This window comes from Primulina tabacum, chromosome 6 (assembly GCF_025594145.1).
Source record: "Primulina tabacum isolate GXHZ01 chromosome 6, ASM2559414v2, whole genome shotgun sequence".
Lineage (NCBI taxonomy): Eukaryota > Viridiplantae > Streptophyta > Magnoliopsida > Lamiales > Gesneriaceae > Primulina > Primulina tabacum.
The window spans coordinates 41,336,048-41,460,352 of NC_134555.1; the positions used below are offsets into that span (position 1 = coordinate 41,336,048).

The window sequence follows — 124,305 nt, forward strand, 5'->3', positions numbered from 1 at the left end:
GGTGTGTATGTTATGTTTTGAATGACCGAGACCATCTTGCAAAGTTTGACTCTAAAAGTGACAAGTGTTTATTTCTTGGTTATTCATCCAATAGTCGTGCATATCGCGTGTATAATCTCAGAACAAGAACGACTATGGAATCTATTAACGTTGTTTTTGACGATCTTGCAGATCTAACGGGAAAAACAATCGAGGATGATATTGATGGGCTACTGAACATAAGTGAGACACTGCCTAACACAGATGTTGCACCCGGTGTTGTAACACCTGAGACAACACCTCCACTGGCAGAATCAAATGATAACCAGGAGAGTATACTGAAAATGATGATGTTGTAACCAATGAAGGGATTGATATTCCCAGTAAGATTCAGAAAAATCATTCATCATCTCAGATCATTGGAGAAGCATTTGGAGGAATGCAAACTAGAAGAAAGGAGAAGGTAGATTATCGGAAAATGATGTGTCTAGTATGCATGACGTCCGTATACTCTCAAGTAAGTCATTCTTGTTTTGTTTCACTCATTGAACCCAAAAATATAAATGAAGCCTTAAAAGATGAATTTTGGGTTGATGCGATGCATGAGGAACTTGAACAATTTGTTAGGAATGATGTGTGGGATTTGGTTCCCAGACCTGATAATGTGAATGTTATTGGAACCAAATGGATTTTTAAAAAAAAAAACTGATGAATCTGGGATTGTTGTGAGAAATAAAGCTAGGTTAGTTGCTCAAGGGTATACTCAAATTGAAGGAATTGATTTTGATGAAACATTTGCCCCTGTTGCCCGGATTGAGTCAGTCCGACTTTTACTTGCTATCGCTTGTCACATGGACATAAAACTATATCAAATGGATGTGAAAAGTGCTTTTTTGAATGGTATTTTGAATGAAGAAGCTTATGTAAGCCAACCTAAAGGGATTCGAAGATCCAAACCACCCGAACCATGTCTACAAGTTGAAGAAGGCACTTTATGGACTTAAACAAGCTCCACGAGCATGATATGGTAGGCTTACTGAATATCTGCTTGACTTAGGCTTCAAACGAGGTGAGGTTGATAAAACACTTTTTATTCAAAAATCGAAGCATGATATTCTTGTGTGTCAAATTTATGTGAATGACATCATTTTTGGTGCTTCTTCTCAAAAGCATGTTGATGAATTTGTTAAATACATGTCTACCACATTTGAAATGAGCATGGTAGGAGAATTAAGTTTCTTTCTTGGATTGCAAATTAAACAAATGCATGATGGTATCTTTCTGTGTCAATCCAAGTATGCCAAGAATTTGGTGAAGAAATTTTCTACCGAGAACACTAAACACATGAAAACACCAATGGGGTCGACTGAAAAATTGTCCAAAGACGATGTTGCTGCAGGATGTTGACAACACCCAGTATCGCAGCATCATAGGCAGTCTTCTTTACTTAAGTGCAATTCGTCCCGACATCATGTTTAGTGTATGTTTGTGCGTCAGGTACCAGGCTGATCCTAAAGTCACTCATTTAAAAGCTGTCAAAAGAATTTTGAGATATATAGCCAGGACATTTAACTTAGGTTTGTGGTACACCAAAGAAACAAACACAAATCTAGTGGGGTTTAGTGATGCTGACTGGGCTGGAAATCTAGATGATAGGAAGAGTACCACTGGAGGATGTTTTTATCTAGGTAACAATTTGGTGTCATGGTATAGTAAAAAGCAAAATTGTGTATCTCTGTCCACTGCTGAATCTGAATATGTTGCAGCTGCTAGCTGTTGTTCACAACTTTTGTGGATGAATCAAATGATTAAATACTATGATTTCAACAGTGACACCTTAATTGTATACTGTGACAATTCAAGTGCAATTGATATTTCAAAAAATCCAGTACAACACTCTCGAACGAAACACATAGACATTAGACATCATTTTATTCGAGATTTGGTTGATAAGGGTACAATTCGAATGAAATTTGTTAGAACTGAGAACCAACTGGCTGATATTTTTAAAAAACCATTGGATTTTGAGAGATTTTCCAATCTTAGGAAGTCTCTCAGCTTGTGTGCACAATGATCACTCACGGATGTTGTCCTCGGTGTTACAACACCTGTGGACAACACTCAGCATGCATGTGCATTTTATTTTTAGGATGCTAGACATATTGCATACATCCTGTTTTGTGTGAAGCCTGTACAAGTGAAGGATACTGAATGATGTGCTCTCAGTTGTGAATCAAACTTTCTATCAAAATTTTCTGAAGTATGGAGTGTGCTCAATCAAAGTCATTAAGCTGTGAGAATGTTCGTGTACCACATGATCTTGTCCAATGTAGAAAATGACTTAGAAAATTCTTGAGCAATAAGGTGAAAAATAGAAAAGAAAAAAATTGTTGTTTAGAAGAAAATGGAAAAAGCTACCTAGAGGAGTCCAATGAAGACCGTTCTTCTAGTGTGGGAGCTATCACTTCTAATTCAAAATACAATTGAAAAAAGCTACCTAGAGGAGTCCTATGAAGACCGTTCTTCTAGAGTGGGAGCTACCATGTCTGAATTAAAAATGTTCAAGAAAGTTTGAGTCCAACTTGTGAGTGTTGCCAAGAGGTGTTGCCAACACCTAAGTACAGACTGATCACAGTTTGATCACATGCGTGTGCATTTCATTTTTGATCATATTTTAGGCATAAATTTAATTCATTCATACTGCTGTTATGTGAATTCATCATGACCAGTGGGCTATCAGTTTTTAATTCATGAAATACGAAGAAAACCCTAACCGACTTAATTTTGAAATTTCTTGATTTCTAACTGTTTGTGGGGTTAATTCGACGTGGTGTTTTATCCTGCCTGATTTCTTGAAATAATGATGGCACTGTTTCAGAAAGTTACCGTTGCGTGAGAGTAAAAATTGAGTTGAAAAGGTGCTGAAGTTGCGGCTCAACAGAATGTTACCGTTGGAGAGTTGTGCTTAAATAATTAGGAATGGACGAAGAATAACTTTAATGTTTAGTATTTTCCCTCACATTTTAAAATTTCTCCTGCCCTCACTATTCATTGTTTTTGCTTAAAATATCTCTGTTCTTCGCGATTTTTCTGTGTCCTTCGAACCGATCTACTTCTTTTGTTCTTGATTTCGCAGATGGCTGGCTTTGATCCTCACGACATTAGGAGTGAAATGGCTGCGAGCATGGGTGGAAAATCACCTGACACAACACCCACAGCCGAAACCAATGTTGAGGGGATGGAAATTGTGGGCGTGTCAGAAGAACCTACTCCGCTGGAAATGATCGCTCCTGGTGAACCTGGGAACGAGATCAATGTCGAGAATCCACCGGACTTTGAAGTCTTGAATAAAGCTTTTCCCACTGCTCCTATGCGCCGAAGGTCAAAGAGACAAGCAGGGTTCGATCCTGACTTTGTTCCAACCAAGAAACCACGGGCATCTACCTCCTCAAATCTTCTGGACCCTGATTTCTCATCTGGAGACGACTCCAATGATGATGATTTTGAGTTGGTGACTCGCCCCAAACCAACCGTTGCTACAAAGGAACCCGGCTCTACTTCTGGTATTCAAAAACAAAACCCCATCACAGATACTCAACATGTTGCAGAAGAAAGAGTTCCTGATGAGCCTGTAGAAGATGAACAATCTATGGCCGAGTTTCTTGCTCACCTTAAGGAAGAAAAGGCTGCCAAGAAACAAATTTCTAAGGATGATAAACCTGATTCAGAAATGATGAAGGAGTTTGAGCAAAACCGACCTGGAGCTTCTTCCTCTTCATCGTCTGTATCTGACTTTGAATCTGAGGAACAGGGTGATGATGAATCTGAGGATATTGGCTCTGAAGCTAGTGAGTCTTCTGATGATGTTGCTGCTACTGCTGCCGGTGTTGAGGTGGATGTTGACAACACCGAGCGCCACATTGACTCGGCTGACTATGATTTAAGTAAGTCTTTTTCCCCCAAATTTTATTCTGAGGATGCCTTGGCATTATGGCCGCTGTTTGTTCAGAGAGAGCTGATTGAGGAGAAAAATATTGATGTTAATGCATATGGGAAATACAATTTGATTGAGTTTCTCAAGAACCGAAGGTTGCTATCCACAGTCACTACTGTTATGCCCTACTGTCGCCGTGTAGTGTTAGAATTCTACTGCAATCTCCTGGGCAGTGTTGGAGATGAGGAATCGGTGAAGTATGGGAGAGTGTTTGTTCGTGATCGTATCTACAAGTTCTCACCTTCTGTGATCAATGCATTCTACAACACTCCGGATATTGAGGAAGTTGACGAGGATCTGGACATAAATGCTGTAACCTCTGTGCTCACTGGAGGCCTGATCAAAGTATTCCCTGATTATCCCAAGAAGTTGAGTGCTGCTAATCTCACTTCTTTTTTCTCCGTGCTGCACAAGACATCAATCTGGAATTGGACACCGTCAACCAATTCTACTACTGTGACTAGATCTCAGGCCCTGGTGTTGTTTGCTATCGGTACTGGAAGGGCCTTTAACTTTGGAAATCTGGTGTTCAGGACAGCATTGCAATATGCTGAAGGAGACTTCAAGAAAACAAAGCTGCCCTACCCTTCACTGATTTATGGAATCTTGGAATCTCAAGGTTTCTCATTAGGGATATTGATGAAGATCATTGCCCTGTCAGAGATCCTCTGAAGATTTCTCCTGCTTATTTCAAAGGCAACAGAAAGATCGATCTGTCCTTGGCTGCATTCAAATGTTGCTCTGGATGTTGGCAACACTGATGATACTACATCTGAACATGTGCCTGAGACAGCTGAACATCCACCAACAGATGTTCCTCCTACTGGTTATGTCACATTGTCTATCTCCTACATTCAAGCTCAGATTGCCTATGGTCGACAACAGATTGAAAATGCCAAGAAAACCATTGAACATTATGAAAATCAAGTGGCTGACTATGAGCTTCTGCTGGGTGAAAGTGCCCATTGTGGACAAAAAGGGGGAGTAGATACAGCAGATATAGCTGGAACCAGTGGAGCAAAAATGACTGATGATGATGATGATGATGGCAGTAATGAAGGATAATGAGATTTTGAGTTTTTTTCTCTCTTGATGGTATTGGTCTCTCTTGATGGTTTTAGTATTTTAGTTGTCCTTTTATTCTCTTTGATCTTTGTCCCTCCTGATTAATGAACTATTTCGGTGTTATGATCTGAATGTTGCAACATTTAACATACAACACCTGTGTGAACTGTATTTTTCATCAGGGGAAGGCTTAACGGTAGAATTCAGGGGGAGTCAACTAAAGTTGGCTGAGTCACTGATTTGCTAACTCAGGGGGAGCTGAGCCGTACAACCTTTTTTGGGTTGTTTTGTCCAGAAAGGCAAAAAATGGGAGATTGAAAGGAATTTTATTCCTTGATATATTTTCTTTTTTTATCTTTAATATTTTGTCTTTCTAGACATGAGAATAATCTCGAAATTGATGATATGATCTCGTATAAATTCAATATGTGATATAAGACTATATTTGATATGACTTATACTATTTTTAAGATATGATATCATAATATCTTTAAGATATGATATCACAATATCTTTAAGATATTATCCTTATTTTAAAAAGAGTTTGTTTCCTAATGAAATTGCGTCTCTATGTTAAATAGGACTCAAAGGAGAAGAAACGAGAGGGGGAACCATATAGAGCATAAAACTTTCGGAGAGACAGAGATGCATTTGTACGAAGAAAATATTTTCTGATTGAAGCAATCTGGCGTCGTTGATAAAGTGTTGCTGTAAAGTGCTGACAACATCTGAAGACAACACCTAATCACTGTTTTGATTAGTGCGCTGATTTTTGAAGACTTTTTCACTTCTCAGTTGATGCATCCTATGTATTTTGGTTATACGGTTTGTTAGAGGTTTAGGATGCAATTTGTTACTCGCCTTATTAAGGGAGTTGTTTTATTCTTTCACTAGTATTGGTTTTTGTAAACTTACAAGTTTTTCTAGTGAATTATTTTGCCCTGAGGCACCGCACAAGTATTTTAATTTATCTCTCGTATCTCGTATTGTTATCATTCAAGTTGCGTGTTAGTGTGTCAAACTATAATTTCCAGCTGCATGTTGTCGTGGGTGTTACAACACCTACGCACAACACCTACATTCTGATACACACAACACTCACCCTCGTCACATTCACTCTGTGGAAACGGAGCTTTCAATCATAACCTGTGAGATGGGTCAACCCTACCTATATTCACAATAAAAAGTAATACTCTTAGCATAAAAAGTAATACTTTTGCATGGGTGACCCAAATAAGAGATCCGTCTAATAAATACGACCCGTGAGACCGTTTCACACAAGTTTTTGCCGGAAAGAAAAGGGGATGCAATATTTTGTCTTGTACAACTTGTAGATTCCCCATTATGCCCCTCTTTTTTCATAATGAAATATGTGGGCGTAGATTAGGTCAATTGTGAGATTGTGAGATGAAAATTTCAAAGAAATCGAAATATTATATATATATATATATATATATATAGAGTTCTTAACTTAACATATTTTGATGATTTTGTTATTCAATTCATTCAAAAAATAATTTTATGTTTTCCGGGACTTGGTTAAAAGTAAAACTAAGAAAAATATACTACTTAATATAAAAACTATATCATATATTTGGAAATACATAATTAGGACAAAGGTTGCAATCCATAGATAGTTCGTTTAATATGTGACTTGTTTTTAGATATTTCTTTGTCGACAATTTCGACAAGCTTATGATATTGTCTTTTGACCATCATACACAAAATTGAGAAAATATTATACTAGAATATTAACATCTTGTACAAATACAACTCAGTTGAGGTCACACTTCTAAATTGAGACTTTAACAACTTTGGCAAATACTTGTGTGAGACGGTCTCACGGATCGTATTTTGTGAGACATATATCTTATTTGCGTTATCAAAGAAAAAATATTATTTTTTATTGTGAATATCGGTAGGGTTGACCTGTCAGATAAAAATTCCCGAGATCGTCTCATAAGAGACCTACTCTTGGTTATTTCCTCGGATTACAGAGAATTTCCATCTATGGAAAAATTTTTTTTTATGAAATAATTTATATGTTTAAAATTACAATCAATCGATTGAATTGCAGGAATACTTTCCTTTAATTTCGTTTTACCCCACATTTTTCCCTAATTATAAATAAGCACTCCCAGATTTTACCCTTATTCGTTGGGTCAGTTAAAAAAGTAGGAGTGAGATAGAAAGTATTTAAAAAACAAGGATTCTGACTTTTTTTTAAGAAACAAGGAGTTGACTTCTGATTATTACGTTAACTGCAATTAAACTCTTTAACTTAATTAATTCTCCCCTTCTTTTTCTTCTCTGTCGACACACATCTTCCCCCAATTAAAATTTACGAGTTTTTTTCCCCAAATCGAGATATATCGACCCAAAACCAATTTAATCGACTATGATGAGTAGACCCAACAATCAACAATGTCGACCATCATTGGTCGACCAATTGTTGGTCGACCAAAGAGCTTTGGTCGATCAACAGTGTCGACCATCAACCAAAGCTTTGGTCGACCATTGTTTAATTTTGGTCGATCATTGTTGGGTCTTGGGTAGATTCAAGAGTGAATAGATGGTCGATCTAAGTTTGGTCGACTCACGTTTGAGAAATTTTTTTCTTCAATCAGTCGATCGACCAATGAAATAAAAAATTAATCGAAATAAACGTTAATATTATCAGATTATTATTAGTCATTGCGTCAATTTGTGCTGAGAATTGTAGTCGGAAATGAAATGAAAAAGGGGTCGACAGAGAGGATTTAAGTTGAGTCGACTGATGAGAATGAATTACGTGTTTAAATGTAAATGTATATATGTAAACAAATTTAATGATATATTTAAACTTAAAATAAAAAATATTTAAGTAAATTGACTAATAAATCATTTTTTTTAAATACTTCACGGTGGACTCCATTTTCCCTAAATTTCCCCACGTATTCGCCCTAAACCCTCACAAGAACACATACAATGGCGGTGTCAAAATCCTCCCGCATTTTTCTCCTCGTTCTGAATCTACTTTCAATTCTACCTTTTCGTGGCTACGCATTCTCCCCAGAAAGTCCCACCGATCGCCGCATTCTGGTATTGCTCGAAGATCTGTCGCTTAAATCATCACACTCTCTATTCTTTTCATCCCTCCAATCACGCGGATACGACGTTGATTTCAAGCTCTCGGGTGATCCCACCATCGCCGTCAAGCGCTATGGCCAGTATTTGTACGACGGCCTAATCATCTTCTCTCCCTCTAGTGACAGTAAGTTCGATTGGTTTGTATGATGGGTGGATTAGTGGAAATTTTGATCGGGTTCATTTCATTTCTTTTTTTGGTTTAATCTTTTGGGTTTTTTAATTGTTGAGAGATTTGTGTAGGGTTTGGAGGGTCGTTGGATGTGGAGGGGGTTTTGGATTTTGTCGACTCGGGGCATGATTTGATTTTGGCTGCGGATTCAAATGCCTCCGATTTGATCCGGAACATTGCTGCTGAATGTGGGGTCGATTTCGATGAGGTGGGTGATTCTGTTCCTTCTTTGTTTTGGATTTTCTGTTGCAGAATAAGCTGGTGTATGAATTGTTACTTGAAAGCAAGCTAATGGGATTGAAATTCATTTGATTAAGATCCGATTTCCTAGGATTTTGACTCCTAATTCCGTGCTTATCATTCCCCGCATACCCTTTTTGCAACTACCAGGGTTCTTTGATGTCGTTAATTATTTGACATTTTTTAGTACATGAACGTACAATTGTCAAGTAAAGATAGCAATATTTGCATCGCAATGTACGCAGTTTATGCCAGTCCATATGCTGATGAAAAAAAGTATTAATTTTATGTACTCCAAATGATAACACTGTTAGTTCCAACAGAAGAAAGATAATTCTTAAATCAACCTTCTTATTACCTTTTAATACTGGTGTCTTTGTTCCAAAAAAGATCAGAGAATAGAATCACCCGCTGACCCACAAAGGTTGGGCCTGGCTAGAAACCTCGGTTTTTATCATTACTTTGAGATAATCAATTGGAAAGCACTTGGAAAGGAAGAAGCATTTTTGTTTACTAAAGTTATGATGCATTGACAGGGAAGACTCAATTCCCGTTTGGATGTCTTTTGCTATCTAACTAGTTGTGTATTGTGATGTAATGCAATAATATACCTGCTAGTTAACCTGGTATTTATATATCTATGCTGTTTATGTGTTTGCACTATTGCACAGGGTCCCACCAGTGTGGTCATAGATCATTCTAGTTATGCTGTCTCAGAAACAGAGGGAGACCACACGCTAATTGCAGCTGACGATTTTATTCAGTCTGATGTTATTTTGGGAACTAAAAAGATCGAGGTAAGCTTTTGATCATTGAATGACTGGTATAGTTTTTTGATGAACATATTCTGGTGTCACGGACGTGCGTTTCTGGATTTTGTAACTTCCATACTCATTTGTGACTGTTTATGAGTCTATTACGATATTTCAGATGAAATTTTATTCGGTCTGATTTTTGATGGAGTATAATGGTGAAGAGATGGTTATTGAGAGACATATGACTGGTGCATGTGCTATTGCATATACTGATTTCATAATTGTACATTGCTTGACTGTGTATCTGCCACCTGTGGTTTGTGTATTTATGCGTCAACTTTAAACTTATATTATCTTTCACAATGATTATCAGGAGCTTGTTTTCTAACTCTTGGTATTTGCGAAACAGGCGCCTGTGCTTTTCAAAGGTATTGGCCATTCACTGAATCCAGAAAATAGCTTGGTAACGTAGATTATTATTATGTTTGTCTTTGGGTTTTTTCACCTCTAAAGTTCATGAAACAAACCACGGAATGAACTTTCACTGATGATAGGTTTTCCGTGATAACCTTCTCCTCTGTTGTTCCCGATCCAATTTGTAGGTTCTAAAGGTTCTTTCCGCTTCTGCTTCTGCATACTCTGCGAATCCAAACATGAAGTTGTCTAGCCCACCATCGCTTACCGGAACTGCTATCTCTCTAGTTTCAATTGTGCAGGCTAGTTATCCATTTTTTATATTTTTACCTCGATAAATACTCATCAACAATTGTGCTAGAATACAATTAAATTTGCATTCAATACGAGGTTCTATTTTTTCCTCCAACATTTTATAAGATAATACGTAAATCTCCAGCATATATATAGCATAAGGTGAAATTATGCATTACAGGCTAGAAATAATGCACGGATTATGATCTCCGGTTCATTAAACATGTTTAGCAACAGGTATGCTTTGCTGTGAAGTTTAAGTTTATGAATATATTCCGTGTCATTAATACAAGAAATAGTACTTGGAAATTGGAATTGCTCAAGTAGACTCCTTTTTGCCATGAGAATTTGTTTGTTTGTTGCACCAGGTTGTTCAGATCAGGGGTGCAAAAGGCTGGAAACTCTAATAAGTGAGTGGATTTATGTGCAATAGCACTGTTGATTTGTCTTGGGCATTGTTTGCATTTTCATCTAAAAATGCAGGACCTGTTGATTTCTTTATGTAAATTGATGCCGATGTATTCATTTGACCTGCTTTCCCATGTCATATTACGAAGTTATGTTTGTATGCCTGAAGTAAGCATTTATACAGTCTTGTGTAAGTTTATGGTTGTCATATTATCAGAATCATGGAGTCATATAATCACTGCATAATTTTATTTGATTCGTAGGACACAAATAGAATTCCTGCCTTACTCTTGTCTTTGTTAGGTTATGAAATTGTATTGTTTTCCTGCAAATTTCCGTTATGGTGTAGTTATTTGCGTGTTTTGCTATGAAGCAGGATTATAATTTTTTCCATCTGATGTTCCTTGTGTTAGAAGATTTTTATGTTTCTGCTTTTCAACTAACAGAAAATGTGATGTATGGGGACAGGTATGTAAAATCTGGAAATGAACAGTTTGTTACTGAACTTAGCAAATGGATCTTCCATGAAAGGGGTCATCTTAAGGTTATTTATTTCAGAATTCTTTTTTTGGCATTCATTTTTCGACAATCAAACAACTTGGAACTTTTTTTTCATTCTTTCCATAGTCTGGCAACATTAAGCACAACAAAGTTGATGAAACAGAAGAGCCTCAAACTTATCGGATCAACGATGACCTGGTAATTCTATTTTTTCTCGTGCTAAACCCTGTTACCTTTTTTACTGCCATTGTCTTTTAAAGTCTACTGGTCAATAAATTAACTGACTTTCCTAATCCACCTGAACTATTTCTTCTGGAATATTACAAGATCGTTTGATGATTATGATAATATCTTCTAGGAATTTTCTGTTGAAATCTTTGAGTGGTCTGGTACTAGTTGGGTACCACATGTTGCAAATGACGTTCAAGTACAGTTCTACATGATGAGCCCGTATGTCTTGAAAACATTGTCAACAGATCAGAAGGTAGTTTTACCAATACATACGTCCATTAAACTCTCCAGTGAAAGTGTACTCATATCTTGTATACATGAATTTGCTGCAGGGGAAGTATCACACTTCATTCAAGGTACCTGATGTTTATGGAGTTTTCCAGTTTAAGATTGAATATCAGAGGCTAGGATATACTAGCTTATCTCTTTCAAAGCAGGTATGTTTATTCCTTACTATTTTGGTAGTATTCACCTATGCGTTTACAAACTCGCGATTTAGAAGTTAGAAGACAAGCTAAAATGATTACTGTTATATGTCGACAAAAATGTCACTTTAACTTGCAAAAAACCATCTTAAAATATCCAGGGAGAGTTATTCGATGTGTGCTGAGAGATGCTCTGTGTGCGCTGTTTAAATTTTAGTTGCTGGAGTGTTCATCTTTCTACGCAACCATCCAAAAAAAAAAAAGAATAGCCGCCATGAATGATATATTTTATTTTGCTGCAGATTCCTGTTCGACCTTTCAGACACAACGAATATGAGAGGTTTATTGTTACGGCGTTCCCCTACTATGGTGCTTCATTCTCCATGGTAAACTCTCTACCTCCGTCTCTCTTAATCAGGGCTCTGTTATTTGAAAATTTTATGCCCTCATCGGCAATTGTTTGAAGTTTTAACGTGGCTACGATGATGACTGCAGATGGCTGGATTCTTCATCTTCAGTTTCATTTACCTGTACCACAAGTAAAAGCTGTCTTGTGTAGACAAGCTTGCTTTTGATTACATTACCTCTTAAGTTCTTCTGACCTGATTATTGAAGATATTTTCTGAGGTTTATTGAAGGTCTTACTCTATAGATACCAACATTTATTGTAGCTTTAAGGACAATTTTGGATTAAAAATTAGAGGAGTTTCAAGTTCTAACTCGTCGATTAGGAATTTATATAATTTATTTTCTATTGTTGAAATTTTCAATATCAATATTTGATCGCTAGCCCTTGAAACATGTTCACTTAAAATTTTTATTTGTTATATCTTTTACTGAATTTTCATTTTTTTATATTAATATTTCATCAAAAACTGATTCCATTGGGAGAAGTTCCAAAATATGTTGCATTTAAATACCATATGATTAAAATTATTTAAAAATATTAGTGATTTTAACAATCGAGATGTATATGTATTATTATTTTATGTTTTTGAAAATGGGTTGATAATAAAATTCTTATTAGTACAAGACAAAATTAATAAATAATAAATTTTATATTATGTTAATAATATAATATTTATAACTCAAATATTCTTTTGAAGCGAGCAAACTGATTAGTGTAAAAGAGATTGTGTGTGTTTTGGCTTAAAAGTAGCCTCTTAAGTGATTGATAAGGACCCATTTTCTCGTTTTAAAAAATTTCGCCGTTGCCGGGGATCGAACCCGGGTCACCCGCGTGACAGGCGGGTATACTCACCACTATACTACAACGACTTGTTGAGAAATTTTCACGTCTAATTATATTTAAATGTTTAACTCACTGTAACAAAATTCTGTACCACATTCATCGTAGAATCACTCTCAGATTACAATACAAACCCAAAGCAAATTTCCATTACAGCATATTAATTCACATTGTGACATAAAGTGATTTTATTACATATCTCATAATATACGATTTCATCACAAGACTTGTAGGAATATATCGCAACTGTTCAAATCCTATAAAACACAGCGTATCAAAATCGGATAATCATGATGATTGGGACTGCCAAGTACAAAATCTTCTCTCATTTATGGGGCATTGTGGAGAAACCCATTAGAAGCATGTATCCCGATTTGCTCCAGCACCTTCTCCAGCTTCAAGTGTTTGCTACACCATGCTTCCATTAGCCTCGCCTCTTTAGCTTCAGCGTCCCTCTGTAATGCGTTCAGTTGCTCCCTGTACTCCCCCTCCATTCTGCTCAAGAATGTTGTTTCCTCCTCTCTCATGCATCTTATCCTCTCCTCTATCTCCTCCGTCTTCTCCTTCCTCCGCCGCCCCTTCTCGGACTCCAGCTGCTGCTCCAACCTGTTCAGTCTCCACGTCGCTTCTTTTTTGTGCCGCATCCAGTTTTCTTTCCCCTCTTCCAGGTCTTTGCAGAGTTGGATCAAGGTGCCCATCTGCTGAACCGGGAAGAACTGGGACTGGATGACAGTATCCGGGTGGGCCGGATCGAGGACCGCCGGTTCGGAAGGCGAGAGCGTCAGGCTCACGGATGGAGATGGAGTGGAGGAAGTCGATGTCAGAGAGGACGTTGTTGTCGGCGTGTTGTTCATATTCATCCACGGCGGAAGCCCTGCTCCTGTTCCGGAAACGGGATTCACCGGGTCTGTATCTGTGGCCGCCGCCGCAGCGGATCCGAGGGAGAGAATCGGTGGTGGTTCGGGAAGCGAGAGAGTCCCAGGCATAAGAATAGTGGAAGGAGTCTGATAAGCGAAAAGCTTCGGCTGCACGTATTTCTCCGCAAAGGTCTCCAAGATATGGTCGTACTTCCCGTGAGCGGCTTTCTCCGGCGACACCCTGCCGTTCGCGACGGAGCCAGCGGGGGGGTTGCCGTAATCCTGATTACCCTTCTGCGATTTCTGCAGCTGCTTCAGCTGCTTCTCCTTGAACACCTCCCACCACTTCCCCAGACGCTTGGCGGTGCGGCCTGGCACCTCTGCGGCGATCTTCTTCCACTTGTTCCCGTACTTGGCCTGCAGAGAAATGACCAGACTCTGCTCCTCCGGGGTCAGCGAACCCTTCTTTATCCCAGGCTTGAGGTAATTCTTCCACCTCTCGAGACAAGATTTCGGGTCCCTATCAAGAGGCTTCCCCATTTTCTGGGAGATGAGATTCCATTCCTTAGGACCGTATTGCTTGACATAGGCGCGGAGGAGTGCATCTTCTTCCGGCTGCCACCTCTGTCTCTCCTTCATCTCTTCACCATTTTCTAAACAGCAAACACCCCAAATCACCACCCTCAACTCCTCATTTAAAAAAGATCGATTCTTGAGTCAAAGTAGAAGCGTGAAATATATAGCAAAAAGGTACTCTTTACTGTTTCCCCAAAGCACAAGAACAGGGGATGAAAATGGATTATATAGTAGTTTGGGGCAATATAATAAGATTTGGTTAAGATAACAAGAGTGGGGACATCGGGAGGTGGCTGACTGATGATTCAGAATTGTGGTGGAAATGACAGGACAGGGAGGGGGGCTACTACTGGTGTAGTGCACAGTGTACTGTGTAAAAAAAAAAAGATGCCAAGTTAAATATGAGCTGTGTGGAAAACACTTGCTTTTCTCCCACGCTCCAATCATTACACACGCCATCAATCAAAAGGTATTTCAACGTTTAAACTTCAGTTTCTTAACTGAGCATAACATATTTTATTATGATCGTGATTGAGATTAATAAATTTTTAAAAAAAATTTCGGTATAGATGATATTATATCGAAATTGTCGTATATCAAATTTTTTTGGTAAGAGCGATATATGATTTATGTCATATCGAAATTCGGTATGATATCGATATTCAATACCGAAAAGTTTCGATATTTTATACGGTATTATTAAAAAAATTTGGTATAACATTTGATTTAAATGGGAACGCGCGTGGGTGAAACGCGAGAGTGAAGCGAGTAAGGGGGTGGGAGACGCATCAACGCATTTCTCGGATCTGTTGTAAGGAGACTCGTATTTAGTGTTTTGGTCCCTGGAGGGGAAGTGGCGGGCCCCATTCTCGTTTTTTGGTGTGTCGCGTGCCTAATTACAAAATTCACCCCTCGGGATTGGAATTCTAATTTCATGCCCACTTTTTTCTCATTTTAAGCAACATTTTGTTTTTGCACACGTATCTCTGATGTGCTTTTGGCATTTTATTTTATTTTTTATTTATATTATATAAAGTGAATATTGATATTGTTTTTTGAACTATGTTATTAATCCGGAAAATATTTAAATGTGAAAGTTGCAGATAATGAAAAGAGTACTTTTAAAAAATTTATCTCACGTGAAAAATCTCACTATTATCTTGATTTGTGGGTAGGGGTGAACATTCGGTCGGTTCGGTTATCGACCGAGCCGAATTAGCCATAATCGAATCAAACCGAAATATTTAGCTATAACCGAACCGATCGAATTAATTTTCATAACCGATGAAAATCGAACTGATTAGTTTTAAAAAAATTGTGATTTAACTTTAATTATATATGTAATTTTTCTTGACGACGGATGAAGTCAAGTGTGAAAAATAGAGAAGTGAGAGTGAGAAATTAGGTTAGAGAAGTGAGAACGATACCATTTTAAAATTAAAAATTAAAATATATATAAAAATTGCTAAAAATTAAAAATTTATTAAATAATAGTATTTATTATATCGCTTAATTTGGTTAACCGATATCAAAATTTTTAAAACCGTAAACGAACCGAATTAGACGATATAACCGAATTTTTTTAATTGGAAAACCGAATTTTCGAAATAATCGAACCAAATTTTCGAATTGTCTCTATTCGATCAGTTAATTCGGTTTAACCGAAATATTGCTCATCCCTATTTGTGTGTGATTCCGATCACCAACACTTTCTACACTTAGATATAAATAAAATATATTTATTTTTTATATTTTATCGATATGTTAAAATATATTTTAGTTATGTATATGATTTATTTATTGAGTTGTAATTTTATTAATATATTATTATATTTTAATATAGATAGAGAGAAAATTTTCATTTTATTATGTATTTGCAAATATTTTAAAATAGATCATATTTGAGTATGTAATTTATCTGGATATAAATTTGACAATACAGAAAATCAAAATTATAAATAAATAAGATTATACGCAAAAAAATATTTTTTTCAAAATCATTATGAAATAAACATATATGAAAAAATTTAAACTTTTACTACAATTAAACCCTACTAGAAAGAATAAACATGTATTGATTTTGATTAAGTCAATTGAATACTATAACATTCCGTTTGTTAGTCAAAATATTCTTAGTATTCGAGTCCAGAATTAACCACGGTCCAATTTTTAATCGGGTTCGATTCGACCTAGAATTGGACCATGGTCAATGATTTTGTTAATCGGGTTCGTATTTCCAATGTTCGGACTTCGGAGCTTTCCCTTCAACTAAACGGTTCTAAATCAATGGGTTGTATTATTAAATCTATTTATAGTTTATTTTATTTTATTTTATTTTATTTTTTTAATACTTATTATGTTATTAAGTTTTAGATATTTAAAATATCTAATCTTTATGTCATGATAAAATATTTATTTAAAATATAAAAAATATCTCTTTAAAACTATAAAAAAATTCTATTTTCATTTAATAAAACATATTACAAAAAGTTATTTTAATAAATATAAGTACTCCCTTAAGAGAAACGAAATGAATTCCATTGAAGACGCAGAGCTGAAGCTCTGAACTGAAAAATACAAACGAAGGATACAATTGAATTGAATAAAACCAACTGAAATCAAGCTATTTATAGAAGTATTTGTAAACAAGCCAAGCTAACTAAGTGAAGTCTAACACCCCCCCTCAAGATATGAGTGAATGTTGTGTACTCCCATCTTGACCAGAAGCCTTCTAAAACGTGAGTAAAACAAAGGCTTTGTGAACAAATCTGCTAGCTGTGACTTTGAAGAAACATGCATCAGTTTGATGACTCCTGCCTGCACTTGTTCACGCACAACATGACAATCAATGTCAATGTGATTAGTTCATTCATGAAATACTGGATTGGAACCAATGTGTATAGCTGCTTGGCTATCACAAAACAGCATTGATGGTTCATCATCCTTAACCCTCAAATCTTTAAGTAATGTTCTGATCCACGTAACTTCGCAAGTTGCTGCTGCATAGACCTGTATTCGGCTTCGGCAGAAGACCTGGAGATTGTTTGTTGCTTCTTTGATCTCCAAGACACCATAGATTCACCAAGAAATACACAAAAGCCCATGACTGATCTTCGTGTGTCAAGACATGAACCCCAATCTGCATCCGAGAAAAATTTAAGCTTCAAATCAGAAGCATTTTTGTAGATCAAGCCTTGTCCAATCGTTCCTTTTATATATCTCAAAACATTCAATGCTGCTTCCATGTGGGATGTGCGTGGCTTAGAAACATATTGGCTTAGCTTGTTCACAACGTAAGTCAAGTCAGGATGGGTAATTGTGAGATATATCAAACGTCCAATCAATCTTCTGTATGCAATAGGATTGGAAACCAACTCCCCATCATCAAGAGAAAGTTTAGTGTTTGCATCCATAGGTGTAGACCTCGGTTTGCAACCAAGAAGACCAGCTTCTGTGAGTAGTTTTAAATCATAGTTTCGTTGACATATCGAAATACCACATTGTGATCTAGCCACCTCTATGCCCAAAAAATACTTCAACTCTCCCAAGTTCTTCAACCGAAACTTGTTGTCAAGATGTGTCTTTAAATCACTGGCCTCTTTTTCGCAGTTGGTAGCAATAACAATGTCATCAACATAAACTAATAAAGCAACAAAGGCACTTCCCTTTGTCCGTAGAAACAAGGAGTTATCAGCATGAGATTGAGAAAAACCTATGTCTAATAATGCGGCAGAGAATTTTGCAAACCACTGGCGAGAGGCTTGTTTTAAACCATATATGGATTTATGAAGTTTACACGCGATATTTTGAGGTAAAATCTCCCCCTCTCTGCAATAGCCTTGGGGCAGAGACATGTAAACCTCTTCCAAGAGGTCACCATGTAGAAAAGCATTATTGACATCAAGTTGAATTAGAAACCAACCTCAAGTAGCAGCTAAGGCCAATAAAACTTTGACAGTTACAAGTTTGGCCACCGGAGAGAACGTCTCAAGATAATCAATACCCTCCTGTTGGGTGAACCCTTTGGCAACGAGACGTGCCTTGTAACGCTGTAGGTAACCATCAGCAGAGAATTTAGCCTTGTATACCCAACGGCAGCCAATTAGAGATTTTTCGTGTGGTAAAGAAACAATAGACCAAGTGTTATTCGCTTCTAAAGTATTGAGTTCATCAGCCATTGCTTGTCTCCACTCAGGAAAAACAACAGCTTGAGAGTAATGTTCTGGTTCAAGGATAGAAGATATATTGCTGACTAGAACAGAAAAAGTAGGTGAAAGTCTATAAGAAGTAAGATAGGTGGACAAGGGATGTGTTGTTGTACAAGGAAGATCAGAGGTAATTGTAAAGCAGCGATAGGTCACGAAGATGATGTGGGGCATGGATGGGGCGGTTGGATCGAGTATGCTTTGGCAAGTTATTTGGAACGAGTAAGGAGGAGTCATTGGTTGGGATGACACTATCAGAAAAAAAAAAATCAGAAAGGAACACTTGAGGATGGGATATATTTGAAAGGAAAAGAGTGTTCATGAAAGATAACATCCCGGGAGATGAAGAGCTCATTAGTTTCCATATTCAACAACTTATACCCTTTGTAGCCCGCAGGATATCCCATGAAAACAGATTTAATAGCTCGAGATGAAAATTTGTTTTGAGCAGAAACAAGTGTTGAAGCAAAACACAAACAGCCAAATACTTTCAAATGAGAATAGGAAGGCAATTTTTAGTGCAGCAACTCAAAAGGTGACTTATTGGCAAGTGATACTGATGGAATTCTGTTGATCAAGTAAATGGAAGTGAGAATACAATCGGGCCAATAAACCAAGGGAATGTTGGATTGGAAAAGAAGGGCTCGAGCCACATTCAAAATATGTTGATGTTTACGCTCAACAACAAAGTTTTGCTGTGGTCTTTCAACACAAGAGTGGAAATGAACAATCCCTTTTTGAAGAAAGAAATTTGTGAAATTTAGTTCAGGGGCATTATCACTCCGAACCCCTTTAATTTTGGCATTAAACTGAGTGTATATCAATTGATAAAAGGCTGGAAAAATGTGTTGAACATCACACTTAGCTTTTAACATGTACGCCCAAGTAAAACGAGAGTGATCATCAACGATAGTCATGAAATATTTATATCCTTCAACTGAAACCGAGCTAAAAGGACACCAAATGTCAATGTGCAAAAGTTCAAATGATATAGCACACACAGTAGGCCGAGAAATAAAAGGCAAACATTTCTGCTTTGATAAATGGCAAATAGAACAAGGTACATTATTTTGTTTGACAAAAGTAGAACCTAAATGTTTATTCAAGACATAAAGCTTAACAACTGAAGGATGTCCCATACGAAAATGCCATAAATGGGAGAGATCGGCAGAGGTATGAGTATTACAAGCGATCGGAGAGGAGATTTTCCCGAGCTTGCTCAGCACATAGAGGTTTCCAACACGCCTACCCATCCCAATCATCTTGGACTGATTGATATCCTGGATTTTACAAACATTGGAAAAAAAAAAACAAACTGAACATGAAAAGGAATTAGTAAGAGAAGTGATGGAAAGCAAATTGAACTTAAATTGTGGCACATATAAGACATCATGAAGGGTTAATTCACTGGTTAATTGTGTAACGCCCCAGATTTGACAACTGTCCTCACTATACCAAGACGGGTCTTTCCAACGTGCTTATGTCCTCATTCACACGCACCCTGGGAAACTTCTTCCCAAAATTGCCCCAAGTCAAGCACGCTTAACTTTGGAGTTCTTATGTGATGAGCTGCCGAAAAAAAGATGCACCTTCGTGATATGAGTAGTACAAATCAAATCTTTTAAGCCCTCTTTAACTGTACAGTCCATTACATTGAACAGTCTCGGAATCCTTCTCATTCCGGTGTGAGATCGGTTAATTCATGTTCCCTCCACCTAGAAGCCTGCCAGGAGCTGCTCATTGTCCGTGCAAACTCATGGCACCGGCGATCACCCCCCGCCCTCTTCGGCCCCGGGCCTCACATGCCCACCAGCTTCCGCTTGGTTCGTCCCCGAACCACACCGTACTAAGAGAGGTCGGTTCTGATACCAACTATAAAGGCCCGTATTTCGTATTCATATTTTAGCGGAATTATTTACATGTTTATTTTATAAAGAGGCAAGATAATTATTTATTTAGAAAATTTTTAATAATTCCGCTAAACTATGAATACGAAATACAGGCCTTTACAAATTGAACCGAGCCAACATGAGTAACATTGATTGAGAAATTATTTGGAAGGTTTACTCTAGAATTGATCTGCCTAATTGTAGTAAAAAGAGACATTGAGCAACATATATGATGTGTGGCTCATGTATCTATTACCCAATCAAGGCGTTGGATGGTAGGAAGAGAATCAAACAAAGAAAAAATACCATTGAAGCAGGACACTGAGGACTCTTGTTGTTGTTGTTCCAAAGTAGAGTTGCTCATAGTTTGAATCTTCGAGCTTAAAAACTCAATGAGTTGATTGCACTGTCCATGTGTGAGGGAATCGACAGAGACATTGGAAGTAAACTCTGGAGAAGCATGAGTTTGGCATGATTGTGCTGGTGTTTTTCCAAAGAATGATTTCGTCCCAAACTTAGGGTGACCAGGGGGAAAACCATGTAATTTGTAACACTTATCGACTGTATGATTAGTATATCCACAATGAGAGAAAACTTTATCACCTTTGCCTTTGGAATTCATAAATTTCTTGGCAACACTTACAGCAGCAGATGTACTTGGGACAAAGGAGGTGTCAATGGTTCCAGTCGTAATAAACCTCTGCCTCTCCTCTTGGACGACAAGAGAAAACACTTTAGCAATGACAGGAAGAGGATCAACCAACAGTATTTGTGCACGTATCTGGGAATAAGATTCATTTAGCCCCATGAGAAACTGCATAACATATTCCTGATTATGATAATTCATCCAATCTTTCATTGATCCACAGTGGAAGGCTGATAATCTTTTAATTCATCCCAAAGTGTTCGTAATTTTGTGTAATACGAACTAACACTCAAAGATCCTTGACTAAGAGCACTAAGCAACTTTTTAATTTGATAAATCATTGGAGCATTGCTGTGTTGGAAGCGATCGCGCAAATCAAGCCCCAGACCTCATGGCAAGTTGACATGTACATCAAGCTATCATGCGATTTCGCGAACAACAGCATTTAAGATCCAAGAGGTTACCATACTGTTACATCGATTCCAAACACCGTATAGCAGATCATCAGGGGAAGGACGAGGTATAGAGTTATCCACAAAACCTAATTTGTTTTTAGCAGTCAATGCCATGACAATAGCTGTAAGGCCCAATATACCTATATGCCAGGAGGTTGAGGGGTCGAATCCTGGGAAGGCACAAACTCCACTTTCCTGGCGTGGAGAAGTCCGATGAGTAAGTGCAAGCTGGTCTGAGTCCAGGAACTGTGATTGCAGGGTCTGAGGACAGGGCCAGGGCCTTACAATAGCTCTGCTCCAGGTGTTGTAATTTGAGCCTGAAAGCGGATGAGACACGAGAATAAGACTTGGATGATCACCATTCTGTAGGAAATATGGATTGCTCGAGTCCTCAGCAAAAGTGCGAGTGACGGAAGCGTGATTCGCATTATTATTGATCGCTTGACCACCGCATTTCACCATCATCAAAAAAGGAACAGATCGAGAAATGAAGCAGATGAAAAAAAATGCTGAGAATTAATGAAGATCGATCACAAAAGTATCGATCGGAATTTTCGTATTTTGCTCTGATACCATATTAGAGAAACGAAAGGAATTCCATTGAAGACGCAGAGCTGAAGCTCTGAACTGAAAAATACAAATGAATGATACAATTGAATTGAATAAAACCAACTGAAGTCAAGCTATTTATAGAAGTATTTGTAAACAAGCCAAGCTAACTAACTGAAGTCTAACATCCCTTATCATTATCATATTCATTTCCCAAATTTTTGAAAATTACTAATTTTTTTTAATTAATAACTCGGGTTTGGGTTTTTATAAAGATTACCCGGCCCGTGGCCAATCAATGATCCATGAACCATGGTCGGATCTACTATGTCGTTTGTTCAAGTACGCACTTCCTAGGTCCTAGCTTGTCCAAACGAGGTCTTCAAGTACATGTAACGCCCACCACCGCGCCGCTGCCACTCATAGTACTCTCACAGTGTCTTCTCGTGTCCCAGCCGTCGTCAAACCCAATTCCACCCTTTTCCACGACACAAGCAAAATCTGTTTCTTGATACAAATTTCTCATTCGTTATTACTTATTACCAATCCGGAATCGCAATTTGGATTCCGTTTATTATGTCATCGTCTTCTCCGCTATGTGAAGCCCGGCAGTTGACTCTTCCCAAGCTACTCCACACTTCCACGCCACATCTATCATCCCTTATGTACGATTCCAAGTCCAGTTCACTCGCCTTTCGCCACTTTGATTCATCGTTTTCTCTGTACCCTTGTGTTAATCCTTTGCGTCTTTCATCTTTTCCCTCCCCACAAACCCTTATCCCTTCCCCCACCTCCTCCGCCACCTTCCTCCACCTCCAAACATCTCCTGAATCTGCCACCACCCTTTTCCTCACGTGCTCCCCCATTCTCCGTCCTTCCTCATCCACCCTCTTCCGCTTCTACGTTTTGCGGGACGACCGTTTCGGGAAAATCAAGGTTTTATCCAATCACAGGGATTTGGTCTGGGATCAGAGTAAGGGAGGTATGGTCTTTAATACTAATCATGGGGTTTCGATGAAATTGTCTGGTGGGATTAATGTTTTCTCGCTGTACTCGGTTTCCAACTCTAAGATATGGGTTTTTGCTGTGAGATTGATTTGTGATCATGTTGGCCCCGAGGCTTTGAAGCTCATGAAGTGTGCGGTGATTGATTGTTGTTTCCCCATATTCGAAATTAGGGTTTTGTTTGGGTTCTTAATTCTCGGGGAAGAGAACGGGGTCAGAGTTTTCCCGCTCCGGCCCTTAGTTAAGGGTAAGCAGAGAAAGGAGAAGAAGAGTGGTGGTAGAAGATCCAATTTGCAATGTGGATCGAGTAACGGAGGGAAAACTTTAGTTACAGATGAAGAATTGAATTTGTTATCTGTCAAGAGTGAAAAGAGAGAGAAGCACAATGATTCGGGTGAGTTTATTAGTTTCCTGCGTGTATTGATTTTCTTCGGTGTTTTGCTTTGTTCAGCTGCAACAAATTATCACCAAGCCATGTATAATTTTGAACTTTAGTTCTTCCACTTTTCCTTCTTTCTTCCTATAGATGTTTTAGTTAGGAGTATAGAAAGATCAAGTTTTTGATATGTTGTCTGTAGTAACCTGGCTAATAATGTGGATTCTGGAGCGGGTGGCTAGAGATCAAAGTTATCCTTATTATAATTTGCAAGCCTTTGGAGTTGCTTAGTTTTTTGAGGAATTGCGGTTTATAGAACGGTTTATAGAATCTCCCCAACAATAAGGTGGCTGAGCCGACATGTTCAACCATTGGAAGGGGGAGGGATTGAGTGAAATTTGTTGCACGTTTTTCATTTTCAAAATTTTGTGGCTGAAGTTATGATTCTTATAATGCCTATCATTTCGTATCCCTTGACTTAGGCACTTAGCACAATCTGTGACACTTTTTTTGTCATACCTCATCAATGTTAAGTTGGTTTTGGTTGTTGCTACCTCTTTTTTCATTCCGAACCCATGGCATTCGTATGGTGAGATTTTTCGGAAATTATGTGACTTTTATACTTGAGAGTCTTGATTAAGCATTCTGCATAAGCTCTCTGAGGAGAGTGAAAAAAAGGTTGTGAGAGTTTAATTCCATATTAGCGTGTTTATAATTTATGTATTATATTGTTCCGGAATACATTTGTAGCTTTCTTGGAAAAGTATGTCTACATTTATATAGGTTTATAAATTACAATTGTTTGATTTCGTTAGACCTTGGAACATGGTATATTTGGTTATTTTCTTTCTTATCAACTTTTAAATTTTTTACGATGTGGTTATGTCATATGTGATAATTTGGTAATTAACTTTCTTTAATATATGCCATTTTCCTTCTCAAATATTTTTGTATGTTCAGTTGTGCATGTTGGAAAATTGGAAAATCTATCCTTATATTTGAATGTTTTCTGGAAGTGTAGTTTTTTCTTGATGCTATGAAGTTAAGAACTCTAAAACTTTGCCATTTTCTCCAGCTTCTTATTGTGCACTATAACTTGCAGTAAAGTTGAGGGTTATGAAACTGAGACAAGACTCTAAAGATGCGGGTGGTGTATTTGTGGCTTTCAAGGACAAGGATTTTAATGGCTCTGTATCAGTGAATATGCCTGGCAAATCAGTGAAGGCAATTTCTGTCGAGGCATTGTCTGTAAACAAATTTGTGATCTTAGACTCTATAGGAAATTTACACGTGTTGTGTCTATCATCTTCTCTCCATGGATTGGATGCCTGCTGCGTAATGAAGCAGTCAATTCAAACAATGAAAGTTCTTAAGATTGCTGTTTTTCATGATGTTTCTGCAGGTGGATTTTCGAAGCTTATAAATTGTTCATATTTATTTGTAGCACTAAGCATAGGTTTCAGAAGAAAACTGAAAGGCCTGATGTCATGTATTGTTATTTTCTGTACTAAATACACTTGTTGTCGATGTTCAGTGACACAAACCATCTGGATCTCAGATGGATGCTATACTGTGCACCTGATGGCAGTTTCTGGCGTGGATGCTTCTGTTGATGATTCTGAAGTGGCGGACACAGATGAAAAACTAGTAACAACTTCAGGTTCCGATGACTATCTTGTATTATCCCCTTATTCTTCATCATACATACTGATTTTCGTGAGAGATGATCATATGCTCCATGTGGCTTCATCAATTTGGTTTGAGGCAGAATCAAGAATGTGTTGCCATCATGAAATTATGTTTTATTTGGATGATCTGTTTCAGCCACCATTCATTATTTTATGACCACGACCTTCCTTCATTATCTTCTGGGGATTTGTTTTACTTTGATTATGTGTTGCTACATCAACATGGGAAAAAACACATACTCACAGCCGAAGGGATTAGATCTTATGTTGGAACAAGTGGTCGGATCTGAACTAGATCTTTTAATGTTGGGATCCAATCATGAAATAAGATTCAAATTGTGTTTGGGTATTAAGTTGGATTTGTGCATTCACTACAGTTTTCTTATGTTTCTCAAGTTTTTTTATGCTGTCTACCGAAGCTTTCCTTCTATAACTATCTTCAACTCATCTTTTATGCTCTGAAACTAAATCATCTGCCTTTTTGGTAGTTACTCAAGCAATTTTGACCAGTGAAAAGATCCATGATATGGTGCCAATGAATGCTAATGCTGTCCTTATTTTGGGTGAAGGTATGCCGATTCTAACCCCATTCACTTGTTACCAATCAAAGGAGCGAGCATGATATTCAAGAATGAGTGGATGCTTACTTTTTTTTAGTACTGTACTTTAGCTTGTGAGTTCTAGATGGAGATGGACATTTGATTCTTGCCACCATGGATTTTGTACCCTTTTTTTTAAAATCCTAGAGTAATAAATTTTTTCTTGACGTTACAAAAGTGCTAATTTTTTTTCTCTGTTCCGGTTATAAACAATAGCATTTTATTAAAAATTATCATCTTCACTTAACTGAGCTAACATTTATTTGGGCAGTTTTGCAGTTTTCAAAAATATGATTGCCTATCTAAAAATCTATGGGACTATTTTCCTTGTATTCCAATGTCTTTTGATTGCATTTTCGGTGTTTACTTTCTATATTTCCCCTTTTCCTGATAAAACATGATATTTAGGTTCGTTTTTTCATATAAAATCGAGTTTATCTTCTGTATCACTGTAGGATATGACAATCTTTGAATTCACCACTTGGTGTTGGGCCCATGAAGGGATGGATGTACTATTTTCTTCTTGCTATCCTTTTTTTATTGTTTTTTTTTCTATTTTTTTAAAAATTCGCAGGAAGCTTGTTTGCTTATGCAATTTCTTAAACTTGCCTGGTGACTATGTTTTGGGAGTGAGTAGTTCGTCACATGCCAAAGATTCTACATTTTCAGGTGAATATGTGCTCATGTTGTGCTGCCACAGAATTGATAATTTTTTTAAAGTTAGATATGCAAAATTTCTCTATACTTGCAGCATTCTTTATTCTGAACGTACTACTGATTTGCTCGTGAGTCGTCAGTGTAGTTATCGGTGCCTAGGAACACCGGAGTTATTCTTCAGGCTGTTGTTTAACTGGATCCATGCACCATTGTTTTGCCTAAAAAGGTTAGTTTTTCTTCTTCTCGTGCCATAGAACTTATCATTGAATGTTACAAAATTGGCTGGCAAAGTATCCAACCTAGAAAACCGAGAACGGTTCGAACAAGCTAAAATCTTTTGATAAAGTATTTAGGCCTGAAGAAAGATCTTTAATCTCATCGATAGATCTTCTCTTTATCAAGATGTTTGTACATTTCATGCAGGGTGATGTATTTATTTAATTCAATTCTTTATTTAATTATTTATTTAATTCAATTCTCTTTATCAAGATCTTCTCTTGATAGCATATCTTCACCTATTATGTGATTATGTTTTGTAGCCTAAAGTTGCAATCTCACAGGTGTCTCAGGCATCACGTTATACTCTAGTTTCCCATATCGTATGTTGTTTACGACTTTCGAAAGTGCATGAATGACCCTTGTCATATACGTCGGCGGTCGGAAGATATTATTTAAATTTTTATTTTTCTTTTAATTTTGTTACACTCCAAATAAATTCGTTTAGAGGTTCCTTGTCTCTATTCAATCAAAATCCTCATTATGCTGCTCTATAATGCACCACAGCACCAAACAATTTCCTGAAATCCCCACAAAGTGATTTATTTTCTATACAGAACTTGCGTGCAATCTGTTTCTTTTTTCTCCTTTTTCCCAATAAACTTTTTCATCTGCAGAATTTGAAGGATCTGCCTGGTGGCTCTCAATGGCGTGACACACCAGATAACACGATGATTCGATGAGCCTTCACTCCACCGGCTCGCTCTTGGCTGGTGTTCCGGACGCTTGTTTCTTCCCTGAGGATTCTACCACACTTGCTCACTGGGGGTGTGGGAAGAGAAGAATGTCTCATTTGATTAGATATCCGGGAGATGTGAAAATGGATTGAAATATATTTCATTCTTCGAAAATAAAATATAAAATGAATTTATGTCGTTTGGTTTCATTTCCAAAGATCGTAAGTGTTTCTGCACATGAATTTTTCTTATGTTTAACTTTAGTCCATCTCTATACAATTGTTTCTTACATGTGGGGATCTTTTGAATTTGTAAGGAAAAATAAACCCGAAGACTTTCACATGTCTCCGAAATTTTATATATTGCGAGGGTTAAACTTACATTGATATATTTTATGGTTGAACAATGGGATCTCAAAATATCATATAATACCATCGCTCAGAGGCAGAAAAGTTAGACAAAAATCAATTGTAAAAACTTGTCTGAGACGATTTCACGGATCTTATTTTGTGTGACAGATCTCTTATTTAAGTCATCAATGAAAAAATATTACTATTTATGCTAAGAATATTACTTTTTATTGTGAATATCGGTATGGTTGTATGTATCACAGAGATTCGTGATACCGTTCTTACTCAAACCATAATCTTGTAGAGCCTGGAGATGGTGAAAATGTATACAGAAAAACATTTGTGAGACTGTATCATCTGCAACTTTGGAGGCAACACAACACAATTATATCGCACACATTCGTGCATGTATAATTTTTTGTAAATAATCTGATTTATATTCAAATAAATATAATATCATAATTTCAAAATTTTAATGAAGGGTCATACAACAATTTGAAATTATAAAATGAAAAAAAAAATGCAGACCAAGACAACAAATTTGTCTCTATTATCTAGATTATTAATGTTCATACACTCCATTATTTTATAAATGTACATCATCTTTATTTTTGTTGTATAAATCGATATTATTAACATTTTATTGTTGATTATTCATTTTCTATATAATTCATTACAACTCTAAATTCTTAAATAGATTCCTAAAACTAATCTAAACTTAAAATTCGATTTGACAATATCCATAAATATAAAATAAACACAAATAAAAATTAAAAAATATTATAAAATAAACTAATTGCTACTTTTATTCATCTTAATACATGTATTTTTTCCTCTTTTTTATTTTCAGATCAAGAAATGTTTCATTATCGATTTCATAATTTTCTCGTATCTCTTATCATTTTATAAGATTAAAAATACCTTCTTTTTTTTTTCAGTTAATCATAATATCCAATAAAAAAATATGGAAACTAACAATCTTAATATCTTAAAATAAGATGTTAATTATAAGTTTATCGTTTAAATCTTTTGTAAGATTATTCATTAAAATTGAATTGCTTTAATTTTTTTAACATTTAATGTACGCTGTCTAAAATAAATATAGTTGAAATAATAGCTTTAATTTATATGAAAATATGAATTTAATTACTAGAGGTATATTATATGTTTTGTAGAAATAATAAAAATTTTAAAATCTTAATTTTAATATTAAATTTTAATTTATTTCACATTTTATTCTCAACTTCTTAAATTACAATTTCACACCCCAAAATTGTTAAGTATTTTCGAAAAAAAATGTACTTCGTTGGTATGATTAGTGATTATAAATTTTTTTAAGCTTTCTCTAATTTAGTGTAAGGCTGGTTCGTCCATGTTGTTCGGTCTAGAAGTCTCGTCAAGAGCCGCACTTTGTCCGTACAACCTCTAATGTACAAGCAATCACTCCCCGCATCGGCTCTGGGAGACATTTGTATTCCTAAATGCTGTTTTGTTCTTATAATTTCAAGTATGTACGGAAATGCAAATTATTTAATAACAAATTAGAAGATTAATTTACTATTGGTATATTATTATATAAAAAATATAGGTACATTATTTATTTAAATAAATTATTTTATTTTATTTTTTTGAACTGTTATAATCCGATGAATTATTATTTATATGTCTGATTAATATTCATTCAAAAAATACAAGTATGGTGTTTAATATTTACCCACCAATTAAACAATTTTGTGAGTAAATATTGAACATTATACTTGTATATTTTAATTTTTTAATAATAAATTATCTCATAAAATTGTGGGGCTATAAACATCAAGCTCCGCATCTCCATGTATAGATAAAGAAAGAAAATAAAGGATGATCGTAATATTGTCGAACATAAATTTTATTAAAAATTAAATGAAATTCTTTTAATAAGAAATAAAGTGTAAATATCATTCTATAATTAATTGTGGTTGGGGTACCAAGGAGATGTATTTTTTCGTTTTTACATTGTCATGTCTTTTAAAAAATAGACGTATGTCACTTCATCAAAAATAGTCGATTAACAACATAACCACATGTTAGAGACCAAAACAAAAGAGTGGAGAGACCGAGGGTTTGGCCCAATGGTATCACCGAAATTTTCTATGTATTGACTCAAGTTCGAGTCTTCCCCATCTTTTGGATTAGGATATTAAAAAAAAGAAAAGAAAAAGTAATTTGACACCCCCATATGTTTCTCTTTCCCACCACATTAACTTCTTGCCTTACAATATCAGTAGATTCCAATAACTTAGTTTGATAGTTGGTTTACTACAGTTAAAATATTTGAGTCGTATCGTTTATAATTAGGGTAAGTTTGATTAATATGTAATCGAGGCCAGAGTATAATTTTTTTTTAAGTCGGAATATAATTATGAACATGAAAATTTCAACTTTAAGATGAGATGACATTGAGATTTAATCATAAGAAAATTCAAATGTCGAATAAAACATATACAAATTGCAAAGTAGGAGGATTATAATTTTTTTAAAACAAAAGCTATTTCGCCAGTAGAAATGTAGAATATCGAGGTAGTAATAAGGAACATATTTTATGTATATATAATATATGCATAATAAATCGATAATGGTAATTCTAAAAGTTGAAATTTAATATAGTCTACAAATAATTAAAAAAATGATAATTCATTACGCGTGTAAAACACGAGTGATTTATAAACGTAAAATTGTATTTTATTGACAATTGAAGAATAGAGTAATTTTAAAAATGTATTGAAAAAATATAACAAAATATCGAATTATAATAACTTTAAACCTGTCTTATTTAATAAAATAGTAAGGTTGTGTTTACTTTCGGGGATATGATTGATGTAATTATTAAAATAATTGGATAAGATATAGACCAATTATAGATAAATAATAATATATTTAATTTGATTAATTAAGATCGTTATTATGTGTAAATATCATGTATTATTTAAAAAAAAAACGAAAATTTGAGTTAAACTATTGATTTACTTGAACTAGTATTTAACCCGTGCGATGCACAGAATGATATTATTAAAAATTAATTATTATAAAAAATAATATATATTTAAATTATAAAAAAATAATAAAATAGCCTATTTTTTTGTTAGTTTTGAAAAACTAATGTACGTCGATTAATTGTGTTATTCTAAGACAATGACATGGCTCTTATCATTTTTAATGTATTAATGTCGCCACCAACCTAAATACATATTTAATTCTTTAATTTCCTAGAAACTATATGTATTATTATTTTTTAACATGTGATAAATAAATATATTTAAATCAAATTTAATAAAGCTAATGAAAAATACTTTTTTTTTCAAAATTCAGTAATTTCGTCTAAATCCTCGTTCATAAACAATTTTGGGACATGATATGTGTTTGACACATTTGAATGATAACAACAATTGCTTCATCAATATGTTTATCCAAATAAGTTGTTATTTTATCCACAAAATCTATCCATAACGTACACAACAACCTATTTTTATTATTTTTTTTGACAGAACAACCTATTATTTCTAAAGAAATATAAAATATGTTAATATAAGTAAATTATATATAAACCATAAAAATTATTTTATTAACATTTACTATGTCTATTCCAAAACAATAACAATAAGTTTTATAAGTTGTCCTCTAATAAGTTGTGTACTTCCTTTAGAATTGGTTTAATCATTTCTATTACGGGACATTTTATACTACCTTGTATTCGTAAACTTTGTAATATAGAAAAAAATTATCATATTAGCAAATGCGTAATAATTAAATTTTTGTGCAAATAGGATAATAATATTTTTTTACTTATCGATAATGAAAGACATAATACAAACTTAGTGTCTCATTGTTCTCATTGTTTTCATATATATGTAGTTCATAATAGCGAACAAATTTAAGTTTAAACGTTAATTGTAACTTGGAAAGATTCAACTCAGAAATGATGCTGAAAAGAGGAGTTATTTTAGAATTCAATTTTGGAGTACATAAATTTAGTAAGATAAATATAATAAAATTGGTTTTCAATATAATATGCAACAACGCACTATTTATAATTTAAAATTCAAATAAGGCAGCCCAAGAGAAAAAAATTATACAACGGGTGCTTTTAACATAATTATATCATGTATTAACTATTTCAAATTATGAAAATCTTGAATTGCATGCATTGAGTGTCAAACATTTCTGATTATTGAGGACAATAGACATATTTATTGAGGATAATTTAATGTATATTTGAAAACTCTTTTGAATATATCTTTCAGATTTCTTGGGCTATCTTATTTAAATTTTAAGAAGGCAGTCCAAGAAATACAATATACATATGATTTTGGAAAAAAAACTACTATGCATTAATTTTTTCAAATTAAGATAATCTCGAAATAACATGAATTTGATGTCAAACATCTATGATTACTAAATGGTAGTTTAATGTCCATTGAAAAACCTTCTTAAGTTATAACTTTTAATACTCTACCAATTTTTCTTAAGAAAAAATTAAATAAACTAACTAAATATTGTATTTTTTTTTATTAAGTAATTTGGACGGGAACTTTCATATTTTGGCAAAAACTCTGCTTTTAATTCAATGATATATCAAATGAAATGTATTTCAGATATAGATCAAATGGACATAAAATGCTTACATGAAAGGAATCACTCCCTTCTTTTTGTGCACATTTAACTTAATTCTACACACTTTGATATTCCATAATATTCTTTTGATTGCACAAATACACCGGTGACTCTCTCAGGGTGCATCTTTTTTTCTTTTTCTTTTTTACAATCAACATATAAAACTTTTCTTTCTTCTTTTTTCTTCTAAAAAAGATCATAGAATTTTCAAAAGAAAAAATTAAACTATATGAAATGAACTTTAATTCAAAATTTAAGCTATCGTGTACACCTTAGCCAAAAATCCAGGACATGCAATTTTTTTTTAAAAAAAAATTCTGGACAAGCATGACAGAAGTATGTCTCAATTCCCAAATCAAGAAGCACAATAAATTAATGATGTCCCACCAATGCAAGGGTGTCATTATAGCACCAATGGGTCAATTTCCTTGGCCTTGAATGCTTAGAAAGAACAAAGGACAATGATTTTTACATTGATTCTAAATTGATCTGACCAACTGTTCAAACGCTACTTTGATATTTTATCAAACTTTAAAGTTATCAACTTAAACATTTAGATTTAAAAAAATGAACTTGAAGCCGAGTTTGATCGGATTCATTATACGGAAATACTCGAACCCGATATCTTTTGTGAACTGAGTGAACTTTTTTTCGATTATACGAGAGTGGAGTGTTTTTTAGCCACCAGTCGAGAGAGATTCATGACACATGACAAAGGAGAGAACCTCGTTATCACAAGAACTAATATGGAGTCGCCAATTGGCCGCCCGAGCATATTTTAGTCAATCAATTAGCCAACTTGTAACAATGCTTCTGCACCAACCCTCTACGCAATTTTCGTTCATATTCGACAGTATCATTATAATAGATAAAAAGTTATAGACAAATATTAAAGCATTGAATATTCCTGAAAATTTTTCACTTTTTACTCTCTAAATTCAGGAAAGGGATCTTTTTTCCTGCATGGCCCGAAAAAAGAAACAAGAAAGTTTGAATCTGAGAGCAGGGAATTGATAAATTTGAATTCTTAGGCCAAATTTTAAAGTTTCTTGAAAAGCAGCTGAGCTCTAAGGCATCTTCTGCAGCACTCCTACAAGAGCACACACCAAGTTGCAGCATGTTCTATTAAGTGAAGCCAAACCAAACATGTCACCCATTTTGACCAGAGATTCCATGGAGCAATGCCAGATTACTTCACGGCGACACGGTGACACGGATTTCAGCTTGAATGAATGGGCACTCAAGGCCCGGATTTCCCGTGAAAACACGCATTCGAGAAGATTTTCGGCGTCAAATTTAAGGAGTTTTAGAGAAGATCTAGCACCAAACATGGCCATTTCTAGCACTGCTTCCTCACCAGGATACACAGCAAGAGGTAACACATATCTTCAAAAACATGTAGTAAAGCTTAAAACTTTTCTGAGTTCTTATTTTCTTGAACTGATGCAGAGGAAATTAACCCTTCAACGTATTCATTTACCACTGCCTTAAAAGGTAAGAACTAACGAGGAAAATTGAATTTACATCACAGATTTCTTGTTTCCACTTTTAAAGAACAAGTTTGGCTATTTGTGTGCAGCATTACAGGCCAGAACTGTGTATTCGTGGGAGTATATACCAACCGATGGAGTTGCCACCCTCAGCTCCAAATGGAACGACGCAGAAAAGTATATCAGCAATCCCTTATCAGGAGAAGTCCCTTTGGAATGTTTATCTGCAAAGACACTAAGCGGGAGAACGTTTCGAAACGTAACGAGTAGGATCACAATGTCCGCACCACTCATTTATCCTTCTCACTTGCAGCAGTTTCATGCCAAGTCCCCAATAATTGAACTTGAGGATGAAACGAAAATCACAGTTCAAGGTCTTATCTTTGTTTTTTTTTTTAACTTCCCATTTCTATAGTGTTGATTTGCATTAGTCACGGTTATGTTTTCGTTCGAACTTAGAGAAACAACAGTGCACGACTAGAGATGTGGGCACGCAGAGCACTCCAGTTGATGTTAGTTCAAGCAGTCCTAGTCCTGCTCCAACTCCTTCAATTGAAGAAAGATCCATAAAACATAGTGATGTAGAAGGTGGAGATTCATCTGCTTGCTTCAGTGAAAACTCGAAGTCGGAGACAGAGGTAAAAATTAAGTTACCATAAGTATCTTATATTAATTGAAGAGTTAGCATCTATGCAGAGTTAGAGGATCAAGAAATGAATAAAATCAGAAGCAACACTTTCTTGGTCCCAATAAAGCTAGCGAGTTGTAGAAAAAATGGTCCCAAATGAATTTCTACAGGTATCCTAAGCTTGAAAGATTACCACATGCAATAGTCTAGGAAAGTTGTACAGTTTACTTTAGGTTACGTTCTAATTGGGAAATTCGATACGCCTCGACCTTTCTTCTCGTACCATGTTATAGCATGACTCCAAACTTTCAAGTCACATAGATCTCCTATTCAAAGTTTTTCTCTAACACGTCTTCTTATATGTTGAATGTTTCCTATGCGCTTTATATTAGGAACGGATCAAGAACTTTGTTTTCTACTAGTATAAAACATTGACTCAGATATCGCTAAATTATATTTACTATCAACTGTAACTTTTGGGGGTACAGGACTAAATTGAATTTAGCAACCTTTCCAAATGATTTGGCGGGTGGGAGGCTGATAAATGGTCCCTCAAGCATGTGCCAGAGCACATGTGTACTTGTGTGGTCACACTCTTGATCTTGTTTTGTATATCTTCATCTTCCATAGATTATACTTTTTGTCTTTACTCCTTTCACCAATGGTCAAAATCTGTTCTTATTGGAAGATAAGAACAACCTTTTGTTACTTGTAAGTTAATCTTTTTACTTCACAAATCCACCCCACGAGAATTTCAAGATAACACCAAGAAATCTATCACATAGCACTCAAATCTGACATGAATGCTTCTGGTGCAAATGGCCCCGGCAGCTAGAAGAGAAAGAGACAACAGACAAACAGTACACAGAAAGAAATGAAGCAGCAGAGACAAAGAAAATGAGGAAGCAGATAATGTGCATCATGTGCAGCAGCAGCAGCCAGGGAGCTGTGGGATGCCTATCAGTTATATCATTGAAGGGTTTGTGGATGAGAACAAAGACGAAAAAAGGGCCAAAAATAAACCAAGAAAACACTGACCATTCTACCATTTTTTACCCTATAAATAAGTGGTTGCTAAAAAACAATGCATTGTAACTTGTTCATCCTAAAACAGAAAGGTGCTATTTATGGAAGTACTGTCAATGGATGGGCTGGCGATTGACAGCACAATCGTCTGATTTAGATAAATAAATTTTGCCCTTCGTGCTTCGAAACTATAATCTTCTTTCTTTTCTTTACTTGCTTGATTTTCTGTGAAACAAACAACCCATTACAGTAATCTGCAATTGTTGGCTCAAGTAAGTTTGGTTGGTCCATTTCAGGACAGGAGTTGCTAACTGATGAAAAATATGAATTATTAATTATCATTCAACTTAAGCTGTATGCAATATCATCCATGATCGTTTAGCAACATTGTAATATAATTGAGATGGTGGCCACTTCGAAATGCTCAAAGACGTAGGCCAATCAACTAGGAACGAGCGTGGCAAAGGTTTACACAAATTAACTAATAGTTCAAACAAACAACGGCAATCCTTCTTTTGTGTGAGCTTAACAAGAAACTATGACAAATAGAGCAACTATATTCATGCAGGTACAATGACAAAATAGAAGGGATACGAGGAATTCAAACTTGGAAAACCTCTATGAGTAAAAACCATACAATCGTAATCCATCAAAATAATCTCCAATTATGATATCTCAATTTTGGCATAACAAGAGTGTTCAAAATGTACTCCAAAGACTTCTTTAATAGCGTATTTCAACTCAATCCAATTGATAGATTTTCTTAAACGCCTTTCGCTAGTAGATTACGCAGATTGAACCTTAAAAATGGCCACATCGTCAAATATGGGTGAGTTGAAGAGGACGAGACTAAGAACCTTGAATTATTATATAAGATGAACAATCGATCGTCTCATTATAAAATAAAATAAAATATTGATGAAGTTCAATGGAAATGATTACTTAATTATCTAGTTTTTTTTTTTAAAAAGGAGCGACTTTGGCAGTCAAAGAGTGGCCACAATTAAGTTTTCCTTCCCTCCAATCTCTGGATAACACCACCACTCGCTTCTCACGGATGCAAATGAAACCGACGGCCACGGCGGCGACTATGTCTAGTGGTGGCGGAGGAGGAGGAATGACACTCAGCGCTCTGCGTTTCGGGAATTCCGGACGCACCTATTTACGGCTGTGGCCTTTATCAAAGTCTATCGAACCCGACCTCTCCGGTGTAGTTTGCTTTACCGCCAGAAATCAAGGTTCAATTTTGTTAAAAAATCAAGCTGCAATGAAACTCAAACTTGTCCCCAGAGCTGCAGAATCGACTCAGCCTTCCTCTTCTGTGGCCAATGCTGCTGCAAACATCAAGAAAGACACTGTTCCGGATAATGAGTTTTCGCTTGCCAAGGTACCCGTTTATTTTTTCTGTAAAATGTTTCCCAATGTTTCGGCTGTTTCAAGTTTTTGCATTTGGATTTGTTTTGCCGAGCTTTTCAATCCACGTTATCAAAATATGAAAGCCTTTTGAGCCGTGGGCTGCTTTATGTTTTTCAAAATTTTCAGTTTTCAAAAGGAGATGCTGTATAGGATGTGTTAATTCAGTATTATTCTGGTTGTTTCAACTTTCAAGCTTCACTCAGTTAATTGCATACAGCATTAAAGATTAATATTTAGCTCTTGTAATCACATGTTAAGGATATCAAATAAGAGTTTATGCCTGCTTACTTTCTGTTGTTATGTACAGGTTTCTTTTGGTGTCATTGGGTTAGGTGTTGGCGTGACGCTTCTCTCGTGAGTATATTCTTTTCCTTTTGTGTGAAAGCTCGTGTCTTGTCCAGCCTAATTTCATCGACCACCGCATCCATATAATCTAAGTCTTTTTCTTGTTCTTCCCCCAGGCGCGTAGGCTAGACTACTTTTCACAATTAAAAGAGAACAGGAATGAGGGGTTCCAGGAAAGGAAAAGAAAGTAACAATTTTTCCTACTTAGAATTTACCCCACCAATATGAAAATTATTGTGGCGGAGTTGAAGGACTGAAATCATTTCTTTCCAACTTATATGTTGTTTGAAGCATGAGGGATAGGTAATAGGATGACTGGTCACATGCGGTCCTTCAGAAGAGATTAGCCAAAGAGTGCATCGAGTTCACTTACTTTATTTAGTCTTTTTTAATATATATGATTTTCTAGGACTGGTCAAATATTTCTGCCTTGGGGTTTATTTGTGCATCCTGCCTTGAGGCTGATGTTGAGGCACTCCCCAGACTAAGCCATTCAAAAAACAGTCAAATGTATTATGTGATCATTCCATATATTACTTGGACTTACACTTGAATGTGAGGTTGTGGACTCTAAAATCTTGACAAGTTCATGTATTTTGGAAAAAAAGTGATTTCTTTTTTATCTTCTCCAGTAATGAAGTGATACCATATAAAAACAACATTCTAAGTTTCTAACCATTCTTGCACTAGTCACATGAAAAATTTAACCTTTTTGTGTTTTGTGGTCTTTGCAAAATACCATACAAGTGCTCTATATTTTTGTTTGTGCATCAAAATTTTGAATATTTATTTATAAGAGTGTTCCTAAGATAGGTTGTTTTCGTAGACTTCTCTTCATATGTTTTGCTAACCATGATTTTCAAGTAGTAAATATGCCGTGAATAAAATTGATTATTTTGACAAGTGTTCTTACACAGCTATGGATTCGGGGCATACTTCAATGTCCTCCCAGGATCTGAATGGTCAGCGCTGATGCTGACCTACGGCTTTCCTCTCGCAGTAATTGGCATGGCTCTGAAGGTTAATATCTTCTTGGTTTTGATGTACACTCCACATTGTATTTCATTAGATCATTATAAATACTTGTCCATTTGCTGTAGATTATGCTTGTATACTTATTTTTGCATCATAATATTTGTTCGTAATTTTACCTATGCATGATGCACAAGGAAGACCTCTGCTCATTTTACTTGCTGAAGTTGAGAACGAAACACTTACCATGTACCTTATCCTTGCCTTACTTACGATGTTCGTATCTTTATATTATTTTCTAGTATGCAGAGCTTAAGCCAGTGCCCTGCTTGACCTACTCAGATGCTCAGAAGCTGAGAGAAAAATGTGCTACTGAAATTCTTAAGCAGGCAAGTTTCATCTTTATATCATATTCCTAGTAGAGTTTCCTCTTCGTAATTTGTTTTGGTTATTGCTTGTTACTATTCTCAACGTCCATACTCTAAGATACTACTAGATCCCCTCAACTTTGCAATACAGCACAAGACTTCCCCTGCTTTCTGTATTTAGGTAATCAGCTCGTATTTGAAGGGCTATTATTTTAATTGACATGTTTAGATATCATAATGAACTAACATATTCTCGGTTATAATTGCAACCTTTATATCATCATCCACGCACTTCTAGTTTTCCCTGCCTTGTTATGCCCAATAACACCATTTCCTCATATTTGTTAGGTTAGGAATGATGTTACAAGATACCGGTATGGGGACGAACAGCATCTGGAAGAAGCATTAAAGCGAATTTTCCAATATGGCCAGGTAGTTAAACCCCTTGGCTTTCTTCTGCATCCTTCCAAAAACACGGTCCAAATTCAAAAGATTTAAATCATTAACAAATTATTTTGAACTTCAAACAATTGACACGGGATCTCCATTGTCTGTTAGGGTGGAGGAATATCACGCAGGAGTGCTCCTATTCTACGAAGTATCCGGGAAGAAGTATGAGCCCAAAAATTGCTTTATGTTCCTAATGCTATGTGAATGTGACTATGTCAATAAGTTTAATTTCCCATATCAAACTTGTATTTGTGTTAGCTTTTTGACTGATAGACAGTCATCTACAATTATACTCATTTGCTTTTTGTCCTATGAACTTAATTTTATTGATAAGATGCACTTTGGATTACTACGTCGATGGTTTTTGTTTTGCAAATTTTGACAGGCTGTTCTTATTGAACTTGTGGTTTTATTTGTTTGTTTTAGGTTACTGAGGATGGTCTATACTGTTTGACATTGGTATTTGAGGCTAAAGCCCTGGGTCTCTCTGATTTTGAGCAAAGACAGGTAAGGATAACAGTAATCCTATGTAAACAAAATTAATATTATGATTCTCCATGATATTGCTACTCTTCTGAAATTCCAAATGTCCCCTAGCTAAGTTCTTCAAAATTTACTCATTTCCAGGCAAAGTTTACTACATTCTTCGGACCAGGAATCACAGCTGAAATTGGCAAGTACTGTCACCTTGATTACTAAAGTACATAATATATATGTCTCAAGTTTTCAGTAAAACAGCTTCGGGTTTGTGGATGCAGCCGAGGGACAGAACAATTTATACGAGGTCAAGCTAATTTCAAACACAACACCGTAAATATTTAGGCAAGTTTCACAAGTCCTCTATGGAAACCCGAATGTAATACTTTCTAAATGAATAACGTCCATTTTTATGGCAATATGTACAGCAAAATATATATTTATTACACAAATTGGCAAAGAAGAGGTGACAAGAACAAAGGCGTGAAGGAAGTTAGCTCTCGAGACTGGCAAACACCATAATTCTAACCAAGGAAAAAGTAGAATCTCAAAAGAATTTCTTACAAGATTTCGTAATTTTTTCATTACAGAATGACTACTCTTAATCAGCTGTCTCCATGAAATGGGTGGACGTAAAAACTTTAAATGTGTACTCTATTTGTTCGTTTTACAATGTAGACATCCAAACACATACAAGTTGTTCCAGAAAATTAGACATTACAGAACAGTCTGAATGTCGCAAATTAAAAGAAATAAATACCAGTTAATGTTCAAAATCACATTTAGTAATCTCCAGTTACAGCAGTGATTATTTCCAGGTTTAGGTAGCTGGAATGGGTTAATTCAGGAAAGAGTACAATCTGGGATCTTTTATCCCCTTGAGGCCCTTATCCTTCGTCCCCTGCAATCAAATTTATCCGAGAACCTGAAACTAGCTTGCCATCAAATTAAAGATAGAGATGGCAGAATTGAAAGGCAATGGCTTCATGCTCACGGATTGAAAGACACAAACCGTTACTATGGTTTTTAGTTGTGAACATAATAATTAAAGATTTTACTCATTACCAATTCAAGTTTAAAAAAATTCAATTCTTAAAAATAAACAGTTTTTTGCAACTTAGTTTTTCAAATAAGCTTTAGCAGTATTTATTTGATTTCTCCAGACGGTAAGTTTCATGGACACATCAAACATGGGCACTAGAAACAAATCTCATATACTGATGTTTAATAGTGAATACCTTCTTTTATATTCTAATGCAATGCACAAAACATGCATACATCTTCCCACATGCATACAACGGTTGCATTTTTCATCGACAACTTTTGGTGGATTATGACCCCTTTTCCCAGTCCCTTTACACTAGTTTTGTGATCTGAGGAAACTAATTGAATTAACCTCCCATAAAATATTTTTGCTGAAAAGCCAAAGTGTTTAGGACAACTATAACCAAAGACATAAATTCAATCTCTTATGGGATAAGATTGCTACCTTAAAGAGAGTATGTGCTTTTCAATGACTTCTTTTCCTTCGGCATCAATAACAAACCATTTCTCGTCGAAGTTAAGAGATTCTCCATTTCCAATATCTACCAATCAAAGATGAAAGTTGTGACTTTTAATATATATATTTTTACCTATACACCATACATAGCAAAGGAATGCAAATATGTCTCACTGACTTACTTTGATGCAGCACATCAGATTTTCCTATGCAATTCAATTTCCAGTATGCATGACCACCACGACCCTTGTAGATAGGCTCTATTCTTACAACATCAGATTTCTTATTAGCTGCAAAAAATGTATAGAATGATGCCAGAACATCAGAAATTGATGCAACGTTAGCGATCAAAGCATGAAGTTACTTGAACACAAAAACCAGCCAAAAAACACCAGTGCTTTGATCTTCAATTACAAAATAGTGTAAACTTTTAATATAAACTTTTCATAACTTAAAGATTGTAAGACAGGAGACACTAACTTTCATGTAGAGAAGACAGTAGGAGATGATTAAAAAAAAACAAAAAAGCTTTCAGCATCCCACTTTATGAAGGCTTATATGAAGTTGGCTTTTGGTTGATATTTATGTACTTGGATGAATCCTTCGTGACTTACTGTTCATCAGGCCTGTTGGCTTGAGCACCTTGGCATGAGCTTGTGCTGCCTCCGCTTTAATGCGATAGACAATGGCTTCATGTTCAGAGATTGAAAGACAGGAACTGTTATTGATGATAATTGCCTTGGCAATATCATCTTGCATTTTCTGCTTCAAACTCTTCTCCTGTGTGAAGTAAACAAGTTTCATGTAAAACAAATTTCTGAGAAACTTAAATTCCTAAAAAATAATCTATCTTAATGATTTTTATTACCTTGTTTTTTGCTTCAGTAACTAGTTGTCTAGCTTCCTTGACCTTTTCAGCATGTCTTCTGTTTTGGTCGTCTATCCAATTCCGTACCTTTCTGTACAAGATGAAAACATTATGAATCTATGTGAACTTGAAAATTGAAGCACAGATAATAAAACATAAAAATGGAAAAGGTACTCACTGAGTTCCAAGAACTTCATCACACAGAAAGTTTAAGAGCTTAAGCCTTTTTGAAGTAGCTAGTGTCTCGTAATCAGATGCATTATCTAAAGAATCCAATCCATGCACTTTGTGTCCACCTCTAGATTCAGACAAGCATTTCTTAAGTGCATGGAACCATGAGTTTTTCCCATTTGATGGGCTTAGAGTTTCACTGAAAAAATTGGAAAAACAAGTTATCAATTTATCCAGCGAAAGAGAGTTAATATACTTGCCAATTTACTGGATAATAAGTCATACTATTCCCCTCTATCAGTCTGTATATCAGATATCAGCTGAATACAGAACTGGACAGTTGCAGAAAATTTCCTGCAGCGTCCAGTTCGCCCATGTAATAAGTCTCGAAGAATAGATTCTGGTTGCCCTTTTTTCACCTCAAGGATCTGTTGATCAAAATGACGGATGAGGAAAGTTAGCAAAACCAAAATGGCCGAGGTATAACTCACAGGTTACAGCTCGTACATATTAATTTTGAGGTGATGATCAACAGGTATGAACTACAGGTTTATTAAATGATTGCATGTAAGTAATTAACAGTATAAAATTACAAAATGTAGGTTATAACTGAAGGGGATGATATTAGGATTAAGAAATATACATGATTAGGAGCATATTTAAAGCTAAGAATAAATGAAAAGCGCAGAGTGCCAACTATATCAAAGAAGATTTCTGTTATCGGATTAATTATGATTGCTGTCACTTGCCTTTGCGAAAACAGCACAGAATTCTAAGAACTGCAAAGCTTCTCCAACATATTCCGCACATACATCGATTCCAGCAACACTTAGCAAGTCACTTCCCATGGGCAATGGGATTTCAATATGAAAATCTTCATTTTGAGGCTTCAAAACATCTTTGTTATTTGCGGCCTTGCTTTCCTTTTCTTTTTTTCTTTTACCATTTCCACCGCCATCTTTGGTAACAATGATTGTCCCATTCACAATTTCTTTTAGATCATCTATAGCATTGCATGATTCCCTTTTCTTGGATTTATTATTAATAATAATGGCATCCAACTTTCTAGGACTCGTCCTCCTGGCTAAATTGAATTCATTCTTGTTGCTATATTCCTTCTCTGCTAATCCATCCCTAGCTGTTTTCAGTTTCTTCACATCATTATGAACACCATTCTCCTCCAAGTTTACGTTATCATCAGTTCTATCATGCATCCCATCTGATCTATTCCTCTTTGTTTTCTTTGTTTTTTTCTCACAGACAGATGAACCATTTTCTCTTGTTAAAATATCAATATTCCCCTTGTGATTATGTGTCTCTTCAGGCTGCTCCTGCATTGTTTTTCCCTTATTAGAGCCAATTCTCTTCAGAGAGGCATCATTGTCTTTGTTGCCATATTTCACCACTTTAACTTCCTTGGACTTCATTCCAATAGGATTTGGTAGATTTGCATCCACTTTTCCATCAAAAGAATTTTCCTTTCCCCGTTTTCTAGGAGACACAGCAGCTTCCTGTTAATTTCAGAAGCAGAGCATGAGACAAATTACATAGTCCGCAAACACAACATTGTACATTTTATTTAAGGAGGCAACCTTAGACGGTGAAGCAACCATGTTGGTGAATTGCCCCACCCCTTTAAGAAGCATCTCAGAAACAGAAGAAAATCCAGTTGCCTTTGCTGTAGTGACAAGTATACCAGTGGGTTGATGACCTCTTTTCTTCCTAAATGATACTCAATTTTATCAGGAAAATACAGGAAGAACAAGCATCCAGAAATATGTCAAAAGACTCACATGCAAATACTGCAGTTGCAAATCCCTCTGCATCTGGGACAACTCCACTCCCCTAAAGCAGATACTTCTTCTGCCTTTTCTCCATACCTAACTTAGAAATAATAAATATGTGGTACAAAATTAATCCACCAACATCCAAACAAATAGCATTAGAACAGCTTATGATAAAAGCAGGTCAAAACCTGTTCAAGAGGCATTTATGACAAAACATAATGGGGCACGGTTTGTTGCTCCTCTGAATTGTGCACGCTGCTACAAAGTCTCTAGTTTTTTGACGACACTACAGAACATCAAGTATAAAACAGACAAATTCTTGTCAAAAAGGAGAGAAAGAAGAGAACCCATTTAAAATACTGCGTCCTCAGCAGTAGAATCACCAATGTGGTGGTAATAATGGAGACTCTGTTGTGCAGGCTTTAAATTAAAGCAATTAAAACAAGAACGTAACATATTTTTACTTTTAATATGCACAAGAAGTTAGCCTGTGACAGAGAATACATAATTCCACATGTTTTAACATGTCATGCTGACTTATGCTATGTATGTATGAAATCCTGGCATCCAGTCCAGACCAATTTCAAGTTTCATAAGATGAATTTCTATTGATTATTTCAAGCTCATAATTCGACACCTCATCTAATGTCAGTGCTAAAGCTTAGAGATCATAGAAGGATGAAGGAACAAATCAACACTTCAATATTACTTCATAATTCACACAAGTAATTCAAGTGGCAACACTAAAGAGCAATAGTTTTCGAGTGATTCACTATATAAAAACAGTGACTTGAGCATCCTATTTCTTTTATTTCTCTTTGGGCATTTTAAAAGTTTATTTGCCTCAAAGATCAAAATCATCGCTTCTTCCGCCGCTACTCTTAAAAGTTTGATAACCACGGGTTACAAGAAATGAAAAGCCAACTCTGATGACTTCACTTCAAATCAACATACACGTAAATTAACAAACGTAACTGAATGTCCATATCATAATAATGGGATTTTGTGGAATGAATCGGGACACCTGATGACAAGTTTTCCCGTTGACGGAATCGTAAATCCGGCCACCCATAAGCCGTACTCCGGGAGACTTGTTCCTCTTCGAAGGTGAAGAAATAACAACATTTTCCACAGACCCAGATGATTTCTGGGACTTGATTTCCTTCTTCTGAGGACTCTTAATCTTTTCCTTCCCAGATACACTCTTCTTGGAAGCAGAACCTGAAACAACCGCCATTGTCGCCGGAAGTTTTCGAACACTTGGAATTTCCCGTAGAACCTATAATAGGTTTCTTGAGAATTTTATACTCAAAATCGAGAGGAAGATTTAAGCTACAAATAAAATTTTATTTTTTCGAAAACAAGCTACGAAAAATTTGGAGGGACTTTGATTTGTTCCGGGTGACAGTGGCGCTAATCGAATTTTTTGACATGGGTCTATCTTATTCTTCTCCCGCCGTTGGAGAGCTGAAATGGAGGAATTGGGCTTATAATATGGGCTGGGCCGTGAGTCCATTTTATAAAATTCTGATAAATTGTATTTATATAGTTTATTTGATTATTTAAAACTTCGATTTTCTTTGCTCTGAAGATTGCGTCCTAGTTGTGAGCGTAACGTCAGGTAACACCATGTTGGTATTACATCAATGTTACTGTATTGGTATTATGTCGATGTTATGTCGATAAAAAAAACAATATTATATTTTAAAAAAACAAAGACGACTGATTTAGATTGAAAAAAATGTCACTTTTATGATATCGATCGGGCATTTTATCTTATTTTTCTAACTAAATGATGTCTACTCCTCGAGGAAAAATAAAAAGTTAGCTGTAATCTTGAAAAAACAGTCGAGGGGGTGGGAGGGAGTATTGGGTAAGTCAATGTATTTTCAATTTTGATTCTTGTTGGTTACTTTCTGGCAAGAAGACATGAAACGTGGGTTCCTTTACAAAAATATTTGGTTGAACTTGAAATCGTGACATAGTATCAAGTTGGGTATCGAGTCATCATTAGGTATATTTGCCACTCTATATCATGACGTGCTTATACAAATCTTTCCTTATTTTAAAATTTTCGTTGGCATAAACCTCTCAGAAATTTGGCATATTTTGGGTCATTGTCGGATGTCTGACACTTTGCCAGTAATATGATTTTTTATTAATTATATGTCTCGACATAGTATAACGAGAATTTTCTCGTACTATATATCAATGTCATATCAAAATTTTCGATATAAAAAATTATATTTATTTTGTACCGAAACATGTAGTATATCGATATTTTTGTACAATATCGATATTATACTGTTCATTTGCTGAAAAAAAAAAACATTATAATATAGTAACATAAACTTTAGACAAAATTGTGTTATATTTTAAAATTTGTTAATTTGAGTTTGGACGTTAATTTTCTTAGATTTTATTTATAATTTCAATACGCAAAGTAATATATTTTAAAATTTTATAAATATTGATTCGGTGCAAAAATAACGAAATTTTCAAAATTCCATACATATATCATATGTATAATTTAAAATATTTTTAAATATTATAACTTCTATATACAGCAAACGTCAGTATTTTTTCCAACCTCTATGTATATCTGAGCACAATTACGTGAGTTCTTTTACTATCATGAAACGAACTTGCGATAATTGAATAGTAGTCAAGATTATGAAAGAAGTATTGAAAATATGAAAAATATTTGTGTTGAAAATTATAATGTTGAATGTTGAAAATTAGGTAAAATTAGGTGTTGAATATTGAAAATGAGTGTGTGATGATGTATGTAATGATGAAATTATTTTTGGATTGTTTTCCAAAGAAATCCTATAAATAGGTCTCCATTTGTAAAGATTTGATACAATTGAGTAGAGAAAAAAATATTATAAAGTGTGCAGTTTGGTAAATTTTGAGAGTTTGAGATTTTTACTTTTTACCATAAATTTTTACTTTTCACAACACGTTATCAGCACGAAGCTCTAAAAGTCCTTCATACTTTTCCAAGCTCCAAACAGAAGAAAAAGGTAACAAAAGTAATAATATTTATTTTACTGTTATTTATTTATTGTGTATATATTTAATATATAATATAATGTTATTATTAGAAATAATAAAAATAAATTTTTCAAAAACTTGTTATAAATCCTGGGAGGATGTTAAGACGACATCCCACACTCCCGGTAAGGGATACGACAAGTATAAAAGCCTATAAGATTTTTAAACAAAATAACTTATGACACATCATTATAATAATGTGATATGATATACATAATTATTTAAACATGACTAATATTATATACACCATATTATTACCATAAAATTATACAAATACATACATTTATTTTTTTGTACACCAACGGTAATAAACGGTAACAAAACGGCTAGTTTTTGCCCTATAAATATGATCTCACAAACTCTTTCAATCACTCCAACTTTCTCATATTCTCTAAAAATTATTCTTCATCAAATTTTTCGTAGAAAAAAGAAGATGGCTTTCTCAAGGTTATTTTTAATTATTTTGGTTATCATACTCACGAGTCTTTTATTTATCGGAGAATATCCTCCTCGTGTGTTTTCTTTATTTTTACAAATGCTTGTACTTGTTGTTTATCGATTACTTTGTATTGCAATATTCATTAACTAATAAAATGCATCGTAATTTTTTTAGTACCACCATGTCAAATTTGACAAAGCTCGAATTTGTTGCGCTCGACATCACGGGAAAAAATTATATGCCATGGACTCTCGATGTAGAAATGCATCTTGAGTCATTGGGTCTAAGCGATACCATTAAAGAAAATGGTATATCTTCATCACAAGAAAAAACAAAAGCTATAATATTTTTGCGTCGACATCTCGATGAAGGTTTAAAATGTGAATATCTCATCGAAAAAGATCACATGACTTTGTGGAAATGATTGAAAGAGATTTGAACATATAAGGGAAGTTATACTTCCGACCGCCCGTGATGAATGGAATATGTTAAGATTCCAAGATTTTAAGAAAGTCAGTGATTATAATTCAGCGATGTATCGAATAATCTCGCAGCTAAAATTTTGTGGACAATAGGTTACAGAATCGGAAATGCTTGAAAAAACATTTTTCACGTTTCACGCATCAAATATAACTTTACAGCAACAATATAGAGTGCATGGATTTGCGAGATATTCTGAACTCATCGCCTGTCTTCTTGTGGCGGAAAAGAACAACGAGCTGCTAATGAGAAATCATCAGTCCCGACCCACTGGATCAACAACATTTCCAGAAGTAAATGCTGTAAGTAAAAATGAATTTAAACCTGGAAACCAAAATCAAATTCAAAGACAAGGTTTTGGTCGAGGTCGAGGTCGAGGTCGTGGACGTGGACGTGGACGTGGAATTGGTCGTGGTCGTGGTCGAGGCCGTGGTTTTGAAAACAATAGAGATAGTTATTTTTATAACTCATCTCAAAAGAGCGTCACGAACCACCCACAGAAAAGACATCATGAGAACATGAGTGTTAATGAAAATCACTCGAAAAGATTTGAAAGTTCTTGTTTCAGATGCGGCACTCCAGGACATTGGTCTCGTATTTGTCGAGCCCCTGAGCACCTTTGCAAGCTCTGTAAAGAATCGATAAAGGGGAAAGAAAAAGAGACCAACTTCACTGAACGCAGTGACCGTTTGAGTGATTCAACTCATTTTGATGCTGCTGATTTTATGAATGATTTCTCTGGAAATGATCAATATGTTGGTGGGATAGAAATGAACAATATTGATGCTACATATTTTCTCAATGATTTCTCTGAAAATGAACAATATAATGGTAGAATATAAATGTATAATAATTTTTTTTCATGTATTCATATAATAATGTTTTATTGTACAATTATGATATGTGTTATATTTACATATGTATTGTCAGTAATTTTATTGCATATTTTTTTTGAAGTTCAAATATGAAAAATGCTATGAGCAAAGCTGAAGTTTGCATACCCGATAGTGGTACAACGCACACTATCCTCCGAGATAAAAGATATTTCTTGGAACTAAAACCAACAAAAACAACGGTGAATACAATATCAGGTTCTGTAGACTTGATTAAAGGATGTGGTAAAGCACAATTTTTGTTACCTAATGGTACAAAATTTTTGATCAATGATGCTTTATATTCACCACAATCGAAAAGAAATTTGTTGAGTTTTAATGATATATATTCACATGGTTATGATACTCAAACAATGAATGAAGGGAATGAGAAGTATATGTGTCTTATCATATATAAATCAGGAAAGAAATATGTGATTGAAAAACTACCAATGCTCCCTACTGGATTGCATTATACACATATAAGTCCGATTGAATCAAACATGGTAGTTGATAATTCTTCAATATTAACCAATTGGCATGATCGATTGGGACATCCTGGTTCAACAATGATGCGAAGAATTATAGAAAATACACATGGTCATCCGCTGAAAGACCAGAATATCTTTCAGAATAATAAGTTTCAATGTAAAGCATGTTCTCTTGGAAAACTTATTATAAGACCATCACCAGCCAAAATCCAAACTGAATCACCAATGTTCCTTGAACGTATTCAAGGTGATATTTGTGGACCAATCCATCCACCATGTGGATAATTCAGATACTTTATGGTATTGATTGATGCCTCCAGCAGATGATCACATGTATGTTTATTGTCAACTCGAAATGTTGCATTTGCAAGATTACTTGCTCAAATAATAAAATTGAGGAATCAATTTCCCGATTATACAATCAAGAAAATTAGACTTGATAATGCTGGTGAATTTACTTTCCAAACTTTCAATGATTATTGTATGTCTATGAAAATCATTGTTGAACATCATGTTGCTCATGTACATACACAGAATGGATTGGCTGAATCATTGATTAACGTCTGTAAATGATTGTCAGACCAATGATTATGAAAACAAAGCTCCCTATTTCTATATGGGGACATGCAATTTTACATGCTGCTTCATTAATTCGCATCAGACCAAGTGCATATCATAAATACTCCCCATTGCAGCTTGCATTTGGTAAAGAACCAGACATTTTTCATCTGAGAATTTTTGGATGTATGGTGTATGTGCCTATTGCACCACCGCAACGAAAGAAAATGGGACCTCAAAGAAAGGTTGGAATTTATATTAGTTATGATAGTCCATCAATCATTCGATATCTTGAACCTCAGACAGGCGACGTGTTCACAACACGTTTTGCTGATTGTCATTTTAATGAGGAAATCTTCCCAATGTTAGGGGGAGAACAGAAACATATCGAAAAAGAAATTACATGGTATGTATCATCATTGTTACATCTGGATCCAAGAACAAAACAATGTGAAAAAAATGTACAGCAAATTGTGCACTTGCAAAGAATAGCAAATCAAATACCAGATGCATTTGCAGACACAAAAGGGGTAACTAAATCATATATACATGCTGCAAATGCCCCTACTCGAATTGAAATTCCGAATAAACAAATTGAAGATACTCAAGATGTCATTAAACGCCTGAAGCGTGGAAGGCCAGTCGGTTCCAAGGATAAAAATCCTCGAAAAAGAAAATTCATAGAGAAACACGATGATCACAAAATAAATAATGATGTTCCTGAAGAAACACATGATGATCACAAAATAGAGAATGGTGTTCCTGAAGAAACACATGACGATGAAAATGTTTTGTCAGAACCACAAACTGACGAGAATCATGAAATCTCTATCAATTATATTAATACTGGAAAAATATGGAACCCAAAAGATATAGAAGAAATTGATGATATATTTTCTTATAATGTGGCAATCGACATCATAAATAATAATGAAGATCATGAACCAAAATCTTTTGGTGAATGTAAAAATCGGAAGGATTGGATAAAATGGAAAGAAGCCATCCAGGTTGAATTGGATTCGCTAAATAAACGTAATGTTTTTGGACCTATAGTCCTTACACCTGAAGGTGTAAAACCTGTTGGATACAAATGGGTTTTTATTCGAAAGCGAAATGAGAAAAATGAAATAGTAAGATATAAAGCTCGACTTGTTGCGCAAAGTTTTTCTCAAAGGCCTGGAATTGATTATGAAGAAACGTATTCTCCCGTGATGGATGCAATTACGTTTCGGTATTTGATTAGCTTGGCGGTATCTGAAAATTTAGAAATGCGTTTTATGGATGTTGTTACAGCTTACTTATATGGATCACTTGATAGTAATATATATATGAAAATCCATGAAGGATTTAAGATGCCTGAAGCACAAAGTTCAAAACCCAGAGAATGTTATTCTGTGAAATTACAAAGATCATTATATGGGTTAAAGCAATCCGATCGAATGTGGTATAATCGACTAAGTGATCACTTGATGAAAAAGGGATATGTAAATAATTCAATATGCCATTGTGTTTTCATTAAGAAAACAACATTCGGATGCGTAATTATTGCTGTATATGTTGATAATTTAAACATCATTGGAACGAATAAGAAAATTCAAGAAGTTGTGTCATACTTGAAGGAAGAATTTGAAATGAAGGATCTTGGAAAAACCAAGTATTGTCTGGGTTTACAAATTGAACAAAAAGAATGTGGAATATTTGTTCACCAGAAAAATTATACAGAAAAGATCCTTAAACGTTTTAATATGGATAAATCAAATCCTTTAAGTACTCCAATGGTTGTTAGATCATTAAAAATAGAAAATGATCCATTCCGTCCATGTGAAGATGATGAAGATATTTTCGGTCCAGAAGTACCATATCTAAGTATTATCGGTGCCCTTATGTATCTTACAAATTGTACAAGGCCTGATATATCTTTTGTCGTAAATTTGTTGGCAAAATTTAGCACATATCCAACAAAGAGACACTGGAACGGAATTAAACATATATTCCGTTATCTACGAGTAACGATGGACTTGGGACTTTTGTATTCAAAAGATGCTAATCCAAGTATAATTGATTATGCCGATGCTGGATACTTATCTGATCCACACAAGGCACGTTCCCAAACTGGATATGTATTTACTCGTGGAGGCACTGCAATTTCTTGGCGTTCACAGAAACAAACGCTTGTAACAACTTCATCAAATCATGCCGAGATTATTGCACTACATGAAGCAAGTCGTAAATGTGTGGGGTTAAAATCAATGAGCCAACATATCCAAATCTCATGTGGATTATCATTCGACGAGAAGCCTGTGATACTATATGAAGATAATGCTGCATGTGTAGCTCAAATGAAAGCAGGATACATAAAAAGCGATAGAACTAAACATATTCCTCCTGAGTTCTTCGCATTCACCAAGGAGCTTGAGAAGAATAAATGTATTGATGTTCGTCACATTCAATCAAGTGAAAACTCATCAGATCTCTTCACAAAGGCACTTCCTACGATAATATTCAGAAAGCACATATATAATATAGGGATGCGCAATCTACGAAATTTGTGAAGAATTGTTCATGTCAACATGAGGGGGAGTTTACGTGACTGCACTCTTTTTCCCTTACTATGGTTTTTATCCCAATGGGTTTTTCCTAGTAAGGTTTTTAACGAGGCAGTACAAAATCACGTAATGAAGACATCATCGTATCATGATCATCATCACAAGGGGGAGTGTTGAAAATATGAAAAATATTTGTGTTGAAAATTATAATGTTGAATGTTGAAAATTAGGTAAAATTAGGTGTTGAATATTGAAAATTAGTGTGTGATGATGTATGTAATGATGAAATTGTTTTTGGATTGTTTTTCAAAGAATTCCTATAAATAAGTCTCCATTTGTAAAAATTTGATACAATTGAGCAGAGAAAAAAATATTATAAAGTGTGCAGTTTGATAAATTTTGAGAGTTTGAGATTTTTACTTTTTACCATAAATTTTTACGTGTGAAAAAAGTGTTTTTTTTGGTATTTAACGACCGATCAAATAATAACAGCCATCATGTACGCTAATTCTCATATTTCAGCCAACTAAGACACAAACATGTCCGATAAATAATACGATGCCCAGTTCTTTTCAAGCAAAATATCAAATGCTAAAACTGAAGATAGGAAAAATTGTGAATCGTTCAATACGTTTAAGAACAGTAGATGGTTCGGAACCATGACCATCCTCACCAAAACTATCTCATGAAAACCACACAAGCGACACGGTGAAAGAGAACATGCTAGCTAGGTTTCCTCATGTTACGCCCAGCACGAATAACTTCATCAACGAGTAGCAACTGAGATGCAATCACAGGGCTGCAAAAGAATGGCGTCTCTCTTAGAATGCAAAGTCACCAAGAAACAAATGACTGTAGAAATCCACATCCTCCCTCGGAGACCGTATAATTTTCATGGAGGGGAACTCGCATAATCATGAATATTAGTAAGTGGGAGACAAAAAGTTGTGACTTACGCAGAGTTTATGATCTGACGTTTGACAGAGTAATTGTCAAAGATGCCCTCCATATGCGGGTCAATAGGTTCTCCAGTGTGTTGATTAAGGCCAACTACATTTCCCTTGTCATGTTCTCCCTAAGTAAAGAGCAAGCAATCTTCTAAGACTAGCAAACGAATTGATTATATTGATTATTTCTTGGAAATTTTGTAGTCAAATATTATAAAATATTAATTACCGTGAGATCAATGATCACATCTTGAGTATCAAGTCCAGAGTTATCGGCTAGCGTCTTTGGAATCACAAGAAGCGCTTCGGCAAATGCTTCCACACCAAGTTGAGCGCGCTGATCACAGTTTCCAATCAATTAAACAAATTCAAGTTAGTACATAACAGTTCAAAACCCCGTCAATACACTGCAACACCCCACAAACACAAGGACTTCAAATCATGAGACTGAAACAACTGCCTTTACAAATACATCAGAAAAAATAAATGCACACAGGCAAACATACCCCTTGAACAGTTCTCTTCACTTCATTAACAAGGTGTTGTCTGGCAGCCACCTCAAAAGCCCCTGCACCCTGTAGTATACAGAACGATTATTCATCGTAGGTTCTCTAAACTGTTTGTCTATCAGGAAAAACTCAATGGACATTCATATCGCTGAAAAACTGCAACAGCAGAACTTATTTGACTCTCAGGTTTCTAAATCACAAGTACAAAAGCAAAAGACAGTCAATTGGACATTAAACGACACAAAAATGTTTGCATATTTCACTGAATTAAAATTCAGAGAAAAACAGAATGAAGCAAAGTTGAGTATTCGAAAAATGAATTGCCCAATAATGGTTGTTATCCATTCTTAGAAATGCAATAAAACATGCAAGCCAAGGCCAAAAACAGATGACCAACCCATACGCATGTCCACCAATGACTTCACACAGAGGATCGCAACAAAACAATGTCATGAACAAATGTGCGATAAATTTGCGCAACAGCTTTACTTCTTTTACAGACAAGAGTAGTTCTCACTTTTCTCTCCTTTTGGACAGGGGTTCTCACCTTTCAAGAAGTATCATTGTAAAAAGAAACGAGATAATAGAACTAAAACACGAAAACCCAAGCTCTCTAGTAAACTCACTAGTACAACAGCTTCATCTTCAATAGTATTTTTCACTGCCCTCAGCCCATCACGAACAGCATCCTTAATCTGAGCAATTGTGTGATCATTTGGTCCTGCATAGAGGTTGAAGGTAGCATCAGTACATTAGAAATCAATATAACAAAATATAAAAGCACAATTCTCCAGAAGCAGAAAGCAAAGAGCACATTCAGAAACCAATAAAACCAATACACCATGAAAGAGATTATTGTACAGCGATGATGGAAGAACCAGAAGAGCACTAAACATACCTTTTATGAGGATTGTACAGGAGTGTGGATTTTTCACGTTTTCTACAAATGTGTACTTCTCTTCTCCAAGTACATGCTCATAGACCAATCCAGCCCAACCAAGACAGTCAGGAGTTAAGTCATCAACTGAATTGACAGCCTCTCCACCACAAGCTAAAACTAATCTCTCCATGTTTCTCCTTTTGGCTCTTCGCAAGGCAACTATCTAAACAAATATCATCAGAATCAGAAAGTAGAACAAAGCATAGGATGCTAAAAACCACAAAACATTATCTAACAATCAAATCCTGTGTTGTATGCAAATAACCATAAAACATTATCATATAATCAGATCCTGTGCAGTATGCAAATAACAATATAAAAATATCTACTAATCAGATCCTGATCAATACTTTACGACGTATTTACTAAAGAACACCAACTTATATGAGCAAGCGTGACGCTTTTTACCCTGATGAACTAAAACAAGGAACTTTCCCGCGCATACAAAGCATGTTAACTAAAAGAGATAAACACCATACTTGTGATAAAATGACTAGAGGATCATTAAAACCAACCTTGCATTCATGTCACAACAATTGAAAGATTAAAAAGTCAACAATGTTTTCCTTCAATATTTCAACTCAGTGCTCAAAAAATCAAAAGAAATAGCAAAGTAACTGAAAAGATGCTAAATAACACGAGTGATTAAAGTCAAAGTGGCAAGATAAAAAACTTTCAAAAACTCAAATAGAGCAATGATGTAAAGGACAATACTAGACATAGTATGCAGAAATCATCTGGTTAGTTTAACTTCCAACAACCTTCATAAAAGGTAAAGATGACTTACTCCTTCTCGAGCAAGAAGATCCAACGATGGAGGATCGATTCCTTTTTGATTGATGACAACAAAACTGTTATCATTACCAGAACACACCTGGAACGACACAAGCATTAGCTAATGAGTTCTGCTCCTCTACAACAAGACTACTTAATTGCACCATAGACTGGATACCTTGTTCTTCAAATCAATAATTTTCTGTACTCTTTGATCAACAGATCGTCTCTCAGCTGCAACCATTGCTTCTCTCTGTTCTGCATTTGAGTAGAAAAATCCTGCATTTACTTCACTGAACAAAATAAAATGCAAGTCATACTGCTCATGAGTATAAAGAGAAATAAGCAAGGCACGGACCAGTAAAGTATTATACGATCATCACCTCTTCTCATACTCCAATGAAACATTACAGGTTAAAATATGACAATTTTCTGCTCGGCGTTTCATATCTGGATGTCTAGATCCATGGTCAAGAACAAGACCCTCAACCTAACATGGTCACAAGAATGAAGCCAACTTATTTGTTAATTATTGGATGCAAAGGAGACAAGTATATAGATTAGTAGAAGTTAAAACAGCAGCAGGTAAATTTGTTTGTTCAGAATGCCACTTGACAAATGATTTCCTCCAAAATAAAAAATTATGAAGAGATATATATTTTTCCACTTGAACATGGGCATTTGAATGATTAAGGAATAAGAACATTATAACAAAAGCTATACGATTATTAGACTCTTGAAATTGAAATAGAGTATGTATGTGTCACTATTATACAAGGACATACCGCTGCCCTCACATGGGCATCATCGAACAAGCAAACAAATATCTATAACTCCACAAATGAAAAGAGATCAACAAGCACGCAAGATGCGTCCATTATAATTACTGATTAATTGTTTTTGCATTTTCGGATCAAGTGGGGAAAGGAACTCCAAAGAAAATATCAAATTTGCACATTTCATCAAGAGAAACACGAAGAACATGTTGATTAATTAACTACTTTGGCAACTCTTCATAAAACAGCCAGAGAAAAAATTGAAGTTGGAATAACCACTGTACGCAGTTAGATAATTGAGTGAATACAATTGCAAACAAACATGGGTTTTATTTGTGGAACACACTTAAAAAATATAATCAATTTCCACATCAACTGACATACCAGACGAGTGTCTACATCAAACTTGTGACGCATGTGCATTATCTCAACCATAAAAAGATCAATAGGCTCTTCAGACTTATGGATGCAGAGAACCTAGAGCATCAGGTAAACAAGAAATAAAAATATCAAAAGTTACAGCAGACTAACAGCGAGAAAGATATAACATAATGTATTAGTCCAACATTTATAGAAATCATCGTAAAACATTAAATACTCACAGAATTTACAACTATATCAGTCAATTGATCAGCCAATGCCTCATATAGCTGCAAAAAAGAAAAGTTAAAAGCATAGATCTGAAATAAACAGGCAATTAAAGTGAAAATACATTTCAAAATATAGTGGCTGAAAAAGAACCTTTGTCCTTAATGCCGTTCTTCCCACCATCTTCAGTATCTCTGTATCAGGTACATCACCCATCACCACTGGAGTCTTGAAATTTTCAAGAAATTGGAGAGTTGCTCTTTTGGCAATTTCAAATCCATCAACTAAAACTCGTGGATGCGTTCCTGGAAGAAAGAACAGGTCTATTTCAATTTACTAAAGTTGGAGAAAAATGGAAGAAACCATTCAACTAGTGTCTGATCAGGTAAGGTTTATAGCAAAAACAAGTGTATACCATAGGGAAATTGTAAAGGATAAAACATTAAATAACTAGAGGTCAGTTTGCATGCAGAGTTTTGGACTGACACAGACGAAGGATAATAAAAGCTAAGTTAATCTAGCTGGCATAAGGGATACCATCTCATATTCCTCTCATGACATTGACTACGATTTTTTTTGGAGAACATGTATTTTTATTTACTTGCTCAAACACATGTATGGGAAGTCGTGGAGAAGGCATGGGATTCAAATACAACACATTTCTATAACAAAGTAATCATAAGGGGAAATTACCCTCATATGCCTGTCTCCAAATAAATTAACTGGAAAGGATGGACTCTATTGATTTGGTATTATTATTTCACTTAAGCCATCATAAGCAAACAATAATAAGACCGTAACTTTCAAGAGCACAAATTGAGTTACATAACCATGACATGATAAACAAAAGAGTGCATTATACTGCAATTACACAAATTTCACAGCAGAGTAAAGTTGCCAACCTTCATCTATGTACCGTTCTGATTGCTTCATAAGCTCACCAATAAAGATAACAGTAGAAGTTGTACCATCTCCACTCATATCGTCTTGAGCAACAGCAGTCCTTGCAATCATTATGGCGGTAGGGTTTTGAATTTGCTGTCATATCCAATTAAAAGAGATGTCATGAAGATTAAGCCATGAACACATCTTTATCATCTTTGTACAAAAATATTGCTTAAACTGAACATCAAGCCTCAATTTTAAGAACCACTTTGACTGAAAGGTGCAAAAAACACAAAAGCAATTACATATGCCAGAAAACTCAGCAGATAAATGGTTGCTCCAATAATTGTTTGGCCATGCTTAAGCAATTAAGCATACTAGTCACACCATTACGATCAATCCTACTACACATTTATCCATGTAACACTCTAAAATTTCCGTTGCATAACCATCAGTACCAATCCAAGTATAGCACGCTTGCACCCTTCTTATAAAACGCAAGTGCCAAGCATTCAAATTAAAAAAAGTTGGAATGCAGTCTAAATATTTTTATAGCATGCCATCACATTTCCAACATAACATATTTATAAAATAGGTAGGGCTTCTTCAGAAAAGGGTATGCAACGCACTTCCAACAACCCCAAGCAGCAAAGTCCACAAAATTTCCGGGAGGAAAACACAACTTAAGATACCAGTAAATCAAATAATTGTTCAAAAAAAATAAAAAAATCCAACACTGCAACAAAATTATGCGACGCATAATCCAGAAGCAATAAATTTTGATGAAAAAATAATTGGAAATACACACTCCAGACAAGAAACAAACTTACCATCTCTTTCAAAAGAGTGTTACCGTCCTTGGTTAGTTTAATATCACCAGCTCCACCCACAAGCCTAGTGAGACCGCAAACAGTCAATAAAAACTACGAAAAAACAACACACAGCGAGCGAGAAAATGTCAAAAAAATAAAGGGTAAAACATTTACATCTTGATAGTGCCTTTAGGGCCGAGATTGGTTCTAAGAACATCTTGGAGTCCCTTTGCGGCATTGATGTTCATGTGAAGCGCATGTGATTTGTTGAGCACCTCCGCGTTCGGATTCAACACCCTGAGCGACATCGTGGCTCACACAGTACAACTGATATACGCAATCGAAGCAGACACAATCAAACACTCCACCACAAGCGTAAAACAACAATGCAACAATCGTGTATGAATCGACAGATAGAAATAGAAGTACCGCTGCTAAATAAGGAGAAAATCTGATGGTTGGAGAAGCGTCCGCAGGGGAAGTGGAGAGAGGTCGCCGAGGAAGGAAATGACACTAGGGCTTACTGAGGGTTTCTCCTCTTTATTCAACCAGTTGGAAACGCAATTGGGTGTGCGTTTTTAAGTACTCGAGTGAAAGTCGTGCACAGGGTCGGACAAATTATACACAATTGTATTTATGTGTGAACTTTAATCCTAATTATAAACTAATCAAATTAATTCCAATATGCTGAAAAAATTGACCCGATCTCGCTTCGAAACTCAAAAAAATTAAATTTGTCGGTTGGAGTTCGATTCGAAAAATTTGAACATGTATATAAACTATTCAAACTATTGAACAAAAATAAAAAATCGAAAGACTTCTAAATATTTTTATTTAATATTTTTTATATTATATTAATTAATAAAATATAAATACCAGCAAGTGGGTTAAAAACAATCCAATAATATAATTTGAACTCAAATTTGACTAAAAAATTTGAACATATTCAAGTTCGGACTAATCCCATAAATTCTGATATCAAATACTTTTTTTAGTAAAGGCTGAACTGATTTCTACTCCGCTTTGACAGTTAATCGCTTGATTTCAACGTAGTTGTCTCGCACGAAACAAGATGTTATCATTGGCCTTTCGACCTTGCGCCGGAAGCCTTCCCGCGGGTCTTATACCGCAGTCAAATTTATCCAAAAAGCTAATCTATCCCACCATAAAGACCCCATATTTTTCTTGTAATCCACCCAACAAAAGAAATTTTATGCCCATCAAAACCAGTGCTTCATCTTCTTCACTGACCACCCAAGAAGCGTCAATCTTGGACGATAATGAAGCGAAAGAAAATCCCAGAATTGTGGTGAAGCCAATGGAGAGACCCAGACTGGTTTTGAGATTCGTTTGGATGGAAAAGAATATCGGAATAGCGATAGACCAAGTGATTCCAGGCGGCCATGGGACCATTCCTTTGAGCCCATACTATTTCTGGCCAAGAAAAGATGATTGGGAGGAGCTTAAGCCTTAAGGTCATGCTGGACAGTAAGTCATGGATTTCAAAGAAGCAAACGGTGGTTCTTCTCAACCAGGCTACCGATATAATTAGTTTGTGGCAGCAAAGTGGGTAGAGTGAGTTAACTTGGTAAGATTTTATTGTCAATCTTGGAAGTAATTTCTCATTTTTTAAAACCTTTTTTTTAAACTCTTTTTACCCTTTCTTTAATGTTATATTAATATCTTGATGCGTTGTTTGAGTTGGAGTGGATGCTTCGTGTGCTTTTTCAAGAAGGGGTTTCTGTTCCGGTGCTAGATGCAAACATATCCGACTCCCTGTTTCCTTTTACTCGTTTTACCCTTTATTAGACAAACAGATGTGTACCAATAAACAGTTCTGGTTTTATACTTTTATCTAATATAATTGTATTGAGACGGTGCTAAATATCAAGCAGGGAAAGAGACAGGAGTTCGACATCGCGGGCTGAAATATGTTATTCTATAGGCTAATTTTATGCTCCTCAGTGGATTTACATTCAATAGAGTGATTGGCACCGTCTCATTTTTCAAAAAAAAAAAAACACAAATTAAGAGAAGGTAATAAAATAATTTAAATGATACAACACAGGTCAAACATCTAAAGCATATGGGATGCAAAACTCCCGGTGGAGCACAAACTTAGCTTATTGCGTGGTGAACAAGGACTATTTTCACGATATATCTGGAAAAAGTTTCAAGTTTTCCAAATTATATAGGCTAAGATTGAATTTCACTAGTATTCCTTCCATGCTCTTCACTGCTACCAGAAATCACCTCCCAAATGTTATTTTTATTGGAAGCAAGTGGCATATGCATCTGCTGACATCTATATTTTCCTGAAAATATGGGGTTTTGACTTCAAAATGTCAACTTTATGTGATTCTTACGTTGAGCTTCTGTACCTTGCTGTTGATACCTAAAGGATTAGACTGACGGTGAGCGTTTCCATTACATAGAGCTATTTGCTTTAATATCTTGCATGTGCTTTCAAATCTGGCATGCCGAGTTGAAAACTTTTGTATCATTTCCAAGAAAAAGAACGCTGGTCATTCTTAAACACTTGACATAATTTCTGCTGGAAATTCTTAATTTCACCGGACTACTGGAGAAGTAGCAAACTCTGTCCTTGTATGGAAGTGAAAAGTTCGTACAACTCTTGCAGCTCTGGGAATATTCCGCGTCTCGAAGCTGCAAAGATCATCATGATGTAGTGATATTGCCTAGTTGATCTTGGGACCCTCTGCTGTTTTTTTCTGTCAGACATATCTCCCCAACAATATGGCAGTAGCTTACGATCACAACATATGCATCTAATGCATTTTTCTCAAAGTTGACATGCTCAACCTGCGATGGAATTACAGTCAAATGTATTCAGAAGCAAGCTAAAAGGTTGACGGAGTACGTTATGGCTGTAAATTTCATGAATTCTGGATATGGCAAAATCGGCCCGAATATTCAGTTTTGCTGTTGTTGATTGCCTACCGATTAAAGCAAGCTTCATCCTTTTTCCCCCTTTTTTCCTCTGTTGTTTTTACACTGTTTTTTAAACTTGTGAAGCTCTGAAATAGTTCCGCAAGAACCCTTCGTGAATTATGGCTCCTGTGTTTTGGTTTTTCCTACTCTCTAAAAGGAGAGTCGTAAGACACATATACGGATGTTTCTTCCACTGAATTGGTCTCGGGTTTCGTTGATTTATGATTGTTAGGACATTTCTTAGTCGCTATCCAATGGCACAAAGAATCTATGGCATGCTCATTTCTTTAAAACACACCCAAAAAAAAAAAAAACAAAACTATATTTATATGGTCATCAAAAACAAAAAACAAAAACAAAGAACACATTTACTTATTTCCGAAGATAAAAGGTAACATAAAAAAAAGCTAAAATCTATTAATAAAACCTTAACAAATGAAACCATGAGTAACAAAGCTTAAAAGTTAAACTACTAAAAGTCAAATAAGTTTCGGCTAAAAATCAAAATCTTAAGGGTGCCAAAGAATATAGCTTGAACCACGCTGATACTAAATATCGCAGTTTCGTTAGTTACTACGACTTGCTTCTATATCACTGGCGAAGTAACATGATCGGATAAATATAACCATGAACAAAAATAGACGAAGTATTTTGAAAACTGTTAAGTCTGGGAAAGCCTCTGTGAACAATAAATAAAAATTAATCCACAAGGCAAGAAAGTGCACATTGCACATAACAAAGCATGCAGCTATAAAGGGAGACCATTCCATCCACACAACTTCACTCATCGAACTCATGCATATGATCTAAGAGGTAGTTTGCAGCCAACTCCTCGTTCTTGTTGCACGCAAAATATACTTCCAATACCAAAGCTCGGTCGAACCCCATCGCTTCAAGCTGCAAAACAAAACACCATAGTTGTGTAATTGAGACAATTGTGTTGTTTTGTTCATGGCTTTGATGCACTTGACTTTGAAGAAGGCATTTGATAATTATATGATTTGAAATTATATTTTGTTGGAGAGATCATTTCAATTCCTTCAAAAATATGTGGAGAAATATAAGTACCTAACAAAAAATTTCACCAAAAAAGACAACGAATTTTGAGTTGTGAAATTGAAACCCATTTATATCAAGTTCATGTATCCAAACGCAGTTATGGGGACCTAGCTTATATATCAAATAGAAAGAGAGTTTCTTGGTGGCTTGTATTGGGGTTCCATAATCAAAATATGGAATTGGATGTGTGCTACTATCTTAAAAGTTATAAATAATAGTAATGAAACAACTCAAATTTTTTGAGCCCTACAATAATCCAAGTATCACATCACGGTCATTACACCACATCATCAGCATAAAACATTAGCTACACTTGTTAATCTCAACACGTAATAATTATTAATGACATTTAGGTTGTGGTTGAATTGATGATTTGTATTGGAGAAAGTATTTGAAAGAACGATTTGAAATGATTCCATACTGAGATAAATTTTAAATCCACCATAATGATTAAAATTAATTAATTGAGATATGAAATTCATTCTCAAGTGGATTTACCAAAATAAACCAATTATTTTGTTTCATGGATTTGAAATCCTCACCTTCAAATCCATAAATCCAAATGTACCTTAAGGTGTTTCCCAACAGTTTTGAGCTAGAAGATTTTTTCACCAAGAGGCGATAATTGTAGTAGCCAAATGAAGTTACCAATGAATGCGATCGAGTGCACATGAACCTCAAAATAACAAACCAACATATGTTTACACAAAATTTGGTTTTAGCAGGAAAAACTTACACGTTCAATTGCTTCACGCTCTTCTGGTGTGACAGTGATGGCCTGTGGCATCGCTTCAGCCATTTGTTCTAAAATGTTCCTGGTTGCATCAAAGTTACATCCAAAGCTCAGAAAAAAAATACAAATTTGGGACTAAAACAACTTGATTTTATATCAAGTAGAATCAACATATGTTAACTATAGCAGATTTTCTCACCCCTCGCCCTCAACAGGTTCATTTATTAAGCGTAGAAAATCAGCCTGATGCTCTTGGATCATTCGAACTAATTGTGGATTTTGTTTCCCTAGTTCTTGAAGCATGGGCTGCCGAAAAGAGATGTTTACAAGGCAAAGTTAGCACTAATATATTAACATCCATAAATTGAAACAACTAATTAAATATGCAACACAAGCACCTGCAAGATTTGAGGATTGGCTTGCACCAGGGCTCGCAGTGATTGAAACTAAAAATAAGAACAAGAAAATCAAAACACATGATCTGTAATGGAAACCCAACTTGTAGAAAACCATGTTTGGTACCTGTGGACTGTTCCGAAGGAAATCTAGGGCACCGGCACTAGCATTTGAGCCCACGTTAGGAATACCCTGTCTCCATAAAGATGCGCACGCAATTATTCTTGTTCTCGATTTCTTCTTTAAATTCATTTAATAACTGCTATCCTTTTAGGTTCTTTCCATTAAAGATCAAAGGTATCTCAGAGCTTGGGAAAAAATCCTACCTGTGGAAAAAGGTCCAATGGATTAGCATTGGGTCCAGTCGAAGGTACTGCTGGCTGTGTAGACTGGATTGGAGGATTCACCGGCTGCCCACCAGCAGGTGTTTGCGCCGCAGAAGCAACTTCTGCTTGCTCTGGAATTCCCTGAGATTAAATTTCCGCTCAAGGTTATATAATCACATGGTTATTCAAGATGGAAGAAAAGAAAAATCAAAAATCAAAAGCAAGCCACAAAATATCAAACCCATGCTGTTGCATCTCACTGTCGCATTCTGTATTTCTCTATATAATAGGGTAAAAACAAAATAGAATGGTGGGAACTAACAGAATAAAGGTATTCAACCGCTCTCTCCGGATTATTATAAGCAGCACGCAGTGCACGAATAACTGTATCTCGATCCCAACATCCACCACCCATGTCAAGGATCTGTTGAACAGCACCCTCCAAGTTATTTCCAGCTACAAGATTCGAAGCCGCTTGACCATAAACATCTGTCACTGAGCTGTTGAACAAAAATGCATTATTCCGTGTAAAAGTCTAAAGTAAAATGCAAACATTAAGCAATTAATAAATAAGCAGACAAGTTATACTCACGAAGCAGGAGCGGGAGCGGGAGCGGGAGCGGGAGCGGGAGCGGATTCAGGACCTGACTGTGGGCTGCAAATGCAAGAGATGGAAATTCTTGATAAGGACATGAAGTGAAATTTTAAAAATTGTTAATGTTAGTTGAAAACTAGACCAATATGAACTCACGGTGCATTAGTTGATACAGGTGCCGGACCTGCAGTTACAGGCTGTGTTGGAGGAGGGGTATTACTTGCAGGTTGGGTCTTTGGGGACACAAAAAAACCAATCAAAACATATCAAAGTATAAAATATTTCAAGAACTTTAATCCTCATCAGGAATTTAAGCCTAAATTTAGAATAGACAAGTCTAGACAGATGCCACCACTCAAACTTTGCAAAGACAAATGCATGCAAATATTCCATTCCAGGTTTTAGTTTATGACTTCAACAAAACTGCAAAAACTATTTTTTGATTAATATGTTTGGAAATCGGAAAATTTGTCTCCTTTCTTTCTTCTTGTTACAAATATTTGTTTGGGTCTTGATCATTTTATCATTTTTATGAGGTGTTTAAACAAGTCCGTTGCTTAATTTTATCCTACAATTGGTTTTAAGTTTTCAATGTTACCATCATCTCCAGGGAAGAAAAGATAAAAATAAATAAATCACCTGCCTCTCAAGACACTCCACCTCAAATTCATAACTCACAATTGCAACTAAAAATATCAATTATTCATAAGATAACAACTTGAATATGAAAAATTCATAAAACACTAATCTAGTAAGAAAACACTAACCTAGTAAGAAACTGTGGAAAATAGATTTAGACGGACTTACTGTACTCGCTGGAGTAGCAGATCCAGTTGCAGCTCCACTTGATGATCCCTTGTTCTACAAAATTCCAGAGCTCATATAGTCAACCATAAATTTAACTTTTTTGTCATTAATATGCCCATGTGTTAGGTAGCATTTGTATCTTGTTTACCAAAGAGTTCTTAAAAGAATCTCCATTCACATGAAATCCCAGAGTAATGGGGCAGGAGAAGCTACATAACTCTCCAAATGACAAGACAGTCAATTTACCTTGCTCAACATAATCACCACAAAACTTTTTTCTGCAACTTTGTTCTCCTCCAGTGTTGTATTATCTTTAAGAACCTTCCCTTGATGAATCAGCATCTGTTGAGCAGCTGGGTATACATCAGAACCCTGAACCATTTCAATAATTTTCTTCACATCGGCCACCTACAAAGAATGACGTATGGTAAGAGAATAGATTCCATGATAAATGATAAAAAGAACCAAGACAAATGCATATGCAAGTTCACATTTGGGGAGAGCTATAATACAATGGAAAGATATTTGAAAGTCTTATAATATAATTTATCCCGGGGACTATGGTAAATGATCCCATGAAAAGGTTATCTAAAACAGTTTTCAGTTTTCTATAATTTTCTAGCACAAATATACCATGTGAGTCATGTGACTAAAACCACATTCTTTCCCTTACTCCATCCTTCTTATACATACAGGACAATATTCTGCATTTATGTGGCTAAACTGCAGTGCCTCTAAACCACCTCATAGATCAACCAACACTAATCAGTTCTTCCAAAACAAAAAAAATATGAAGATTTTAAAGAGATTTGAACGACAATATATTAAACTTAATGACATTGGTGTTAAAATAATCCGATAGCAAGACAAATCTTGAGTTCAGGTAGCAGTAGATACTCTACCACATGAGTCCATGAGACGTGCATCTGCCATCATCTTGAGCAATACATATTCACGATAAAAGTCAAAACTTTAAAATCAAAACCAAGAATTATGGCCCACAAGCAAATCAGTGGGGAAAAAGGAACTCAGCTGGCTGAAGAAAAACAAAATTATCTCCGATTGCATTTATAATTAGAATAAATTACCACGTCAACACTAAAAAATGCCAATTCAGGGCCCTAATTACCCTCTCTTCACAAAATACAATTAGAATCAAATCGAGCCACTAAAGACACATTAACGAAGATATCCGCCAGTACCGAAGGAATATTAATTCAAATTCCTGTTGAAATTCGGAATAAACGCCACAAGGGTACAGATATGCCAATTCAGAACCCTAATCACTCCCCAATCAACGACTACAACGAAAATCAAATCCAAGACATCCAGCTAGGCGAACATATGAAGTAATTCGTGTACAGCAACGCAGAGAACAGGGAGTCAGAGAATTGATCCCATACTGTGTCATCGGGTTTCACTTCGATCTCGAAGTGTGTACCCTTCAGAGTTTTGACGTAAATCTTCATCTTCTTTCTTCCAACTTCTGAATGATACTCCTAAGAGACGGCCCCGATCACCGCCGCCGGCAAGGACCTGTAGAACACCGGGAGCTAAAAGATAAAATCTCAACTCGCGAGGCACATGCCAGACTGCCAGAGTGTACTCCTGACAGAACTGCAACGGTCACAATATATATACAAGAGGGAGATAATGATTTGGTAACCAAGCGGTAACTGAGAGGTTTCTTAGACCCAATTAAATTCCGACGCGTGTTAATGAGCTGGATCTCTGCTTGCTCGCAAATGATTTTGCTTGTGTTAAAAATCAAAATGCTGTATTAATTAATAATTAATAAATATTATTTATATTTTTTAAATCTAGATTTAAAAAAATAAAAATTATATATTAAATAATATATTAAAATTATAATTCAATTTGAAATTATTTATAAACTTAAGTTTAACCAAAAATACTGTAATGATTATCAAATGTAATTTTTAAAAAATTCTTATTAATATAGCTAATTAGAAGAATCAAATAATTTTTTAATTAATTTTTCAAAAAAATTTATTAATTAATATTTAGAGTATTCTTGCAAGCTTATTTTGCTTGGAATTTGTATGAAAAACAATCACATGGAATAAACATGCTGCATGAATTGATTAATTTTTTTATATAATTTTTTAAAAAACTGGTGTATTGTGAAATGGTATAACAGATTTCTATTTCTGAGATGAGTTAATCCGATCTAAAATTATCATGAAAAGTGTTATTTGGTCATAAAAAATTATATTTTTTCATGAGTTGGATCGGATCAAAAATCTATCTGAAAAAACTGACATGTGTGACGATCTCACAACTTTTTTGTTTTGCAAACCAATATATTTTATTAAGGTATCCATATATTTAAATTAATTAGAATGATTATTTAAGTAACACAATTTCAACTATTTTTTAACCTCATAGCGTTCTGTAATAATTTTTTAGTAATGATTTGAATTGAAATAAATTTTAATAATATATCTTAGAGTTAAATTTGAATAAAAATTTAAATATTTTTTATTTTAATATATAGAATGTATTGTGTATTTTTTAACATTAACCATTATATAGAATCACGAAGAAGAACATTTTATACCTGTATAAAAAATTCGATAGTGTTGTATAATAATATTATAGAGAGAAAATATCTATGAAACTGTATCACGATTTTATATGGGTGAGGTGGAATGATCATGTCTATATTTATAATTAAAAGTAATATTTTGAGCGTAAAAAATAATATGTTTTTATTTACTAAGTCAAGTTAGAGATTTATGTCGTAAAATTGATTTGTGAGACAAATTTATAGGAGTTTTTGAATGTTATAAGTATTTTCATAATAAAAATTTCGTTTCATAATTTTTTAAGATATTAAATTTTAAATTTGGTTTAATATTTGAGAAAAAATACTCGATTAATATTTGGAAATTTAGATCAAACTCTGCAGTCAATCCCAGCCGTCCGATACCTAGGGTTTTCAATGTCATGAATTAAACCCTCCCAGATTTTAAACTATCGATGCTCCAACTGTATAGTGTTTGTGAATCTTCAGCGCCGAATCGAGGGTTCCTCTTGTTTGGTCCCTCAATCCTGTCAAGTTACGCCTCGTCAGTGAAATTGATCTTCATCTCATCAATTTCCTCCCAAATATATGGGGATTAATTCTGTCAAACTGATTGTGTGCCAATTTCTGAAAAATTGGTTTTTTTTTTCGTTATTTTGCATAGAAATGGCTGAGTATTCATTTGTTATCAATCTGTTTGGTGAGTTGTAATAGAACTTGCTTTCATCTGTGCAATTTACATTCTTGTGCATTAATGTTTTGCATTTGGTTATGTTGTTGATTTTGAACTGTGGCAAATGGCTGTCATTGTTTGATTTTTAGAATCTTCGTGATGGTATATTTTTTTGGAATGAAGAAATCGTTTAATCAAATTGTATTAATAGTTGGATTAACATTATGCAGTATTTTTTCTGTTCGACTGCTCAGAGACTTGTTGCCCTAACCATGTTTTGAGAAATTTACTTAAGTTTCTGAATAGCGTCTATCCTTAATTAAAGAAAAAGTTCAAAATTCTTGGGAATTTATCCAATTTTTGTTCTTGAAACTCAGAAATAGTGGGGAGGCTCCCTTTATCGGCATAAAGGTTTTATCAAGATGTTCACTGCGGCGCAAAAGATTCACAAGGACAAAAATGCTGAGCCCACTGAATTTGAGGAGAATGTTGCCCAGGTCCCTTCCCACTCTTGCTTTCTGTTTTTTTGGTCCTTATTGAAGATATGCTTCATCATGATATGCATTTTGTTGCATATATACAGGCTCTTTTTGATTTGGAAAACACAAACCAAGAAATTAAAAGTGACTTGAAAGATCTTTACATCAACTCCGCATTGTAGGTTCTACTTGGCTGTGTGTTTGCCTTACTTTGCACTACTCTTGAGCATATGACCGACTCCTTTTGTGAAGTATGTTATAATCCAATTCGTTTATGTTTTACAGGCAAATTGATGTTTCTGGAGGCAAGAAGGCTGTAGTTATTCATGTTCCTTTCAGATTGAGGAAAGCTTTCCGCAAGATTCAACCCAGATTAGTGAGAGAACTTGAGAAGAAATTTAGCGGAAAGGTAAGATTGATATAAACAAACTGTTTGCTGCATAATCCAACATAAGATTATTAATTAGTTCGACGAGTTTTTTACATTCAGAAAAAAAACTGCAAAAAATTATTATGCTGGGAGATTCAAATTATAAATGTACTATCATAACATTGTAGTTTGTAATTATCGAAGTATACATGTATTGTTGGCTTTCTAATTTATAGCTTTAAATAATATTGAAGTTCTTAATTATCTTAACCTCATAAACTATTTCGTGTTGGAACAATGCAATATTTACTTGACAAATGTTTGCATTCAGCCACTTGATTAGTCCTCACTTTCTCAGGAAGTTGTCCTTATTGCTACGAGAAGGATTTCGCGCCCACCAAAGAAGGGTTCTGCCGTTCAAAGGCCTCGTACCCGCACTCTTACTAGTGTGCATGAAGCCATTCTCGAGGATATAGTTTATCCTTCTGAGATTGTTGGAAAGCGCACAAGATACAGGCTTGATGGTTCTAAGATAATGAAGGTGATTGATTTTCTTTTCTTCAATGTTTCGCTGGTCTTCCGGTTGATGATGTTTTTTATCCTTCTGCTAACTGCAGGTCTTCTTGGATCCTAAAGCCAAGAATGATACCGAGAATAAGCTAGAGACTTTTGCTGGAGTCTACAGGAAGCTCTCAGGGAAAGATGTCGTCTTTGAGTTTCCAATAACAGAGGCTTGAAAACCTGCCGTTGGTTATATTTTTTCTCACCCTGTCATTTTTGCAGAACTGAGTTGAGAACTATTTTTCAATCAGTTACGAAAGGTTCTTTGGAAATTCAATTGGTTGTTGCGATATAGCTGTTATGGTAATTTTCCGGTCTGCTTAATCAGATAATTTCATGCCATCTTGGTGATATTTAAAGCTACTACTTTATTTTGGTTCACTGATTGAGTTCAAATGGACTGCGAACGCCTGACTTAAACGTTGACATATTTCTAGAGTAGTGTTGTCATCGTCATATCCAGGGCATCTGAGGATTTGAATAACTAGGGAAAAGGATTGAAAATAGCACAGCATAATGTTACTCTTAGGCTGTGTTTTTGTTGGTGGGTTGAGATTTCTAATAAGGCCTCTTTTATTTATCAAAATTCTAAAACCGAGTGCTGTAACTTGGGATTGAACTAGGTTTGATTTCAATTATTTCTGGGTTCGAAGTTTTATATGATCCATCAGATTGAATAGATAATTGAATATATGATTGGTTATGCTTATGATTTAGCGGAATTAGGATTGTATGTAATAATTATTGTGTTGAAGCTTAATTTATTTTATGCAGTTATAGACTTAATAGTAAATATATTATTTTTCTTTATTTTTTATGAGCATGATTTGTAATCTTTAATCAATCAAATTAATCTATTTCAACGCCCTTCACTACTACCACTTGTCTTTAATATTTCCATGACCTGTTTTAGCTCTCCACACACCCCTCCACCCCCCCCCCCCCCCCCCCCCCAAAAAAAAAAAAAAAAAAAAAACAGTTTTCCTCCAATCTTCTAAAATCCAATTTTGACAAATTAAATCGATAAGTTCTACCACATTTTCGATTTTGTGTTCGTTGCAGTCATGCCTACCAATGCGATGATTTCTAACAATGGTTCCATCACCACTATAGTAAAAATAAAACCAACAGTGTTCGAATTAGTTGAGATGATAAGCATGTTGTCCAATAGTCACGAGTTAGATTTCTTCACCTAACATTTTTTTCGGTTAAGTTATTGCCTTAGAATTGCGCAATGTGACTTACCTCAATTAGAATTTTTGTAGGCTATTACGTTAAGCCTTTGAGCTTATTCAATGTCTACCTGAAAGGCAGCTGTTTTGGATTCTTATAAACACAATAAGGCCATCATCAAATTTTTCTTTGTTTTTTTCTCTTTGAAAAATGTTCCTTCTATTTTCTCCTCGAAACCCAACTTTTGAGACAACCCTTCGTATTTTTTCATTCCATGTCTTCCTACACGGTCTTCGTATTTTTTTTTAAAAAAAATTGAAAATGAAAAAAATTGATAGTGCATTTAATTTGATGTAGAAATGGGGTATATTTATAAGTGGGAATTAATAAATTATTATTTGTGTGACAATTATTATGTGAACAATAAATTGTGACTGTACGAAGATTTGATACTGGCTAAACAAGATGCCACCAAACGACGGATGAAGCTCTAATCTAGCTTTCTGTTCGTCTATAATTATTAAATGTCAATCAATTTTAACATTTTATATAACTTTGAGTTTTAATAATTTCAAAACATGATTCAATCTTAACATAATGATAAATGAAATCTAAAGTGAACTACTCAATTCTGATTTTGTTATGCTTAAATGAGTCTTTGGTTCGAGACCAACTCGAATAAATGAATCTAATGACGAAATTTTTGAAAATTCTACTCGAATTGTTCACGCACGGAGCTTAAACTATGTCAAACCACATTTTAAACGTAATCTAAGTTGTCTTGTGAACTGCATGAAAACAAGTTGGAAGAAGCTGAACCGTACAAAGTCAATCATACTTATTTCAAAGAGTTTACATTAAAATGTGTTATATGGTAGAAAACCAGGGCTCAGCCACACGTAGTAATACATTTCTATATATATATATATAGCCATGTACAACTATGGTAAGTATGCTAAGATTAGATGAAGCAGAAGTTATTCCTGAAATGAAAGGAAAAAGAAGAAAAAAAAACTCCCTAATTTGGAACAGCAAAATGTGATGGCTCGAAAAAATGGCTGTTTACTCCTGCACGATACAGATTCATACCTGAAGTAGAGGCAGCAGTGATCTCTATGTTTGCGGGTATAAACAACACATCGCCTTCAGTAATACACTCTTCAGATGAAGCTGTACACAATGTTCCGGCACCAGCCATCACCACAAAAATTGAAGGGCCAGGAACAGCAGGGAAAACTGTTGATGTTTCTTGTGGAAGAATGCACTGATCCACCTCGAATTCATCAAATGGAGGAATGTATTTCCTCGTAAAAGGATTTGAAACAACCCCATATAGGATTTCTGGAAAACCCTGCAAGAAAAGCCTGGTTACTTGAATTTGTATGAGCTATGTGTACCGCGTAAATTTACTCGGTACAATTACAAGAAGATAAATCAGGAAACAACAAAAAGAGTCGATCATCATCGAACAGTAACAGCGTATTTACCTGTTTGTATGTGAGCATAGAACAGAGAGTTTGGACATCCCGGTGCTTTGGTGTAAGACCAGCACGTACAACGTTGTCAGACGTTGCCATGCACTCGACACATTCACCAAATATATAGGCATGAGGCTCATTTGCTCCCAGGTATAGGGCTTCACCTGGATTAAGTTTCACATAATTTAACAAGAAGGCTGCTAAGACGCCAATATCTCCTGGATATTGATTCTCAAGCTTTAAAACCAATTGCTCCTTATCTGTCAGCTCTGTCACCTATGAGAAATGCTGGTGAAAACAATTTCTATGGCAAAAAATATTGTAAAATGAGGTGAATATGTAATTTCTAGGCAAAATTGTGACCTTGTTATCACATTGCATGCTTCTCCAGATAACTCAATTTCCCAGAACACGGGAATCTTTGGAGAGGTGCAAGAATTATTTCCAAATCATTCAAAAAATTCTTTAAAAAGATTCAAAGCAAGGTACTAGCCACATGCTGGTTTCTCAATTATGGATGAAGTAAGAGAATAACCAGATTAAGTGGGCTGAACATTGAAATCACCCTTCATAATTACAAACAAAAGCATTGCAAAAGAACATATTGAGTGAAAAACATTAAAAATGAGATTCCATGATACCTCACGCTTTCTGGTAAGTCGACTTATCAAGTTGGAGATAACATCAGATATCGTTGCCTTGTTAACCGACATGAGCTCTGTAAATAAGGTTTGCAAGACCCCTTTCCTATTCTTCTCACCATCTTGTTTACTCATATGTAACACTTGATCTGCACATGGACTGCCAACCACCTCAACAATCTCAGGGACATCGTGAAGGACACGCTTAAGTTCCTAATTACACGAGCAAATCATCCATATAAAAAATCAGAACTTCCAAATCTGATAGGATATGTGAACCTATGCTTGAACATTTTGTAGATGAATCATCTCAATTAAATAGTTAATTTTCTGAAATGCCCTCGAAAATTCAGTAACTTCAATACCAACATGATGATGACCGTTCCTACCTATATAATTCAAAATGAATATACACGAAATCTATAGCTATAAAGGCAGGATGAGATACATCCACATTTTTTTATCTAGACCATAAACCATGTAGAAGTCATCAATCATCAAACTACTCGATCAATCGTAGAATATCTGCACGCAGTTCGAACAGATTTCCGGAACAGTACTTACTGGATTTTCTGTCAACCATAAAAACATCCCAAGATCTAACAAGTTGAGATAATCACACTACCTCAATCCCAACAAACCCACACAAAGCCTCGAACTGAGTAACAGCCAAAGCCATCTCGGGCTTGTGATTATCATCTTTGTACACTTCTGGCTGTTGCTTATGCAGGATTGCAGCCAAATCCTTGTCTGGATGAGCCTGTATTGACAGTGCTTTTGCTACAGAAAGTACCTAAAAACATGGACAAATCCTTCAAAAACATCACTTAATTTAGCAAACACAAGCAAAAATCTTCGATTCCCCATCAAGTATATCGCGTAGAATTTTTTTATCATTTCAAAATCATTACAACTTGTTAAGCGCTAGTTGGATGACGATTTCCCTCCAAAAACAGGAACTTCATGCCCCTCAATTTATTAAAACATCCGCAGACACATAGAAATCACGCGATCAGAATCTTCAACTGAATCTCGATAGGTACACAGAATAGTACTCCCAAACATCTAGTTATCAGAATAGAAGTTGGAAAATTCCTCGATTACCTTGAAGAGAAAAGGGAGATCGGGACCCCATTTTCTCAGCACTTCATCTCCAAGCACAGCCGGGTTCCGCTCAATCCACTCCTTCAAACTCACCAAGTCCCCGGAACCACCGTTAGCCACCGGCACGACGACGTAAGAAGGGCCGGAGTCGTGGCTCCCCATCCAGAACTCGGCATAGGGATCATCATCCCGGACCACTTCCCCACCATTCTTCGCGTGCAACCACGCTACGCTGGATTCTTTCCCAACTCTTCCCCAATCGTAGTTCTTCACACAGCACTTGAGCCTAAAGATCCCTTGATTCTCAGTACCCATGGAAATGAAAGGAAAGCAAAGGTTTACTCACGGAAAGGAAATGGAAATCTTGGGAAATAGCGAAGGAGGAAGAAGATAGAGTTCATTGGTGGAAAAGGAGGAGTCTGGTTTTTGAAGAAATGATCGAGAGGGAATAGTACGGAGAGAGACAGTTGTTGACGGCTCAAGAATTTCGTTAACGTTAAATTCACGAGGGGAAAAAAAAATCAAGATCAATTAATTAGATACTTATAAAAAATATATTTGTATTTTTCAAAATTTATATAAAACAATTGATATAATGATGTTAGTGTTTTATTTAAACAAAAATAGTAACTTATTATTATGTTGGATTTAGTCTTCTTACATCTGACTAAACTCTCGAACCAATGCAATAATATGTAAATTATGTGAGCACGTAAATCATATTAAACAAGTCATGTGTGACAATCTCGTTCGAAAAAATGTTGGTAGAGATAATCAAACTCCTGATCATTAGTCAAATGTCAACTTACTCTATCAACTTAGACAAAGTCTCAAAAAAACATATTATTGCATATAAAGTAAACGATACTACATATAAAATCAATAATTTTTAAAATCTTGTTTTCTAAAAATCAGGCACATAGTGCGCCTTATTTACTATAAATTTTACGTTTGACTTTCAATAATGCATGATTTTATAATATCGCTGATATTATACCATGGATTTTATATTTTCGAATTTTTATTTCGTGTAAAATATAATTTACCCCCTTATTTATCTACCATTTCTATTTTTTTTAATAGTTTTTTTATGAATAGTGGAAATTCTGAATATATTCACTACTTTTACTTTCACATAATGTAAGCATGTATAGATTATAAATAGTATGTGGCAAGGTAGCATGTTTTTTTATAGGCAAAAATTTGTTTGAGACGGTCTCACAAGTCGTATTTTGTGAGACAGATATCTAATTTGGGTCATCCATAAAAAAATATTACTTTTTATGCAAAAAATATTATTTTTATTGTGAATATCGATAGAGTTGACCCTTCTCACATATAAAGATTCGTGAGATCATTTCACAAAATATCTGTTTTTTTTATATATGCAGCACACTATCTTATACTTTTCCAAGTGTAAATCGAATCTTCTAAGTTAGGTGCCATAGTCGTTATTTACTTTATTTTGGTATGATAAAAGATATATAGCTAGTTAGATGGCCTACCTATTTATATATATATATATATTGTTTTTCATCCGAATTATTGATTAAATTGATAATCTCATACGTCATCATCTAATTAGTGGTATATTTACATAGACAAAAACTTGTGTGAGACGATTTCACGGGTCGTATTTTGTGAGACATATCTCTTATTTGGATCATCCATGAAAAAATATTATTTTTTATGCTAAGAGTATTAATTTCTATTGTGAATATGATTATGGTTTATCCGTCTCACAGATAAAGATTCGTGAGACCGTCTCACAAGAGACCTGCTCATTGACATAAACCTTTGTGAACAGGAAAGACGTCTCACTGCCAGAGTTTAACCACAAATAATAATGGTAAAATCTCCATCTTTTTTAATAAAAAAAATTAAAAAAAAGTCAAAAGTCGAAATTTGAAACTTCTGAATGAGAAATAAAATGTTGAGAGGATAAAACGTAGTTTTGACAATGAGAAATTGATTGGATTATGAAACTAATTACAAACATACTTACAAATATGAAATGCGATTATATCAAGTTGGGACAATTCCAAAGGCTGATGCCGAATAATTTCAAAGTCGTTCTCGAGAATATGTGAATTATAAAGCAAAGCGTGTTTTAAGAGGCACCCGATCCTTCTCTTTGTATCGACCGGCCTTTGTATAGCAGAAAAGCCACGTGAAATTGATTATTCTCATATATGCAAATGGAGAGATTCATTTAGCCTTCATTATGTTCAAAAATGAAAAGTCAGGCAGAAACTGATAAATTCGAAAATCCCATGTTTTCAGTAGGAGTGCTGATGAATAGCCATACTCGTCCGTGTAATTATAATATTTTAAATCAAATAACTGTCTGAATAATATGTTTCGACCAATCTATCAGTGGAGAAAAATATTGTTTCACAATTTTTCAATAATTGTATTTCTTGTAAATTGTAAAAATCGAACACATAATATTGATTTGGATATCAATTGTCGACTGATTAAATATTATATAAAATCTATCCGTATATAATTTTGAGTGATTACACTTTGCCATCACTATGTAAGCAAAATATTAATGACTTATGTGTTGTAGACCTGTTATGCTCGAAGATAGCAACATCAAACGTTTTGATAGTTTAGACTAAATTGAATTCCATGTCACCCGTGAAAGTTTTGTCTACTTTAAGTTATAAATCTTTTCGTTTTTCAAGAGGACGGCTGTCTTATCCTATCCTATCCTATCCTATCCTATCTGTTCACATGTACATAATTTTTGACATGTATAGCATGTTTTGTTGTATTTTATAATTAATTTAATTTATATTTAAATTCGAGTCATATCATATTTCTGAAAAATAGTAAGAGACTAAAACAAAATCTTTTGCCTCTATTGTGAGGAAACTTAATAAATAGTGTTTGCATCAAAAATTAAATTGGGTCTGTCGCAGCCCAAAAATTTAAATTTAACAGAGAAAAATAAAAGAGATCCATTAGTGTATTTGAATAAACAGATAACATCCAAGCAAGAAGATCCTGAGAAGAATTCACGGCTGGTGGCAGAAGTTGAACGGATCGTGGACATTGATGAAAGTGGGGAGTTGAGCAGCTGGGAGTTAGAGAAACCATCTCAAGTGTGAACGTCTCGTATTTTCTGCTCGCAAGCACAAGATTGTCAAGTCATAATATAAGAGATCAGTAAAGTATCGTTCCCATGAACAGTGTATAAATAAAAGTATATCAGTGCTTGTAATTAAAATAGTCACGATTTTATCTAGAAGAATCAATAAGATGTTTAGTTTGCTGACAACGAATTAATTGCAAATAATTATGAGTCGAAAAACCAATACTAACAAATATCAATGAGAGAAAATATCTAGAAGAATGATTTCACTTAATTTCCACGGTAGCTATTTCCAGTTGAGTTTATATTCAAGAACTCCAGTCATTTAATAGCCAAGAACATTTTAAGTATTTTATTTCCACTTTCCTAAATAACGAATAAAGTGTATCATTCAAACTTTGATTCAAGCATTCCTTATAAAAATCTAAGTTCAAATTATATATGCAAACGATGATCTTACCTTAGCCTTACTAAAGTTATACGCCTTACGAACTGTATAAATATTTAACGATGTGCCTCTAATGATCCATATTCTAGTCCGTCTCCCAAGTTGTAGAATTAATCAGATAACAATCAATTTGTGGCTAGTAAATTGAAATAGAATAAAACTAGTAAACACAATCAAACCAACATGAATTCAATCATATAAACAACCGAGACAAAATTATCGTGCCGATGAAGCTATATCATCCTCTAGAATGGATAGTTAGTGCATAACGAAATCTAAACAAAAACACAATATGTTCGGAGATTTAGACATTTCAACACAAGAAATTAAAGGGTGAATATGAGATAACAAATCTGAAGCGACGTCTCTGTCCCCAGATTCGTCAATCTTTGTTGTTGAGATCAACCCTTGTGTTATGTTTCCTTCTCCAACGTATCATCTTCGTCTCTCACGGCTATAGCTCTTCCAAAATCGTCGTTCCTCATGAAACCCTATTTGCTACTTTTATATTTCGTCCGAGCCCGTAGTTGAAGCCCAATTGTCTTCCTTCACAGGTGTGTAACCTGTATCCTAAAGGTTACAAGGTTCACGACTTCAGCCTATTCTCTGGGGCAGACGACCATTCCAGCATAGAACACATAGCCAAATTCACTACCCATTATGGAGCTAGCCAACTTGAAGAACTTCAACAACTTAAGGTTGAGATTATTTCCAATTCTCTCGCAGAGACCAAATTTTCTTGGTATAGCTTGCTCCCTAGAAATTCAGTGATAGATAGAAATACAATTTCACACATAGTGCTATAAAATAGAACGAGATGTATGTATTGTCGATTTATCCAGGATCACTCAAAATAAAGGAGAATTTGTGAAGTCATTTATCAACAGGTTCAAAAATATGAATAATAGGTGCAATGTGATCTTATCTGAGATCGAGTTTTGTGAAAATGACACAAACAGTCTGGATTTTGAATTGAGGAAGATATTCCAAAGCATGGAGTTTAGAGATTTCTTTGAGCTGCCTGCGAAAGTTGTTGAATATGAGGATTTGTTGAGGGAAGAGTCGTACAAAAATAAAACAATTATGGGGTCCTATTATCAAGAAGTAGAGGACGTCGCGCTGGCTGAGATCCTATCAATTAGTGGTTCATGTACCGTTTCTTTGCTCAAGGCCGATGAACCAACATTTCCTCGAAAGGCCAGTGCATGAAAATCAGTGGTTTATAGAGGAGTCATCTCATCATTAGCCCAAAAAATTGCTGTAATAAAATATGTGTCAACTAAGTTGTAAAATGGACCAACACTTGACATTAGAGTCATTGAGGATCATGTGGGGAGTAGGTCCAATTTTGGAAAACCAACTACTAAAGATAAGTTAGTGGACAATGATGATGATTTATTAAGTGAAAATGATGATAAGAGAAGAAAAAAATCAAATTTTGTGTGATAGAGTTTCACACTGTTTATTGTGCCACATGAGTGGTGATATTACTAGAGAAATTTAAAATGGTGGAAGAAGAGAGTGGGGAGTTGATGTAAAGAAACAGTGCAAAATGAATGTCATGAAAATAAGCTCATCGAAAGAAATTCAAGAGTGATTATCAAAAAAGATAACCCAAACATACTCAAACAAGCGATACTCGAGAAATCTACACCAGCTATGACCAAACTCATAAGGCGTTGTACATAATAACTCAGCAGTGAAAGTCTTGATGGTGATGATGTTAAGAAGTTTTGGCAAAACTGAAGAAGACTTAATTCCTAAAAAAATTTTTGTTGATGAATTTATAGGGAAAACTACCAAGACCATTGGGGTATTCCCCGCTGATGTTACTGTGGGGAGTATGTCATATTTTTGTGTGTTTTCCATAGTAAACTTGTCTTCCAACTTCCAAGCGTTGTTAGGCAGAGATTGGATCCATGCAAGCCAGTGCATCCCATCCTCGATGCACTAGCTGCTATTATTTTGGAAAGAGGATGATGTGGAAATTTTAGAAACTGATGGATGGACTTTTTAAGCCAGCGCAAGTACAGTTGAAGCTAGATAATACAATGAGGGTTTTGGGCCATCAAAATTCATAGCAAGAGTAAGAGAGAGTCCAGTGTACATGTAAACACCAACTCCAAGCTTGGTGTTGGAATGAATCCTCAAACGTACTATTATTGTGCCGCCTAGGGCGATAATTCAGCAATTGGTTGATGAACTTGATGATTGAGTTCAACCAGAAAGAAAAAGAGGCAACTGCAGCGCTATGTGGAAGGTACATGTACAACAATTATTGAACAAACTAGAAGAGGAAGAAGCATGAGACACCCATGGAACTCAGGTTGTCCAAGAAGAAGAATGTGAAAAAGATGAACTCCAAGTTGGTGAGTTATTGATGGCACCATCTCAAAAGGAAGACGGTCAACATGAAGTACAAGACTCGCTAGAAAAATTCAACTTGGGACAGCTTGAAGATCCTAAAGTAGTATGTGCGAGTGCATTACTGAAAAAAAGATCAAACATGATCTTATTGGCTTGCTGAGGGAGTCAGTAAAGAAAGCCGGGATATTATTTATAATTTTATTATTTGTTGGTATCTTGGAGGATTAAAAGATGACTATGAGTGTATTGAATTCATATGCATTCCGTAAGATTTGTGGAGAGTTAGCACTTAGGATACTTTGCATATATTTTATATTGATGTTATCATTACTTATGTTGAACTTTATGAAATATTCTGGAGAAAGTAGGCTCTATAGCCTCTTCTATGAATATGTATTTTTCTTATTTGTGCAGTGGTAATCCATGGGTGAGCCTCCGAGCTACTTGAAAAGCATAAGATGACATGAAAGTGGGTATCTAGGTTTGTTCTGACCAAGTATAAGAGAAATAAAGAAGAAAAAGCACATGATGAGGAGACTACGCAGGTTCGTTTGTCACTTTTGAAAGTTTCATCTTGTATAGAGTAGGTGTTCTATCCACCTTTATATTCATTTTTCTTCTTTATTTAAAAATTTACTCCGCGTAGGTCCTAGGACCACTGTTGTAAATATTTAGTTTTTATTATTTAAGGATAAAAATATTTGAATGAAGTTGGCCATTATGCCACTTTTATTATATTGGATGCATTTTGGTTCATCATGAAATCAAGGGAGGAAACGAGAGAAGAAAGTTGGCTAGATTGGTTCAGAATATGAAAACCAACATAATGACTCCCATCCAATATATGGTTTACCGGTTCTCCACAATTTTGAAAATGACAAACAATCCAATGAGACGATATCATTGATCAGTTTTGTGAGACGGTTTTCTCACCTGACCCAACCTATGAAAATTTACTTTTATATTAAATTTTTTTCACCATAGATTTTCAATTTTTTTTGTCTGAAGAATGATAATTTTACATGGCATATACAATTATTTTTTACACACAAATTATACGTATACAATAAATGGATATTTTACGGTGTACATGCTTTCTCGCTCACATGTATTTAATGAAATTTTGTGGTTATATTTGGATTGAATGATTTTAATTCGAATAAGTAATTTGATGCATTTCAGATTTTATATATATGTCACCAAAACTTTCATAAGAAATTTAATTTTATAGAATTCAAATATAGAAAAACTGATATGACAAATATTTGTTTTTTTAAACTATATAGGAATTGGAGGTCCTATGACTAATTATTAGTGGTAGCTCAACGCCTGGTTAATAACAACTGAAATAATTTATGAGTCGTACATAATACACAAAACAAAACAGATGAATTAATTTCATTAATATAATAAAATCTGAATTACAAATTAATTTATATTCAATATAATACGACGATAATAAATGGTACAAGTGAGACCATTTCGTAAAACACCGTGAAATTAATGGGAGCAGCCATCGTTCTTGCAAAGCATCCCCTTAAATAATTCACTTAATCATCTTCAAAATAATATATTTTCCTTCTAAAAGACTATTCTCCTCACTTTTCAATTTCCTTTTTTTTTTTTCCAATTCCATGAAATAAACAAGAAGAAGTCATATTCTAAACAATTACTATTTTTTACACTTCAATTTGTGTTATTTTTGTTTCATTCAATATATGTTATTGACTCATAAAATAGAGTAAACATTATGAATTAATCAATCTTTTTCTCGAAAGAATTCATCCCTTTTTGTATTTTGAATGAAACATAGAATTCATTCACTATAATTCCAAAAGCAAAAACTTGTGTGAGACGGTCTCACGTGTCGTATTTTGTGATACGAATATCTTATTTGGGTCATCCATGAAAAAGTATTACTTTTTATGCTAAGAGTATTACTTTTTATTGTGAATATCGTTATGATTATCAGATTCATGAGACCGTCTCACAAGAAACCCACTCAATTTCAAAAAGCTCATCTCTTGTTTATCTGGGTTAATTAGATGCTAACTTGAGCATAATATCTTCATGCAAGAACTTGTTCACCAGGTTCTAGTTTTAATTTGATCACGAGGAATCTACTTTTTTATGTGGACTTTATGTCCCGATCCACTTTGGACTATTGTTTATGTGTTTTTTTTTTAAAAGTTGGGGAAGAATGTGTTGTTATAAATGAGTCAAATTCGAGATCTCATTTCAAATTTAACATTGATCGATGCATGCAACATAGGCGTGGGGACTATTTATTGTGTGTGATAGGAAAAATATTTTCCTTAAATTTTCCCTTCTTCCAAGAACCCTAATCAAGACTTGCATGCAAACTAGTCCTGTTCGTCGGTTGGAATTTCAATTTCCATTCTATCCATTTCCCACCCTTAATTATTATGTTAGGTTTTGAATCTTTAATGCTTTCTTTTTTATCTGAAAAAACACAAATGTCCCAACCGTTTTTTATAATATACAGTGGCATTATAACTATCTTAATTCACAGTCTTGCCAAGAATTTGAAATATCTTTCCAGGGCCATGGCGATCGAAGTCTTCCCCGACAGCCCGAACGGGAGAAAGAGTCCTCGGATCTCATTCTCGCATGATCTTCCGCAAACAGACCTAGTACCCATCGAACAGCACATTGGGTCTGGTCCGGCCTCGTCCAGTAATGATTTCAATTTTTGTGCTTATCGTGCAAGCTTCGATCAAGAATCCTCCTCCGCCGACGAGCTTTTCTCCGGCGGAAAAATCATTACCACTGAGATCAAGAAAAGACAATCCCCGTCAAGAACATCCTATGAACCGCCACCGCCACCGCCACCGCCACCGCCACCGCCTCCACCGCCCCTTCAACTACCTCCACCTCTTCAGTGTCTTGAAGTTACCGAAAACAAGAGTCGTTCTGCCAAATCATTCAGGCTCGATGCAGAATCAGAAGACAAGGAGCAGAACCACAAGCCATCTTTTTGGAGCTTTAAGCGCAGCACAAGTTTGAACTGCAGCAGCGGCTACGCGCGAAGGTTCTGCTCTCTGCCGGTTTTTGCGCGAAGCTATTCGACTGGCTCAGCGGCTAGCGCGAAACGCTCGTCTGTTTCAAATAACCCGAAGCAGAATATTGCCAAGTATTCACCAAATATGCATTGGGAAAAACCAAAATCTGCTTCATGTACAGCAAATCACCAGAGGCCGCCATTGAAGAAGAATAAGAATTCCTCGAACAATGGGATTAAAGTTAATCCTGTTTTGCATATTCCTCTTGCTAATATCTTCGGTTGGGCCTCCATATTTTCTGGTGGCAAGGACAAGAACAAGAAGAAGTATTAATTAATTAACATCTGATTACTGCATAATTTTTATATGTTTCTTTTCATTCAAAGAAGTTGATGGAATTTTGAAAAAAATGTGCAAAGGGGACCAATTGGGTGGATTTGTTTGCCATTATCTCTTCTAGTATCATAGAAAATTAAAGGATACTTTAAACCATATAGAAGATATAAGGCTTTATACAAATATTAGGAATTAAATAGAGAAAATTTGCAAAATAACCTCGGTCAATTATTTATTTAAGAAAATGACCTCCTCGTGTCTTAATACAAATTTCTATTATATCATCATATATATTTAGATAGCATATCATGCTTAATTGTTATTATCTAAGTCTTTTTTCGTCTCCCTTTTTGTCTATTAATGTGTACTAATCATGGTCTCGAATTTTCTAACTGGAGCGAGCTTCTATTATCGTCTTTGTATATATTCATACCACCTCAGGCATGTCTCAATTTTTTCGATAGGCGCAACCCCAATTTTTTTTTCTAACATCTTTGTTTCTTAGCCTATCCGTTATTGTATATTCGTACATCTACCTTATCATAATCATCTTTGAGACACTAATATTTTGTTCATGTGCATGTTTTACTGCTCAACATTGGGATCCATATGTTATAGGAGACATTACTCTTTATTCTGTAAAACTTCCACTTGACTTTCAGGCGTACCTTACGATAACACAAAATACCAGATGCATTTGTCTATTTCGGTCTTCTTGCTTGTATTTTATATGATAAATCGTATCAATCTCCTCATCATTATGTAAAAATGATCCTACATACTTGAATGTCTCACTCACCGATACATGAAAATAAACTCAATAAATCAAACTTTCATAATTTACACTACATGAATCAGGTATACAAGACTGATATTTTAGAGATGGATGTCCCCTATGGCAAGTGGAATAATAAATTTTGTTAATTTAATGACGATACTGACACTTGGAGTAGATCTCCAAAAGTGTAATACAGTCAAAGCCTGTCATGCAATTATAGGCATTTCTTAGGATATATGCTTATTTCCATTTTGGCAACATGGATTGTCAATGACACCATTAAGTGCAAAAATCAGAAGGTAGACTTCAAACCCAAGAGAGCTTTGGGGAGATTTCCTCTGAGTTAAGCAAGCAAGTGTATGTATCATTTGTTGCATGTCGAGGTGGGAATATAATGTGATATTTTTTAAATAAATTTAATTTTACTGAGAGAAATTGTAACAATTTCATTCAATGCTAATTTACAGAACGGGTAAAAACTAGTTCGCCTAAGGGTATTTATAAATTATAGTATAATGGAGGTAAATAATGCAGGCCAGATGAGATTAAGAAAATATGATTTTTTTCCTGAACTTTCATCAAATACAATAATACATGGGAGTTCACACCAGAAAAATATGATCTTTTTTACCACTTAACTTCCATCAAAGACAAGCGGAATATACATACAGGAGTTTCCATTTGAAAAGTTCGACAAAAACAAAGTCGGGAAGTTTGACAAAGACAACCAGAAGCAGCTCCTGCGTCAGATTTCAGTTCCAGTATCGAAACATCAGCAAAATCCAAAATTTTACAAATGAAATGAAATTAAATTTGTAGCCAAACACTTACCTAAAAACAATTATTAAAAGAATATATTTTTTTCCCAATCTCAGAAATTTTAGCCCAAGAAACTCTTGCCAATTCCTCTGGCACTCCTCCCTCTGGTTTCCCTATCAATTCCTTTTCCTGCCAAAGCAGCGAGTCCCTTCAATTCATCAATGCTCGCATAGCTCTTCCTAGCCATCAATCCCCCGCTCCTCTTCTCTGCAGAACCAGTGGATTTGCTCGCTCCTCCCACGTTACCGTAAACCCTTCTGCTCTTCAATAAACCCGCCGGTGGGGTGACAGACCGCTCGTTGATTGGCGGCAGTGGTGAGGCGGGCTTACGGTTCTCCTTCCTCAGCGCCGACGAGAAATCCGGCACGGACTGGGTCAAGATGGATGATCCCTTCGGCCTCTTAGGCGGAGTTTTGAAATCCAAATTCCCCTGAAACTTCACCTGTTTCCTCGGAGGCGTCAAAACCGGCCGATGCTGCAGCGTTCCTCCTCTTTCTTTTTCCGGGGTTTGCTGTTCTGTCAAGTTCTTCATTCTTTTCCTTTTTTCTCTGAGATCGGAGTATTCTTTGTACCTGGGACCTCTCTCGAGGATGAAACTCTCAGTTGTGAGTTGCAGGAACTGTGGTTTGCTGGAGTCGGAGAACTGTGAGAGAATCAGGGATTTGGGATCGAGAGAAGCGTACAGAGAATCGAGGGTCCGATTCTGTATAACCGGAGAGCTATTTCTCCCCGCCATGATCGAAGAAAATTTGTTGATGATTTTGGTTGGATTTGTTTCTTTGTGTGAGAAGAAATTGGTTTCTTTTTTAAAAGATGCGTCCCTCCAACGGTCTACTAAAGAAGAGAGCAGTACGAGTGGGAATAATATTTAATCCCAACGTTCACATCAGGGTGGAGAAATACTTTAATAATTACATAGAATTAATGAAATATATAATATATTGATTAACATAATATATAACTTAATCTACCGTAGATTTGCTTTTGATGGGCGCTAATCGAAGAAAATGGAACGATTCGTTTGTCTTTTTATTAACATGAAGATCGCCTTCTGTTTATCTGCGAGGTTCGTCAACTTCTATTTTTAAAAACTTTAATTGCCTCCAATTTTGACATTTTTAGTTTCCATCTTCATCATAATACTAATGTTATCATCGATATAAAGACAAAAACTTGTATCAGACAGTTTCACGTGTCGTATTTTGTGAAACAGATCTCTTATTTAGATCATCCACGAAAAAATATTACTTTTTATGTAGTATTACTTTTTATTGTGAATATCGATAGGGTTGATCAGTCTCACGGATAAAGATTCATGAGATCGTCTCACAAGAGACCTACTCCAATATAAATTATCATCAACCACAATTCATCAATTATTTAATAGTCGAGCTGCTCGTTAGTAGTTCGAACCCATAATTGAGCCGAGCTCTAGTAATTTCTGTCAGTGTGTGTGTGTATATATATATATATTAATTTTATTTTTTAAAAAAATCAAAATTGAGTTTTTCGAGTTCGAGTAACTCCATATATTTTGACGTGACAAATAGGAGATAATATATTTTGGTACTACGTTGCTCATTAAAATAAATTTTATTGATTGAAAATCTATGCAAGTGTACTAAGTAAAACATACTCTATGAACTTCTTTAATCTCTTTAGTGCTTCGCATAATTTACCGAAATAATCTTCTTTCTTTAAAAATTATTTAGAACGAGATAAAGTTTAAATTTTAGTTATTTAGTCTTTCATAAATGATTATGTGGACTTACTAAAATGATCTGATTTAATTGAATCTATTAAGACATGTATATATATATATATATAGTAGAAGACATGTATGTGCCTTGCACGTGTGGAACATACAACCACCGTAATTTCTGATTTTCTCATGATATATTTTAAAATTATAAAGTTCTATACATAAATTATATCATTGAAAAAGTAGCTACAAGTTCAACAAGTATTCATCGAATCGAAAAAAAAAAATTAAGATAATTGTAATATTTTTAAAAAAATTTATTTTTCGAGCCAAAAAAATATTTTAAAAACATAAGAAAAATTTTAAAATCTTATAAAATTATTTTAAGTAACTATAGATATAAGACTAATTTGTTTCACATAAAAAAAGATATGAATTCATTCTTATTCCTCATTTTCTTTCACTTTGATGTATATAAGAGTAATTATTACACGTCAAACCAATTTAAACTCATTTTCATTCTTTTGAAGTGTTCTCTCATGGCACCAAACAATTATTTGGGTTTGACATGCATAAATTTTTACGGTTTGGCCCATTGAGACCCACGACAGTGCAATTCTCATTATGTTCATAATTAGCTTTGCATATGGCACGGTGTATCACAATTATAAGAAATAAAAGTCTTGTCTTGGGTAACAAATATAACATTTGACCTGAAGATCAAGAAATGTTTGAATTAAAAGATTAATCTTTCACTATCATTCATTTTTGTTAGATTAAGCGTGCATGAGTGAGAGTAATACTGAGATTGATGAACTCTTAGGAAGTTCTTGTGCGTACTCCTGGCATCATGTCGCTTATTTTAAATTCCATTAAAGATATAATTTTTTCTTAAAAAATGGACTTAAAATTTTATTCCAAAATAAATTTTTTTTTTCCTTTTATTTATTGTAAAATTCATTAATACCCGAAAAACAAAAAATAACGTGTATTTATTAATACTATTTAACAAAAATAAGGACATACCTGTAAATTCACATAATTTACGTTATTCATGGATGTTAATTTACCTAAGTTAAAAATAAAAATTGGCACAAAAACTCATTTGAGGCTGTTTCACAGGTCAAATTTGTGAAACATGTCTCCTACCGACTCGAATCGTGAAAAACATTGTTTTTCACTCCGAAAACGGACCGGGTCAACATATCTCAGATATATATCCATGATACCAGCTCACAGAATACATACTCAAAAATTAGAAAACTATAAAATTTTGAACAAAAGTGTATACTTCATTTTCATTTGATTTATTTTAAATTCATTAATTAATAAAAAAATCAAACAAAGATGACATCCAAAAATAATTAAGATAGAGTTCATAAATCAAAAAAAGAAGAGAAAAATCAAACAAAAAGAATTATTTTTTAAATAGGATATAATTCATTTTAAAAAAATAGAGCATAAATTTTATTATTCTTTTATTTATTTTAAATACTATTAAATATATAGTTTTTCTTAAAAATGGAGTATAAATTCTATTTCCAAAAATGTTGTTAAGTTTCATTTTTTCAAATTATTTTAGAATTCATTAATAGCTTAGAAAAACAAACAATAAAACATGTATTTATTTTTATTATTTTAAATTTTATTATATATATATTTAAAAAAATAGAGTGTAAATTTCATTCCAAAAAATGAAAGCTAAATTTAAATTTCATTCCAAAAAATGGTTGATAAATTTCATTTTTCTTCAATTTATTTTAGAATTTATTGATTAATTGATGTAAAAAAAACAAATAAACAAACAAATAGATATGTATTAATTAATATTATTATTTACATTATTCATGGATGTTAATTTACTCAAGTTAAAAATAAATTAGCACAGAAACTCCTATGAGGCTGTTTCGTGAGCAATTTTGTGAAACATGTTTCATATCCAACCCGAATTATGAAAAACCATTGTTTTTCAATATGGCAATGACTGGATTGACCCGTATCAAGGATATATATCTATAACACCGTCTCACAAAAGACTTACTCAAAAATTGGAGAAGTATAAAATTTTGACAAGTGTATAAACTTCATTTTTCTTTGATTTATTTTAAATGAATTAACATTAACTAATAAAAAATATCAACTCGTCTTTGAGAAATATTTACTTGATACCGTCTTACGAAAGACTGTTGGGTGTGCAATAATTGTCCCTGCTGGAAGAGCGATCGAACCGTTGTGCTTGAGCTGCATTGCGGTTTAAAAGATTTGAGTTGCACCATTATCACCAGCTATAGCTTTTGGTAAAGCAATAATCACTCGGTCCTACAATTGATATCAGAGCCAAGGTCACGGGTTCGATTCCCATTGATTGCAAGGAGTGCAATTATTGGGAGGGAGATTGTTGGGTGCAATAATTGTCTCTGCTGGAAGGGCGATCGAACCGTGGTACTTGAGCTGCTGTGCGGTTTAAAAGATTTGAGTTGCACCATTACCACCAGTTATAACTTTTGGTAAAGCGGTAAGCACTCGGTCCTACAAAGACCTACTAAAATATTGGAGAATTATAAAATTTTGAACAAAAACGTAAACTTCAATTTTATTCTAACAAAAAAATGAGATAATATAGGACCGAGCGTTCGCTTTACGAAAAGCTATAGCTAGTGGTAATGGTGCAACTCAAATCTTTTTAAACCGCACAGCAGCTCAAGCACCACGATTCGATAGCTCTACCAAGCATGGACAATTATTGCACCCAACAATCTCCCTCCCAATAATTGTATTCATTGTAATCAATGGGAATCGAACCCGTGACCTTAGCTATGATACTAATTGTAGGACCGAGCGCTCGCCACTTTATCAAAAGCTATAGCTAGTGGTAATGGTGCAACTCAAATCTTTTTAAACCGCACAACAGCTCAAGCACCACGTTTCGATGGCTCTACCAAGCAGGGACAATTATTGCACCCAACAGATAAATAGAACAAAAATAATTATTTTTAAAATAAGAAAATAGTTCGTTTTTTTTAAATGGAATGTAAATTTCATTATTGTTTTATTTATTTTAAATTTCATTAAAGATTAAAGATATAGTTTTTTTTTTTTTAAAAAAAAACATAGAGTGTAAATTTCATTCCAATCAGTGGTGGTTGGATTTTATTTTTCTTCAATTTATTTTAAAATCCACTAATAGATGGGAAAAAACCAAAACATATATTTATTATTACTATTATTTTAAATTTTATTAAAGATATATATTTTTTATAAAAAAATTTAGTGCAAATTTCATTCCAAAAATAGAAGATAAATTTAAATTTCATTCTAAAAAATGATAGCTAAATTTTTCATTCTAGAAAATGGTAGCTAAATTTCATTTTTCTTCAATTTATTTTAGAATTCATGAATAGCTAGGAAAAAAACAAACAAAAAACATATATTTATTATTGTTATCATTTTTAATTTCATTAAAGGTATAAATTTTTTTTAAAAATGGTGTGCAAATTTCATCACAAAATTTTATACACTATCATATAAGATTTTTTATGCATCTTAAGATCGATAAATTCACTAAAAATTTATTGATTTATATTTTAATTATGGTTACCACATAATTCTGGTTTCGCCCAAGACTTTATGTATTCGTTTGCTTGAATTTATTGTTCCTCATTTGGCCAAGACTCATAACATGTCAAAAATGAAAGTGAATATCAATTTAAAGAGATGATAATATTTATATATTGTAATAAATGTGTTTATCCCTCACGATACTGAAAAAATAAATTAAAAATAATATGTTGACAAACATTTTGTCAGAAATCCAAAAACACAATTCAAATGTTTCAATTTTCAGTGATTACCAAAATATCTCAACAACAATAATTTGTGGACAATATAGTAACATCACAATTTAAAAAAACAAATAAAAAACATATATTTATTATTTTTATCATTTCGAATTTCATTAAAGATATAAGTTTTTTTAGAAAATGAATTATTACTATTATTTTAAATTTCATTAAAGACATATATTTTTTAAAAAAATGGAGTGCAAATGACATTCCAAAAAATGAAAAATAAATTTAGATTTCATTTTAAAAATGGTAATTAAATTTTCATTTGTAGAAGTCATTAATAGTTAGGAAAAACAAACAAAAAACATGTATCAATAAATATAATTTAATGAAGATAAGGATTTTCTTTAATTTATTGTAGAAGTCATTAATTAATAGTCAGGAAAAACAAACAAAAAGCATGTAGTAATAAACATAATTTAATGAAGATAAGAACATATACGTAAATTCACAATTCAAACTCATATATTTATAATAGATAATAGATATATATTTGTTTGTGTGTGTGTGTTTCTATAGACTATGTATATATTACGTACACATATAATTTGACTAATAATATAGAGAATAATGATTTTCAGACTAAATAATTTGTGTCACGTACGCACATTACACATGTTAACATAGATATATTATATTATAAACATGTACATTTATATTAATTATAATTTTGAGAGCTTGGACATACCTCATGCATGTGTTCTAATTTTATCAAAAAAACTGATAGGATATTAATGAAGAAAGTGAGGGAATAGAACAATATAAAAGAAAGAGATGAGATCTGTTTACTGTGCATCTTCTTTTCGAGGCAAATATACCAACGGGAAGAACCATAAAAATAACAACAAAACTTGACCACTAAATAAAAAATACACAAATAAGACTCCATTGGAGTAGGCATATTTGGACAAATCTTTGACAATTTCAGCAAAAACTTACCATAAATTTGCACGTTGATGCCGATGAAAATATTTAACCAGTATCGACGTTTCCAGAGATTGAGGAAAATCCTGGCCCCAACACGGGAGGGTTAAATAGGTATGGCTTTGGTGGAATTTGTATATATTGGAGACTTCCTTCAAGCATTTCCACAACCTTAGACATCGATGGCCTGTCCGAAGGAATGGTCTGAATGCACCAAAACCCCACCAAGAACATTTTCCTAGCCGCTTCATCTTCCTCTTCACTCATTTTGCTGTCATCCATGCTTTCTTGAAGTATTACGTGCTCATAAAATTTGTCTGAACAAATGTTTTCGCTGGCCTGGCTTGTTTCCAGACCAACAAAATTTCTGGCTCCCACCATTTCGAGAACCATCATACCATAGCTGTACACATCGGATTTGTGAGAAACTACTCCATAATTCCTGGAAAAAACTTCTGGTGCTATATATCCAACCGTCCCTCTTGCCCCGAGCGTGGATAAAATACTTTGCTTCCTCTTGAATAGTTTAGCGAGCCCGAAATCGGATATTTTGGGACAGAACTCTTCGTCCAAAAGAATATTTTGAGGCTTGATGTCAAAATGAATAATTCTCGTATTGCAACCTTTGTGAAGATATTCTAGACCTCGAGCAACACCAACTGCAATCTTATACAACGTTTCCCAATTCAGTTGACAACCGGTATTGATCGATCCATTGTTTCTGATGAATTTTTCCAAAGATTTGTTGGGCATAAATTCATAGACTAAAGCTCTTTTGTTCCTTTCAGAGCAAAATCCCAATAGATTTACAATATTGATATGGGAAGTTTTGCTGATGCTTGCAACTTCATTAATGAAATCTTCTCCATCGCTTTCTGTCTTCGTCAATAGCTTGACAGCGACAAATTGCCCATCTGGTAACCTTCCTTTGTATACGCTTCCATATCCTCCTTCTCCGAGTTTATCGCTAAACGATTCGGTTATTTTCTTGATATCGGAATATTTATATCTTTTTGGAGCCAGAGATTCATTATTGAGTAGAAAATTTTCAACTTTGGGATTAGTTTCACGACACAAACCAGTTAGAAATCTTTTAATGTGATGTTTCGTTCGACATATTACTAAACACGTTGCAACAAATATGACCATCCCTGAAAATAAAATAGCAGGACGCAATAAGTTATTGTCCAATAAACTAATGGACAGTATAAAACCATGTAAATAGTTTTTTGGTTCACTAACTTGATCAATTTCGAATTTTGGTTCTTTAAGTTTTCAAAACTTGGTTTGATATACTAGTTTTCAATTTTCGGCTATTTGTTCCAAATGCGGCGTGACAACAAAAAATGTTGACATGACATCGAAAATGTTGACGTCATATCAAAAACTGTTGACTTGTGAAAGTCGCTCCGGCTATTAAAGCAAAATAGTCGAAAATTAAAAGTTAATATATAAAAATCAAACTTTGAAACTTAATGCATCTAAACCCCAAATTGAAAAAGTTAATGAACAAAAAAGTCATTTTGCCAATAAAAGTTACCTATTAGAACTTTTTCCACAATAGATAGCCCGGATTTACCTAGTATAAAGCAGCCAATATTTCTTCACATTAGACAACCTAAAGTAGATAAATTTTTCCGATTGAAATGGACTGAAACGTAGAGATCGAAACAATAAGTTGAACATACCATGATGTCTGGTGTGGTTAGGGGAGGGACCAGGACTCTCGGCAGGAGCCAAACCTGGCAAAAAACAAGCCATTTTAAAATCATAGTTAAGTAACCGATGTTAACGAGAGGTGTAGAGTGAATACTGAAAATTAAATATTTTTAATTTATAAGTTTAATCTCGGTACCACGTAAATTATGATATAATGAAAAGTTTAGCACTTCAAAAGCCTTCCGACATGAATTTATGGCAAGAAGGTATTTGGAATTAAATTGATTTTATTTTTAAAAAAATTTATTGAGCAATTATCCTCCCCGTTGGCTCCGGTCCTGCTCATAAACCAGCTTGATCACAGATTAATCAAGCATGCAATACCTGGACTGGGAGGGAGGCTTGCCCGTATAGTCTGTCTTTGATCAAGGTTACTGAGGCTAGTAGGCCTTGCCCCGCTCACCACCGCCACCGTGCTCTTGGTATTGTTGCATTTAACCGACCATGAATCCGGGTCATACCCACAAACCCCACCTGACTCCAAGCAACTCTCGCAGTTGTTAATCTTGTCCAACCATTGGACCGAAAACCCACCTGCAAGAGCATCTCGCAAATCATTTTTTGAAGCCAGAGGAGCGGATAAAGCCCGCGCAGCAGACAGGCTTACTGGAACTGAAATATTGTTGCTGCATATTATATTGGATCCCAGCCCGGAAGGCTCCCCTGGCGCGAAAAGATTCACGGTTTTGGCCCTATCCACATCACATGTAAATTGGTTTTGAAGATTTATCGCCTGGACCGGATCAGTCTTACTTTTGCAGTCATAGTATAAACTGACGTTTTCATAGCTGTCAACCGAAGGAAACTCGAAAAGTTTCGAATCTAGTGTTGTGCTATGCAGAACACTTGGGCATGTAGTGTTCCATAAGTCCTGTCTTGCTACCCTGAGAGTTTGAGATACGAAGTCGATTTCCAGGACCCGATAGCTTCTTGAATCGATATTTAGCAGCGGGGCATCAAACTGGCAATTCAATAACTCGAATCCTGGGAAGCCACAAATCTCGGGGCGATTAGATCCCCAGAAGGGATAGCTTATGTTGCGGATACCACCGCAATGAAAAGGCTGCCGACATTTTTCGTTCCGCTGGCAGTGAGTATAAGGTAATATTGATAAAAAAATGAAGAAATGAAATAAGTAGTACATGTTCTGCTCCATCCTGTGATTCATTATGCACAAAATAATGGTCTATCGATCATTTTGGCTTTCCTTTAATAAAACCAAAGTGTCGCCAACTGCATGTGATCAAGAAGCTTCATCGTAGACCAGCTAGCTAGCTCCCAAAGTTTGACTCGACTCGCACAGGACATTGCGGGGCAGCCGTGCAATATTCATAATCTAATGTGAAAGTTTTGTTGCCCATACCATATCATATGTTATTTTGTTCACACTCGTTACACGCAGTAACATTCAATCTTTCGTGAGAAGTACAAAAATAGCAACGCTCTCTCACTGATTTCATCGGACTTGCTGTCTGATTTTACTGGATTAAGCTTTAAGCGCTTGAGGATAATATAATAGATTATAATAGAATAGATTATAATATTTCCTTGAATCCTAGATGCGAACGAGGATATTATTATAAAAATTATTATACATAAAATATTGACAAAAACTTGTGTAAGACGGTCTCACGGGTCGTATTTTGTGAAATAGATCTCTTATTTGGGTCATCCATAAAAAAATATTACTTTTTATACTAAGAATATTATTTTTTATTATGAATATCAGTGTAGGGTTGACCCGTCTCACAGATAAAGATTTGTGAAACCGTCTCACAAGAGAACTACTCTAAAATATTTATATAATTTGATATAATGTTTAAATGAATCTTTTACCGTTAAATTGACTTGTTTATATTGGTTGAGTGAAATTGTTATATATATATGTGTTTTTAATTCTATTTATTAGATAAATTAGAGCATGTATCAATATATTTGTTTGTTGTATTATATATAATTTATAAATCATTTTGAGCTAATTTTGAATTAGGTTTTTTTTAAATATAGAAATAGGTGAATTACATTTTCAAAAAAGAGTATCAATTATTTTTCATCTAAAAAATAGTGAACACACACACACACACACACATATATATATATATATATATATATATGATGGATGGAATTCAACACATTAAGTTAAATTAATCACACTAAATATTGAAGTTCTTCACGATATATATATATATATATATATATATTGATGGATGGAATTCAACACATTAAGTTAAATTAATCACACTAAATATTGAAATTCTTCTCTTATATTAAATTATTGGATAAAGGGTCAGATAAATAAATAGAATCAGTCCAACTGAACAATCTTTGAGTTGCAGGAATAATAATTCTTTCTTTCATATGTATATCTATACTAAATTGAGTGGACCATAATTAATTCGAATTATTATCTGGTAATGATCAAATTCTATATGAGCCGACTTTTAGATTAACACGGAAAGAGAAGGGTGCGATATTTCTTCTCTCTTTCCTAAATATCTTTCTATTGTAGCAATCTCGCACATGTATAAAAAATGAGGCAGGCGTCTCGGGTCTCCAAATTACTAGTATATTATAATAATACAGTTAATATATGAACTTATGTCATAAATAATGATTAATGAACAGTAACCCATGATGAAAACTTGAAGTCACATCCACTGGCGGAGTCACAGTGATTTATACGTAAATTTTGTATAATTTTAGATTAATATTATATTTATCAGGGTAGATCAATTTAAAATATTAAAAGATTCTAGAATTTTAGTTCGAGTATAGCCGTATTTCTGGCTATGTCACTGGTCACAACTTCAATTTATATTTTTTTAATGTCACTCGTAACTGAAATACATATCGCATGAGTTAGTGCAAAAAAAAACAAATCTTCAACTATTCTATGACCATCAAGCTCGATATTACTCTATTTCTCTGTCTATTGATCTGTTTCAGATAATTTTCGGACATTTGGCTGCATATTTTTTGTGATTCATCAAAATTTGCATATGGCAAAATGAGTTTTTTCAAGTTAAAGTCGCTCAAAACTTATTTTCGATTAACTATGTTACAAGAAAAACTAAATGACTTGATTATATTATGGATCAAGAAAAAAATGGTCAAGAAAATTGATCATCCAAATTTAATCAATATTTTTCGCTTCCGAAACTTTAAGATGAGCAATATTCAATTGATTATGTACTTGTTCGAAACATAAATTTCATATTTTGTTTGGATGATCTTGTTTTTATCAGTATTTTCTTAAGACATTTTATTTTGCATGATATATTTTGTTTATTTTTCATTCCTAGCATTCATATTATTATTATAATATCATATTTATCTATGAAAAAATATATGAATATTAAATTTTAAAGACATCAATTTTTTTACTCACCTCAAGCCAAAAAAATCTCATGTAGGGCACAGCAGTTTAGTAAACACAAACAAATATATTTATATTTATATTACAATTACGATTCTATTTGGAAACTATGCGTTCAAGCCACTTTTCATATTGAGTAGGTCTCTTGTGAGACAGGTCTCACGGATCTTTATCTGTGAGACGAGTCAACATTACCGATATTCACAATAAAAAGTATTACTTTTAGCATAAAAAGTAATAATTTTTCGTAGATGACCCAAATAAAAGATCTGTCTCACAAATACGACCGTGAGACCGTATCACACAAATTTTTGCCTTTCATATTTCAACAAAACCATTACTTTGAATGGCTATTTATTACAGACATACCTCAATTCATACCTTTATATCATATGCTAACTGGACATTACATTTTCACAAAATTAATTGGCATCATATTATTTAAGAAATTAAATAATTTAACACTTAATTTGTTTGAAAAAAGAAAATACACTAACACTTACTGATGAACTTATATAGTTATACATGGTAGTAGGCTTTTTACAAAAATATAACATATAAAATAAAACTTTTCCACAACGACGGCCCACCGCAACGTAAAGCACACGCATTCGATGCGCAAAAATTGTAATAAATTCGAAGCATAAAGATTAAAGGTGATGATTATTTTATTTGAGTGTGAAATCGAAAAAACAAATTATGATAATTTAATTGGGATGGGAAATTAAATAAGAAGGGGGAAGATTCAATTAATTTTATATTATATTTGATTTTTTTTTTAAATGCAAGAAAGGGCTTCATTAACATACCGGATTATATAAAAAAAAGTAGTTTTTTTTACACTTTTTTGAAATGACATCGTAACAATTTAAAAATTCTTTCAATCTTTGACAAATTTTTCTTGAATTATTACCTGCTCATAAATTTTGTCAGGAAAATAGTTGTTGCTAGATTGTCTGGTATAGCATTAGCATTTTACAGTAATGTCAAGTCATCATTTTTCAATGTCACATTCAGACACGGAGCCACATTCTTGTTGGTGGCCCAATTTTATTTTTTTTAAAAAATGTACATGTAAATTTTGTATAATTTTTGAATAATATGATATTAGCCCAGATAGATTAAGTTAAAATATTAAATGATTTTAGAGTTTAAAATTACAGCTCGGTCGGAGCCATATTTCTGGCTCCGCCACTGATCACATCAAAGATTGGACGAAAATAAATGAAACTTAAAAATTAGTGTACTAAAATCAAAACTTGAAAACTATTAGGATCTAAAATCAAAACTTAAACAAGTGGGAAAAAAATATATATTTTTACCTAATTCGTAGTAGTCCAATAAAGTGAATCACTTCGTATTGACAAAAGGAAACAAGTGGAGAGAAATCATGGACATCAGTGGGAGCTTTTTGCATGTGCAATTTGATAGAGAAGTCAATTAAATGGAAAAAAAAAAAGGAATTGAAGACACTTTATTTGAACATCTCATCACATATAAGCAAAGTAATGCACCAACATTTTCCTGGAACAATCAACATCCTCTCACTTTTTTTGGCATTTTCGGACTAAATTTCAAAGTATTATGATGAAAATAGCAGTAAAATCAACCAAGCGCCTCCTAAACCGTGCAAAAATAAGAACAAAGAGCGATCGATGCTTACAGCTTTGTTCATGGAGGCAAACAATTAACAAACAATAGTTAACTTTCAACTGAATTTTCTGTCTCTACGTTAGTGATTCTGATGAGGAGCTTTCTCGCCTTAACGGTTCAGGTGTAGATAGGAGAGGCTTTGGTGGAATCTATATGTGTTTAAGACTGTCTTCTAACATCTCCACAACCTTAAATATCGATGATTGGTCCGATCAGGGGCGGAGCCAGGAATCTGGCGTTAACCGGGCTAGAATTTTAAACTCTAACCTCCTTTAATATTTTAAATTGATCTACCCGGACTAATATCAAATTTATTCAAAATTATACAAAAATTTACATATAAATTTTTGTAAAAAAATTTGGACCACCCGGGCGTGCTGTACCTCCGCCCCTGGGTCCGATGGAATGGTTCGAATGGACCATAACGCCACTAAAAAGAATTTTCATGGTGATTTCTTCAATATCATCCAAGTTCGTGGCTTTGTGAAGCGTTACATGCTTGTAAATTTCGTCTGGGAGATAACTTTCACTGGATTGAGTCGACCGAGTACCAAAAATATTTCTTGATCCAGCCATTTCAAGAACCAGCGTTGCATAGCAAACTATTTTTAAATAAACATATTGTATCACTTCTTTAAATAAACATGATGTATATTACAAAGAACATAAGCTAACGCCCTAAAATATAAATGCGGTTAGGCGACAATAGCTAACGATCATGTGATTTCTCAGTCGAACTTTCTGTTTCAACATTTCCTGATGCAGACCGGGATAATTCTTGTCCCAGTGACGTAGGAGTAAACAAAAATGGCTTTGGTGGAATCTGTATGGACTCAAGGCTACCTTCTAGCATTTCCACAACCTTAGACATCGATGGCCTGTCTGACGGGAATCGGGATGGTTTGAATGCACCAAAATCCAACCATAAACATATTCCGTGCAGCTTCTTCTTCCTCTTCACTTGCCATTGCTCCCAAGTTCTTGGTTTCATGTAATATTGTTTCCTCATAAATTTTATCTGGAAAATAATTTTCACTGGATTGGACTGATCCAAGGCCAACAATGTTTCTTGCTCCAGCCATTTCCAGAGCCATCATTCCATAGCTGTAAACGTCAGATTTGTAAGAAACTCCTCCAAAATTCCTGGAGAATACTTCAGGAGCAATGTATCCAATGGTCCCTCTCGTCCCATCCATAGATAAAATACTCTGCTTCTTTTTGCATAGTTTTGCAAACCCAAAATCCGAGATTTTGGGACAGAATTCTTCATCTAACAGAATGTTTTGAGGCTTGATGTCGAAATGAACAATCCTGGTGTTACAACCTTTGTGAAGATATTCCAAACCTCGAGCAACACCAACAGCAATCTTATACAATGTTCCCCAATCCAATAGGCATGTCGTACCGAGTGATCCATTGGTGCTGATGAATTTGTCTAAAGATTTGTTGGGCATAAATTCATAGACTAAAGCTCTTCTCTTCTTTTCGTTGCAAAATCCTAAAAGATTCACAATATTGACATGAGAAGTTTTGCTGAAGCTGACAACTTCATTAATGAAATCTTCTCCATTGCTTTTTGCCTCTGTCAAAATCTTGATGGCAACAATTTGCCCACTTGGTAGCGTTCCTCTGTATACACTTCCATATCCTCCTTGCCCGAGTTATCACTAAAGGACTTGGTTATTTTCTGGATCTCAGTATATTTATATCTTTTTGGAGCTAGGTTTTCATTACTAAGTATAATTTCAACATTTGGTCTAGTTTCCTGCTGTAAAGCAACTTGTAACCTTTCATGGTGATGGCGTCTTTTGAAACGGACTATGATAAACGTTGCAGCAACTACAACTGTTAGAACTAGCGCCGCCATCCCTGAAAAAAAACATAGGAAATAGCTGATTCCGGAATCGTACAACCACGGAATAATCGACTATTTTGGTCGGTCCAACATTTACCTATCATAACCTTCTTCACAGAAGATAGCCCAGCTTTACCTAGTACGAACTTCTTATTATTAGTCGATCAATTTTTAGCTCGGAGAGTTTTGTTAGCATATGAAGAGTATGAAGTGGATGGAAGGATAAGTTGAGCTGAGCATACCATAAGAAGAGTATGAACCGTCGGAATGATAAATTGGATCCAGAGCAGAACCTAGTTATGCCATTCAAAAATGAAAATGAAGAACTGCAGTATTTTGGTGAGATTTATTTATCACATAATCAAACTGTGCAACCTACCTACTGCAGCAATTTTGCATTCAACCGATACTGAATCTGGGTCATAACCGCAAACCCCACCTGATCGAACGCAATTCTCGCAGTTGGTGATGTTACCTAACCATCCGATCGAAAATCCACTCTTGAAAGCATCTTGGAAATCATTTACTGAAGCTGAATCAGTGGACAAAGCCTGCGCCACAGATTGGTTTACCGGAACAGAGATAGTATTCTTGCATGTGATGTTCGACCCTAGCACTGGCCTTGCCGAGAAGAAATTCACAGTTTGGGTCCTATTTCCTATTTATATTGCAGGAAAATGGCTTGGCGTGATAAGGCTCACTCCCATTTACTGAAGGGTAGGTTATCGTCGTCTTATTATAAGTTGTGGGATGAGATATATTTGTGCAATCATAGTACAAGAAGATGTTATTGTCATCATATAGTCTTCAAGAGTAATGTTGAAAAGTTTTGGATCTAAAGTTGTGCTGGAGAGAGCACCCCCCGGACATTTGGTCTCCCATAGGTCCTGTCTTGCTACTTGTAGAGTTTGTGAATCGTAACCGAGGACTCTATAGCTTATTGAATCGATGTTGAATAGTGGGAAATCGCCCTCGCAGTTGAGAAGCTCGAAACCTGGAAAACCACACATTTCAGGACGATCTGCTCCCCAGAAAGGATAGCCTATGTCTCTGATGTTGCCGCATTGAAATGCCCTGCTGCACATTTCATCTTGCAAGCTGCGGAATATGGGATTGTTTGATAGATCGATTAAGTTTTTCTTCGGCCAACTAAACAAGTACGGGTTAATTCTAAACTGCTGTTATTGGATTATTTGAAAATTTTGCTAACCACATCAAAAGTTTTTTAATCGAACTGTTAAGTTTTAATTGGAGAAGAAAATATTTATTTTTTTGGTAATTAAAACTTATGTGAAAATTAGAGAATTAGTATTTTAGAATCAAAAGTTAATCTCGGGGGTTTATTCATATAAAAATAATTTCAAAGCGAGTTTTCATTTAAAAAAAAATTATCTTGATTGATTGTTAATATTGATGTGATCCCGCTGAAATGGGTGAGCCGGGTGGGGAGCTCCAACGGATCAAATCAACAATTTGTAATGTTTGGAAATTTTGAGTGAAGATAATGGCTTGGATTAGCACCTGCAAACAAGAAAGTAACTCGTGAATGAGCGCCGGAGGGGTGTCCGACGTAGCCACTCCGATACTAAAGTCAGCAGGTTGAAGATGAACACAAGTAATATTTTAGAGAAAATATGTATGGTGCCTAGAGTTCAAAGATTTTCGGATCCTTTAAGTGACATTACTACCTGCTATTTATAGTAGAGGAATGGGTAATTACCTCGATTTCCGTGACATCTACTAAGTCGGTTTACCAAACTAGCTTTTGATGACTTCTCGGACACTCCACACCCAAGTTGCTCTGACAGATTGGATGGCCTGTATCAATCACACTTGAGTATGGTTCATTTCTCGAGGTAATGCAGTTCTCGAGGTTGCCCAAGTGGTGATGTACCCGGGAACTTTGCCCGAGAAGGCGAGAAGCGCCCGTATGGCTTTGTGAGGGCCCGGGATGCTTTGCGAAGAGCTCGGGTAAAACCAAAATGCCCAGGAAGAGAAGACTTGCCCGGGTCTTTAAGAAACCTATCACGCATATGGGTCATAATCTCGGCTATCCAAGTAACAAACCGGGTTAATGCTTACCCGGATTCTAATGAGGGTATCACCACCCATCCCTAAAATAGTCGGGCTAGAGCTTGACTCGCTGTCCCGATCAGTCATATTTGTCGTTTAGTACTCTCAGGAAGTCCAAGAGGTGTCTTTATGACGCATGCATGATTATTGGTACAGCCGAAAACTGTCCGTATTCGGAGGTAATAATGAGCCTGCTTCCTCGATATCTGTACATGTCTTTTCATCTGCCTAATACAACTTCCAAAGCTCATCCTAATCGTTCATGCGCTCATAGATTAACGGCTGCGATTGGCTCTCTCCTCCTATATATAATAGGTCTCATATTTCCCCACCATACCAGCAAATTACAACCTGAGAAGGATAATGGCAGATTCAAGTAATTCGAAGGCTCCCGATATGGCAACAGAGTTCATGAATGCAGCTTTTGAGAAGGGAAAAGCTGAACTGGAAGATGAAGTCTTCCAAAAGATCCTCAATTTCTGGGAGGAGTTGCAAGGATTGCAGTTCCTCTATGAATGTGTGGAGAAGCTACCACTCCTCGGCTGGTGGCAAAGCTTGAGAAATATCGGGAACGTTTGCTCATTTCCGAGACCGTAAATCTCTTTGAGGACGACTATGTCCTCCAGTTAATGCTTTACAAGGAGAAAAGATACTGCAGAACATTGCCGATTCTGATAGCTTTATGAAGGCGTTCACTGGCAGCTCTGTAAAGAGCTTGATGGTGAAGTGGAGGGCTTCTGTAGAGGAAAAATACTTAAATGTAATTCGCAAAAATTCCCTCAAATGAATAAAAAGTTGCTTTGGTTTATGTCTTTTTAATTCTTGATAAGTGACCCAATGAAATCTTTTTGAAGATAAATAACCGATGACGAACCAACCGAAGTGCCATGATTTAACGGTCCCCGAGCTTAAAGATAAAATATTGTGAACTCCAATCTCCCGAGTTATTAAATCCTGTACCGGGGCCTCGAACCTCCCGGGCTACAAAATAGGATGCCGGGGCCTAAAACCTCCCGGGCTATGAAATAGGATGCCGGGACCTAAAATCTCCCGGGCTATGATACGGTACAACAATGATGCACGAATCAGCCTTAACTTCCCGTCGAAAAACGTTTCATATTTCGAGATGGATAAGATTGACGATTCGATAACTGTGCACGTCCTTTCGTCTACCTTGTACAATTTACGAGGTACATCATGACCGTCCACGTGTGTCCAAATCACTAGTTTGTGATTAACTCCTCTTTTGAATAAATGGTGAAACGTTTCACCTAATTTGTGACCTTCCAACTTCTTCCATATTGAATGCCACTTGCCTATAAATAAGACAGTAGAGATGCAAGTGATCATTAATTCAATATGTCGAGTTCAAGTGACTTCAGTGATTGTAGCAGCACGGTTTCTTCCATTGGTGCTCATAGCCGAATACCAGTTGAGTTACGTCCTTATGTGGAGAATCTGAAAAGGACGGTCGAAGAGTACATTGAGGTAAAGGTTATGTCTACTTGGTACAAGATCCAAGATATTAACAATGCGCATCAAAATGGCTTGGCTCTCAACCGTGCCCAAAGGGCAGTGGCAAGAAAATACAGGCGAGTGCTTGGAGTAACTCGGGTTGCAGACCTGGCTACGGACCAAGTTATGTTGCAGGCGATGCTGTGGAAGGAATGACATCATCTGAACAAGATATCAACCTCCGAGTCCTTCTCCAACCTTCACATTTGGGAAGTGACTGAATGGATAACTGAGTGGAAAGACTATGTAGCTTCAAGGATGGCCCAGATGTAATACGCCATTTGCTAATCTCTTAAAATAAAAAAGTCATTTGGTTTATTTCTGTCTTCTTATCTGTTGTCAGAATTTAATTTCATCAGTTGATATATATATCACGAACTGAATAACTGATAGCTGTTCAACCAAAATGCCCCGACTTTAATATTCCCCCGAACTTTTAGAACAAAAAACCGGGACCTCAAATCTCCCGATCCATAAAATAAGATACCGGGGCCTCGAAACTCCCGGTCCAAGAAGTAAGATGCCGGAGCCTCAAACCTCCCGGTCCATAAAATAAGATGTCGGGGCCTCGAACCTCCCGATCCATAAAATAAGATAACGGGGCCTCGAAACTCCTGGTCCAAAAAATAAGATGCCGGGGCCTCGAACCTCCCGGTCCATAAAAAAAGATACCGAGGCCTCGAAACTCCCGGTCCAAAAAATAAGATGCCGGGTAACACCAGGGGTGTCATGATAACGCGTACCTTTTTACTCAATGGTCAGGAACTTTTCGCATTTCGAGGAGTCGATAAGTCTGACTCTTTAATTATTGCGCGTGTCCCTTCGTATATCCGCACAATTTCCTAGGTTCAGCTCGACCGTCCGATTTGATTGAAATCAACGGTGTAGATCAACTTTCCCCTTCTATAAATTTGGGCGCCCCAATTCCAGAAATCACTCTCAAATTCGAAATTCCGGCGAAGCCCTTGCAAAATTTTTTTTCTCGAAGCTCTTTCCACGCAAACTTCCCCATTTTCGGTGAATCTCCATTGTTGTAACCACCCGTAAGTCTTTTCCTCTCTTGATTTCAAAAATATGTCTAATTCTACCACTTCTACATCAGGGGCAAATGCGCGGGGCTCGCCCAGCGACGAGTCTATCGCACTGCGTTCTGACTCCACTCCGTCTCCCCTCGCCGCTCTATCACCCAGCCTTCTAGACAACCCTCATCTATCCAAATTAAACCAACCTTCTTAAAACCTTCTACTTCTGTCCACTCCCGAGCTCTTGCCAAGAGCAAGGGTAAGGGTAAGGGTAAGGCCCGGGGTTCGAGCCCTCCTCCTACTGAGATTCCGGGAGTTCCTTGGTTTTCTTCCCTGAGTAGTACATTACGCTTGGGGGCCGATGAGAAACTCCGGGCCCTGGGCAATATTCCTCCATCTTTTTCCATTTTGATACCCGGGCCTTCTGACAGAGCCAACAACCCTCCTCCCGAGTATACTACTTTCTTTCGGGACCAGGTTAGAAATGGTCTCCGATTCCCTGTCCACCCTTTCTATATTGCGGTTGCCAAGTTTTTCGGCGTACCGATCAACCAACTTCATCCCAACTCCTTTAGGATTATGGCCTTGGCATATGTCCTTTTCAAAATGAACAATCTTCTCATCACCTCCCTTATCCTTCACTATTACTTCTCTTGCCGGCTTGGGGATAATGCCTTTTCCCTGACCGCCCGACTTAATGCCCGATTTCTTGATGATATCCCTTCCTCCCAGAAGGGGTGGAAAGGAAAATTTTTCTACATTCAACTCCCGGGTCCTTTACCTTGTCTAACCGGCTTTCTGTCTTCCCTTCCCCAACAACCTTCCTTGCCACAATCTTACAAATTCGAGGAGCCTTTCCTCATGAGTCAAACCTTGGTGGAAGGGCGGAAATACTCTTCTTCTGTTCTCATCGCCAAAGGGTCCTCAGCACGGGCACTCAACCCATAGGTAGTGAGGTTCTCATGCTGATGAGAACCTCACTACCTGTGGGTTGAGTGCCCGTGCTGAGGACCCTTTGGACAGGGTGATTGACGAAGTTGCTGTCTCGGGCGCTCAACCCGGTAATTCTTGACATCCTTAGTCTTTGTTTTTTCAAATTTCATATTCATTACTTGTGCTGAACCTTCCTCTTATTTACGTGCAGATAACTCAAAAATGCAGGAGGCCTTCGCCAAGAAATGGGCGGCTGAAAAGGCGGCCAAAGAGAAGAAAATGGCAGCCCAGAAAGTTGCTCTTGAGGAGAAACTAGCTGCGGAGGCGGCAGCAAACGGGCTGAGGAGATGGCAGCCCGGCAACTTGGGACTGATGGGGTTGAGACCCAGCAAGAGAAGGTGATTCGGGAGTACTCCCAAGAAGATCCTGAAGATCACGTCCCCCTCATCAATAGGAAGCGAAAGGCTGTTACATGCGGTTTTGCTGGAGGATAACCAAGAAGTGGGGCAGGGCTCCTCTCAGGCTACTCGATCAGCCACCCCTCCTCGGCAACCATCCCCAGAGGAGCCTATTCAAGAGCCTCTTCTGATTGATCAACCCACCTGGCCCATCATCTTCCTGGAGGGAGCCACTTCAACAGGCATTCGACGCCTTAAACACATGCTCACTCAGGACGAAGAGGCCTTTCTGAAGAATCATGGGCCGGGTGTCCGGTTTCTTGAGGGATCCAATCGATTCCTATCTGTAAGTTTATTCTTATTATTCTTTTCTTCACTTTTTTCCTCCTTTTCTTATTTCGCTTTGTGTAGGCTGCCCAAATGATGATTTCGGCCTTCGAGGAGGTAGCGGGGGTGGCTACCCGGAAAAGCCAACAAGCTCGGGCTGCTCAGGAAACCAAGACCAACTGCTCAAGGAGCTTGACCGGGCTAAGGGTCTTCATGAAGAGGAAATCGTCGTCCTCACTGCTTCCCTGGAGTCGGCTCAAATGGCCCTGGAGAAGACTCGGGAAGATCTTAATGAGGCTGCTATCCGAGAAGAAAATCTTCGAGGTGCTCTAAATGCTTCGGAGGCGAGCAACCATGCTCTCTCCGAGCAAGTAGAAGTGCAGCAGCTTCGGGCAGAGAAAGCTGAGAATGCTCTGGCCCTAGTCGAGTACAACAAGAATCAATGGCAAGCCTCCTTTCTTCAGTCGCCAGAATTTAAAAAGGCTGTGGTAGATAAGGCTTATCCTTTTTTTTCAGACCGATTTTGAGAAATGTCGGGAACAATTTGAGGAGGCCGGACTCCTGCCCCTAGATAGGGAAAATTTTCCTGATTTTGGCCTGGCTATCTCGTCCCTTCCCAAGGAAGGCGAGGAGGAGAAGGAGGCGGACCAAGAGGAGCAACCCGGGCCTGAACATGTAGATATAGACTAGGGTTGTATTTTTACTTTTCTCTTTTTATTTGCTTCTGTCTGTAACTTTCAGGCCTTCAGGCTTTTATTAATGCAATCTTCCTTTTCTTCTAACACACTTGTATTTATCTGCCAAGTGCTCAGTGTTCTGTCTTTACAATAACCGAGATATTTGACAGGTCACCAGAAATTTATAAGCGTTAAGGACTTGATTGGTAATTTCTCGTGAGTAATATAAGATATCAGGATACTTATATCTTATCAGGCAAACGAGATGTCACGATTTTAAGGAGAATAATCCCGGAATTCAGAGTGATCGAGATGCGTTTCCGGGAGCCAGGGTGTAGTGCTCTGGGCTTTTTAAGAACCAAGGTGCGGAGCCTTGGGCCGAGGAGCATGTCCCGGGACTTGTGAATGGTCGAGGTACGGAGCCCCGAGCCAGGGTGTAGTGCCCTGGGCTTTTTAAGAACCAAGGTGCGGAGCCTTGGGCCGGGGAGCATGTCCCGGGACTTAATAATAGGAGTATTCAGAACACGCTCTAAGAAAATATATCTTTCATTTATTTCTTCCATCAAATAATTACATCCGTCATGCATAGTACTGCTTTAAATTAAATACATTCCAAGGTTTTTTAAGAGAGTGTCCTTGCGCATCTTCTAGATAAAAAGATCCCGAGCTGACTCTTCGAGTGTTTTTGTAAGGTCCTTTCCACCGAGCTTCCAACTTCCCAACTTCCCCCGCAGGGTTGACTTTCTTCATGACTAAATCCCCCACCTGGAAGTCTCGGAAGCGGACCCTTTTGTTATATGATTTCATAATCCGGCTCCTGTATGCCTCCATTCGAATGCATGCCCGGTCTCTTTTTTCCTCTACTAAATCCAATTCCATGGCCCTACTTTGGTCATTATTATCCGGGTAAGATTCTACCCGAGAAGAAAGATTCTACCCGAGAAGAAGTCTGCCCGATTTCTACTGGAAGGACTTCTTCGGAACCGTACACCAAGTTGAAAGGAATTTCTTGAGTTGGTGCCCGAGGAGTAGTTCTGTAAGCCCAGAGAACACTGGGTAATTCGTCCACCCAGTCCCTTCCTTTGCCTTGAAGCCGGGTTTTTAATTCTTGTACAATGATTCTGTTGACTACCTTCGTTTGGCCATTGGCTTGAGGGTAGGCAACAGAGGTAAAAGACTGAGTGATCTTCATCTCCCGGCACCATGACGTGATTTCTTTGCCCTGAAATTGCCTCCCATTATCTGAGATTAGTTTCCTGGGCACTCCAAATCGGCATACGATGCTTTTCCATAAAAACTTCAATACTTCCTGCTCGGTTATTCTTGCCAAGGGCTCAGCTTCTACCCACTTGGAGAAGTAGTCAACGGCAACTAACAAGAATTTTTTCTGAGCCCGGGCAATGGGGAAAGGACCCACAATATCCATGTCCCATTGATCAAAGGGGCAAGATGCCCAAATAGGCTTCATGAGGGTAGCAGTGCTGTGTTTGAAATTCGAATGATGTTGACAGCCTTCACAAGCTTGAACCACCCTAGCAGCATCTTGACTTAAAGTTGGCCACCAGAAACCGGCAAGCATTGTTTTTCGTGCCAAAGATATTCCCCCGAGGTGCTCGGCACAACAACCCTCATGAATTTCTCGGAGGACATAATCCACCTCTTTCTCAGATAAGCATTTCAAAAGGGGTCCCTGGAATGATCTTCTGTACAAAACGTTATTTAAGAGAACAAACCTGGGAGCTTGTCTCTTAGTTTTCTGAGCTGGAGCTCTATCTTCAGGCAACTCATTATTTATTATGAACTTGATCAGAGGCGTCATCCAGCAGTCCTTTGATCCGGTCGTCCTTAGCCTCATACACGTCTTTTATTTGTTGAGTAATGAGTTGTGAATCGGAATATAGAATGATCCGGGAAGCCCCGACTTCCCGAGCGGCTTGGATACCAGCCAGGACAACCTTATACTCAGCCTCATTGTTCGTTACCCAGGAGTCAATTCTAAGTGTCAGCTTAATCTTTTCTCCCGGGGGAGATATTATCACTACCCCTACTCCGCATCCAGCAAGGCTAGACGCCCCATCCACGAATACTCTCCACACTTCCTCTTCATTGGGCTGGACCATCTCGGATAAAAAATCTGAAAGAGCTTGTGCTTTGATGGCCACCCGAGGTTTGTATTCAATGTCATACTCCCCCAACTCTACTGTCCACTTGACCATACGCCCGGATACCTCAGAGTGAGTCATGATCCTGTCAAGAGGACTGTTGGTAAGAACAATTATTTGATGTGACAGGAAGTAAGGTCTTAGCTTCCGGGCAGTCATGATCACTGTACCGGAGCTCGGGTCCTCTTAGAGCATGACTGACATAATAAACAGGCTTTTGATTGGAGCCTTCTTTTTTTATTAAAACCGAGCTGACAGCATACTCTGTAGTAGACAAATAGACATACAATTTCTCCCCGGGCTCCGGCTTCACCAAAACAGGGAGTTCTGCAAGGTGAATTTTCAAGTCTTGGAAGGTCTGTTCACGTTTATCATCCCATCCAAACTGATGGGCCTTCCTCAAGACTTGAAAGAAAGGATAACTCCGATGTGCTGACCGGGAAATAAATCGAGACAGGGAAGCAATTCTCCCGGTCAACTTATGCAATTCCTTGACAGATCGGGGAGATGGCATGCATAGAACAGACTTGACTTTTTCCTGATTTACCTCGATCCCCCGATCCGTCACTATGAATCCCAGGAATTTGCCACTCTTTACGCCGAAAATACACTTGGCAGGGTTGAGCTTGATCCCGTACTGCATGAGAGTGGCAAAAGTTTCTTCCAGATCACTAATAAAGCTTGCCACCTCCCGGGTTTTGCCCAGAATATTATCCACATAGACTTCCACATTCCGCCCCAATTGCTTTTCGAAGACTTTCTTCATCAGACGCTGGTAAATTGCCCCTGCATTCTTCAACCCGAAAGGCATTACAATATAACAGAATGTACCTCCCGAGGTGATGAAGCTGGCTTTATCTTGGTCACTCTTGGCCAGGGGGATTTGATGATACCCCTGGTACGCGTCCATGAAGCTTAGCAACTCGAAGCCTGATGTGGAATCCACCAATTGATCAATGTGAGGCAGAGGATAATGATCCTTGGGACAGGCTTTATTAAGATCGCGGAAGTCTACGCACATGCGCCACTTTCCGGTAGACTTGGGCACTAAGACCACATTCGAGAGCCACAAAGGGAATTGAATTTCTCGAATGTGGCCAGCCTTCAGGAGCTCCTTTACTTGTTCATCAATAACTTTGTCCTTCTCAGGACCAAAGTGTCTCTTTTTTTGCTTCACCGGGTGAAACCCCGGGAGAATGTTTAATTGATGCTCCGCTATCAGGGGAAGACCCTGTCAATTCCTGCTGGGACCAACCAAACATATGGATATTAGCTTTTAAACAGTTAATTAAACTAACCCGGGTGGATGCACTGAGATCCCTAGCCACCCGGATTTGTTGGCCTGGTCCGACTTCTACTTCTTCCTTCTCCTCCTCTGCTACAAAGTGCACCTCTCCTCCTCCTTCTACTCCATCCACCCTTGCCCTCTTCCCTTCCCTCATCGTCTTGCTCTGATCAGCCCGGACTGCCTCCACGTAGCATTTCCGAGAAGATGGCTGATCTCCCCGGACTTCTCCCACCCGGGCTCCCACTGAAAACTTTATCTTCTGGTGGTAGGTGGATGCTACGGCTCTCAACTCGTTCATAGCCGATCTACCCATAATGATATTATATGATGATGGGGAGTCCACCACGGTAAATGAAGTCATCACCGTCCTTTTAAGATCTTGAGAACCCAAGGTTAATGGCAGAACAATCTCCCCTTCTGGGTAAACCACATGGCCAGCGAAACCAAAGAGGGCAGTTTCCACAGTCTCCAGGTGATAGCCCTGCAAATCCATCTGCAAAAAAGCATCCTTAAAAATTACATTTACAGAACTGCCCGAGTCCACGAAGACTCGTAGAATATCATAATTTTCCACTCGGGCTTGGATCATCAGGGCATCGTTGTGGGGCAGATTCACCCCTCTCAAATCTTCCGGGCCAAAACTGATGACCGCCTCATTCTTTCTTGCTCCCTTCACCTCCAAATACTCTCTCCTACTTCTCGACTTCCTTGCCCGGTTGGAGTCTCCATCAGTGGAGCCTCCTAATATCATTTTAATCATTCCCGTGGTAGGGGGCGAATTCTTTTTTCTCTCGGGCTCAGGCTCCCTTCTTCAATTGGGTTCAATCCTCGGGATATTCCTCACACTTCCTCCTCGGGCGCCAGATCCTGGTTGCCGAGACGTCCAAGGTGGTATTCTCGGCCTCTGGCTATTGTTGCTGGGTCCCGGGATGGAAGGTGAGACATAATTCCCCTTCAGTGCCTTGCATTTTTCAGTGTTATGGTGGCACATTTTGTGAAAAGAGCAAAATCCACTCTTCTCTGGCCGGGATAACTGATGATCTGGGGCCAAATCTCTGCTGCACTCCTGCACTTCCCTCTCCCGAGCAATTTTCAGAGGCACGTGATGAGAAAAGTGCCATGTATTGCCTCTCTTCTGTCCCCTCTCCTCGGGTTTAGACACCCGATCTCCTCTTTCCTTTCTCACAGCTTCCCTCTTCTGTTTCTGAGCCTCCTCCATATTGATGTATTTTTCTGCTCGCGACAATATATCCTCGAAATCCCCCGGCACCTTCTTAGTCAGTGACTTGAAGAATTCACCCTCTCTCAAACCCTGGGTGAATGCAGTAGTCTTTGTTTCAGTGGCACAAGTGGGGACGTCCAGGGCCACTCTGTTGAACCTTCTGATATAGGCCCTTAAACTCTCTTCTGGGCTCTGCTTAACTTCAAAAAGACTAAAAGCAGTCTTTTTGTACTTTTTATTGCTGTTGAAATGGTGTAAAAACACCTTCTGGAAGTTTCCAAAGGAGCTGATACTTTGGGAAGTCAAACCCTGGAACCACATCTGAGCTGAATCCACCAGTGTTGTTAGGAACACCTTGCACTTGATTCGATCAGTGTAACAGTGCAACATGGCCATATTTTCAAACCTGGCCAGGTGTTCCTCCGGGTCTGCATTGCCATCATAGTCTTTCACCTTCGCAGATTTGAAATTTCCAGGAAGAGGCTCCCGGACAATGATATCAGTAAACGGGCATCCTCTCGGGACTGCCCGGGCAACGCTCCGTCTTTCCAACTGTCCTTCCAGGACCTTCATCTTCTGCCTCAATTCCAACAATTCCTCTGCCACGGTAGGAGATTTGGACCCCGCGCTGGATTCCTCGTCTTCTCCTGCCATCTCATTCTCCCTCCTCCCCTGCTCCTGCTCCTGCTCCTGCTCCTGCTCCTGCTCAAATCCCTGTTCATGTCCCTGTTTATCCCCGGGTGGTGTAACAGGATGAGAGACCTCCTTCCTGGCCATAGCTTGCACGATGGCATCGGCCATCATTTTCTTTAACTCTTCAGGGGTCAGGGTAATGAGGTTTGGTCCGATGTTATTAGCACCAGCTTGTCTTGAAGTCTGTCCTCCATCACCCTGGGCGTGAGAATTATCCTGATTGGTTCTTCTCGTACGGGCCATATCAACGTCTCGAACTAAGTATTTCTCACAGATGGCGCCAATGATGTGATCCCGCTGAAATGGGTGAGCCGGGTAGGGAGCTCCAACGGATCAAATCAACAATTTGTAATGTTTGAGAATTTTGAGTGAAGATAATGGCTTGGATTAGCACCTGCAAACAAGAAAGTAACTCGTGAATGGGCGCCGGAGGGGTGTCCGACGTAGCCACTCCGATACTAAAGTCAGCAGGTTGAAGATGAACACAAGTAATATTTTAGAGAAAATATGTATGGTGCCTAGAGTTCAAAGATTTTCGGATCCTTTAAGTGACATTACTACCTGCTATTTATAGTAGAGGAATGGGTAGTTACCTCGATTTCCGTGACATCTACTAAGTCGGTTTACCAAACTAGCTTCTGATGACTTCTCGGACACTCCACACCCAAGTTTCTCTGACAGATTGGATGGTCTGTATCAATCACACTTGAGTATGGTTCATTTCTCTTGGTAATGCAGTTCTCGAGGTTGCCCAAGTGGTGATGTACCCGGGAACTTTGCCCGAGAAGGCGAGAAGCGCCCGTATGGCTTTGTGAGGGCCCGGGATGCTTTGCGAAAAGCTCGGGTAAAACCAAAAAGCCCGGGAAGAGAAGACTTGCCCGGGTCTTTAGGAAACCTATCACGCATATGGGTCATAATCTCGGCTATCCGAGTAACAAACCGGGTTAATGCTTACCCGGATTCTAACGGGGGTATCAAATATGTTTTACGATAATCGACATAAGTGCTATAGGCAGAAACGATTTATTAGTTGTCCAATGTTCGTTACAGAGTGGTACCTTAGTACGTTGGGGCGGAAGGTGATGTTATAATCCCCGGCGGAGCAAGTCAATGTAGCACTTCCATCATCGGTCGGGAAGCTGCGAGCGATGGGGCACACATTCTTGAACACCTGTGAATACTCTCGTGGCCCGCAGTCCGACGCGCGGAACACATTGCACGCGTTCTGGCAAGCGTTACCACTTTCAGTTCTCAGCTCGGCTGGGCACTGCCAGTTCATGTCCTCCATGCAGCCCGTGGATTGGCAGTACCTTCCTGATCCGTCTCTGGCTTCTATCATCATGGGCAGGTTAAATCCATTCACCAGGTTGACGTAGTATGAGTCTGTGGATTTTCCGGAGCTGAGGGCGAACTCTGCGAGGGTGATAGCGGTAGAATTGGCGCCGTTGCACTCTATTTGATCGGAGCCACAGTCTCCAGTCTTGCAGGAGCCTAAGCCGGCGGCATCGAAGGTGCAACCTGTTCTGCCCCAGAACCGACCCACCCACCCCTTTGGAGCTTGGAAGACTTGGGCTGTACCGTTGGAGAGCTCAAATCCTGTTGAACCTAGTGATGTACTGCCCGAAATCGCTGGCCAAACAGTACGATTACAGTTGTTCACGACCGTAAATGTGGCGCCATTAACAAGTACCACTGATAGAAACCACGATGTGCAAATAAAAGAGTGGAGCGGAACAATGGTGGAAGAACACATGGAAGCTGATGGCGGCACCAAGTGCACGAGAAGAACTTGTAGAAAGAATGGCGAAGTAGGAACAAAGAGGCGTCGATGCCAGGTCTTTTGGTTTAAGTACCCGGAAACCTGATCAGTCAAAAGAAAACCAAATGGTCCTAATCAGTTTATCTTTCCAGGAACTTGCTCTTGACCCCAAGATTCAAGAGTAGAGGCCCATATGTTTAATGTCTCTTGGACCTTGAATTTAAATAGACACCAGAAATATCATATCTAATCATTTTTAAACAATATATTTTTAATAGTCTCACTTGTCCCATTCTTTGCCTCTCCTAGCAGTCTTCCAAACCCAGGATCCGAGATTTTTAGGCAAAAGTATTCATCTAAACGACTCTTTGGGGCTTGATGTCAAGGTATATTACAATCCCAGGGTTGCGGCCTCTATGAAAATATTCTGAATCTCCGCCAACACTGACATCGACGTTGAGCGTTCAACGCATCTAATCAAAATTTGTGTCATGAGTAATCCATTGTTGCTAATGAACTTTCATCTGAACATTTGTTGGGTAGTTAGAATTTAAAGACAAGAGGTCCTATGTTTGTTTAACAGCCAAACCTTAACAGATAAGCTATATTAACATGAGAGCTCTATGGAGACTAAAACCTTAATAATGAATTATTCCATGTATCAGGCGTCTTGATTCCACTCCTCTCAAACTGTAGATGAAACAAAGATATAAGAAATGGAACATTCCAGTATGAGATGTAAGTTAATGAAATGAAATTGAATCGGACTTACCTTCTACAAACTTTTGTGTACACACAAAGGGGAAAACCCAAAGGAAATTTGGATATTAAATTCTAAACTAACACAAATTAAAGTTTGTCCGATGCAAAAATTCCCAGATTTTTTTTAAATAAATTGGACCTAATAACTAGGGGTGGACATAAAACCCGAAAAACCGATCGAGCAGAATAATTCGGTTTAAATGGTTCGGTTTTATCCGTTTTTCGGTCGGTTATTGTTTTAAAATTTATGAAATTCGGTTTTTCGGTTCGGTTTTCGGTTTTAATACCCCAAAAAACAGAATAACCGAACAGACCATATTATTGTTAAGTATAGGGTTTTTATGTATAATGAGTCATATTATTGTTAAGTATAAGACTTTTTATGTATAATGGGCCTATTAAGATTTAGGAACTTATTATCATTAACCCTCAATTTTCAATCCGACCGTTTTCTCTTCTTTCTCACCAATCACCAGTCGACATTTTCTTTTCTTTTCTATATATATTTCTTTAATTTTTTCGTAAGATAATTGGTGTTCCATTCGAGCTGATTGACACCTTGTTATCATTCATATTACTGAATATTCCGTTGTATTCATGCATTTCCTGTGTTTACATGGTTAATTAGTTATATATTGTTATTAAAGGCATAAAGTGATGTATAATTTTATTTCTTAACAAATTTTAGTTAACCGTATATAACCGGCCGTATAAACCGAACCGAATTACAAAAAATCGAACCGAACCATAATAAAATGGTTTGGTTTTGGACTGTAGATATTCAAAACCGAAAACCGAAAAATCGAACCGTTGTAAAGTAAAACCGGACCAAACCGACTGTTGTCCACCCATGCTAATAACATCTTTTGACTTGCCAAACTCGGTTTGATGCTAACATTAAAATGTATATTTTGATACTTTTAATGGATACAACAAAACCTCGAATTTATTGGATAAAATTTTGAAATTTACTATATATTTGTGGAATTTGTAACGTTTTGAAAGACTCGAAACAATATTCTGACAACAACTATATAAAAACTTCTGAGTGATACAAAAAACTTTTTGCACTTCAATGTTTAACCTATATGTTGATTAGGAACTGTCTAGAAAGTAGTGGCATTTCAAAAGTTTGTGATTTTGGTTTTTTATGTGGTCAAATTACATTTTTAGTTAGCTATATTTAATTTTTTGCCTTTTTAATCATTTTCTCGATGTGTCGTTGATGTCGCGCTTATATGACGTTGACTTGTGTAGTAATACATTAGCAAAAACTGTAAAAATATAAAAATAAAAATATATGAGTAAAACTGAAATTTAACAATACAAATTATCAAAATCGCAAATAGATAAATACACAAGACTAAAATACAATTTTTCTCATTTCTAAAAACCGGTAATTCCCAACATTGAGGATTACCTCTACAAGGCGTTTTGGTCATTAAAAATTCAAGAAATCAGAAATGTATCCTTCCAACAAACGACAATGTACCTGACCTGGTTCAGATATACGAAGTATATTTTGAGGAATCTTCACCCCCAATTACATGAAAAGTTCGCCAAAATAATTTGCAGAAAGTTTGGTGAGAGTACGGGAAAAATTAATGAAAAGGGGTGTTAATGGGTTTATTTTATCCTACTTATGTGGGCATTGTCCCCATGATAGGATGGATGGCCAAGATTTGTCCATGCATATATAGGACCCATTTTTTTTTTTTTAAATTGTATGTTTGGCAAGATCTTGACCATCCATCCTATCATGGGGGCAATGCCCGCATGGGTAGGATCATTGTTAGAATTTTGATCGTTTCAAGGTGTGGATTAGGAGGAGTACCCCCACAAACAAACAAGAATAGGTCTCTTGTGAGACAAGTCAACTCTACCGATATTCACAATAAAAAAGTAATACTCTTAGCATAAAAAGTAATATTTTTTTATTGATGACCCAAATAAGATATCTGTCTCACAAAATACATTTTATTGATTAAATCTATTATTAGCAATAACTTACAATTTCAAATGATAAATAGTATTATGTTTGGTTTTATATCTTAACACTGGCAAGGTATATACATATACAATAAGTTCACATTTATGTCATATTGGGTGAAAGGCATTTTATAGGGGGTATAAAAAATTGTTTGATTTGTTGTGAAATAGTAAAATTTATGGTAAAAAGTAAAAATCTGAAACTCTCAAAATTTACCAAACTACACACTTTATAATATTTTTCTCTCTACTCAATTGTGATTTTCTTCACAAATGAGAGATCTATTTATAAGAAATCTTTACAAATAATCCAAAAATAAAATACATCATTACCTACATCATCACACACTAATTTTCAATATTTACAACTCTTATTTTCAACATTCAAATATTCAATACTCACATTTTAAATATATTTTTCAACACTCCCCCTTGTGATGATGATCATAATGATTGTCTTCATTACGTGTTTTTATACTGCCTCGTTAAAAACCTTACTAGGAAAAACCCAGTGGGATAAAAACCATAGCAAGGGAAAAAGAGTGCAGTCGCGTAAACTTCCCCTCATGTTGACACGAACAATTCTTCACAAATTTCGTAGATTGCGCATCCCAATATTATATATATATGCTTTCTGAATATTGACGTAGGAAGCGCCTTTGTGAAGAGATCTGATGAATTTTCACTTGATTGAATGTGACGAACATCAATACATTTATTCTTCTCAAGCTCCTTGGTGAATGCGAAGAACTTAGGAGGAATATATTTAGTTCTGTCGCTTTTTATGTATCCTTCTTTCATTTGAGCAACACATGCAGCATTATCTTCATATAGTATCACAGGCTTCTCGTCGAATGATAATCCGCATGAGATTTGGATATGTTGGGTCATTGATTTTAATCACACACATTCACGACTTGCTTCATGTAGTGCAATAATCTCGGCATGATTTGATGAAGTTGTTACGAACGTTTGTTTCTGTGAACGCCAAGAAATTACAGTGCCTCCACGAGTAAAAACATATCCAGTTTGGGAACGTGCCTTGGGTGGATCAGATAAGTATCCAGCATCGGCATAACCAATTATACTTGGATTAGCATCTTTTGAATACAAAAGTCCCAAGTCTGTCGTTCCTCGTAGATAACGGAATATATGTTTAATTCCGTTCCAGTGTCTCTTTGTTGGATATGTGCTAAATCTTGCCAACAAATTTACGGCAAAAGATATATCAGGCCTTGTACAATTTGTAAGATACATAAGGGCACCGATAGCACTTAGATATGGTACTTCTGGACCAAGAATATCTTCATCTTCTTCACATGGTCGGAATGGATCCTTTTCTATGTTTAATGATCTAACAACCATTGGAGTACTTAAAGGATTTGATTTATCCATATTAAAACGTTTAAGGATCTTTTCTGTATAATTTGTCTGGTGAACAAACATTCCACATTCTTTTTGTTCAATTTGTAAACCCAGACAATACTTGGTTTTTCCAAGATCCTTCATTTCAAATTCTTCCTTCAAGTATGACACAACTTCTTGAATTTCCTTATTCGTTCCAATGATGTTTAAATAATCAACATATACAGCAATAATTACGCATCCGGATGTTGTTTTCTTAATGAAAACACAAGGGCATATTGAATTATTTACATATCCCTTTTTCATCAAGTTATCACTTAGTCGATTATACCACATTCGACCAGATTGCTTTAACCCATATAATGATCTTTGTAATTTCACAGAATAACATTCTCTGGGTTTTGAACTTTGTGCTTCAGGCATCTTAAATCCTTCAGGGATTTTCATATATATATTACTATCAAGTGATCCATATAAGTAAGCTGTAACAACATCCATAAGACGCATTTCTAAATTTTCAGATACCGCCAAGTTAATCAAACACCGAAACGTAATTGCATCCATCACGGGAGAATATGTTTCTTCATAATCAATTCCAGGCCTTTGAGAAAAACCTTGTGCAACAAGTCGAGCTTTATATCTCACTATTTCATTTTTCTCATTTCGCTTTCGAATAAAAACACATTTGTATCCAACAGGTTTTACACCTTCAGGTGTAAAGACTATAGGTCCAAAAACATTACGTTTATTTAGCGAATCCAATTCAACCTGGATAGCTTCTTTCCATTTTATCCAATCCTGCCGATTTTTACATTCACCAAAAGATTTTGGTTCATGATCTTCATTATCATTTATGATGTCGATTGCCACATTATAAGAAAATATATCATCAATTTCTTCTATATCTTTTCGGTTCCATATTTTTCCAGTATTAATGTAATTGATAGAAATTTCATGATTCTCGTCAGTTTGTGGTTCTGACAGAATATTTTCATCATCATGTGTTTTTTCAGGAACACCATTCTCTATTTTGTGATCATCATGTGTTTTTTCAGGAACATCATTCTTTATTTTGTGATCATCGTGTTTCTCTATAAATTTTTTTTTTCGAGGATTTTTATCCTTAGAACCAACTGGCCTTCCACGCTTCAGGCGTTTAATGACATCATGAGTATCTTCAATTTGTTTCTTTGGAATTTCAATTCGAGCAGGGACATTTGCAGCATGTATATATGATTTAGTTACCCCTTTTGTGTTAGCAAATGCATCTGGTATTTGATTGGCTATTCTTTGCAAGTGTACAATTTGTTGTACATCTTTTTCACATTGTTTTGTTCTTGGATCCAGATGTAACAATGATGATACATGCCATGTAATTTCCTTTTCGGTATGTTTCTGTTCTCCCCCTAACATTGGGAAGATTTCTTCATTAAAATGACAATCAGCAAAACGTGCTGTGAACACGTCGCCTGTCTGAGGTTCAAGATATCGAATGATTGATGGACTATCATAACCGATATAAATTCCAACCTTTCTTTGAGGTCCCATTTTCTTTCGTTGCGGTGGTGCAATAGGCACATACACCATACATCCAAAAATTCTCAGATGAGAAATGTCTGGTTCTTTACCAAATGCAAGCTGCAATGGGGAGTATTTATGATATGCACTTGGTCTGATGCGAATTAATGAAGCAGCGTGTAAAATTGCATGTCCCCATATAGAAATAGGGAGCTTTGTTTTCATAATCATTGGTCTAGCAATCATTTGCAGACGTTTAATCAATGATTCAGCCAATCCATTCTGTGTATGTACATGAGCAACAGGATGCTCAACAATGATTCCCATAGACATACAATAATCATTGAAAGTTTGGGAAGTAAATTCACCAGCATTATCAAGTCTAATTTTCTTGATTGTATAATCGGGAAATTGATTCCTCAATTTTATTATTTGAGCAAGTAATCTTGCAAATGCAACATTTCGAGTTGACAATAAACATACATATGACCATCTGCTGGAGGCATCAATCAATACCATAAAGTATCTGAATGGTCCACATGGTGGATGGATTGGTCTACAAATATCACCCTGAATACGTTCAAGAAACATTGGTGATTCAGTTTGGATTTTGGCTGGCGATGGTCTTATAATAAGTTTTCCAAGAGAACATGTTTTACATTGAAACTTATTATTCTGAAAGATCTTCTGGTCTTTCAGCGGATGACCATGTGTATTTTCTATAATTCTTCGCATCATTGTTGAACCAGGATGTCCTAATCGATCATGCCAATTGGTTAATATTGAAGAATTATCAACTACCATGTTTGATTCAATCGGACTTATATGTGTATAATGCAATCCAGTAGGGAGCATTGGTAGTTTTTCAATCACATATTTCTTTTCTGATTTATATGTGATAAGACACATATATTTCTTATTCCCTTCATTCATTGTTTGAGTATCATACCCATGGGAATATATATCATTAAAACTCAACAAATTTCTTTTCGATTGTGGTGAATATAAAGCATCATTGATAAAAAAAATTTGTACCATTAGGTAACAAAAATTGTGCTTTACCACATTCTTTAATCAAGTCTACAGGACCTGATATTGTATTCACCCTTGTTTTTGTTGGTTTTAGTTCCAAGAAATATCTTTTATCTCGGAGGATAGTGTGCGTTGTACCACTATCGGGTATGCAAACTTCAGCTTTGCTCATAGTATTTTCCATATTTCAACTTCAAAAAATATATGCAATGAAATAATATTACTGACAATAAAATGCAAAAATATAGCACACAATAAACATTATCATATGGGTACATAAAATATTTTACATATTTATTCCACCAGCAAATTGATCATTGTCTGAGAAATCAATCAGAAAATCTCCAGCATCAAAATGAGTTGAATCACTCAAATGTTCACTTTGTTCCGTGAAGTTGGTCTCCTTTTCTTTCCCCTTTAATGTTTCTTTATAAAGTTTACAAAGATGCTCAGGGGCTCGACAAATACGGGACCAATGTCCTGGAGTACCACATCTGAAACAAGAACTTTCATATCTTTTTGAGTGATTCTCATTAACACTCATATTTTCATGATGCCTTTTCTGTGGATGGTTTGGGACGTTCTTTTGAGATGAGTTATAAAAGTAACTATCTCGATTATTTTTAAAACCACGGCCGCGTCCACGACCACGACCACGACCACTTCCACGTCCACATCCACGACCACGACCTCGATTTCGTCCTCGACCAAAATCTTGTTTATAACTTTGATTTTGGTTTCCAGATTTAAATTCATTTTTTCTTACGACATTTACTTCAGGAAATGCCGTTGAACCAGTGGGTCGTGCCTGATGATTTCTCACTAAATTCATTTGTTCGAATCTTTCTTTTAATCCCTTCCACAAAGCCATGGGATGCCAACGCAAAAATATCATGGCTTTTGCCTTTTCTTGGGATGTCGATATGCCATTTTCTTTTATGGTCTCATTTAGACCCAATGACTCAAGATGCATTTATACATCGAGAGTCCATGGCATATAATTTTTTTTCCGTGATATCAAGAGCAATGAATTCGAGTTTTGCCAAGTTTGACATGGTGGTACTAAAAAAAATTACGATGCATTTTATTAGTTAATGAATATTGCAATACAAAGTAATGGATAAACAACAAATACAAGTATTTGTAAAAATAAAGAAAACACACGAGGAGGATATTCTCCGATAAATAAAAAACTCGTTGGTATGATAACCAAAATAATTAAAAATAACCTTGAGAAAGCCATCTTCTTCGAAAATTTAGTGAAGAATAATCTTTAGAGAAGAAGAGAAAGTTGGAGTGATTGAATGTGTTTATCAGATCATATTTATAGGGCAAAAACTAGCCGTTTTGTTTCCGTTTATGACCGTTGGTGTATAAAAAAATAAAGGTATGTATTTGTATAATTTTATGATAATAATATGGTGTATATAATATTAGACATATTTAAATAATTATGTATATCATATCATATTATTATAATGATGCGTCATAAGATATTTTATTTAAAAATCTTATAGGCTTTTATACTTGTCGTATCCCTTACCGGGAGTGTGGGATGTCGTCTTAACATCCTCCCAGGATTTATAAAAAGTTTTTGAAAAATTTATTTTTATTATTAATAATAACATTATATTATATATTAAATATATACACAATAAATAAATAACAGTAAAATAAATATTATTACTTTTGTTACCTTTTTCTTCTGTTTGGAGCTTGGAAAAGGATGGAGGACTTTTAGAGCTTCGTGCTGATAACGTGTTGTGAAATAGTAAAATTTATGGTAAAAAGTAAAAATCTGAAACTCTCAAAATTTACCAAACTACACACTTTATAATATTTTTCTCTCTACTCAATTGTGATTTTCTTCACAAATGAGAGATCTATTTATAGGAAATCTTTACAAATAATCCAAAAATAAAATACATCATTACCTACATCATCACACACTAATTTTCAATATTTACAACTCTTATTTTCAACATTCAAATATTCAACATTCAAATATTCAATACTCACATTTTAAATATATTTTTCAACATGATTGATTTTGTAAGTCAGTTTCTTAGATATTTTATATGGGATTCTTCTGAAAAACAGTGTTTATATGTGGGAAAACTAAAATAAAAGTCAATGGGTGTGTTTCTTACTAATTGTAGAAAAATTCTTCGGGAGATGCTTGAAAAGAAAAAGGAAGCAACGGTGGTGCTGCAAGGAAAACTGGCTTTTCCTTCCCAAAAATGGACTATCTCACTTTTCCCATGAATATTCAAATATTATTAGTCAGTGGACAGTGGGAGAGTTTGTTTAGCTACTTGCTTGATCTTACTCTCAACTCAAAGGTTTTGTTTTTGTTTTACAAAGTTTCCACTCAAAGTTTTCAAGTGTGTATATATACATATAATTGTATATTTATTTAATAAATATATTATACTATAAAGTTATATTTACTGTTCAAACTTTATAGATACAATGAATTTTTTCAAAATAAAAATACACAAATTATCCCGTGAAGATATTTAAACAATTAAGAAAATTCAATATATTATTTTCTGGAGATAATATCAATATAAAACTAGTAATTTAATTGTGCTCATTATAGATATATGTTAAGATGAACTATTAAAATAGGTGTCATAAGAGTCATTAAGAAGATGATTCATTGTCAAAAATATTATCATTATAAATTACAAATAAATGACAACATTAAATCAATATTTCTTTATCAGTACGTAAATATTTTTATATGATGATAGATTGTTATAATAATATGCAGTTTATATGTTATCAAATATAAGTGTCTAAAAAATTAAATATGACTATGAAAGTAGAAACATCAGTAGCAATTATTGTCAGAAAGAGAATGATATCTAACAATATTGTAAATAAAAAAATTGCATAGTTGATTGCCAAAAAAATTGTAATAATTGAAAATTATAATAAAATATATGTATTTGTTGAGAGAATATGACAAATAATAAAAGAAAACGATATGATAAAAAAGATATGAGAAAAATTTGAGTAGTTGAGAAAAATTTGATTAGTCTAAATCTTTTTAAAAAAAGTAAAATTTTTTACTTTTTTTAAAAAGATTTAGACTACTCAAATTTTTCTCATATCAACTACTCAAATAGTTACATATGTGTAATTAACACAAATTGTCAAAATTCACAATACTATTATCATTATCTTATTCGGATTCTAATTATTGTAACATATGTTTCTCATGTGCAACGTTTTAATACACGA

The 124,305-nt window shown here is 35.7% G+C and overlaps 14 protein-coding genes, 1 long non-coding RNA gene, 1 other non-coding gene and 1 pseudogene across 26 annotated transcripts; 7 read left to right on the top strand and 10 right to left on the bottom strand.

Moving 5' to 3' along the window:
* The first annotated feature begins 7,971 nt into the window (after nt 1-7,971).
* LOC142549606 (dolichyl-diphosphooligosaccharide--protein glycosyltransferase 48 kDa subunit-like) lies at nt 7,972-12,323 on the top strand. The gene is made up of 13 exons (XM_075658647.1): nt 7,972-8,291; nt 8,408-8,544; nt 9,248-9,373; nt 9,741-9,794; nt 9,934-10,047; nt 10,221-10,276; nt 10,408-10,449; nt 10,916-10,991; nt 11,075-11,146; nt 11,307-11,432; nt 11,512-11,616; nt 11,907-11,990; nt 12,100-12,323. Exons 1-13 carry the CDS (start codon nt 8,006-8,008, stop codon nt 12,145-12,147), a joined length of 1,326 nt encoding a protein of 441 aa, XP_075514762.1. The 5' UTR covers nt 7,972-8,005; the 3' UTR covers nt 12,148-12,323.
* A 487-nt stretch (nt 12,324-12,810) lies between these two features.
* On the bottom strand, nt 12,811-12,882 carry TRNAD-GUC (transfer RNA aspartic acid (anticodon GUC)). Its single transcript has one exon. It is a non-coding gene; the product is annotated as a tRNA-Asp (tRNA).
* Nucleotides 12,883-12,933: 51 nt separating this feature from the next.
* Nucleotides 12,934-14,642, bottom strand: LOC142549605 (protein rough sheath 2-like). The gene has a single exon (XM_075658645.1). It carries the CDS (start codon nt 14,347-14,349, stop codon nt 13,183-13,185), a length of 1,167 nt encoding a protein of 388 aa, XP_075514760.1. The 5' UTR covers nt 14,350-14,642; the 3' UTR covers nt 12,934-13,182.
* A 3,567-nt stretch (nt 14,643-18,209) lies between these two features.
* Nucleotides 18,210-21,943, bottom strand: LOC142550282 (uncharacterized). Its single transcript, XM_075659511.1, has 4 exons — nt 21,491-21,943; nt 20,637-21,194; nt 19,168-19,771; nt 18,210-18,538 (listed from the first exon to the last, which is right to left on the bottom strand). Exons 1-4 carry the CDS (start codon nt 21,941-21,943, stop codon nt 18,210-18,212), a joined length of 1,944 nt encoding a protein of 647 aa, XP_075515626.1.
* A 428-nt stretch (nt 21,944-22,371) lies between these two features.
* LOC142549607 (uncharacterized) lies at nt 22,372-27,517 on the top strand. Of its 8 annotated transcripts, none has more exons than XM_075658649.1 (7): nt 22,372-23,429; nt 24,514-24,813; nt 24,946-25,071; nt 25,588-25,734; nt 26,277-26,367; nt 26,496-26,581; nt 27,249-27,517. In XM_075658649.1, the coding sequence occupies exons 1-4, from the start codon at nt 22,607-22,609 to the stop codon at nt 25,719-25,721; spliced, it is 1,383 nt and encodes a 460-aa protein (XP_075514764.1). In that variant the 5' UTR covers nt 22,372-22,606; the 3' UTR covers nt 25,722-25,734; nt 26,277-26,367; nt 26,496-26,581; nt 27,249-27,517. The 8 variants fall into 8 exon arrangements, with proteins under 8 accessions (XP_075514764.1, XP_075514765.1, XP_075514763.1 ...); XM_075658650.1 differs by having other exon boundaries at nt 26,501-26,581; XM_075658648.1 differs by having other exon boundaries at nt 26,277-26,364; nt 26,492-26,581.
* Nucleotides 27,518-33,069: 5,552 nt separating this feature from the next.
* On the top strand, nt 33,070-35,640 carry LOC142549610 (uncharacterized). The gene is made up of 5 exons (XM_075658657.1): nt 33,070-33,683; nt 33,758-33,802; nt 33,888-34,172; nt 34,258-34,436; nt 35,258-35,640. Exons 1-5 carry the CDS (start codon nt 33,455-33,457, stop codon nt 35,519-35,521), a joined length of 1,002 nt encoding a protein of 333 aa, XP_075514772.1. The 5' UTR covers nt 33,070-33,454; the 3' UTR covers nt 35,522-35,640.
* Nucleotides 35,641-36,410: 770 nt separating this feature from the next.
* Nucleotides 36,411-40,126, top strand: LOC142549611 (uncharacterized). Of its 2 annotated transcripts, XM_075658660.1 has the most exons (10): nt 36,411-36,839; nt 37,176-37,222; nt 38,131-38,233; nt 38,488-38,574; nt 38,902-38,985; nt 39,112-39,165; nt 39,430-39,510; nt 39,631-39,676; nt 39,762-39,825; nt 39,909-40,126. In XM_075658660.1, exons 1-9 carry the CDS (start codon nt 36,510-36,512, stop codon nt 39,815-39,817), a joined length of 888 nt encoding a protein of 295 aa, XP_075514775.1. In that variant the 5' UTR covers nt 36,411-36,509; the 3' UTR covers nt 39,818-39,825; nt 39,909-40,126. The 2 variants fall into 2 exon arrangements, with proteins under 2 accessions (XP_075514775.1, XP_075514773.1); XM_075658658.1 differs by having other exon boundaries at nt 39,762-40,126.
* LOC142549609 (uncharacterized) lies at nt 40,110-45,255 on the bottom strand. Its single transcript, XM_075658656.1, has 12 exons — nt 44,832-45,255; nt 43,996-44,093; nt 43,814-43,900; nt 43,613-43,742; nt 42,770-43,531; nt 42,306-42,448; nt 42,028-42,219; nt 41,850-41,940; nt 41,596-41,761; nt 41,164-41,271; nt 40,970-41,066; nt 40,110-40,381 (listed from the first exon to the last, which is right to left on the bottom strand). The coding sequence occupies exons 1-12, from the start codon at nt 45,042-45,044 to the stop codon at nt 40,351-40,353; spliced, it is 2,118 nt and encodes a 705-aa protein (XP_075514771.1). The 5' UTR covers nt 45,045-45,255; the 3' UTR covers nt 40,110-40,350.
* A 7,438-nt stretch (nt 45,256-52,693) lies between these two features.
* Nucleotides 52,694-59,068, bottom strand: LOC142549613 (T-complex protein 1 subunit zeta 1-like). Its single transcript, XM_075658661.1, has 16 exons — nt 58,911-59,068; nt 58,656-58,808; nt 58,500-58,563; nt 57,687-57,822; nt 56,938-57,089; nt 56,799-56,846; nt 56,581-56,673; nt 55,804-55,910; nt 55,599-55,713; nt 55,434-55,520; nt 54,605-54,809; nt 54,333-54,427; nt 53,704-53,772; nt 53,427-53,534; nt 53,207-53,325; nt 52,694-53,049 (listed from the first exon to the last, which is right to left on the bottom strand). Exons 2-16 carry the CDS (start codon nt 58,787-58,789, stop codon nt 52,974-52,976), a joined length of 1,608 nt encoding a protein of 535 aa, XP_075514776.1. The 5' UTR covers nt 58,790-58,808; nt 58,911-59,068; the 3' UTR covers nt 52,694-52,973.
* A 414-nt stretch (nt 59,069-59,482) lies between these two features.
* Nucleotides 59,483-62,327, top strand: LOC142549615 (uncharacterized). The gene is made up of 2 exons (XR_012821226.1): nt 59,483-60,069; nt 61,123-62,327. It is a non-coding gene; the product is annotated as an uncharacterized LOC142549615 (long non-coding RNA).
* Nucleotides 62,027-66,964, bottom strand: LOC142549614 (ubiquitin receptor RAD23d-like). 2 transcript variants are annotated; one of them, XM_075658663.1, is made up of 12 exons: nt 66,753-66,964; nt 65,596-65,757; nt 65,350-65,403; nt 64,699-64,775; nt 64,551-64,602; nt 64,270-64,446; nt 63,948-64,088; nt 63,748-63,813; nt 63,624-63,671; nt 63,425-63,531; nt 63,229-63,307; nt 62,027-62,330 (listed from the first exon to the last, which is right to left on the bottom strand). In XM_075658663.1, the coding sequence occupies exons 1-12, from the start codon at nt 66,816-66,818 to the stop codon at nt 62,214-62,216; spliced, it is 1,146 nt and encodes a 381-aa protein (XP_075514778.1). In that variant the 5' UTR covers nt 66,819-66,964; the 3' UTR covers nt 62,027-62,213. The 2 variants fall into 2 exon arrangements, with proteins under 2 accessions (XP_075514778.1, XP_075514777.1); XM_075658662.1 differs by having other exon boundaries at nt 64,270-64,447; nt 64,540-64,602.
* A 1,339-nt stretch (nt 66,965-68,303) lies between these two features.
* On the top strand, nt 68,304-70,361 carry LOC142549616 (small ribosomal subunit protein eS7-like). The gene is made up of 6 exons (XM_075658664.1): nt 68,304-68,431; nt 68,948-69,067; nt 69,154-69,227; nt 69,335-69,458; nt 69,778-69,960; nt 70,037-70,361. The coding sequence occupies exons 2-6, from the start codon at nt 68,993-68,995 to the stop codon at nt 70,154-70,156; spliced, it is 576 nt and encodes a 191-aa protein (XP_075514779.1). The 5' UTR covers nt 68,304-68,431; nt 68,948-68,992; the 3' UTR covers nt 70,157-70,361.
* A 1,606-nt stretch (nt 70,362-71,967) lies between these two features.
* Nucleotides 71,968-74,864, bottom strand: LOC142549617 (mannose-6-phosphate isomerase 2-like). Its single transcript, XM_075658665.1, has 5 exons — nt 74,377-74,864; nt 73,898-74,065; nt 73,273-73,485; nt 72,641-72,907; nt 71,968-72,504 (listed from the first exon to the last, which is right to left on the bottom strand). Exons 1-5 carry the CDS (start codon nt 74,689-74,691, stop codon nt 72,172-72,174), a joined length of 1,296 nt encoding a protein of 431 aa, XP_075514780.1. The 5' UTR covers nt 74,692-74,864; the 3' UTR covers nt 71,968-72,171.
* Nucleotides 74,865-82,553: 7,689 nt separating this feature from the next.
* Nucleotides 82,554-83,733, top strand: LOC142548243 (uncharacterized). Its single transcript, XM_075656558.1, has one exon. It carries the CDS (start codon nt 82,718-82,720, stop codon nt 83,645-83,647), a length of 930 nt encoding a protein of 309 aa, XP_075512673.1. The 5' UTR covers nt 82,554-82,717; the 3' UTR covers nt 83,648-83,733.
* A 1,355-nt stretch (nt 83,734-85,088) lies between these two features.
* LOC142549619 (uncharacterized) lies at nt 85,089-86,167 on the bottom strand. Its single transcript, XM_075658668.1, has one exon. It carries the CDS (start codon nt 85,981-85,983, stop codon nt 85,309-85,311), a length of 675 nt encoding a protein of 224 aa, XP_075514783.1. The 5' UTR covers nt 85,984-86,167; the 3' UTR covers nt 85,089-85,308.
* A 5,389-nt stretch (nt 86,168-91,556) lies between these two features.
* Nucleotides 91,557-94,767, bottom strand: LOC142549618 (LEAF RUST 10 DISEASE-RESISTANCE LOCUS RECEPTOR-LIKE PROTEIN KINASE-like 2.1). Of its 2 annotated transcripts, none has more exons than XM_075658666.1 (4): nt 93,762-94,767; nt 93,407-93,460; nt 93,259-93,297; nt 91,557-92,869 (listed from the first exon to the last, which is right to left on the bottom strand). In XM_075658666.1, the coding sequence occupies exons 1-4, from the start codon at nt 94,603-94,605 to the stop codon at nt 91,767-91,769; spliced, it is 2,040 nt and encodes a 679-aa protein (XP_075514781.1). In that variant the 5' UTR covers nt 94,606-94,767; the 3' UTR covers nt 91,557-91,766. The 2 variants fall into 2 exon arrangements, with proteins under 2 accessions (XP_075514781.1, XP_075514782.1); XM_075658667.1 differs by having other exon boundaries at nt 93,912-94,766.
* A 4,294-nt stretch (nt 94,768-99,061) lies between these two features.
* Nucleotides 99,062-114,592, bottom strand: LOC142550283 (LEAF RUST 10 DISEASE-RESISTANCE LOCUS RECEPTOR-LIKE PROTEIN KINASE-like 2.1; annotated as a pseudogene).
* Nucleotides 114,593-124,305: the final 9,713 nt, after the last annotated feature.

What these genes read in the sequence shown, in the direction of transcription:
- LOC142549606 (XM_075658647.1), top strand. Translation starts at nt 8,006, where the DNA reads ATGGCGGTGTCAAAATCCTCCCGCATTTTTCTCCTCGTTCTGAATCTA. An exon ending in AAGGCTGGAAACTCTAATAA is followed by an intron (nt 10,450 to 10,915) that starts GTGAGTGGATTT and finishes GTATGGGGACAG; the next exon opens with GTATGTAAAATCTGGAAATG. An exon ending in GCTTATCTCTTTCAAAGCAG is followed by an intron (nt 11,617 to 11,906) that starts GTATGTTTATTC and finishes ATTTTGCTGCAG; the next exon opens with ATTCCTGTTCGACCTTTCAG.
- LOC142549605 (XM_075658645.1), bottom strand. Translation starts at nt 14,349, where the DNA reads ATGAAGGAGAGACAGAGGTGGCAGCCGGAAGAAGATGCACTCCTCCGC.
- LOC142550282 (XM_075659511.1), bottom strand. Translation starts at nt 21,943, where the DNA reads ATGGTGAAATGCGGTGGTCAAGCGATCAATAATAATGCGAATCACGCT. An exon ending in GGAATCGATGTAACAGTATG is followed by an intron (nt 21,195 to 21,490) that starts GTAACCTCTTGG and finishes TATGTTATGCAG; the next exon opens with TTTCTCATGGGGCTAAATGA. An exon ending in CCATCCAACGCCTTGATTGG is followed by an intron (nt 19,772 to 20,636) that starts GTAATAGATACA and finishes TGTAAAATCCAG; the next exon opens with GATATCAATCAGTCCAAGAT.
- LOC142549607 (XM_075658649.1), top strand. Translation starts at nt 22,607, where the DNA reads ATGTCATCGTCTTCTCCGCTATGTGAAGCCCGGCAGTTGACTCTTCCC. An exon ending in AGAGAAGCACAATGATTCGG is followed by an intron (nt 23,430 to 24,513) that starts GTGAGTTTATTA and finishes TATAACTTGCAG; the next exon opens with TAAAGTTGAGGGTTATGAAA. An exon ending in TTTTCATGATGTTTCTGCAG is followed by an intron (nt 24,814 to 24,945) that starts GTGGATTTTCGA and finishes GTCGATGTTCAG; the next exon opens with TGACACAAACCATCTGGATC.
- LOC142549610 (XM_075658657.1), top strand. Translation starts at nt 33,455, where the DNA reads ATGTCACCCATTTTGACCAGAGATTCCATGGAGCAATGCCAGATTACT. An exon ending in ATTTACCACTGCCTTAAAAG is followed by an intron (nt 33,803 to 33,887) that starts GTAAGAACTAAC and finishes ATTTGTGTGCAG; the next exon opens with CATTACAGGCCAGAACTGTG. An exon ending in AACGAAAATCACAGTTCAAG is followed by an intron (nt 34,173 to 34,257) that starts GTCTTATCTTTG and finishes GTTCGAACTTAG; the next exon opens with AGAAACAACAGTGCACGACT.
- LOC142549611 (XM_075658658.1), top strand. Translation starts at nt 36,510, where the DNA reads ATGCAAATGAAACCGACGGCCACGGCGGCGACTATGTCTAGTGGTGGC. An exon ending in ATGAGTTTTCGCTTGCCAAG is followed by an intron (nt 36,840 to 37,175) that starts GTACCCGTTTAT and finishes TGTTATGTACAG; the next exon opens with GTTTCTTTTGGTGTCATTGG. An exon ending in CTACTGAAATTCTTAAGCAG is followed by an intron (nt 38,575 to 38,901) that starts GCAAGTTTCATC and finishes CATATTTGTTAG; the next exon opens with GTTAGGAATGATGTTACAAG.
- LOC142549609 (XM_075658656.1), bottom strand. Translation starts at nt 45,044, where the DNA reads ATGGCGGTTGTTTCAGGTTCTGCTTCCAAGAAGAGTGTATCTGGGAAG. An exon ending in TGGTTGCTTCACCGTCTAAG is followed by an intron (nt 43,532 to 43,612) that starts GTTGCCTCCTTA and finishes TGAAATTAACAG; the next exon opens with GAAGCTGCTGTGTCTCCTAG. An exon ending in TTACTGAAGCAAAAAACAAG is followed by an intron (nt 41,762 to 41,849) that starts GTAATAAAAATC and finishes TACTTCACACAG; the next exon opens with GAGAAGAGTTTGAAGCAGAA.
- LOC142549613 (XM_075658661.1), bottom strand. Translation starts at nt 58,789, where the DNA reads ATGTCGCTCAGGGTGTTGAATCCGAACGCGGAGGTGCTCAACAAATCA. An exon ending in ACACTCTTTTGAAAGAGATG is followed by an intron (nt 57,823 to 58,499) that starts GTAAGTTTGTTT and finishes TGGATATGACAG; the next exon opens with CAAATTCAAAACCCTACCGC. An exon ending in TGAAGAGAACTGTTCAAGGG is followed by an intron (nt 53,535 to 53,703) that starts GTATGTTTGCCT and finishes AACTGTGATCAG; the next exon opens with CGCGCTCAACTTGGTGTGGA.
- LOC142549614 (XM_075658662.1), bottom strand. Translation starts at nt 66,818, where the DNA reads ATGAAGATTTACGTCAAAACTCTGAAGGGTACACACTTCGAGATCGAA. An exon ending in CCTGTATCAACTAATGCACC is followed by an intron (nt 64,603 to 64,698) that starts GTGAGTTCATAT and finishes TTGCATTTGCAG; the next exon opens with CCCACAGTCAGGTCCTGAAT. An exon ending in CCCGCTCCCGCTCCTGCTTC is followed by an intron (nt 64,448 to 64,539) that starts GTGAGTATAACT and finishes TTTGTTCAACAG; the next exon opens with CTCAGTGACAGATGTTTATG.
- LOC142549616 (XM_075658664.1), top strand. Translation starts at nt 68,993, where the DNA reads ATGTTCACTGCGGCGCAAAAGATTCACAAGGACAAAAATGCTGAGCCC. An exon ending in AGAAGAAATTTAGCGGAAAG is followed by an intron (nt 69,459 to 69,777) that starts GTAAGATTGATA and finishes TCACTTTCTCAG; the next exon opens with GAAGTTGTCCTTATTGCTAC. An exon ending in ATGGTTCTAAGATAATGAAG is followed by an intron (nt 69,961 to 70,036) that starts GTGATTGATTTT and finishes TGCTAACTGCAG; the next exon opens with GTCTTCTTGGATCCTAAAGC.
- LOC142549617 (XM_075658665.1), bottom strand. Translation starts at nt 74,691, where the DNA reads ATGGGTACTGAGAATCAAGGGATCTTTAGGCTCAAGTGCTGTGTGAAG. An exon ending in ATCTCCCTTTTCTCTTCAAG is followed by an intron (nt 74,066 to 74,376) that starts GTAATCGAGGAA and finishes CCATGTTTTTAG; the next exon opens with GTACTTTCTGTAGCAAAAGC. An exon ending in GTGGGTTTGTTGGGATTGAG is followed by an intron (nt 73,486 to 73,897) that starts GTAGTGTGATTA and finishes TCGTGTAATTAG; the next exon opens with GAACTTAAGCGTGTCCTTCA.
- LOC142548243 (XM_075656558.1), top strand. Translation starts at nt 82,718, where the DNA reads ATGTTAGGTTTTGAATCTTTAATGCTTTCTTTTTTATCTGAAAAAACA.
- LOC142549619 (XM_075658668.1), bottom strand. Translation starts at nt 85,983, where the DNA reads ATGGCGGGGAGAAATAGCTCTCCGGTTATACAGAATCGGACCCTCGAT.
- LOC142549618 (XM_075658666.1), bottom strand. Translation starts at nt 94,605, where the DNA reads ATGAATCACAGGATGGAGCAGAACATGTACTACTTATTTCATTTCTTC. An exon ending in AAGCCTCCCTCCCAGTCCAG is followed by an intron (nt 93,461 to 93,761) that starts GTATTGCATGCT and finishes GTTTTTTGCCAG; the next exon opens with GTTTGGCTCCTGCCGAGAGT. An exon ending in TGTGGAAAAAGTTCTAATAG is followed by an intron (nt 92,870 to 93,258) that starts GTAACTTTTATT and finishes TTTTATTTTCAG; the next exon opens with GGATGGTCATATTTGTTGCA.